Below are 141,614 nucleotides of genomic sequence, written 5' to 3'. Positions count from 1 at the left end.
TAATAGAAACACGATAAAATAAAAATATATAGTAGATGATCACCTATTTGTTACACACATTACCGTGTTTTACCAATTTTCCGGAGTGTTGCTACTGCCATGGTGTCAGGGGGCACGTCCTTTCCAACCGGTCCTCTGAAACAGAGAATAAACGCGTTTAAACCAAGCAATTACATTAAATTACAATTTCGTTACAAATAAATAACTATTGTACTCGAGGTGTGCCGTAAAAGATTGTAAATGGAATCAGAAATGCGTAAATACTACAGCGTAAATAAAGAAAATCGTGAAAACCGATCACTTTGTCCCGTAATATCGAATTAATTTACGATAATTTACTCGAAATTGAATAAATATTAAACGAAAGTAACGATAAAGAAATAACGAAGGCACTAATAGTTGGTATAAATAATTAGATGTGAAATGTAAAGATCACGTACACTTCGATGGGAGCGAATTCACTTCACGTCTTGTCACTGCAACTTGTGCGAGACGAATGACCCTTAGGACGTCTTTGACTGCTCGCGATGGGTTGATTCGGCTATCTTAGGGGCATTGTTATTGGAGGAAGCTGTCCTCCTCGCCCTACTTCAATTTCCAGTTTAACGAAATAGAATATTCAGTACCACATTATACGCCGGTACGACCTTTTTTTTTTGCGTATACCTTCGGTTAGCTCAACGAGCACTGACCCACCTCAAACAGAATAACAGACGCACAAGGACGATTTCTCAGAAATTTCATTTCGCAGCACTCTGATGGTCATAAACAATGTCAGAGCCATATGTTTCTGTGTGATGGTAAACTGTGTGACGCAACGTCACTAGCGCGTTGAACCGACAGAGAGCACCGATACTGCGGCACGTTCTTCCGTACTCTCTCGCTCGCACACCTCCCCCCATAGACCCCTGAAATTCCTCGGCACGCGTCACACCGACGGAGAGCACCGATACCGCATAAATATCATTTTTAACTAATTTGTTTAAGCGACGTGTTCCTTTTAAAGATTTAACTCTTCAGTATAAATCCCTAAGACCGTTATTTATTATTCATTTCATATCGTTAAATACGATTTTTGATTTTGATTAGTTGATTCATGTCGTACATACTTACCAAACATACGAATAGCGTCTAACTGGACCTCGACTTGCAATTGATAAAACGCATGAACATGAAAGACCGAGCATTAGCTAAACTCCATTTCAAACAAGAATAACTTCACGCTCAGACGAATTTTCGACCGTTCTGCGCAGCCACCACTACTGCCGACCGATTTGAAAGATTGTTATTCCTTCACTCTATTTTTCAGGAAAGGGTTACATATATCATACGGCAGAGAATGTCACCGTTCGTGTTAATAATACCACAGACAGGATATAAAATAGATTTAAACTGAAATTCTTTGCTCGAATTCAGACAATTGTGAGTAGGTAGCTCGACTCGACAGTTCCAAAACACGAAAACTCAAATTTCTGACAAATTTTGGTGACACCGACCGTAATAACTTTGAAACTTTTGACAACGATGTTGTAGTTTTCATTGTGGCAAGTGACTGTCAGATTGCTATAGTAGAGTGGTAAACCATTTTAAAAGGGTACAATGGAGTTGATCGCAATGTTTCCTCTAAAAATATTTTAATTGAAGTTCACAGAGTTTGGTAAAAAAAGAAACAATCGCGATAAAAAAGACGCATATAGTAAATTGATATTTTCCAGAAACAGTCTTGTAGTAATTGTACAAGTACATAAAATTCAGTGCCCGGGATGTGTGAATGCATTTAGGCTTCTGTTTAATCTTTCACGAAGACCGCCCGTTGACATGAACTTCTTGTTCCGATAGTTATTGACATCATTATGCGGACACATCGACATTTATTTTGTTTGTCCCGAATCGTTTCCATCCTCTCATAATCGAGCACTGAACCTGTTCAGAACGGACCGTGATTTATCCGCACGTTCTGACGATGATTTCGGTCCTGAAACGTTTCAGGGCAAATCGCTCCTGTACACCCTCTCCAGGCATCAGATCAGAGAACTTTGTTCCTCAGGCGCCCCAAGCTCTCTATTTCCGTTTCTAATACGTCCCCACGCTAAATAATACAAACGTAATATCAATTCGACCGTATGAATTTTCTCTGGTACCTAATAGAACAAGAAACCGTGAATTTATTGTACCTGTAGAAACTCCGGTGGTTTACGAGTGAAACCAACGCCAGCTGGCGTACCAGTTAGAATCACGTCTCCCGGTAGCAGAGTCATAAATCTAGAAGACAAGATTACGTATTCAATGAAGTTGCTATAGGCTATTTTTGTAATATTGTATTACTACAAAAGTAGCTCACTAGCTTTTGTTGTTATTACCTAATACCAACTACCTAGAGCGATTATTGCTGGAACTACCTAGTTCCAGCAATAATCGCGATATAATTCTAGAAACATCAAACCAAAATTAAATATGCTGGTCTAAAACGGTAGCTGAAACTTTCACTAAAAGTTTACTCACTGTGAAATGTAGGCAACAATCTCGTGGGGCTTGAAGATCAATTCACTGGTGTTTCCATCTTGCTTGATGTTACCATTTACCCATGTTTTTACAGACAAATTGTTGATGTCGCATACAGATTCTTTGGTGACCACAGCCGGCCCCAAGGGACAGAACGTGTCCATGGCTTTTCCCAGGAGGAACTGGCCGCCATTTCTCTTTGACTTTTGCCAGTCCCGCGCCGTAATATCCTGCGCCACTGTATAACCGAAAATACAATCCTCCCCTTCGTCATTTTTCAGTGCTTTACACTTTTTGCCGATTACTATCGCGAGTTCGGCCTCCCAGTCGACTTTCTGCCGGAATAATTACAAGAGAACCATCAATAAAAAGAGTACATCCCTCGGTATTCTCAGTTCCGAATCCTTTAACCACGTACCATGCTGGTAATTAAAGGTATGAGTATGTATATTGAAAACGAAAGTGCCAGAATACACTCAAGAGAAACACGACAAGTATGGGGTCTATGTGATTTAACTAATCGACTCACTGAACATCCTCTGTTAATAAAAATCTATTGTTGAATGTTAATATGCAACTTATCCGCAATTCAGTGATTAGTAACGGTCATACTAGTATATTCGATATTGAAAGTCTGTTAGCTGTGAGTTACATCCAGTAAGTTATATTTCAACAAACGGGCAAAAGGAAAAAATGGGGGAATACCGCTACTGTTCCTCCGCTAAAACAGAGTATTCAGTCTACAAGTGAAACGATAGACTCGAATTCGAATCCAGTAAATCCGGATTGATTCTTCCCTTCTTTCTCTCTGTACGATTAGATGCTTCTATTTATAACTTTCGAAAGTCCGTTAACGCGTTGCATAATCGACGCGACTAAATATAAACGGTCACGAGTGTTACTGTGCCGCCTTCACAGACTAAAATCACGCTGTCGCTCTTGAACTTACTTCCGAAATCGGGGGTAGCATAATGTTGTCGCGCGGGCCAATAATGTTGCTCGGGAATTTGCTAAAAACTACTGGCGATTCCGGCGGCGATAGACCTTGCTCTTTGCAGTGGCCGCTATAGTTAAGCCCGACACACGCCAATTTGTCCATCCGTGTTACTGGCGCCAGAAAGTTCACGTCTGCTTCTGGTATGATGCTTCGTCCCTCGGCCACTATTCTATAAATCAATCGTTAATCTTTCATTGTTTCGTCGACAAAGTCTAGTATTCTTCTAAATTCTCTATCTCAATATCATGATTAGCATAAGTAGCCATTAATTGGTGGGGTATAATTTTGTTAGTGAAATTATATTCGTTGTAGTCACGAGTACCGAGAACATTTGTTTGTGAATTTGTTGTGCTTTAGTGTTTTTAACGGGGAGAACACCATGCACGTGGTGTGTTTGTGTATGTACAGTATTTTTTTTTTTACGAACATCTTACAATTCGTCAAATTGTCTCTTAAGTACTCCTCGGGAGTACATGGGAAAACAGCGGCAAGTCCCGAAACATGCTTATCGTCTGTTGATACGGTCGTTATCTTAAGAGATCAGGAACATTAATGAAGAATATACAGCATAAAGTACAAAATTGTAATGTGACGTGGAGGCACGTACATGAAAAGGTAGAACCTCTTTAACATCGACGGTTCCTTTAACAAAAATGACAAATTCATTCTAACGATTCTAATTCTGTTAATGGCATCACGTAAAATAGTTGTAAAATGATGTGTAATCGTTACAAAAATCTTCATATGATATACAGAAGATCAAAACGATATGCACCATATAATCTAACGACGACTTCTGAAACTACCATTCTAAGTATCAACACTGATTCATCAGAATCGTATCCTCTAAAAACTCTAAACGTATCAAGCAATATTTTCAAATTGCATTCCATCAGAGTAGTAACGCGAGAATCGAACAGGTGCAGAGTTACCTGGGTTGTATTACGTAAATAAAAAACTAGTGGAGATATCCCTGGCTGTTGATTGAGAACGGACAAATTACGGAAACAAGACCGAGCAACACGCGACAGTTGGTTCTTCCAATTATGATGTAACAGGATATGATAGAGTAAATGATACCGAAGATTTGATTTATGTTACCAACGCGGTAAGGAGATTTATCGAGTGGTATGATCGTTGATCGGAATCATTAACCGCCGTCGAAGATTATCTGTAAAAACGTTCGGAATATAAGTCAATTATTCACGCGAAATACATATAGCTCTTTATCTTGCAAACAAAAGCTTCGATAAGATTCGCGGCAGCAAACGAACCCTCATACGGTTGTAATTAGGTACAGCTGGTTCGACAAAGTTTAGTTTATAATATATTAGTTATTAAAGATCGTTAAACAATTGTACACCGGATGGACCATAAGTCTCCGATGTGTAACAAGTTTTTAAAAGCGTGTAGTAAGTTACTTTTTGCTTACGCGGTTCGATTCTGTGTCTCATGTTATACACACAACGTGTATGGTTTTCATATTCGAACTAGGGATACACAGACATAAGAAAATTAATATTCATACGAAGAAAGGCGTGTCAGGGGTTCACAATTAACAAAAATAATTGTCACACTTCCAATGAAACGAACCTTTCTATCGTAGCCCACAGGTCGATATCGTCTTCCCTGGTGAAAAAATGATTCTACGTTGAAACAAAAGGTGGAATAATAATTTTAAGTACAGATCTATCAATGCTATTTTGCCTGTCTACAAGCATCATGATTTCACGGACCATAGTTAGTGGAAATTCTTCGTTTGTATGATTTAAAAAAAAGCCATTTTATTAAAAAATGATTGCGTTAAAAGTTATAACCTACGTACAGGGTGGCTTGAAAGTTGGAAACAGATCATATTAACATAATGGGCTGCGTATGTCTCAGTGAAATTTACATGAATCACCCTGTACATGTACATGTACACCACGCCCATATGTCAGTAATTAATTAAATTTTCGTCGATCTTATCGCCAGCCGCAATGAATCGTTTTGTTTGATTTTGCCTTAATAATGTATACATCATTTCTCTATCAATCAATGGGCTCGGCGCGACAGTTGGCGATACGGATATGCTTATCACGAGTTTGCCCATTTGTCCGGACGTTGTTTCGCCATGCCTACCTTTTGGCCTTTTTCAAAAGGTCATCGCCACCTTCGAGGAACTTTTTCAACGTGTTGGGGATCCGCGAGTCGACCGCGGACACGGCAATTATGTCACCACCCTGTTTCAATTGCACCCCTAAGTGCTGGGGTCCCCCGTTCTTGCTGACGAACTGCACGAACCTGAAGAAAAAACGACAGAACATATTTGAAATATCGTAATTTCTTATCACCAACATTTCACGGCTTTCAGAAGTTTCTAAGTGTGTAAAATATCTCCAGAAACTTAAGGTTTGGTCAATCAATATTAGAACGCCCTCCACAATGTGGAAGAATATTTCATTTTATATTTCAATTTTCTGATGTTTTCCTTATATTGTTATTCGTAGTATACGCCGCTGGTTGTGCTAAACAGGTTTCCGTGAAAGTGAAGACTTAATTCGTCTTCGGTGTTCACTTGTGTCTGTTGAAGAACAGAAAAACTACCAAGGTCGCTCATTACTATACTGGACACGTAGTGTCTACGAGGCATATATTACGAGTATCCCAAAAAAATATTTCAATGGAGATTATATTTTTCAAGTGGCAAAGCCCTGAATGTAGGAAATTTAGTTTATAAAAATATATATAATATATTAATAATTCTTATTAATACTATGGTTTCATTTGTGTGCCTCATATTTCATATTTGCCCTAACTTAATAGTACATACGCTTATATACTTCGACCAACAATTCAAGCCGGAGTATACAAACTAGAAGTACGAATTCGTGTTAATGAACGCCTCCTCAAACGGCACGTATTGCATATGCCAGTCAGTGACTTCACGAGTTTGGCTATCGATCAGGTGGAAGAACCTTAAGAACTTGTCGGGAATTAATTATACACATGGAGGACCATTACATTGTAACGTTAATAGAGTACTTTTCCGTGTAATGTGAAATATGAAGTAAAAATTAATTAGGTGATTGTCTACTGAATTTGGAACACCTATCCCCTCCAAACACACTACTGAATCGAACTATCTTACATTTTTTCAGAATTTTGTAATGTACGATTCGAACGAAAATATGAATGCAATCGTCTACTAACATGAGATATTTTCGAAACAAATAAATTCCCGGTCTTGATACCATAGGAGAGTAAACAAAAAGACATGTAGAGTGAAAGCACCATACACAATAAAAAATTCTGCGCGAAGTCCGACTATCATTGAGTTTCACATCATTCTTTAAAGCCGGTCTTTTTACGGTTATTTTTAGATATTATCGTACTGTTTATCGTCTTGAAATTCATGCATAAGTTTGGCTCACCTCATGTCGAGCGTGCTGCTTACAGAGAAATTCCTGCCGGGAATGCTAGCAGCGAAATGTGTGCTGCTCTTCTCGGCGCACGAGTTTCTGAATGCGAAGCAGGCCCTGCTAAGCAATCGCAATTTGCCACGATAAGGCATTTTTTTCGATGGTAAGGTTACTTTATAAAAAAGGGGTATCGCCGGCAACCAACAAACACGAGATATTCGTCGTGAAGGACGAACTACATACGACTGAACGCGTTACGTTACGCCACTCTAGCGTTCCTCCAACCATGGAGGGGCTAACCACGTGACCCCGACAGAAAGGAATTCGGCTTTAAATGCAGTCGATGATCGATTTGGTTGTGATTACCGTGCGCAATAACAAAGAATTGCTGGTATTACTTGATAAAAAATGAAATTTGATAACATATTGCCTTTTTTTAATATTTGAAAGCAAAATGTAAAATGATAGTGACCATGATCGATTGGACAGCTATAGGATAGACTATTGTCTGGTACCGGTATTCTTCCGGTTACCTCACAGTGAAATTTGGAGAATTGAATGTTGAAATGTTTCGGTACAGTTTGTGACTTACACCTCTCTTTAAAAGAAATAAAAATTTGATTTTATAAATTACATCGAAATACCTACTACTTTTAATAAAATTATTAAAATATAATTGGATATCGATCCTAAAGTCCTCGATCGATAATCAAACCTTTGTTCATTGGGTTCTTATAAATGAAGAATGTGCTTTACTTTGGTACATGTTTTTAAATACAGATATCCAATACATGCCTATAACAAGCATATGCAATTCAGTTACTTAAGGTAGTGGTTTCTTTCTTGTGTAAGGGAATTCTTCACGTTGATGATATGGATTGTAGGGATCATCTACATAGTATCGTGGTCTTTTCCAGTACATTGTTACCATCTTATCCAGCAAAGTAGATTGTGTTGCATTAACAAAGACATGTCGCTTTAACCTGCTTTTTCTATTTAAACTCTTTGTCCACATTTTTGAAGTACGTCCAGCATGTGGTCTGATCCATATACCCCTGTTATTAAGTAAAGTACGTTAACAGTAATCGTAGATATCAAAGTAAATATATGGTATTTAAATCTTACCAATTTAATCTATAAAATCGTTTAGTTACAGCTTTTACAGTCTTCCTTTTGCCGTTTTTGAGGGAGAACTTTATAACTGTTCTTGCAGGTGTTATAACAGGTAAGGTCATTGGAATTATGACATTTCCTTTATGGGTCTGACTGTGAATTTTCATTAAATTATCTATTACATTTCCTGTTTAATACTTTACATTTTCAACTAACAATCATACCTCAGTACTGTTTTTTGCTCAATGTTGCCAACATTGTTCCATCTGTTGAGAATAGAAGAAAGTGCACCAAAGTATCTTTGTTGCACATTTTGAATAAGAGGACTCTGCTTACGAATTAAAGCATTTGTCAAATTAGCCACATTAGGACGAGTAACAATCCCTAAAACAAATTAAACAAAACAAACATCAAAATCATTTTAATGTGAGATTTCCGAGGTTTCAATTAACGCGCTTTCGGTTCAGTTCCGGCATTTCTTGTGTCAACCGAAGTGGTTCTTCCACTTAGACGAACATAACCTATAAGATATGAACTTATGCCAATATCAGGTAGCGGTTTATCGAATTTAATCGACTAATGAATTAAAATGATGCCAACGGGCTACTGCTTAGTTAAAGAGAGGCAGTGGTGGTAAAATCACGAAAAGCGGACACTACGTACCTTGAAACGCGGTACTAACAATACGCAGCATTCTTCTTTTCGTCAGGTTCCGTCGGTGACCAGCTGTTTTGTGCCGTCGTTCCCTTTTTCCTTTGGCTGCCTGATCGGCCACCCGAAAGATGTTCCGAATTGGATTAAAATTTCCGTGCAACGGTCTAAACAGGGTACGTGAAGTAAGTACGAGTAAATCGTCGTGTTTGTGCGGGTTCAGTGTTTTAGCGGCACGCAAGTTTAAGGAAAAATACAAATGAAATGTGGATAAAGAACGTTTGGCACTCCGTGCCCACTGATTATTGCCGCGACGTTTCTCTTGATAATATTTAATTTCCTGTCATTGTTTCTGACTGTCTTTGCGAGAAACAGTCTGTGGTTCGAATAAGAAATCGTAGTTGTGTCATATTGAGAACGTTTTCGCGAGTTGTCAGTGAATATTCTCGTGGACAAGACCAAGGTTGCCCACCTCGTGTGACAAGATGGCTTAAAATTAGGAGCTTACATAATTCCAGAGGATTTCATTGACACCGTTGTCCTTGCAGGTCAAAAAACACGGTTCCACCACACTCTGCTTGTCAACCAGGTGCTACGAAACACGTACGCGAGTCAAATGCGAGCCGGAATGGAGGTAAGTAAACGAATTTTCTGTCTGTTTGGTTACACATTTTTACAGTTGTCAAAGGTGTCATTGTCTCTAAGGAAATGAATCATTTGGTTCTTTCTCTTTTTTGCGTCTTCAAGTACTTATTTAGACAAATAATTATAAGATTCTTATTTGTTCTAAGTCAACTTTGGGTTAGGTTTAGATTGGGTTAGGTCTGACACATATATGTATCTCATTTGAATCAATCATACAATTTTTTAAACCTAAAAATAAACTTACATATATTTCGTTGTGTAATATTGAGATGCATGTTTTGAATTTTAAATTGATCTGGGGAAATGAGAATACTTTATGCGAGCTCAGTTGTATGTTTTAGGTTTTTCAGGGATGTCAAACTTACGTCCAGAATATCTGGACATAGGTATTCAACCGACTCATCAAAGAGGTATTCAGAATTTGGATCTAAATGTAATGTTCCTTATGTGTTACATAAGAAAATTGCATGCATGTTTTGTTTTGGCGCAAGAAATTATTTTCCTTTGGTTGTTAATATTATTATAACAGGTTTAAGCACTGGTAATAAAATATATATATTGTTAGCACCATCCGTTATGCACTGTTTTAACTTTAAAGGCAATGTATTTACTTATAAATGTATACATAAACAACTGTAAATTTATGATTTTGAGTATTTATAAGCTTCTTATAATTTATTCATTGTAAATCAATTTCAGTCTCTATTTTCTTGTTATTTGTTATGCTGTATGAATTAATATTCTATTGAAATGTATATTAAACATATTTAATCATTTCTTCTAAAAAGTGAAAAGAGTCGTGGTGGAGGAGCTTTGTTAACTCTGACTGCTGTGGCAATAGGAGCTTCAGGAGTATTATTTTATGCAAAAAATAATCCAGAATTCCGTGCGACTCTTGAGGGATGGATACCAGGCACGGACAAAACAATTCAGATCATCTTTCAGGAGGAGTCATCCTATTTGGAGTTCATTCGTACATTCTTTGAAACACTCAAACAAACGTAAGTTCAAATAATGTAAAATAGGAACAGTAATGTAATTGAAGTTTTCTTTTCAGGATAATAACAACGATTTTCGGAGATGGTTCAGAAAAAGAAACAGGTCAGCCATTTGAAAAACGTATTGATTGCATGAATCTTCAAGATTACATACGTGAGCTCCTCAACATTCCTTTCCTCCAGTTTCTTTTCCCTTTAATTGCTAAGCATAAAGAAATAAATTTTTCTATAAAAATGTGTTATTTCTAGTCACAATTATTTTGCTTACTAACAATTGATAATAACATGTGTACTGTAGCGCCAAAACCAGCATTTGTACCACTGGTCGATAAGAAGGAACCACCTATTAATGAACCTTATACTGAAATAAGATTAAGTAAAGGGGAAGAAATCGAAGTTGGTATGTTTTCTTTTGTGTAGTACATGATTTATATAATCTGAATTTTCTAGACTGACGTAAAAATAAATAAATGTACGTGACGTATGTTTAGTCGCTGAGAAGCCTACACCACCTAGTAAAGATGTGCCTAAAGAACTGATGCCAGAAAGTCTGGTGGATCTGGAAACCTCGTGTGGTCAAACTGCATCCAAAGCGATCCAGGCTTATCTCCAAGCAACATGCGCTATTCAAGACTATAATCAAGATGTAATAAAAGTCGTGGAGAGTGTCGATAGCGCCGGTAGCGTAGTATGGCACAGGTAAATTCCTTGAAAATTACTTTATACCGTCTGTCCAGTTTGATAAACGCAATCCAATATTTTTATATTACAGATTAAAAGAGGCATCGGAAAAGAGGAAAAAATCGATTCAGGAGGCGGAGGGACGCGCGAACGAGGCAGTGGATTCTCTGAAGAAGATGATGTTTCTAATTGATGATCCTAAATTCGAGGCACCGTCGCATATGAAAACAGCCGCCAAGAGAAATATTAAGAAAATCGTGGCCGATGTCGATGATGCTAAGAAGAAATATGAGACGGAAGTGCAAAGCGCTAACTTAGCGGAGCGTTATTGGAACCAGGTTAAATCCGCCCGTGAAAATCTTAACGAGGAGCTGCAGATCCTATTCCCGGATATTAATATCCATGAAAAGAAGTTAGCCATTGATGAAGACTCGTTTGATTTATTCGTCCTCCATATGTATAATAAAGTGAATAGTCTTCAGAAGGAATTAGCGAGGATGAGGGTAAGTGTTTCTCACCTTTTCAGACATTCGATCCTTCAATTTCTTAATATTTATACGCATGTGCTTATTTTAATGTTACAGACAGTCAATGAGGGTAAATTGAAGGCAGCGTTGAATGCGACCGGCGATACAGCTACCCAAGAGAAACTGGACACGTTAGTGTGCCTGGAGCTGGAGAAAGAGAAGTTAATACTCGAGGAGGAGTTGAGTAAAAAGGTAGAAAAATTAACCGTACTGTCGTTTAAGTGCCTAATACAGGGAATGACTAACTTTTACGGTTCGAGTGAAGTATACGCGGTTTCTATGCGGCAGTATCGCGGTCGCATTAATTCGTTTATTTCGTCGTATATCTGAATGAAATAAAGCAAAACTTTTAGATAAAGCTGAAAAAGATTCGAAGCTCGCCTATGGCGCGGTGATAACTCATATGTGTTACCGCGGAAATTCAAATTTATGTTTTCACGTGCTTACCGTTAGAGAATTATTGCAGCCGCGGGAATATTTAGACCGCATCCAAAATAAAACGCGAATCACTTCGGACTGTACGTATAAAAGTTGAAATTACCGTGATATTCTATATAGGGTATCGAAACGAATTCAAGCAGCGTGTTATTTTCTCCATTACGCACCATACTCTGGCTCATAATAAGGAAGCACGTAAAAATTATGTATAACGTAGTAGGATCAATGCCATGTAAAATTACAGATATAAATATTACAAATTACGTACAAGCTTAGAGATGCAATTCCCTTTTACATCTAGAATACATACATTCATGCAAACTCACCGTTTCTACAACTTCTCTCGTAACAAGTATTTTAGTAGATTGGTATAATTAAACTTTATTTTTAATTGGACATGATAAATGTATAAACACCCATCGCCCAGTTACATTTCGGGCTCAGGATATCCGGTCTGTAGATATACTCGGGGAGATAAAAGGCATCACTTTGATTCTGTTCTGACGTGCATACAGGGTGTCATACAAATAAACGGTTTAGTGACCACATGGTTACAGATTTTATTATCGTTTTGCAATTAGACAATTTGTCACGGAACAGAGTGAAAAAGGGGCGTGCAATATTCAATATGCTTCCGGAGGTATAGGTCGTTCCTTTTTATCCAGTCGGTGTACAGAAGCGTTTTATGGTACACATGAAGGGTTTGGCATTCGAAAAAGCCGGGGTATACTGTCGCTGGCATTATGTATGCATACACATGGGGATGTGGCGTATCCCATATCCTGCAATTGTGCATGTACCTGTCTATATCAGTCGTTTTGGCACGGGGCGAGTGGGGCTCGCGCGGGGTTCTGCAACTCTTTGGCTTTTTATCTATTTCCATTTGGCCGGTGGCCAACATTTCGCCAGTGGAAGGCAATATTATCTTTTTAGACTAGCCACCGCGATATATCCGACGTGTACCGGACCAAGGTATCGCGAGGAAACCACTATGACCCGCGCTGTCGTCATAGTTGTCTTTGCCGATCTATACCAGACACGTCCCACGCTCTCGATTTCCTCGGGAGTAATGACATTCTGACTACTTCGTGGCACTCGCAAAGTAGATATACGTATACAAGGTGGGCCAAATGTCACTAGCCATTTCAATGCTCACTGAAACGTCAATACATACTGGATTGGTTCACTGGAGGGTATGGAAGACGATAGGTGATAACTTTCGGCCCATCCTGTACAGTGTAAGCGATAAAGGGAACCCGGCGATTTTTTCTTTCAAATTTCCGTACTGAAAATTGCCGAATCGGAAAATTATACTCCCGTCTGAATATTATACGTATTTAAGTACATTCGAATGGATAAATTAGTTTTGTGTAGCAATTTATGGGAATTTTGGAAAAAGGAATTGTACAGTCTGGGGTGTGCAAGACGTAAAGAAAAAACTGTTTCGTATAGGCGATGAAAAGGGACGCGAGTAGAGTTGAAATCACGCGGAACAGGAAGCACCGACCGAGTTGGTCTTCAACGATTCTTAACCGCCTCACTTTACGATCCGCCATGCTTTTTTACGACTTTCGCGTCACGAGGAAACTCGCCGAACGGCGGTATGAAAGTCTTAAACGACGACCCGGAGGACTTTCCAGATTATTCACGAACGGACCTAACCCTTCCTGTTCCGCGGTTAAAAGTGGTCCGATGAAATTTTCATCGATCGTTCACCAACTCGCGAACTTCCGTCCCCCCCCTCCCCTCACTGGGTCGCTGTTAAATATGTAACCCCGAACACGTATTTCCGGCAATTATCATTTCAAATATATTCGTTTAATCGGCGGCCATTCAGGCGGCGCGAATTCGACGTAACGTCAGAAACGCGGGGGTTATTACGGGATTAAATAAACATTGCCGTGCCTCTTATTCAAACGGGATGAATTCGGTTACTCCCGACGGGTTTTAATCATGCATCGGACGTTGTGCGGTTCGAAATCGACGTGAAATAACTCAGAGCCTGTAACGTACCTATCTTTCGGCAAACACAGAATTCCACCGATCTTTACTCTATCGTTTTCAATTCGTAATCCCGCTCCATTGTTCGCGCACGAGGTAATGATGATTAACATCACACGACCGTCAAACTTTCTTCCGTTTTCCATCGATCGTGGTCGTATCTCGAATTCCTTTTTTCAATTTTACACACTGGAAACAATATGGGAGTCGAGAGCACACTATTTTTCATGGTCATGTACCAGAAAATCACTGAACATTATAAGGCAGGCCTGACCTAGTCATCTTTGAGTACATTATACTTATCGATATTTTTTTGGAAAAGGATAATAATTTTCGCGAGAACCTGCTACTGTTATACAGCTAAAAATATTATTCAATACACTGTACCCGTATTTTGTAGTATTTCCACGAGTAGCAGAGTTGTTCGAGGCATTTTTACGCCGTCTGAGGAATTACCGAGGCTTCGATAATCGTGGTTCGGGTAACAAAGAAGGGATTTCGTAACTCGATCTCGAGAACCGTGGATTCTTGCCTGGAAATTGTCGTCCCGGGCTTTGTTTCGTTCGGATCCTATTGTCGGACGGAAGAACGGACCGTTTCCACGTCTCGAGTTTTCGTGTCGTAAACTTTCATGGAAATCGTGAGATTCGACCGGAGTCGTTAATAGCTTTAAATCCTTTTCCTTCCTTCGTTCGCCGTGCTTTCTGATACGTCGATTGGCAGTTAATCCACGATTTCTCGAAAATTGCTATTCGATACCGTTCGACGTCGATTTCTCTCTACTGGAATCAGTGCTGTATCGTAAGTCGTCTGAAGCTAGAAATATGTCTCGTAGTAGCTGAACAAATCAACTTCTCGAAATAAGCACTGCGTAAATCAGATTGATAATACTACAGACATTGTTGTCGGAACAATACATATCACGATATATAAAATACATAAAAAAAGGATACCTTTAAAATTGTAAAATAGAAAAATTTATGAAAAAGAAATGGAACTTATCGGTAGTGTTTCGTAGAAGGTCTGGGGTGTCTGATCACGGACGGTGCACTGTCACTGGGAGCTCACAGAGTTTCCACTTAATCATTGCAAGACTCATTAGACATTTTTGTAACAATATAATACATGTATTATCGAACAAATACATGCCAGAAGTCGAGGAATTTTCTATTCCCCGTGATATGTGAGACGGGTCCCCTCTGAATTTTGGGAACTAAAAAAAACGAAACTGCATGAAAATAGAGGGAAACGAAACGAAAAACAAAAAAAATATGATTTCTGACACCCCGGCGGTGTTTCCCACGCCGCGAAAATTAAATTAATCGGACGGCTGGCCGTGTACAGAAACGAAGGAAAAAAAATTGGCCGGGACAAAGCCTGTTTTCATCCCGTGAACGGAACGATCTGCCACCGTATACGTCGGCTAAGCCGGTGCATCGATCTCTAATCCGTTTTGGAAAAAATACAAAAAAAAAATCAAAAACCGTCTGCGTGTCCACCTGCCGCGAGCTGGATTGTCTAAATCCAATGGAAATAGAGCGCAGCATGGTCGGGGGCTCTCGGTTTAAATTATCCGATCGACGCGACGGTTCGCGCGTTGTCATCGTAGCGATCCCCAAATATTTTCCTCTCGCGATGACTTTGATTTCTACGCGAGCTATTCAATTTCGAGATAGTCGATCGACACGAATCGTTGGATGAAGAATAAACGATTGTATCCAAACGATGAATCGAATTTAGGAACAGCGTAGTGAACTATTTCCAAGATTTTTTTCGCTGGAAAACAAATGAATCGTCGTGGATTTCGATCGAGCGTTTCCGGGGGCGCGAATTCATCGTGCATAGGGTGGAGTTCCCGAGTTTCTCCTTAATTCAAGAAGAGTCGTCTTTCGATTTCAACACTCCCTGGTTGTTCGCAGCGGAACTTTTGGATTTCGTGAGCTTCGTCGAACTCGTGTCGAAAGACGGTGATCGACGGTTTTCAACGCCTCTGGGTCGAGTTTCCTTGGCTGGATCCTTGGCTCGGAAGGGTCGAGTTTAATAACACGAAACTGATGGCCGACGATCGATACGTCCATTTCCGATCGACGACGGTTGAAAAGACATCCGGCCGTGATAGTTTCAGTTCGAGGAGTTCGGTCTTGGGTGTCGATAGCTGCGATTCCCCAATCCTCGATACCAGTCGATATTTTAATATTCAACGCTTCACCTCTCTCTATCGAATTGTTCCCGAGTTTCTCCTTGATTCAATAAAGGGGATGTTTTGAATGAAAGCACGGAAGAGGAAGTCTTTCCGGCCGATCTCTTTGGAAATTTCCTACTTTTGTCTCCGTTACTGCTCCCCCTTGATGCTCCCATTCGGATCTATTAGGTCATCCTGTATAAATTGTGCGTCTGGTATGAGAGTTGCGTTTGAAAATTCACAAATGTATACAGAATAGTTCAGTTATTACAGACGTTTAACGTAGTTCGTGTGCTGTGTCATGTAAGTTTAAGAAATGGAATTGTAGCGTGGAACAGATTCCGAGTGTATGGTGACGTTATTAGAGCGAATCAGTGGTAAAAACAGGTTGAAGAAATTACAAGCAGTTCTTAATGACGACCCTCGTCTCGAGAAGCTTATAGAACTGTATAAAGACACTTGAAGAGTTTCTACTGAACAAGATTCTTCGGTAGCCGTTGAAGAACTGGCACAGAAGCTGAAGATGTATTATCCCTTAATGACCGACAAAAAATTGTTCTTTCTCACCAATATAAATGTGGAGAAAACTGTGTTAATTACGAGGGGACATAATACGGGGGGGGGGGGGTAAAATTACCATTAGTTTTAGATAGAATGTGTTGATTTTAATAAATATTTCTAGATGGTATACAGAAAGATTGTAACGTACTAAGAGGGTTAAATCCCCGAAAGCCATACGGAAGTATCGTTAAAAGTAAATGGACGATAAGTTTCCATTGTGTAACTTCACAGAATTTTCGTAAGAAGTCGTCCATTAAACTTTTTTCTGGATCAACGAGTACCCAAGAGCTGGTAGCTGTCGGTACAGCCAGCGTGTTAATGGAGAATCCAGGATAAATCAGCCCTCATCTCCTCGAACATCGATCTCGATGATCGTGGATCGAAGGATTTAACGCGGAGTTGTATCGCGAATGGTGGTGTTCGCGGGACTGTCGACGATCTCTCTTCCACTTGACGGTTTGGTGCACGAGATGGCGGTTGTCGAGCCAGCCGGGCGTTAATTATTGACACGGGCTGGTTTCAGTGGGTACGTGTGACCCTGGATCGTTCCTGAACCGTTACCAGGTACAAGGATCCACGGACGTAGGAGGCGTACTGTACGCCAGGCCAGCCGAGGGTTGTCCCGTACAGGGTTACAGAGTGGGATCGACGAGGAAAGAAGAGATTAGAGGGGTCACTTACCAACGAGGGCAACGAGAGCGCGAAGCTTTAAGTGCGGATAATTAATCAAAGTCTCATTACGCCGATGTTCCCACGATCTGATCCATTGGACGGTACGGAACTTTCACCCCTCGTGTGTATCGGGTCGACATTGCGCACCTATAGATCACATCGAATTTTCCTCGAGTATACGGGGTGTCCCACCTAACGTCAGCACCTTTAATATTTCACTTATTTTTGAAGATAGACAAAACTATGAGAGGAATATATTATTCCAAAATATATAAAAATATATAATATAAATTTTCTGAAAATCAAAAGCAAGTGAGACTTTCATTTTGAACGAAGAAATTGATCCATGACGAACCAAGAATTGAACGATGAAACGAGTTCCGTAAGGTCACGCAGAAAAGAGAGCCACACGGCCACGGGTTCCATTTCACGGGGAAAAGACCACTTTGAAATGTTTCTAGCTGGTAGGACAGAGAGACCAGTTCCGTGGATATTTCAATCTAAAAACGCGTTAAAATTCAACAGCAGTCGGAGAGAACCTGGAGAGAGATGTGGGACAAAGACCGTGGCAGTCAACGAAACGGCCTCCCATGTATTTCAAGACACGCTTTTCGACGACGAGGGTCGGAACAAGCACAAAATAAATGCATCGAGCTTTGCGTCCAGGCATGAAGAAGGGGTGAAAATGTATATTCTTTCGGTTGCTGCCCGCTACAGCTCTCTTTGTTTCACGCTGTTCTGCGTTGAAGATTGGGTCCAAATGCACCCTTATTTCCTCAGTTTTATAAGTCGTGGAGAGCCTATCAACGGGATCAGAATGATTAAATTCGCGGAATATGAAACACTTTTCACCCCCCTGGAATATCTTCATATCATTCGCCATCACCCCCCTCGCTCTACTTGTCGCTAGATTAAACTTGGCGGTCCGTATCCTTGCCTGGAATTGATCATTTCTTTCTCTTCACCACGCGGAATTGAACTCTTAAAAAATATGGTTCTAACGAAGTGAGGAGAGAAGTTGATTAAAAGTATACAACGTGCTTTTACTTTTTTTAGTATGTTTGGTATTTTGGAGGTCGTGAAATGAAATAGCGTTTTTACTTTCTGTTTTTCTGCGATAGTTGCTGGAGGAGCAGAAGAAGTTCGAAGACGAGATGCGACGGCAGCTGAAGCTGCAGGAACAGGTGCACACCGATCACCTTCAAGAGGCACTCATGGTGAAAGAACGAGAGGCACAGAGGAATCTGAACCGCGCACTCAGCGAACAATACGAGGCCAGTACCCTCCAGTACAAGACGCAGCTCGCCTCCATTGTTGGCAGATTACGTGGCCTCGAAGAGGCGCTGAAGGGTAAGTTTTCTTTGCTTGTTTGTTCGTTAGGCGGAGGCGGTGCAGGGAAAACGAGGGAACTTGCGAAATTGAGAAGACATTTGGCAAACAATTATTTAATTTCGTTAACCGTTTAAAGGTCAGGATGACGCTCTCAGATACTGCTGCTTTTCACTATCTACTATTCGAATAAAATTCTACCCGACTCTGACATACACAGACGGCTTAGTCGTTGTGTCCTCCGTCATTATTTCGACCTGTGCCGCTTAATTACACCGGACAAAAACGTGCGTCTCAAAGCGTCGCGCGGTAACCTCCTGGGGGATGTTCCACGGGACGTCCGGTCTCCGAACAGCCGTTTCTCTTTCGCTTTGTGCCGTCACGGGACCACCCGGAAGTTAGATCCTGATCGGATTAAGCCGCCGGGTCCTCGCCTTTCCTCCGAGGAGAACGATCCACGGGAAATTAAGATCCAGCCCCGAGAACCGATCCGTGATTAAATTTCTTGGGACGGTCGTTTGTTCGGCTGTGTGTATCGCTTCAGGATCACTTGAGAAGCGATGGGATCGAGATTAATCCAGGGAATACTAGCGTTAATTTCTTAGTCACGTTAATGTCAACCTTCTAACGGTAAACGTATCTGACCCAAGTGAACAAAAATTCGAGTTCAAGATAACTTTTTTTTACCCGTCTGGAAGTAGCAAAAAAGAGCTTGGATCGGATCCGACCTCACCTTATCAATTATGACCTTAAAACTACCCTTACCATTCGAGGGTTAAGTAATTCTGTAAATAGTAGAATTATATATTTGCATATAAGTTTGCATTAGAATGAATCTGTCTCGAGAACGTTCATTTACGAAAGTACAGTCAGCTCTGTAAATTAGTGAGATCAACCGGTCCACGAGTACAGCCAAATAGATTTCCATTTACAAGGTTGGTCTTCGTACGCGCATACTGTATTAAAATCACCAGCAATCGCAGTAGCATTCGCTATAGCCCAGCTGGACGCAGTACCACGGAAAGTAGCTGGCCACGAAAACGGGAAGAGAACCCTCTCCAAGAGGAAGAGAAAACCGCGGTTTCAAGCTTCTCAAACTCGATATTCCAGGCAACTTTTGCTCCAGTATGCTTTTTTTTTTACCGAGGAAAAGACGCGAGAACAGCTTGTTTGTCCCGGTTCCAGGCCTGGGGGTGATATAATAACGAAGAAATGGAGATATTCACCGGCCAGGGTAAAAGAAACTCGGCGAAGTACGTAAATGTTAACGAAGTTAAATTACCGTTGGCCAAGCTTTGGGAAACAGCAGTTTCTGGGAAATCTGGTTTACTTATTGCCGCCGTAACTTGCCATGCCGGGGGTGAAGGGGGGGGGGCTGGAAGAAGAAACAGAGCATGGAAATGTTGGCGTGGCTCTACGTGACCGAATTCCGTAGTCCTCGTATTAATATTCGAACATCGTGGACCCCCATGTATCGGAAATGATATAATATATTTCCGTTCCGAACGTATTGGGAACTTCGTGTTCTCCCCCTATGAAAGTTCGCTATCGGCGATTTGTTGCGCGCTACGGAATTATTTAGCGAGGTCAGGAAACGATTTTTAACCGGTCGAACGGACGACTTCAGTAGTTACTATTGTTATAATTAAACTGTGGATTTTATGCACTTATAGCCAATAGAGCCTTAAGAGAAGAAGGCGGTTCCTATATGTACTCTAGTCTTTTGTAAATTACTTTAGAAAATATAATTTTGCATAAAAATCGACAGTCTAGTTATAATCGGGTGGACGAGATATGGTGAACTAAGGTTGGAGTTATGGTAGTTATTTACAGAGATGTAAGTAGATCAGTTCCTCGTCACTCACGCATCGACTCTGGTCATCTTGAATGTAGTAAAAATCTGTTCGGTAACCGAAAGGTCCGTTTTCGTTTTCATGGAGCCTCTATCTCCCTGTACACGACTAGGACAGACTTTCGTCCGATCTTTGACGGGATTGACTAAGTTCGAAGGAGGAGGAAATAAAAAAAGAGGATACAAGTCGCACGGGGATTCGGAGTTCTGGCTCAGTGGGGGAGGAGGCAGGCAGGGGTTGTGGGGTAAGCGAAGTCTGTCAACAACGCCGTCGGTAAAATATTGATCGAATGAGAGGGTAAACTTTGCCTTGCAAACTTTTATTAAGAGGTGAGGAGTCAAGACGTTCTGCTCGGTTAGAGGGTTGCGGGGATATACCGGTGAAAATGCTCTTGGAAGCACGGTCTTCTTGGGTGTTTATACATAAAAAAACGAACACGAAGAGGGACAGAGGAATTGAATCTGATGCGTTGGAGAGTCGGACAAAGGAAGGTAACTTTCCTCGAAAGAGAAAAGGAGGAGGTTTTTGTGGAACGGTGCTTGTGCTACGATTTTTAATTAACTTTATGGATACCGTTTGTTTGAGATTGCAACTACGGAATTAATTATGGAATTATTTGTTCGGGGGTCGTGGTACAGGTATGGAGGTCGTCGATAATCCATCCATCCTCTGTAGAACCGTAATGTACAGCACACTGTATTTTTTTTGGTATCTTGCACAAAAATTTTGTTTCATAGTGATATTAAACGTTATTAAGAAAGATGAGATTGAGTCAGGCACAAACGAGTGTCCAGGCTTTCGACAAGACTAACGTTGCCACTCACGGCCTCGTTTTCTGGAAAATCTTGGTAATACAGAATCAAGAGAGAGAGAGAGAGAGAGAGAGAGAGAAAGGGAACCGCTGTAAAAGAGAATGGGTTCTTGCCGCGGAAAATTGGCACAAGAAGATATTGGTATTTTACAGGAAATTGCTGTAAACGCGAGCATGTATTTTGCGGTGAACGGTCCTAAGGAGGTATTGCACTGTTACATAAAATCCCTATAAAACTTTCTCGACTTTTTTATGGAGAGCGCTTCGAGGAGAAGAGCCCTCTGGTTTTCCCCTCAAAAGATTACTACACGAAGTTACGATCTTCTTGCGTAGAATTTCCCGTATAAACGTATGGACACCGGACTCCTTTCGAAAAATATCCATTTTCTTACAAAGCTCTCTACAAACCTAAAAGATGGCGAAAACGGTCCCGTATTAACCAGTCAGCGAAGTTTCCAAATGAGCCCTTGTATCGCGTGACCACTACGAGAAAAACATCGGCAATAATAAATTGAAGTTGATTAATTAAATTTTATCTGCAGACCTCGGAATAACGACGATGTTCCGGGCTAGTTTCGAGAGGGAGAGACAGAAGGTTCGATAGTTCACCGGGGACAGTTCGAGAATGATAAAGGGACCGGGACACATCGGTCGAAAAAGGAGGAAAATAGAATCCCGTGTTGTGGGTTTCACCCAGAGAACCAGAAACGAACTGAACGTATTCAGCGTGTGTCGCAATTATAACTTCCTCTGTTGTCCTGTCCCTCGGGGGCGCCATTAAGGGCCATCCGAGTATTTAAGGGCGCACGCAGAAAGTTATTTGAGCTTTTCGTTTACCCGGTGGTAATTTAAAACACACCGTTTCCCTGAACCAGTCTATTTATTGTGAACTATTTTTGTGACGAAGATTATATGGGCGTATGCGAAATTACGGGCTGTCGCATTCGAGTTATTCACGGCGTCATTTCATTTTATCGCCGGGGGAATTTAATTTCTATCCATTATTTTAATTAGTGATTATACAAGGGCACAAACTTTTTGCGTAAAAATGTGTCTACATTCGAACAGAATAGTTAAATTATCGAAGAGCTTGGATTTTTCATTCGATCGTTTCTTAATCGGGATAATGGTGGCTTTACTATGAATTGTAACACACGTAGACATTCAGCTTGCGCGTATTCTTCCCTTCCCCCGGCGCGAAGAAAAACGTTCGATGGTTCGCAGCCGATTCCAATCGAACTGAAGTCACGCTCCTGTTGGAAACACCGCCGTAAAATTTTATAACGGGCTATTTCTTACGGCAAGCAAGCAGTCGTAAGGAACAAACTTGCATCGTCAGTTCTCGATGAAACAGCGTTCCCCCGTGATATATGATGCTCCCACCTTCCGATTTGCATCTGCATTTCGAGTTAAATGCGGGTCATCTGACGAGTAATGCGAGTTTAGTAAAAAATTCAATGAATTACGATACCAAGTATTTGTATTATCTAGAACCTGATCGAAAATTCTTAATAATAACCGTTCCATTATTCCCCACTGAAGGGTAGGGGTCATCCGATACGTTCGATTATACAGTAGATTTTCAATTATTCCAATATTTTCGAGGGCACGATACGATTTCGGGACAATTTAACCGCTGGGCCGACAGAAGATTAATTGAGACGGGTCTCTGTTTCGAAGCCTCCTACCGCGAAACTCAATCGAGCGGCCCGACCGTGGGGGCTCTTCTTGCTCTGGGAGGAATAATCTGTCACCGCGAAACAGACGATTCATTCCACACGCGCCTGGAGATAAATCACCGGAGAGAGATAACCTTTCGGGGCGAAAATCTCCGACAGACTTCCGTGGAGGCCAATAAAAATTGTATCGTGCGACGAAGCGGAGGGGGGATGGATAAGGGTTAACCGGTGGATCAAATCGCCCGTGTTCCTCGGCCTTAAAGAGAGTAGCTTGACCTTTAATAAAACCTTGCGGCTAAAGCCGGTCACCTAACGGGTTCCTCGATATTGTGTCGGTATCGCGAAGGACGGAACGATAAAAGGTCGAGACGACACGATCGCGAATAGACCGACGAGCGAGAAAAAGTTTTTATACGTTTTTCATTGTACATTTCGCTTTGGCCATTCAAGGCTTCGGGGAACGTAGGTGTTATATGTTACAAACAGGAAGGGTTGCAGTAAACCGAGTTTAAAAGTTATTCTACCTTCGTATGCCCTTGTAACACACGTCCTTCATACACTTTGTATTGTTTTATTCTGCGATAGGACAAAGTGAAATAGGGGACCAACTCGTTCACTAGGAAAACTGAATTTTCAGAAAAATATTCCGTTACCCTTTCATTCTCGAAAGCTTTCAATTTTCAATAAACGATCATGGAGTTTATGGATTTTTTCGCGTGACGAGTATACTCATCATTCACAGCTAAGAGGTTAAAATGGAAGTCGGACAATTGAGATTCTTCTCTTCTTAGCGACGTGAATCTGACAAGCATAAGCAAACACAAGATCTTCATGCAGTTCTCGACTTTTCAAACACTTCGAACAGTTCGAGCAACCGGTCGAGCAGTTTGATTACCCATTTTATTCTGGATGTGTCCTTCTGGGAAAAAAATGATCGTTTCACCAGATTCGGGCGACTCCAGATCGTAAATCTCCGGTGACTTGGAAGTCGGGTGTGAGGGGATGGTTGATCGTTGACGAGAAGCCCAGACGGCGAAAACATTTTTGCAAGCAATAAACGTCACTCCTGCGGCCTGTCAAAAAGCCAGAACACCGACAATCTCCGCCGATACGGGGGCCAATCAATTTCGCCATCGCGGCCGTGCGCGCGTCCTGTCGTGCTTTTTGATTTCCCATCGTTCTCGGCCGCCGATCGGACGGGCCATTATCCTCGTCGGCGCGCGGATTTATCCAAGCGGCCGTAAAAAATTCCGTGACGCGATTTTGACGGGGGAACCTCCTCCCCCAATGGTGGCCGGGCAATGAAAACGGGAACGAGAAAGACAGAGAGAGAAAAAAGAGAAAGGAACGATTGGAATGGAAGAGCAGAAAAAAAATATCGTTAGGCGGCGAAACCGATGAAAAGCCCCGACGATTATTCGGGAGAATGCGGCGGCCTGGGTGGAGGAGTGGTCTCGGGATGAACCGATCGAGGCGTCGTTTCGAGGCTCCCCACGATCAATAAAATCGCGTAATCTTCTTGATGGACGAAAAGGATTTACACTGAAGCGATAAACTAATCTTCTGCAAGTCGGGGACAGGTCTTAATTAATTCAAGATTTTGGTTTGTAAATGTTTTGGGATTATCGAAATGTGGTTTATAGTGGAATGATTCTTTTAGTGGTATTTTATTGGTTCCTCTACTTTGTGTGCGGTTAGATCCTTCGTCCTGAGTACTATACGCGTATTACGTGAACGCACGAGACGTATGGAGTCTGATCAGTTATAGTTAAAAATGTTTTAAATAGTCTTTTATCTAGTAGAATAGTCGGTGCTTGGTCAGTCATTGCGATACTGGTTGACGTGTCTATTTGGTCTCTGTAAAAAGACGTGAATGAACATTAACTAAATGAGCAATGATCTTAGGGTTTCATAGTCCATAAGAACTTTTATAGACTCATTTAGAGAAACTAGATTTAAGCTCGTGGTTTCGATCCCCAGCCACGTCGAGGCGACTCTGCAACAAACAGAAACAAGTCCCGAAGGGGAGGGGGGTCGGACCAGACGGTCGAAGAAGAAGTCCAGAAGAGGGAAGGATGTTCGCCTAGGGGAAGGAAATTGTAAATCCCGCGGAAATATAACACAGCGAGCAGTTAAGCGTATATACCGTGCCTTGAGTTTTAAACTTTTTCTTTTTTTACGCCTTGCACCGTAAAGACAGCGTTGCGTGGCGAGTCGAGAATTGAAAGAGCGTGGCCGGGATGAAGAAAGAAAGAACGAAGAAAAATTCCGTGAACGCGAGATCCACAGTCTTCCATCCGTCGCGATGGGCGATCTCGCTTTTTGTTTCGCCCGATGGAGGTCCCTCTGACGTCAGAGCAGTCGGGATTCGAGGAATAGATTGCTGCTGCCCGTGAGAACCGACGAAAGGGATGATATCTGGCTCGTCTGTGTTTTCCAACCCCCTTTGGAAGTCGTGACGGTCTTCATGCATCAACGAGCCCAGACCTTTGTCCGGGAAGGAAAATGTTCGTGTGGAAGAAGACGAAGGAAATGAGTTATCCGATCAGACGTCTAGAATGAAACGAGCGTTGCTCGATGAATCGTGGTGAAATCCTATTATTATTTAAATGTAATCGAGTACCTTAGTTCGGCAATTAATGTCACGATAAGACACGTCGCAATAATTACAGATAACTCCATTTGTTATTGATCGGGCTATCTGTCGTGAAACCATTTCGAAATTTCCATCCCCGGCCTGTGGGGAATCATGCCGGATTTCCTTCCGGCTCTTTTCCCCGCGTGGCACGCACCACGACGATTAATTACGCGAGTAATTAAGCGCCCCGTGTCCCGAAATTACCGGCGTTATTCGATTTGTCAATTAACGCCGGTCGAGAGGGGAAGATCGCACTTGTGCGGCCCCGATGACATTCGGGAAAACCGCAGCGCAGTTTTTTTCGAACCGTTTACCCTCCCCCCGACACGTGGAAAAAAACCGTGATCCCGTGGCAGTTTGAAACCGCGCCACGTATCGGGGGGAAAAAATTAGCTCGATCAGAGAGGGTCAACTCGCAATACGCGTCAGGAACGGGGGGTATAGATTCATGGAAATCACGAGAGGAATTTAGCAATTTCTGTTAAACGACCAACGTTAAAAGTGAATGGAAAATTACCTTCAACGATCCAAATTGCAGGTATATTTACTATTCAATCTTATAGGGGAATATACCGAACTTGCACACGTCGATTTAAATCCAACAAACGGTAATCGTTGTGACGATGGATACACTTCACGTAACGGCGTGGACTGGATAATTAATTACGTGGGGCCCCGCAAATACGATTCATCGCGCTTTATTGTCGATGGGTTGGGGGTGTAGGGGGCCGTTAATTAATCGTAACGAGAAGGTTTTGGGGTCGGATAGGTGATAACGCGAAAACGGTACATCGTAATAAATCTTCGGCCCGGCAACCCTCCCTTCACGTCGACGTGGTTTTTGTTCGTGATACTTTCCCGATGCCGCGTAATTGTTTCACGAGAATACAAGGGGGAGGGAGGCAAGGAAAAAAAGGAAGCTGCCGCCTCCCTGGGCCGGTTAACACCCCCTCAGGCCCCGGTTCGATCGTTAATGGGTTTCTGGTTGGCCCGTGATCAGTTTAATTACCCCCTCTAATCGGACCGTGTCGCTTCGGAGTGAATCTGTTCCCTGGGTAAACCGGGGGCGTCTTGCTCGCGCGGAACTTTTTCATACGAGACGAATTTCAGACCGAAAAAACAGATTTTGGATTCAACATTCGAGAGCTTCGGAATATGATAAATTACCAGAAAGTTGGAGAAACTTCTATGAATAGAAGGCGACAAACAACGCCAGAACTTTCTGACAGACCCAATAAGTGGTACAGATCCTTGATTAATAGAAGTCTTTCCCTTTTCTCATTAGTCTCCGTCTCTTATTTTCTCCCTTTAATTTTTTAGTATCATCTTAATTTTATCCTCTGAATTTTTTATATTCATATACGTTGTTACTTTATCAATAATAACATAAATACTACCCGCAGTTGAAAATAGGGAAACATCGTTTTTCCTGTACGTAAAGTTTGACAAGCAAAAGTTAACTAGTAGTTTTTAAATATTCTTCAAACAGCTAAAGGTTCTATATTTGCAAACGCAAAAACCCTCCCGCCAGCAAGGTGTGAATTTGTTCCCGGCCCCGTAAGAGAACAGCATTATTGTACGCGATCGGGCGCCGGGGGCAATCGTCCGGGCCAACGAAGCCACGAAATCCGCTGCTCGTCGAAACAAACCAGCCGGAGGAAACGCTGTTTTCGGTCGGTTTTACGCGTTTCGCTTGGGATTTGCCATTCCGTTGACTCGAAAAACAGCGATGTATGCATGCGTGTGTGTATCGACGGGAAATCGATTTGAATTTTCCACCCTCAGTTGCGCGTCGACCGCATCGTTGGGCCAGTTGATACAACCGATCCCGAGACAAGAGTGACAGATAGGAGTGGGAAGGAGACGCAAGAAATAAACCATGAAAGATTGATTTTTCAATGGCGAGCCAAAAGTTGCGTGACCCATATGTGGGCGACGTGGTAACTATTAAAAGGGATAACAGAGATGATTGAGGATGGTGACTTTAAACAAAAAAAAAAGAAGATATCCTGACCGGGAGGATAGTTAAAGGTGAGAGGGCGTTTAATTAATGAAAAAGTATAGGAATGATAGGGGGTTCGGAGAAAGGATCGCGAGTGAAAAGGGGGTTTTCTTTTTAAGGGAAGGACGAACGTGGATAAACAATCGCGAAGGAAGAGGGGGATTAAAGTGAAAGGGTTAATTGGTGGGAAAAGACGAGCCAGTAAAGATTAATTCACGGGAGAAGGCGTGAAAGGGTGGATAGGGGGGGTAGAGGGAGAAGACGCGAACCAGGGGGATAATTATAGAGAAAGGAGGCGAAAACGGGGTTAGTTAGCGAGGGTGGCGGTGAAAGGGAAGGTTAATGGCGGAGGAAGACGTGAAACAGTGGAACAACAAAGAGAGTCGACATGAAAGGGAGAAATAATATAGAGAAAGGATTTGAAAGAACAGGACAAGGGAGTAGGGGTGAAGTAACGTTGAAAATACGGTATGAATAAACATTGTATACGTAGACGAAGAAATCGTTTAAGCGATCATAAAATATCTAACCTCCAAATGAGAAAAAAAAATCACTGCATTAACAAGGAAAATAGCACTGCACAGGTCGAGACAAAAACAGGATGTTTTTCCCTCAAATTCTTACTTCTTTTTTGCTGAATGGGTTCAAACTTCAACGGTGAATAATGGTACTGAAAAAAAGAAGAAAAATTTTGGTCACGAAGGAGTAGAAATAGGAGTGGAAGGGAAGGCGCAGTCAACAATGGAAGGGTTAAGGAATACGCAGACAGAGGATGAAAAAGAACAAAAGAGGGCCGTTCTGTTGGTAACTGTCGAAATTTGTTGAACCCTTGAAGCGTGAAACGTCAGAGTGGACACGCCGCAGCTCGTCGGGGCTTAATCCCGCACTGATTTAACCTCGGTTTTGCGCGTGCCCAGGCTCATAAAGAATGAGCACTATCCCCTGCAACGACAGCGGCTTTTATTGTTAAGCGGCCGTGTCACGCTGACGTACGCGTTCCAATCAGTATGTAAACGCAACCCCATGAATACGGGGGCAAGAACACTTCGCCGGAAGTCATCGCTCGAATCAATTTCGAGTCGTTCTATTGTCGTTAGGAACAAAAAATTCCGAAATACTTCGTAATTCTTGGGATCTTTTCGAATTCGATTAATCGAAATCAAATTTAGGCTACACGAAATCAAAATATTTAATAAGACAGTTTTTATCGACGTTAATGGATTCCTGAAGGTAAATTCTTAAGATCTTGACGTACCTTTTCGAACATAGATCAGAATTTGAAATGGGTTGTTTTAAAGAAGGGAAATGTCTGAAGACTTGGTATGTCTTTTGCAATATATAAGTTGAAATTCGATTAATCAAGATGAAATTGCATAATATTGAAACTCTACGCTATTTGATCCACATAACGATTATTGGTTGTCCTTAAGGTTGTCAGAATACTGAATAAGGAACTGATTATCGTCCTCGTGAGTTTGTATCGCATGGAGAGAATTGAATCGTTCGAGTTAATGTCACCACCGAGCTACAGTGGCCAAAATCCTTTCTCTACGAACGCGTTCCCAAGGCCTTTATCAGTCCCCCGGATTATTTCGCGCCATTTCGAAACCCCACAACCATCCTACGATCGTTTAAAACGCGCAATGATTAGTGCAGCTGCTTCAATTGTTCATTCGCCCTTATCTCGAGCCACTTTCCCGCTTAAATTCGCAATCCAAATTTAACTGGCTGTTTCGAGGCACGCTGAAACTCCATCGTAAAGTCCTTTCCCGAGCACGATCGTCGAGGTTTTTGTATCCTTTCAGTGTCGGCCATCTTTTTCGTTGGCCCTTATCGGAACCGGTTACGAGAGACAATAAAAAAAATAAAAATGTATTTACATTGTCACTAAAAAGTTTAGGATCACTTACTGCGCGAGTACTCGAACTGATCGTTTCAACGAAATGTGTATAAATAAATGCAGCATTTTGCCACCAGAGATATGACATTCTAGTATCTTCTGCAGCGTCGATTCCAACAGAATCCTGAAAACTTCCTTCTGTTTGATCTCACAACGATCATTAGTATTTCATTAAATAGAATTCTTTTTACTTTTTTCATAATGTTAACAACAATCGAAATTGAATGAAATTCAAGGGATATATATGAGGTGTCCGACATTTAAATCGTCTCGATCACTGTGGCAACGTCGAACGAGGGCACTCCGCCATTTTTCCGAAGTGTCTTCATTTTCCCAGCTGGCCTCGCCAGCCCTTACGATCATTCCGGAATCGCGCTGGGAGACGTAAATAAGAACAAACGCGACGTTCACGAGTGCTTTTCAGTATTCCCGGATCCCGCCCTTGGTTCTCATAAGCCGCTGTTTGCTTATCCGATGAAAGCGTCACAGCGATGGGGGAGGACGTCCGCCATTCGTCGTCTGTGTTCGCAAGGATTACTGTCTCGCGAAAATCTGTGGGAAACCCGTTTGGCTGGCTTTCCTGCTGCTGCTTTCTAGCTGCTGGTGCACCTGTAAATGTATCGATTCCACACGTGATTCATTTCGTTGCCAAACGAAACAAGTGGAGAAGGATCTTGTCCTGTTTTTGTGTCAAAGATAGTTTAGAATTAGGGGTCTTAGTGGAAGGGGAGAAAAATCAAGTAAAACAATTCGCAGTCGGGACTCTCGGGGAGAAAGGCAGCAACGCGTAGCGATCTGTGAAATTCGCCCGTCTAATTTCATTTACTCTGGCACAGTTTTTCGATCATCCGTGAAACTCACTCCCTCCCCATGGGGATTCGTCGTCGCGTCGGAAACAATGCCGCGGAGCGTTTCGTGCGTTTTAACACTTTGCCACCACGTCACACAAACATGGCCGACACGTACACATTGCAGAGAGGTAGGTTTATCCGAATACGATACCAAATTTTTATTAAATATTACAGTATAATGTAAAACAAGACCAACAGTCTCTATTTACCCTCTTAGTACTCACAAGCCGAAATATAAATTATAAATTCTGATACAGAAAGTGACGAAAAGTATAATATTTCCAATATTTTTCATATAATACAAAATACACTTCACTATAAAATAGAAAAAGACGTGTAAAATTATCTTTATCGTTAGAAAACATGTGTCAATTTTAATAAATATCTTCAAGAATGCATATTTTCCAAGGTACTTCTAGATGGTACTCGGAAACATTGTAAAGTACTAAGAGGGTTAACTAAACGCATATAGTATTTTCGACGATTTATGACTTAAAAAAACGATATAAAGTGTGTCTACATTCGATCGTTCGCTTCGGAAGACCGTGAATCTACCTCAATATAGCGTTTCAGGGACGAGGCACGGAGCGGGGCTGGCACTTTGCGAACGAGGTTACTTCGCAGTAAGTTATCCGGATTGACGTGTATAATAAATCACCGGGGCGGGAGCACTTGATCCAGATGGATTTCGGTTTTTTTTATATTCTCACGGGCGACATTAACGACAGACTTGACCAGGGAAAACACCTTGCCGGGTTAAGTCGAGTTGCCGTTCGTGAATTAGAAATCACGTGGATCCCGCTATTCATTGAAGATTCAAATATTAACATTCCTAAGAAATTATTAGTCAACAATCACTGATTTTCCAGTCTTACGAGAAAGAATCTGCGAAATCTCACACTCAATAATTCGGTACACATTCGACCATACCTAATTACAAATTACAGTGCTTCTTGAATTTTATTAAAAATTCCATCAGAATTTCATAGAAATGCTGAATGTAGCTGTCACACGAACACAGTCCACGTACCGAAAAAAATCACCGTCAGTGAGAGCAGTCCACGAAACGAGTGGTCCATTAAAGTCGATGTCGCGGGAAGGAACGATAACGAAACGTCGCCTTCGACACGTTCACTACGATTCAGTTTAAACGAGAAAACGATGAAATTCGTAAAGTGCGTGGACGAATGTCTAAAAAGAGAAGAGGGACAGAAGAGTGGGGGGCATTTGTCATACCATCGTCCGGAAAACGAAACGGGGGACCGTGGACATCGAACTTCGATTCGCGAGGTAACTCCGTTACCGTCTTTTATTTATTTCGCTTCGATTCTTGCCTACCGTTCCCCGTTGATTTATGGATCGCTGGTCGACGGCCACTTCTCTCGAGCCGCGGTTTTCTTATTTTCCTGCTGGCGTGTCGGAACCACACGCGAGTCCTTCAACGGAATGGTGTGTGTCGTTTCCCTTGGAATTTTATGACCGATCGTTATTATCATTACCCTTCTACTTCGTTTCGCGAAGTTATAGCGACTCCCATAAAGTCCCCTTACGCCATATTTGATACTTCTTCTTGGGTATGGTCCTTGCATGATGCCTCTTGATGTTTTTATGGAGAACAGAAAAAGTATACGATCTATTTATCCTTATAAAATTTCATTTTCTGAGATCCTTCGATTAATATGGGCTGGTGTTTTCACATCACGCATCACTTCGTAGGAATGATGTTCGTAGCTATAGTTTCCTGATGTTCTTGTCAAAATAGGAACAACGTGTATTTTCGTTGGTTCTCTTCATGATTTTAAAGCGCGGATTGAAATCCAATAAAATTGTCCTCGGTCGGACGTTTCTCTTTCCACGTCTGCCCATCGTCGTTCGATTCCACATGTCCATCTTTCGGCCACGAGTCTACAGAGTCCATTCGATCTTGCCCCGTTCCCGGCAACATTATCGCCTCTTCCAACTCGGCGGAACGTGTACCGAACGAACGTGACCTTTCTGAACCACCATTATTTTACGGCAGGTCCCCTCGAACACCCCTTTAAAGAGGAACGACAAGATAAGAAGCGGATAATGCGATATAAGCGACGACGGGGCTCTCGAGTGCTTTTAAGTTAAATTCTATTTTGCGAACTGCTTCCTAGGCGGGGGGTAACCTTGATGCTTCAAGCGTTCTCGAACTCGAGACTAACCGGAATTTCCGCGAAATTTCATCGAGTCACCGTCGGTCGTGGTACCTAGACGCGTTAAATTGAGCGTCGAGTTTCTGGAATTCCGTTTTTACGACACAACTAACAAGGAAGAATGAGTTTTTTTTGCTAATCGATTCTTTTTGTTCTTCTCTGTTACAGCACGTATGGACGCAGAAAAGGGAGCGTCGAACGCGCAGATCCTGTGGTCAGCCTGTCAGGCTCTGGCCAGGGCCGTGAAAACTACGCCGCTTGGCGTATGCGCGAACGAAGCAATCAGGCCTCTCGAACCGGAGATCAAAGCAGTCACCAAGGCCGCACGTAAGTTATTTATTATCTTCTAGATCCGTTAGAAGCAACCACTCAAATTAAAATGAATAACACCGATTACACGAATCAGAATAACCATGACTAGACTGTAGAAGTTTATGCAAAATCGATGTTTTAGATACTGATATCTAAAGATTGAAGTGGAACAGAGGTTTAAATTGTGTAGTGGAGGCTTTACTTCATTTTACAAGGTAAGAGATGCTATAAATGCATAAACATCCGCAGTCTAATTATGACAGTGTTGGTGGAATGATTACATAAAAATTAAAGATCCAAATCTGTGAATGCTATTTAAAGTCCTCTCACTGTTCTGACAGTAATATACAAATAATCTATTTACCGTGTAGTCTGCTCTTTTTTACGTGTCTACATGTATATACATGGAGGGAAAGGGATTATATTTACGGGCAATAAATGAAATTACATCCCGTGTTTTATGTCTCGGGCATTCGGCCGGATAATATCTCTCTGAAATCGACAGCAGTCTCGCGAGCTGTCTATTAACACGATCGTGGATTAATATTAACTGATATTAATATCGTTATGTTTTACGGTGGTTGGTGGAATGGGGCGGGTTCTGGGGCCGAGGCCACACAGTTTGCGGTAACCACATGATAATCTCTCTATTCTACCCCCTCTCCCTCACCCCCCGCGGTACAATGCCAATCTTCGGGGGGGATTAAAGCTACAATCGCGGAAGTATCGGCGTATCGGAATTCCGCGCGGTCAGAATGCTAAAACGCTCGACGGTCCGTTGGACGCGAAAGCTTTGAATGTTTCCGCCTGCCAATAGATATGCGCCGGTTCGTATAAATATTTCAACGAATGCAGGTGAATAACTTGGTGGTTCCCATGGTTACCATCGTTTCGCATACTATTTTTTCTTTTCTTTTACTATTTACTCGGCGTTCTTTATTCAGACACCCTTCACCGTACGAAGAGGTTCTCGTGAAATAGAACTCAATTTATAGCTGCATAATTCCGAGAGCTAGATTAATTTAAATAATAATTTTCACCTGGAAGAATTCGAGGTATTTCAATGTGTCAATATTCGTCTAAGAATCGTGAAAAAGTAGCACCTTTCTAAGTAGTACATCTCTGTACAAGGTGGGGCATCCAAGTAGTATGAGACCTGTCTGTCCAGACACGCGTAAGTAGTAGCACCGTATGTATGGTCAGGCGTAATCAACTACCATGGTCCCGTCCACAGCCAAGTTTTTTATTCGATAAAACAAGGATATAGAGAACTTCTGGGTCAGTGATTCACCGTGTCAGTATTTCATCAAACTCTCTCGAATTGCAACAATTTCAAAATTCACGTGGACGCCTCGCTATTTACGGGAATTTATTAACCCGTTCAGTGCATCTTTTTAGTATCTTGTACAAAAATTTTTGTGGATTAAAATAGCTATTTAAAAGATTTTTTTTTATATAAACAATGTATTTGCTCGTGATAAACAGCGAACTAGAAGTCACAGTAACACCATTTTTCTAATGTTTGAATGCCATTCAAAGAAGTTTCGCGCTAGCGATTGTCTAGAAATCGTCCAAATATTGTCACAAAAGTGATAAATTGGGCGTTCACTGGAATGGACAAATGCGCAGTTAACGGGATAAGCATTCCGGCAGATAACAATATATCCCGTTAAACTCACCGTGTGTATATTCACGGTTGAATTTCTGACTCGACCGCAATCGTCATTATCGCTCGGAAATCATTACGCTAATATCACGCTGGTAACACAGAACCGCCTTATCGTTTGCCCACCCTCGAGAATTTACGGGGTGGGAGATGGCTTTTTATCTTCCTGGAGTCCGAAATCGGTACGGAACGCGTAAATTCCGTCCTTGGGCGTGTGTGTTCCGCGACACGCAATGAATATTCGGGCCCGTAATGCCACACGGGCGTCGCGCCGTGAAAACTCATTAACTGCCCGCCGGGCTCTGCGATGAATTAAATAGTCCGCGTCGTTTCATTCGACCCGGAGAAACGCTTATTGCGTCTCGTCGTGGACATTGGAGACGATTCGACGGAGGGAGATTCACTGATTGTTTTGCGATTAACGAACAAAAGTTGTACCCTATAATTGCTATCATAGTTGCTAGTACTTTTAAATTATAGGAAGGACTTAGTGATTTGAAGAATTTGTGCAGACTGTAGGCTCTATTGTTTAGTAATAATTTCTCTTCAACACGAACACGTGAAATAAAATATCCTGCAAAAAGCACAGGCTTCTGGGATTACAGGATATTTCGAGAATGTTCTCTGCATCGAGTGGTTTAAAAGTTCTCGATAAAATATTTCTACTGTGCGAAAATATCGCTTCGTATTTCGAGATGCTTGAAAGTGGACGATGAAAATATATTTCGAAAAAATCCAGCGATAAATCAAAACGATGGGGCACGAAATAGTTTGTCGGGTGATGGAATCGTTCCACTGTGAACTCTGGGAAAGCAAGTGCATAATTAATACACTTGACAGGGGGAATGCAACCTCCCCTCGAAACGACTGGCGAGGCGTTTATGCACGCTCACCGCCGATTAAGTCGTAAATCTTGGACGATTCCCTCGCCCCGAGACACCCCATCGCGTCCGCTTTCTTTGTCCGTGGCCCTCCCACCGAAGGGAATTAGAACGATTCCATTCGTTGTTGGTAATTTTTCATGCGGAACCACCGTGGAACTTCCTCGACAACGCGATAAATACAGGTCCGACCATAATGAGTGTTACCATCGGGAGAATGATTCTACATGGGGAGAGAAATCGAGGAACCGTAGAGTAAAATCCCTTTTCACCGCGAGAAATAGCCTTCATAAATTCCATAATACAATCTTGGACGTTCGTTTTCATTTAACAATGTAGCATGAAGAGTTCCAAGAAGGGTAATCGATCTCTTTCAATAAAAAGAAAGTTGTCAGATTTTTAATTGTAAGAGTAAAAATATTCCCGTGTGACCATGAATGCGCTCATACTACTTACGACTGATCTTTTATAGTGTTCTACCACTAGAACGATCCAGCTACAAGTAAGTTTTTTGGGCAGGTCTTGGTTCACTTTCGGGTTAGATGTACAAACACCGTTCTATTTTTTACACTAACAGAATAAATGTAATTTGTTCCACACATTCATGACGAAAGAACGAGCAGAATTACAGATGCTTGAACGCCTTTTTTCTCCTCTGCGGAATTCATTGTGGAATAGCGGATACGAAAAAGCGCAATCGGGCTTGGCCACGGCATTGTCGGTCAGAGAATATTAATTTAAACGACCCAGCTCGGTTCTCTGGGTTTTTTCGAAGCTTATTTTTCGCGGTAGCAGCAAGGGTTCGACGTGGCGTGGCTCTTTGTTAACGGGGGGCGGGGAGTTACTCGAAAGAATATGCAGTTTGTATCGCTATTAAGTTTCCGTTGTCGAGCGGAAATGGAGTACGCGAACAGGGTTTTGAAACGGGACAACGATACACCCCTTCCACGGAATAAACGTATAATAATACCCCCTGTCAGAAGTATGAAACTCGGTCTTAATAAAAGCTCAAGAGGTCCTTCTATTAATTCCGGATTCTTTCCTTTTTTCTCGCCACTTTAACGGGCGCACTCGCGTCCCGAAACAATAGAACTTCTTGTTTTAACGAACAGACCGTCATGAAGGTTTATGGTGACTAGGAAAAAGTATCTCATTTATGGGTTTCGGGGACAATGCCTGAAGTCAGTTAATGTTTCAGTTTTCAACCTCTGAACGAGCTTGTCTTGAATATCGATTAAAATTCCATAATATATTTAACGTGAACTAGGTCATATTGCACTATTTTTTATTTCTTTGCAACATCCTATGAATTTTTATTTTTATTATTTAATTAAATTGTTCATATCGTTTGTGAAAGGAAGCTTAATTGTTATTTAAACTCAGTTAGGTTAACGTGCCGCGGTATCAAGCGGTTTCATTCCTTTAATAGCAACGGGACATAAATCAGTAGTGTGCCCCAACCATGGTCAGACATGATTAAGTATAATGGCCTTAGGCGTTATCTCCTTACAGGTGTACATAGGCAGTATACTTCTGTGACTGGCCAGAGACAATTACGTCGGCTTAATTAAGTGATATACACTTCATAGGTACTTAATAATCACAGATGTTTACATTTAATAACAAATATTTTACATTATTTCTAAAGAACTATTCAAGGCATGGAATATCTAGGTAATGGAGATGAAAATCTTTCAGATAAAAGGAAGGAATTTGTACTACCTACTGTAAGGAGAATAACCACGTGTGTGTAGCACTCTAATGGCATACACGAATTTCACAGAGTCCGACTAATAACAGTGATACACCACTATGAAATTCTTAGTGCACTGCAGAATTTCTACGTAATATTTGACGTTCAATTACGAAGAATTCCTGCAATGCTCTGTACATACATATACGATTCCACATTGTGTGCACAAATGAATAAGTTCCACTCGGACAGTTCCAGAAAACTGTTTAAAATTCCTGCGCCGATTTATCACGTGGCCAGGCCGGTTCACAAAATTACGAACTAATATATTCCAGCTACGTAACAGCATCTGGTGTAATGCAATTCGTTAGGTGGGGCGTCACTGTTCCCCGATGTTAATCAATTCCCTCTCCGGGTATTTCCAGTCGTAAAATTCCACGACGATTCCCTAGTCCTCAGTTTCCTATCTCGCGGTAATCGTGAGAAAGACAGCAATTTGTAAACATTACTTGGACCCTCTACAAAATCGTCGTAAAACGGTCTGAACAAAATTTACAGAGATAAGCAAAATTGAACGTTCAGTTCCAGCGTCCGGAAAACTTTCTCGAAACAGTCAGACTCTGTAATTTGCAGAAAACAAACCGTTCTGTAACAAATTAGACATTTCTCATTATTCCAGTGATCGGAATAAATAGAACAGTTTCTTTACTTCTTATTACATATAAGTGTCCTAATACTTACGAACGTATCGTATGTTCCGTATACTAGTTTCCAAAATAATTATCTTATTTCTTATCTATCTTTATACGATACTTTCTGGTTTTTCCAGCCAAGGAAGATCCTCTTGTGCAGGCAGCAATCCAAGGCATTCCGGAAGAGGCTGCAAAGAGGGGCGTTTACCCGGAGGACGTGCTTCGCGCGAGGTTCCTTAAGGTAATTTCACGATCCTTACACAATCACAATTCTAACCAACCCTTTCCCGAAATCTTCTCCCCTTTAAATCTCCCAGCCTTAATTCCCACCCCTTAAATTAGCAGTCTAAAAAAAATCCAATTTCCCTGATCCAATGAAAAACATTTCGAAGCTTAGAATCTTAACTTTATTTGTAACTCCGCGAATCGCTTCTGGTATTCCCATCACGTTCACGTCGATTCGACGTGGGAAGATTGAAGCGAGAAGGAGCTCCGCGAGACGAGTTCCTTTTTATTTAGAGAGTGTGCACACCTCCGTACACCGATTGGCCGACGGATGATAAAGTTACACGGGTTTAGCCGGGACGGACGAGCGGAATTTACGAGGCGTGGAAAATGTTTTCAGGTGGAGCAGGTGGCCAGTCGATTGGCGTTGGTGCCCGAGGAGGGCGCGTCCCTGCCCATCTATTTCCTTAGCTACCTTCAAAATTTCCTGATGATCAAGAACGTACGCGCCATCAGTCAACGGGAGATCGAGGACAAGCCCATCGACGTCGAAGCCTTCTCCACGTTCGACATTCTTCGTCGGGCCAGGTAAGAATTCGGAATTTTGTCTAGATGTGACACTCTTAAGAAAAACAAGCTATAACCGAAGATCATCGTCGAATACTTTCCAAATGCCCACATTGTTTAGGTTGTAGCACGTGAATTTCTCTCTATTCACTTTTGTTGAACAGTTTATTTTCGATAAATTTCTATGTTCGATTTCCAAACGCTGGCGAAATGAAAACACGAAAGGGGAATCTAAAACAAGAAAACCAAACGATTTAAAGAGTGATTTGCTCACTGGCTCGCTGTTTGTCGTTTAATATTTGCTATCGCCGGAACCTCGAAATTTACGCTCAACGCCGGAGAAAATGTTATCTTACCCCTCGTAACTTTCACCTTCCTCTTTTTTCTTCCTTTCCTCTACGCGGGCCCGAGCGAACGCGCGGTATCAGCATTAAGGCTCGTTTACACGAGAGTTCCTGCAACGTCATACCGCGTCGCGGGCGTTAACTGCGTGTACACGGAGTAAATTAGAACGGGGCAGTGTTCAACACTCGAAAGTTTCGCCTCTTCTTCTTTCTTTCTCTCTCGGTGTGTGTTTTTTCCACCGGGACGATAAGCGAACGGTGTTCGAGATAATTTCTAAATTGTTGCCGCGGAAAGTTTGAAAACGTTCCAGCGGGAAATGTAATTTGTGAATATTGTCGCGTGTTTCGAGCCAAGGCAGTCGCTATTCGAGCAGCTTTGCGATTTTCAATGTTCAGATAGAGCACAGAAATAATCGTAGATCAAGATGATAATTATTCGACATTAACTTGAACAAATTGGAGATAAGATAAGGTAGAAATGTACACTCGTCGAATTCATTACAAGATTTTTATGATCTTTGCTTCCATCGTCTCCATTGTCTACAAGTCTGTCAGAATATTTATCACATATTTATTAGTCACCTTGTATATTACATATCCGATTCGATAAAGACGGGAATGAATCAATTGAAGGAACGAACAAAAAACGTATGAATCTATCGGCGAACAAAGAAGAAAGTACGACACCTCTCATCGAGTCCCACACCTGTTTCTAAAGAAGGACAATCGAACGCGAGTATACGAGCCACGAGACGCCGTTCCATCATCCGGAAAATTAATCTCCCTCACCAGTACCCCCTTCATCGAGCTTTTTCTTCCCTTTCACCCTCTAATTAGCAGACGCGTGAGTTTCAATCAGTTTCCCTGCCCTCCTCCCGGACGCGACGACCCGGTTTTCACAGGCCTGCGGTCTACAATCGCGTTTACCACGCGAACAATAGCTTTCCGGGCTCGGGATCTCGCTAAACCGGCGAAATCGACCGAAAAACTTCAAGCTAATTTTCTAATAATGTTTCATCAATGAACAACAGGTACTGGAGATCGTTTTTTTTTAGTTACGAACAGTTATTGGACTGTACATTACATACGATTCGAAGTGAAAGGGTCCGGAAGTGCAACATATTCTGAACCGTCAACCTTTCCATTATTTCGTGCAGGATAATAACAATCACGATTGTCCATTATTTCTGTAAACTTGCGATTGTTCGTGGACAGATCTTACGGGGTCAATCGGATCAGAGTCTCACGCAACCAGGTGAAAATGTCATCGAAACAACCCGACTCCCATTCCATTCGCCCTTTATCCGCCGTCAGTATCGTTCGAAAACGAGAAAAAATGAAAATTGAAGCAAAAAAAATAGTAGAAGGGGTGAGGGTTGCGGGATTCATAAAGAAGTAGACGGATGAAACGCGGCTGCAAATATGCATATCATGGATAGAGGGGTGGAGGCAACGTTGCAGCGAAAGGGGAAATGGAAAAAATTGCGTGAATATGCGTCGGACTTACTGGCTTAACAAGCGCGCGTGTGCCAGGAAATAGAGCGAAAAAAAAGTAAATAAATAAAAAGAGCGCGGGGAAGTTGCATGCGGCACGGTGCTTTAAAAAAACGGCAGGGCTGAATGGGGGAAATTATACGAAGAAAATTGTGGAAATAACTTGCGTGACGGGACGAATTGCTGCGAGACAGAATGAACGGACGGAACTTGAAACAATTATGAAACATGTGTGTGTAGAGGGGGAAAACGAGCGAGATGGGAATTTTGATATACATCTGTATTGCCGTACCGGATTTCTTTACGAATCTGTTCTTTAGATTGTTTTAGTGATATTTCCCATTTAAGAAAAAATAGTTTCAAGGTCGAGAAATTCTAACACTGCTGGAAATAAGAGAAATATACGTACTGCAGTTTTCAAGTAGTACGAGTCAATGGTTTGTCATGCGTGTCTTGTCTGACTACGTCCCTGGCTATGCTACTTAGTGGCTATACATCGTTATTGTATTGCTAATCACATTGACTAGATCGTCAAATATTATTATTCACGTGATTGTAAATGTTATCCTTCAGAAATTGAATGTAAGTAGAATCGAATATAATGTTACCGAACTCGTCGTCTCACCCAGTATACCGGTCGGGGAATCTTCCCGCGAATATCGCAATTACTGGGCACAAAACCGTCAAAACTCAATGACGTCGAACACGATCAACGGACGCGAAAATTCCACCGCGAAACCAAACACTCCACGGGGCCGCCTCGAATCCATCGACGTGCCGACCTACGAATCTAATCAGCGTCGTGCATAATGAACGAACCCAATTTTACGGTAATCCGCGGGAGGCCGCCCCCGACAAACAAAACCGTCGATCGCCGTCGGAATATCTGTGTCTACTTTCTTCTACACTGTGCACAAATGCCATCGATAAATTCAAATGGAAAGGTTACACCTGTTTAAACGCAGTCTCCGTTTCGTTTCCAGGCGAATCATCCCCGGGAAGTCGATAAGGAGACCACGACGGGAGGGGGGGATCGACAGCGTCATTTTTTGTCCCGCAAACGAGGAGATAAGCCGTGGAAAATCGTGAGGCTTGGGTAAATAGCTCCCGCGAATACGGCCAGCGAAATGACTCTGTTCTTTGTCAGACTGCGCGTGACGGATATTACGGCAGGTGTTTTCGTTTCCGCCGGTCGTTCGGAGATATTGACGCCCTACCCAGCCCCCTAACGTCCTTAGGGTCCCGTAAGAGTAAATTTATGAGGTCGGCCGAGGGGTCACGTGACGTGAAAACTACCGCTCGAGTTACGAGGATACGTCGATCTAATTCAACGAACGACAAATTCGAATGATAAACAACGGTCGTATATGTTCGGCGAATCTAATATTAATAATACTTGTCGTAGTGATTATCGAAATTACCTCTAGGGCTCATTCGAAGGTCAAATCTATTAAAAAGGTAGAAGTTCCCATTTAAACGAATCGAATTGACCTGAGAATGAAGTCTAAAACTTTTCTATCAAACATTTTTTCTAAAACTTTCATCTTTCCGAGTTAATCTGGGGTACTCATCTTTTTGGTACACCCTGTATATCAGTGTACAATGTTCCGTAGAGTATGTTCCAATGATAAAAATTCTCCATGATTTGATAAATCGAAATTACGTAATACACAATATTTTTCCGGGATGCCTCGAGTTGGTTCCTAATCGTTGGCCAGAGGGCTGTCCGAACAATTTGGGAAACGGTTTCGTGTACGTGGAACGCTTGTTAAAGCAAGTAGTTGCCGTTGGCCACACGCGCGTTAAGAAACTTGAACAGCTCTCTCGCCTAGCTGAACCCCGGAGACCCGGCCGAGAAAAACACGAGTCAACACCTTCACACACCCTTATATTCCCCCTGAGAGGCTGGCCCCTGTATTCAGCCCGCGGGATTATTAATTGCGGGAACGAGCCGGTCGACCGTGATTTTGGACGCGGAGAGAGGTTTGCCTCGACGGCAAATACTCGGTCCTTGGAGAGCTTCGAGACATCGAAGTTGATGGATCACTGCTATTCTCGACGACCGTCGCGGTGTAATTAATTTTTGAGAGGTAGAAATAGATCGATTTCCGTTTCGACGATTTAAAGTCCGTCAAAGATTCTTCGTTTATTTTTTTCATGACATTCGATTTTTTGTGTCCTGCAGATGTTACAGAAGTACAGTTCCATCTGTTAGGAATTACTATTAAGAAGTATTAAAGAAACCCGTTATGGTCGCCGAGTGGAGATGAAAATAGCGAACGAAAAGGGAGTATTAGGTATACACAGGTGCTCTCGCGGATGTATGTGCACAGGGATTTGCGGGTTCTTGCGGCCACGTGCGCGCACATGCGGTGCAAACACACGTATGTAAGAGGTGGTGTGGCGAACACAGGCTCGCGTGGACAAACACTCGAGTGGGCGCGCTCGCAGAGGCGAGAGGTGCACAAGCCGCGGAGAGAATCGTAAATTTTTTAACCGTGGGGCGCACTGCGGTTTGCACACCGTCCACGGTTGAGGATCCTGGGCGCGAGAAACCGAGAGCCGTCTACGTGACGACCAGAAACCCCTTCCTCGATATTAAGGTTTAATATTTAACGTCGACTCGCGCCGCTTCGGGAACGGCCGCCTCTTTTTCTCTTTTCTTTTCTTATTGACTCCAGGCGTTTTCGATGCGGTATGTGCTACGGTTTCAGGGGGTGGGGACTACATAGTTTCTACATCGTGTACCAGACCAATTTTGAACACTCTTAAGGGTAAGGTCCGAGTCGTATCCGACGCAAGTTATGGTTCCTCTTGTGCTGCTTTCAATCTGTTTTCATTATTTTTTTATTATTCTCGTTTTACAGTTAATAAATCTCGTTATACAAGTTTAATAAAAATGAAAGAAAATCTATTTTAAAACGAGAATAATGAAAAGATAATAAAAAATGGAACGGGGACAGCACAAGAGGAACTATAATTTGGGTCGAATACGACCTGCACCATTAGAGGGTTAAAGCAACTCAGAACAACATTAATTTTCCAGTGTAATTGAATTCTTACTCGCAATTTTATAAAGCAACTTCAATTACTATAGAGATCGACGGAGCCCACAACACGGTATTCCACCCACTTCCTAAGAAAAATACCTTCCATTTCGAGTCGAAGGAATTCACGGAACGGGGCGAGAAAAAAAAACTTTCTTAGAATCGCGCGATTTACGGCTCGTCAGGAATATTAACGCACACGTCCCATTTTTAATTAATCCATTCGCACCGTCCCCCTACGCCAACTGTCCCTACCGCTACCCCGCGTGTCTCTCTATACACTGGGCACCCGACGATTCCCATCGCATTGAAATTCTCCGTTCCTCGTTAATTAATTCCCTCGAAGAGCGAATAAAAAAAGAGTCCGCGAGATCAACCGGCCCACCACACGTCCGCGAGAGATCCGTTCCCTATATTTAACGATACTCGAGAAGAGAAAAACGAGGCCCTAGATTTCACATGGAAATTCTTTTTCGCGCGTTCGATGGGGGCCAATTAATCGATAACCATCCCTTTGCAAGGGGAGAGAACATCTCTCCACCCCTTGGAGGATCGACGACACAGCCGTTACATTATCCCCCTGTCCCAGGATCGAAGGTGGATGAAAAAGTTTCTACCCCTCCACCCCTGGACCGAGTGTCCTCAGAGTGTCTTCCGTCGGTAGGGATGCGTTCGAGGGGTTGGTGCCCTGATAGCACGCCGGATGTTGGTAACCGCTCCGCTCCAAACTATTGTTCGGCGAACTATCGCGCGGAGACACCGGCCGGCAGACCGGTGAGTTTTCTCCCCTGTGAAAGGGAGAGGGGTTCGCGTACGTGGGGCCCCTACATGCCTGCCAGCTTCGTAACTCGCCGACCAAGTAGCTGAATACCCCCGAGAACCGCGTTTTCGTGTATTCTGTTCCTGGATCAGGCTCGATAAACGGTTCGCCAGTGTAACCCTTTCAACCTTCTTTCTTTTTTTTTCGACGGGTTTAAGGATGGATCTGGGTTAGGAAGGTTTCTGGAGGGGACATTGATCGAGCACGCGATTCTTTCTTGGTTCGAAAAATCTATGTGGATCACGCGATGTTGATTGAAGGGGGCTTAGGCGGGTTGGGTACATTGAAGATATGCTTTTTTTTTTATTCGTGGAAAGTTTCGGTGGCTGAAGTTGACGGGATATTCTTTTGGGTGGTGGATATTGATCAATCGTTTGCGTCTTTTCGCGTGGGATGTTGGTGGTACATTTCTTCCTTATAGTAGCTACATTTAATTGAATTCAAAAGAGTTATATCCTAAACGAAGGTTATGAAGTGTCGGACAAGTAGTATAAGTCAGTATCTAGCCAGACTTACACGAACCTAAACATTTATTTATCTAGGCCACTGGTATATTAAATGTCACAAGGTAGAAACAATGTTCGATGGTCAACCCAAACCCCTAAAGTTTTGTGTAGCTTAAAATCATAGTCGAGTAATTGGGATAAATTTCAGAACAGATTCGCAGGATTTCCGTTGATTCAGTGGGATGCCCGATAAAATACGGTCGGTGGACGGGGTTGGGGAGCGAGGGTGGGTGGACCCATGCAATTTTATCGAACCAAAAAGTCCATTCCGCGCGGCGGTTTCTCGGTTTGATCGTCCTGTTCCATTTCAATATCTGAGTCATCAAGGAATAAAGACGCGGGAAGCAGTTCGAAATCGGAATCCAATATTCGATAATCTTGAGCGGAATCACTTTTGAAAGAGAGGGATGATGATCATCCCGAATTACCTGTCCGCTGTCCGAGGAACGAGGTATAAACAGAAAAGTATGGTAACGCGAGCTTATAGGAGAATGAGGCTTCGATCGTTTCGAAAAATTTGTATCAGCTATCCCCCGGTGAAATTGAGATGGCGAACATTGAGGGTGGGTCACCCCTCGAACACTTGCCGACCTTTTGCATCGATAAATAAAAGTCAGGGACGCAAATATTGGCGGGACTTTAGAACACAATTTTTTATGTGTGTTTTCAGGTACTGGCTCGATCGTGGCGATTTCAAAATGGCACTTCGGTACATGAATCTTCTACAAGGCGCGCCCAGGTCCGTCGCCAAGGATTGGATGAACGAGACAAGGATTCTTCTGGAGACCCAGCAAGCTATAGACACATTATTAGCATACGCTGGCGCGATCGGTCTCGTGTTCCTTGGTGCCGGAGACTCGAAGGTCAGTCAGAAATAGAAAATAGAACTGTTACTTTTTTAATAGGATTCAAATTTTCCAATTAGACACTGCCTTGATCAACAATTAAAAAGACATTGTCTAGAGAAGCTTCTCCGTCAACGTTTCACTTCTGTTAAACATCGTCCGATTAATAGTATATTTTTTAAAGGAGAATTATTTATTTTGCAAAATGGAAATTATAATTTTATTCAATTACGATCAGTTCGATATTGTATTTTTGGATTATTTATAATGACTCGTATAGAAATGAGGAAATACACAGAAATATTTATACTGACTCTGTTTGTATTTATTTATGAATATGTTTTGTGGATGTCTTAAATGCTCCTGTTTCCCCTTGTTTTCAGGCAAATTAATCATTTGTCATCTAAATTCCGTCAATATTTTGAAAGAATCACTTTATCGAATGTATTCACAAGTGTCTTCTCATTGATCTACACGACCTGCGCAGTTGACGATAAAATTTACATTGACGTCACTGACAATTTATGTACTTATTCATTTTTCTCTCGTTCGTCGCAATCGTCGGCATTTCCACCGCGTCGTGACAGGAAACACAACTGGGACGGAATGAAAATTACAAAAAGATTCGAAAAAAAAAAAAAAAACGTACAGTGTCGGACACATGTTCGAAGAGATAGTTTTAATAACACAAGACGATTAACTTTTAGTTGCAACGTGCTAATGGAAATTCAATTGAAGAATCGAATCGATTCATTCGAGTCAGATCGAACTGATTCTTCAATCGGGCGACTTTTGCTCCCGGTTGCCGTGAACTCTCGACAGGAAACTTTGTCCGGAACTTGAACTCCGCGTCGAGTATTACGAAACGCGAACCATAGAAACTGTTTGTCCGAATACACATACTCGTCGGGTGCCCGTCACGTTCCTTTCGTTGTGCTTCGAACTGTTACAGTAGTCGGCGCAGAAGTAAAGGGAAAAAGCTCGCCTCGAGACAGCTGTCCATCGGGATCAAGGAAGGCAACGGCGCTCAAAGTGCACCAGGGGGAAACGTGGAATAGACAAACATACACGTACACGTACGTGACAACGTAAACATATATACACGATTATACGAAAGCAGAGCCACGACGAGACCAGCGGGATGAGGACCGTGGCGAGACCGTGAGAGAAATATGGAAACATCCCTTGCACACAATGGACAATATTTTCTCCCGTCAGGCAGAGATAAACGGGGAGAAGGAGGCAGCACTCGGAAGAAGAACGACCGAAGTTCAACCTTTCTTTGCCCGTCGATTTCGATCCTCGACGCCCTCGCGGAACACGTCCCGTAAGTGAATTCGCCAGGGTACGGATGATGAATAGACCCAGCGGTAGGAAAATCGAAATCGCCCGTTAATAAACCGGAAGTGACGTAATTCGTCGGAACAGCGAGTACAGCTATAATCTTCGGAGCAAAATTTGTCGAAAATATCAAATACATTTTTTCATACGAGGCCCTATTATCGAGGAAAATTGTATCAAAGTTGGGGGGACAATGGGTTCAGTGATTCTCAAACCCTTTTCTTGTGTTGTTATGTTGGTCGCAGAAGTAATTCGGTGTATCGCTGTTTATCGATATATCGATTACGGATTTATTTTCCATTTTCGAACTATTAACAATTTAAACGATACTAACGCAAAATTTAATACCTCTAGAAGCTACAAACTTTCAGATCCAGCTTTCTCGAGAACGGAGCCTCGTGCAGAGAAACTTCTTTTCACGTAATCGCTTTGTTTTTAGACGTAGATCGTTCTTCAGACGAGTTACGTTCCATTCCATATACCGGGTGTCACGATTCGATCAGTTTGAGGAACTAGTGTTACGATTTTTTAATAATATACAAGGGAATTCAATAAAAAGGCTGTAACTTGTTAAGTTGGCGTCTGTGAGATGTCGTTTTTGTCCGCTGCTAGATAAAAAAAGGTACGAAATTTAAACAACTCAACGAGAGGGCCGAACACGTTTCATAGATCACGTCGATTATCGGAAACGTGATGACGCGGATCACTTTCCTGACTATTGTGTGCCGAAGAGAAGTTCGACTCGCCCCGACCGGCTAATTTGTGTTCCGTTTCGCGTGTTTCTTTTTTCCCCTCAAAGTTAATCCGGGATTCGCGCTTGGTCAGCTGGGGTCCACGCGCGTTTCAAGCGGAGGACACTTTCTGGAAAAAGTTGGCGGGCTTAAGCGGATCCGTGGCTGGATGGTTCACGTCTTGCGTGAAATTCACGGAACAACTTGAATCGCAGCCGTAATACCAGTATGATTATGTAAAACAAAGAAAAACACCTTAAAAACCTTAACCCTTATGGTACCTTATAAATTTTCCGGGTACTGCCTAAAGATATGCGATTAGGTATCTATTAAAATTAACATATTTGTCTTAAAAATGAAGATACATTTCACGTGTTTTATTTTAAATTTTATTATTCCTATCTAATAAACGTATGTTCTACTACACAAACTTATTTTATAAAAATAAGTGTCTTAAGGTACTAAAAGGGTTAAGAATTTTCTTTGAAATTTGAAGTTACCCCTTGGACGCAATTTGTAATGCTCTATGCAAATAGGTTTGGCAAGAAGATGCGATCACTGTGAAGTTTTCAACAGAGATAGTAAAAAAGTGAACATCGAGCGAAACGTATATATGAATTTTGTACCTCCGATCGCGATCCAGATTCCAGGTTCTACCTGTTTGACACGCGAGTTGTCGTTGCTCATGGATCTTCTGGATCCTTAAACGAACGTGGTGGTGTCGGAAGACAGGCGACACGATCGGCCCGTTTAAAGGGCCGAGTTCCTGTCGTGTGCTAGCATATAATAGAGAATTGAGAAAATAAATTTCATCGATGCCGTTTAAACGGGTCTCAGTTTGGTTTTTTTTTTTCATTGGATTATGTCTGAATAATCCTTGTACCTTCAGTTGACGCTGTGCCATTATTATGAAATCAGTAGTACGATGGGTCATTGTGACCTGACTATTAAAGAACAATTTACTTCACATTTAATTCAATTTAATTAACCTGTTGTATGTCGTCCATGGATGTATTTATTACCAATCATAAAACAGGGAAAATGAGGGAATAATTTGTTATTGTTACTATGTCGTCACATCAGTCAAGGATCGACAGTGTGTGTGGATTGATTTTCGACTGATTTGATCGCTGCCTGTGACGAGAAACGCCTATAGGTGTTGCTCAAGTATGCTTCATAAATAGAATTAACACAGAAGAGATTGAGACATTGATACCTCTTTCAAGAATCCATCAACTTCAATGTCTATTCGATTTATCATCTAAACTATAGTATTTTTTCTTGTTTATACAAATAACTCTCTCGAAAGCTAGTCGACAGAGTGTCGAGAAAAACGTGTCGAGGAGTTTTCAATATTTCTATGCGTTCTATCCACTTAACAGCGAAGAGTTCGAGTACCTTGAATTGTATCTCGAAGCTAAAAATAAAAACCGAGGAACATCGTTACTTTTCTTTTCAGTGAAACAGTGCTCGATGCACGAAGGCATGTGAAAAATAACGTTTGTCGAGAACATAATGGTTTGGAAACGGATGAAAAGCATGAAGTTGCACGAAGATTCTGTTTGTAATCTCAACTAACTTTTGAGTGTGACAAATGGCGGATTACTGTGTGCTGTACACACAGTACGTTCACCTTTGTAGCGTTGCTTCAAAGTGAAATGGAGTTTGTTGGTGTAATCAATAAAAGTTTCCTGACTGCTACCACATTTCCTAATGTACTTCTCGAAATATTATAGGCGACCCTTCATCTCGTGTATTTTCCATCCTTCTATAAATTTAATTCAACAATCAATAAAAATGCGATGATCCTACTGAAAATATTCTGATTTTTAGGATTATATCTATGATTTCTACCATTCCTACGATTCCTATGATTCCTATGATTTCTGTAATTTCTATAGTGTCTATAAAGACAGAAATTTTTTTCTCCATGAAGATTCAGTTTCCCGAAAGCAAAGACGAGGGGAAGAAGAACGTTTCCCTTTAACGACGTGTTCGGACGTCACGACAGAGGCGGATGATTTTTGCGAATAAATCGGAAATCTTGGCTCGCGAGGAGAACGAGATAAAGCAAGTTAATCAAGCGTGATGGGAGCAACAAAGAAAACGGGGTCGCGGCGATTCCCAAGCAGAGATAAGCTTGCACCGAAAATCCTCCCGGGGACAGCGCAATTTTTCATGGCCGCTAAAGAACAAGTCTCTGCCTGCCACGGGTTTTATGCATCAATAAAACACCACGCTGATGGTAATCCACAACTTCTGCTTTAGATAACAGAAAACAGAAAATTGTAATTTGTTTTTCGGGTTTGTGTGTGTGTGGTTTCAATTCTATTCACATTTTCTAGAGTAACTTTTACTTTTTCAGGACCTCTTATTTCGGTCAGATGAGAAACCACGATACATTTATTATTTAAATATGTTTCATTATACGCAAAGGAAACGTTCAAGGCTTAGAATTCATTGAAACATTTAATATTCGACAATTATCACAATATATTTCTCGATTCGAGCAAACTAATCGAGCGATCAATTGGGACACACTCAATAAACTTACAGCCCAAAAATTCGAATCGTACCCATTAACGTGTCGTTGAAAAATCTGCGGTCGAACGACCTGATCCAACGTCATATTCAACAACGCAGACGGCTGGTGGGAGGGGGTTGAATCGAACGAGGTAGGAATGGGGGGTGACCGCGGTAATTTAAAATCAATTTGGTAGCCACGTGTTTACGGTAATGGCCGCGCTTGTAACGGGCCGAGTTCAATGCGGATTTAACCGGCCCACCGTTACCAATCGCTTCAATCTCGCACGAAAAGCCACTTCTCTATTGGAACAATTCCATTGACGTTTATAACCACCCCCACAGCCCCGCCGCCGATAACGGTCACGGGATTAAGGACGCGATCTGGTTCCGATACGTATTAACAAGCTATCGGTGTTAATTAACGGCGGGTACGAGTGTCGTAATACGCAGATTCGTGGTATACCATGCTTTTCAAATTCTCAACGTCGAGACACTTGCAAATTTCTGCTAATAAATTCGAACGAGATAAATTTGGTATACCATGCTTTTCAAATTCTCAACGTCGAGACACTTGCAAATTTCTGCTAATAAATTCGATCGAGATAAATCGCACGAAATGGAACTTATTTAGGGTAAAAATTAATGGCGAGGGTTTCTTGAATCGTTGCACGATAAGTTCCACATTTCTCCTTCACTTTAATCATTTCTCATAATGTTTTTTATTAGTTTGCAGGCTTTCTTACGTCTAAATCGATTATTACCCATAAGCATAAAAATAAATAAATAATTATTGAAAAAAGTATGATTGAAGTTGAATTGATAAAAGTAAAAATGACGAGCATATGTATATATGTATATAGAAAATGCATAGAAATTTTTACACTTAATTGCAATTTGGAAACTATATGAAAAAACACGTGAGTCACTGTATGTATAGATTACCAAACTCAGTGGAAAATCCTATCGTAAATTATTCGGTTCTCCTCGAAAGATCTCAAACTCGCAACGCAACACCGTCCCCTTCGAAAGATCTCGGACTCGCAACGCAACACCGTCCGTGAAATCGTATCGTTTCTAAACCGGAAGAGGGGATTTCTGATGGGAGGAAGGGGATGGGTGAATTCCTCCTCAACTGGGATCCTCTCGAGCGCCACGGAAATCCACGCAATTCCACCTCCGCGATTACCATATTTATTGCGCGTCAGATCACAGCCCGATCCTACCCGGAATCGCAGCTGACCCGTGACGAAAGGAGACAATGATGTAATTATTATCCCCCATTCCCCGTCTAAAGTCGGCCCAGCGGAGAACAATCGAGAAGGACGAGGGAAGGACACGCTTTTCCGCTCTAATTTCGTAGCTAATGAAATTATTCTTGGTGGCGTGACTCCTCGGCCCGTTTTCAGCCGATGGAAGAACCGGAAAACTGAGAGATCGATGGTTAGATCGAGAGGAAAACGCGAGAATTCGATTATTATTCAGATATTCTGGATGCATCGTGAACGTGTTTAGTTGAGGTACCGATGTAAGAAGAATATTTTGTGATATTTGGGGTTTTGGAGGAGTAGAAGAGTAACGTAAGAGTGCGTATTTCGGCTCTTACAACTTCACAGTTCACAAAATCCACGCAGTCTACATTAACACTTGCACCACTTGATCATATTGTTCACTCAATTTTGGATGCGATTCCAAAAGTTGTAGAATTGAGATGAGTTTTGGTAATTAATATTAATTTCCAGTGTTAAAATGAAATAAAAGTAACTATATTTAACTATTTTTCACAATACCTGTTATATTGCGAATCCACACTGAATAATGTTCTGCCTCGTTCGACGTTTGCTTCTATACTGACCATCGCTAGTCAACTAAACGTTCTTCCCCACTCGTACCGCATTCCTTTCATACTCTTGAAACTAATGATAATCTTATACCTGAACGAAGCAGAGGTCATGTTTACGCACGGCATCGAAGGTGACCTGCGGACCATCGGTACCCAAGTGGCACGGTCATAAATTATCGGTCCCTTGATCTGAACAAACTTCAGTGACGATTGAAGTAAAAACTAACAACAAAACACAATTATGAACTTAACAATTGACTGGATAGACCTACCCTCTTCGCAACTTATCGATGAATGATTAAAAGGTCTATTATTTATATCAGGTTCTATTTATAATTTTTAATTTTTGCTTCTTCATTTATAGTTTTATAATTTTGTGATCTGATTTACCGCCCTGTGCATGTATACCAAAAGGCTTATTGCCCGTTAAATAAACACGTGAAAGTAAGGTGTCTATTATAATTACTTCCGTTGTACCTGTTCCCAACAAAACTGTTGCAATCGTTCATTTATTCAACCACCGAATAACAAACAACGTTCTATTTGTTCCCTGGCGTAAGTCTCGCGTAGCCATTGGTGGGAGGAAGTCGTATATCCTCATTAGCGGAAACAGGCCTCTTTAGCGGCGTCTTAAGGAAGATTAATTAGCGCCGCGATCAAACACGCTCGGTACCACGGCGAAGAATTTCCGGCCGGAACAAGGAGGGATTACAGACCCTCTTATACCTGAGAAGCGACCCAGAATAGATCCTTCCGGGACGACTCCCCGCGGAGACCTTCGACCAAGTCCAACGTGGAATTTTAATCACTTAACAACGAACATCCTTCCTTCACCCTCTGTTTTCGTATTCCGAGAGGCGGTAACTTTGATCGTTTGGTCACCCATAATGACTGGAGGGCCCGTGGCCGATCGTAGGTTCGACAACCGTGAAGTAGTTCTTTTCCTACGTGAACAGAATTTTCTTTTCTTTTTTTTTTTAATGGGGACGGTGGTCGATTATGGTAATTGTTCGATTATCAAATTATCGGAGCGTGAAGATTGTTTAACGCTTCGACGGGCTGCGTTACTCGCATATCGATGGAACTGTGTAACGAGGAAGTAGATTTCTCTCCATGGTTGGTCCCGCCCACAGAGTTATTCGAAAACTTCAAAAATCTTGAAAGTATGCATTCTTTTATCTACCTGAATTGAGGAACATCTATCGATATTATTCGGCCTAAATAAATTATCAATACCTCACGGTTATTAATTTCTGTTTGTTCATTCTGTCACTCATCGAATTTATAATAATTTGCAATTACATCTACTGGGTGAAAAAGAGATTCGAGGCTGTTCTTTTGTATTTACCTTTTTATTGAATACTGTGCCGGTGGCAGTAATTTATTTATAATTCTCCTTACAATCGTGGCCCGTAAAGGGGTTGTTAATTGTTGTCGACACTTATTAAAGAATCGGTACGCTCTGTGAGATCGTTTGTGACAACAGAGCGTACAAATTCTAAAATAAATAACGCAACACAGCTGGCTCCCATAAGGCAATCCCTGGCCCTGTTCCAAAACACGTCGATTCTTGTGTAACATGTGGACGACGAATCCGGCTACAAAATACACCATTCAAATCACGGGGATACACGCAGGCCGGGGCTATTTAATTTTATCACCGTGCCATATTTCCTCTAAATGGAGCTCGTATCTGTATACATTACTTTCGCCTAAACCGTTAAACAATATATACAGTGTGTCCTATACACATCAGTCGCTTCCAATATTGTCTATATCTTAAACAAACAGTGACTCACGTGTTTGTTCATATATTTTCCAAACTGCCATTAAGTGTATATCCTTAATTTTGAAATAAGATTCCTAGCTTAGTACGTAATCTGGTGAAAAAAGTGTGACAACCTTGAACAAATCTGTGAATCACTGAATATAAACTTAGTATATATTCATACAACTTAATCCACTTTGTATATTATCTCTATATTCGATATTTCACTGAATACGTTATCAGAGCAAAGACCCCTGAATAATTTTCATATGAGTGTAATCACAATATGACCATCCGCAATCGTTTCAAAGGGATCGTGTTATCGTCGCGTAAGAATATATTTACGCGGATATTTAACTAATTTCTCGTCGGTACTTTGTCATTCTGTTCGGCAGTGTATTAATCTCGACAAAATTAATGACGTAGAAGCGTGCCCGCGCGCGCGCGCGTCCCATTTCGAACTGATCCGACCGCAGAGTACTTTGTCATTCGAGCGTCAGCGCCCGCTGAAATTGCAAATTCCACGGATGTCACTCGACTGGGGCGGAACGCGTTGGTCGGACCTTCCAAACAGCTGGTTCGACGAAAAAAAAAAACGACACAAGTGGGGGAGGCGAAGTGATCGTTGCGTTTCGAGATTTCACGATATCGAAACACACCGAAATTCTTCGTGTACGACCCAGATTTTCGCGTGATTGAACACACACAGGCCCGTCGTGGGTCTCTTAACGATGACTCCTTTATGGGCTGCGGTTCATCGACACCCTTTAGGGGGCGTGGTTTACGACGTCAGACCGCGTGCCGCGTCAGACGTTTCTCGACTGTTCAGCTTCGCGGTTTAACGTCGTTGCAAATTTAATCGGCTGATATAGGTACACTCGCCGACAGAATGACGGAGGATGCTTCATCGTCCGCGGAATTTCGAATTTACATAGACGATATTACACCACAGGGAGATTCTTGAAAGCGGAATCGTCGAGATAAACGAACGTAAACGATCCGACGAATGATTAACCCGCTCACTGCATCGTTTTGGTATCCTGTACACAAACGTTTTTTTAATAACTTCAAGAACCTACATTCATTTTAAGACTATTTAAAACATTTTTTTAAACACTTTATTTTATATGCAATGTGTTTGCTTACGATGAATAAGAAATTAGTAGTCAGAGTAGCATTGTTTTTCTAATGCTTGGATTAGAAATACTAAAGATATGACTTCGTTAAATATTGTAATAAATAGTTATTCAATAGATGACATTATAGTCTGCTTGATTGTTTCACTACTTTCCTGCTTCTACAATATTGAACTTTATGAACTTTAAGCTCAGTTTTCTCAGTTTAGAATCTAGTGGAGACAGAACACTTAAGAACTAGAGCGACGAAATGCAGTTAGCGGGTTAAACAGATGGATAATCGTGGATCACAATTTCCAAGAATACGGAATCTGTAAACATCTCTGAAAATTATTATTATTATTCCGTGAAAAGTTTCGATTCCGAATCGATAATCGTTTGATTTACCACGAATTTAAATTCCGAAAGCCGTCGTGTCGACAAGGAGGGGAAGAGCAACCGAGGACGCGGGAGCGCATGCGAAACGAATCGTGGTCTTCGTATTCGTTTCGTGTCGGTACGATAAATCTCAGCGTCGCGACGGTTGTTCCTGCTGCTGGAAAAATGCAATTTAACCGCGATCGTAAATAATCGTCGAGGCGCGTGACGAGAACGCGTAACAACACGCTCGCCGGCGCGGTGCGGATTGCTAATTGATGAATCCGCTAATTTGCCTCGGCTATCATCGTCGCTTGAATACAGTGCAACGTCTGCATAATTAGCCGGGCGTTTGATGATCATTTGTCCGCCCGTGATCCAGACACGGTGCGCGTCAGTGGTGCCGAATCATGGCTGGAATAATTGATATTTAACCGGTGCAGTCGGAAGTCAGACGCCGCGGAACACGACTGAATCATTTTTTAATTATTCTTGTCGTGGATTTGAAAGTTAATTGAACCGACAGTTGTATTGGTATAATAGTCGAGAAAGATTTTTGTTAGTTTATACGAGATTCGATGTATACTTTCCAAGTCTCCGAAATATTCAGCCATACATTGCTTTCATCTCCGCCATTTTGCAACTCTGTGTCGAGAGTTCGTATTACGGTCTTTATTATTGCATCTGTGTGTGTCTAATATAAATGTACAACTCGTTATACATATATGATTCTGCTTACGTGACTAAACAATATAATGTAGTATAATATAATATAATTTAATATAATATGGTATAATATATAATTGTAATATATATGTATATTTTGTTCGCTCGGTCCTCTCAGTTTAAGTAATCGTCAATTAATCGTTAACCCTAAAATTAATGCGTGTCAGCGCTTCTTTCACCTCGTTTTGCTCCATTCTCCGTGCTATCTCGGGCGTAAGACGACAGAATTTGTTTGTAACATTATTTATATTTATATATAATATAATATATCTCTCTCTGTTTTGTTCAACTGTATCGACACATTCATTCTAATACAGACAGAAAACCACATATTCTCTGCCATTTGATTTCACATTTTAACACTCGCACGACTGGTAACTTCAGAGTACCCAACAATTTAGAATTATTCTCATCCTGGACACGTACCATAAGAGCTATACTCGACGATAACGCTCACGTGCATGTATATATGTAGCATAAGGGATATACTTCGAATAGTAACTGTCAAGTGAACACGTAGCGCAAGACTTATAATCAAGAATTATTCTCGTCTCACCATCCTACAATATTACTCTTATCCGTCAATTTTACTCCCGAGACGCTCTTATGCTAAGTATCCACTGGACACCCAAGAACACAAGCTTTCAAGTGGAGACGCTGCGTTAAAATCGTGAAATACCGAAAAAAACACGATAGAGGATCGAAACGTGTTCCACTCGTCGTCGCCTCGACGGTGCCGAAAATTTCCTAGTTCCAATCCACGATTTTCTCCCTCGTTTGCCCTTTTTTTTTCTTCATCCCTCAGTCTCGCTCAGCATCATTCACTCCTTCCATTCGCGCTCTCTGTTTCATTTACTCAAACTGTATGTCTCTCTCTCTCTCTCTCTCTACCTAGTGATCATTCGCTTTATTCGTCTCTGTCACTCTTTGACGGAACTTGAAGGATAACGATGCAGCGAAGAATAGGAGAGCGACGTGATCAAGTACAGTAAATCCCTTTTTCCCCCTGCGGTTTATCAACGAATTTTCGATGATTAATGATACCTCCCTTTATCAGAACCTTCGTAGTGTCCTTCAATTCAAAGAAAGAGAGAGAGAGAGAGAGAGAGAGAGAGAGAGAGAGAGAGAGAGAGAGCGTCACTTCACGATCGATCATAGACGATTTTTTTTACATCGAATACCCTTGGTTTTCTCTGAAACTAGAAAATTTGTATACCACCTGCACCTGAACCCTTCTTCTGCAAAATAAGAATGTTTCTAATGCTTGATAAATGAAAATCCAGTTTGGGGAGAATAAAAATCCCCGAAAGAAGAATCGATTTCGATCATATTTGATATTCGATTGCTCGAAATGGCAGGCTTTTAGCGAATATTCCATTGAACGAAAGTTCAGGTCTCTTTCCTGGGAAGCTAGATCATTTTTTCTCATTTTTCTCTCTCTCTCTCTTGCTCTCTTTCAATATCTTTTGCTTTTTCTCTGTGCAATCGACAGGCTCACGGTGATCGGTATGCGGGAATAAAAGAAAGGCAACATTCGTTTTAGACTTTGAACCTTTTTAATACCTATCGAAATAGTGCACGAAGCGAATGTAAAATGTTACGCTGGCTAGTTGTCTCCCTATAAACCCGCGGGAGCACCGGTCCATGTGTGTGTAGGTGTGTGTGTATATGTGTGTCGGGCCACTGGCGAACAAATGGTGTCGGGCACACGACGAAAATCGCTCTTGAGGTCTTTTTCGTTCAGTTCGCGCGGCGTAAGCTTAATTAGGAGATATCGGAACGACGTCGTATTTTGTTCATTGTTTCGAGTTTGTCCCTCGTTAATAGTAAGTAAAATCTTACGCGCTAAGGAAAAATCGCTTGGAACTCGATATCTTCTCTCGATACACCCACGATCTGATCACGGTACCCAAAAAGAAAAGTGTTTCACGTGTGTGCGCGTCAATATCAATGATCCCTGGTTAGATCGTTTCTTCCTTTCGTCTTCTTCTATTCTCTTTTTTTTCCTTTTTCTTTTTCTTACATAGTATCGATGCGGAACGATTCGAGGTGAGATCGTATGTTCTCTTGCGTTCGAAGTGTAATAATAACAACGACCTCGTTATTATTATTATTATTCGTGGATAATAGAGGATTGTTAGGGGAGGGGGCTCGAGCTAGGATCGCCGAAGGTCTTCGTGGATAGGATTGTGCAGAAACTTGAATCGAATCCCCTATTTTGTCGCTTTGCAATATAAAAATACATGGATAAAGTGTAAGCGGAGCTTGCCGGGGTTTTATGTGATCCATGACAATCGTGGCTCTGATCGTGAATTCTTCTAGTTGTGACGTGACAGTCGATCGATCTCTTTAAATATTCGTCTGCCTCGAATCGTTCCGCCCAACAATAACAACACGACATGTACGATCGGCCGACGTCCGTGACAGGAAACAGATTTTCGGTTCCTTAGTGTTTTGTTTCTTTTTTACCTGCTAGACTCGAGCTAACTTTAGATTAAATCATCTTTTGCCTAATCTCAATAGAACAGGTATGTATAATTGCTAGAGAGTATCTCTGATCCGCTACCGTTCGTTCGGTGAAATAGGTAGAATTGCATCACCTACGTGTGTGTGTGTGTGATTGCTGCTCGCTTACCAGCTAGGATGAATTGTTTTGGTTTATTCATTTTGCTACTGCTTAGGAATTCTTTGCGGGCGATCGATCGATCGATCGACCGACCGACCGATCGGAGGATGGTTAGCCTGAGAAGAGAATGGCGCGCTAGTTACGTTCCGAGGAAAGTTTCGATCCATCGAAATAAATCGCAGGATGATATACCGATCTCTTCTCTCTTTGATAAAATAAGTATTTCGGGTTTCGTAAAATATTTGTGGCAATTAAAATATAAAAGAAACAGAATGATCCGATGGTCACACGCATAAACCATCAATACAACTTACATCGGAAGGGAAACGAATTCTCACCGATTGATGGATCGAGAATTGAATGTAGTGCTTTCTTGAAGAAAGATTTTTAAAGAACTCCATGGGAACGGGGCAGTGCGCAATCCTCTCACGCCAACCAATAAAAAGACATATCTCTCCCGCGGTATGTGTCTGTGTGTGTGTTTGTGTACTCAGTTTACAAGTTATAAGGCTACTTTTCAAGCGGTTACAATAATAATGTAATAATCGACAAACTCTCCACTCGTTTACACGCTACTTACTGTGTGTATGTATAATCGGGTGATTCATTTCTCTTTTCGCCGGTTAGTCAATAATGTTAATGGTAATAGTAATTGGTAATAGTAGTAATAGTAGCAATATAGTAATAATAATAACGTTATCATTATTATTATCCTTACTGTTCCTCGGTAATTCATCTTTTTTTCGTCCTTTTCCACCGTCCTTCTTTGCGTCGTTTTCATTTCTTTTCTCTTTTTTTTTTGTGTTGAAACTGTCATCTGTATGTAGGTTATATATATAATCCACATCAGTTCCACTGCTCTTTCTCTCCGTGCGCCCTTTATCAAGCTCTCTTCTTTTAACGCTTTTGTCCCGCCTGTACCAACTCCCTCACCCCCAACCCTTTCTTCATCGAGTCTCTGAACGAACTCTTACGGATCTAAAAAGATGTCGGCACGACCGCGAACGACCGAGGCATCGGGAACCCGTCCGACGCGTTCGCCTCGCCTGTTATCGCGGTTCGTTGATAACGAGAATTGTTGTGGTCCGATTGTTTTCCACTTGCGCGCGCGACTGTTCACTTGCTTCACGGACACCCCACCACCCCCTGGATTCGACTGTTGTCGACTGTTGTCGCGTTTTTTTCTTTATTTCGGGTTGTCGTGTACCCCTTGTTCGTTCGATCGTGATCGACGAATTGTTTCGAACTGTTTATAATTTTGCTTCTTTTCTTTTTTCGTTTGTTTTCATTTGGTATCGATATCGTATTCATACTGCGACACGGTCGTCTTGGACGAAGGATATAAAACGAGGGTTGACATATTCGCCATTGAGGCTATTTATTTTCGTTTCCATTCTTTGTAGATTGAATGAAGTGATCCTCGTTGTTTTTAGGATATTGTATACGGAATGAAGTTGTAAAATTGAAGGTTAATGTAAATTTGCAGTTTGGTGTAAAATTTTGTCAACTAAATGTGTGACCAGCTTTACGTAAGACAGAAGTTTTAGAGTCACCGTGACGCTTTGAATTCGAAAGAATTGAATACACACTACTTCTCTAAAAAAATAGTTTCATATTTCGTGTTTTCAAAGGGGAATTCGAGTATGATTCTCTTTACTGAATTTTCGAAAGAAGATAATGATATGATGTAATATTACGTCAACGGTAGCGAATGTGTCAAGTGGTCCAAACGATAAAATGAATCCAGGATTTTATTGGGAAGATAAAGTGGGAGGAATTAGATATCCGGTTAAAGGTGAGAATTCGAGGTTCTTCTGGGTCTACTTGACCCAGATATCTGGACACAAAGAAGTCCAAGAAAATATGAATTCAGATTTCCCTTCTCGTATTATGAAACGAAATTTAGAAAAAGAAAAATTGGGTTGAAAGGACAATCGAAAGTTTTCTAGTAAATTGAACTCGAGGACTGAGTGTTATCGTCGGACAGAAAAAGCTGACCGGCAGAAATTCGACTGGAATGGCACTATCATGAAAAATTATTCCCCCGATATGCGGAGATATTAAAAATCGTGGCGGTTGGAATATTCTCGTGACGGTACAGATATATTTCACGTGATGGGAACTTGATATCGCCTCCATGGGAGATATCCAGAGGATAAAGAGAACCGAGACAAACAGCCAATCTCTCGGCTATCGTGAACTTAATTATTTCACCACGATATTGTATATATTTTCCAATACGAGAATATGCAAACTATGACACAATAAAGGTCTCGAGTTTACAGCTGATGTTCTCCATTAAATTTGTATATAGACTGCGGATTTTCTGGTTTAAATTAAATCCATCGTTCGAACGTACATGAATTCTCCAAGAAACCTCTCCAGGAATAATAATACGAAACAAGAAAGGAGAAATCTACGAAAGATACGAATATAGATTTCCTAGATCAAGTTAAGTCTTCAGATCCAGCGAGCCCCAAATCCCCACCGAAAAGTCTTTTAAGGACGACTAATATCGCGAGAAGAAAAGGAAACGAGGATAGAAATTCAGATCTTTCGGATGAAATTAGGTCTTCCAGGATAATCCAGATCCTCTGAAAAAAAATTCTGAGCCAAACTGAAGGTCCTCGAGATAGAATTTGAATCTTCCTCGAAAAGTCCATCTCGAGTTCCCTAAAAAAAAATGAATCACTGGGGAGTCGACCGTGTCTTTCTTGATTGTGATTTTCATTTCTTTTTCGTTCAGTGTTCGACGGGCGACAACCGTCGACTCGTCAGCGTCCAGTCAGCAAGATGGCCAGCCCCTGATCAGGCGTGAACGTTGTCGGTGCACGGCGCAACGTTCGCCTGACCTTGTTCTCGCGTTCGATGGATCCCGGTGCTTCCGTTCGCGGGTATTTCGTCGCTTCTAGCGACGTATTAGCCACGAATGGTCCGCCCGACCAGAAGAACGGTCATCGCGACCACGACGACGACCAAGACGCTGCTCGACGTCAACGAGGGCCCGGAATTGCATCCGTCTTGCTGGCAACAGTACGTTCTCGTGCTCCAGGCCTCTGAAACAAAATGCCCCATTGATGATTAACGATCAGAGGATCATCGAACACGGTTGAAAATTTACAGATCAGGACAAACAGTACAGTACTAGTACAGCCTTTCGCAAACAAACGTGTGAGTCACTGCATGCCTGATCACATATTGATTTATACTACTGAAATTGTAGTTAATTCAACCTGTACCTAACCAATTCTGCGTAATTGTTATTCAAATGACATCTGGCCTTAAATGTAAATCTACAATCAGTCAATAATACAGTATAATAATTCGACGACTGATCATTCAGTGTTTATACTACTCAGTTTTGTGAAACAATGGTATTGTACCATTTTCCGTATTGAGGAAGCAGTTATCGTTACAGCTGCACTTACGTCTTTTGTTTCTAGTCACGAGAGAAATTTCAAAGAGAAGGGAAATTGCTCGGAATTGCATTCATCCCCATAGAACCTTCATCCGCAGCACATTTGATATACCGAAACCCTTCCCAGAAGAAATTTCCGTCGGCTCCTTCCGACCTTTCCTCTATTTACACACATGAAATATTCACGATGGCTGCGGGGATGCCCTCAAAGACACGACTCCCTTAACTATTGAAAAAGTTAATTTTCGTGGTGAATTGTCGGAGTAAGCAAAGTCACGTGGACGGGCGAGAGTTATAAATCTCAGATGTTCATGCATAAAAAATTCTTTCTCTCTCTCCATGGAATACTTTCTCAGCTTCTTTTCGGCTTTACTTCTCGGCTGTGAGGAACAATTCGAGGGATCGATCTTACCCTCGTTACGAATGAGAAAGTCGACCTGGCGCGGATCCCCTAAACGAGCGTAAGAAAATAGAGGGGAACGTAGCAGCAGCCAAAAGGTAGAAAATAAATCTGCAGGAACCAGCTGAAGAATGGAGAAACGAGGAACAGCAGCTACGTGGAGAAACAACTTCAGGCTTTCTATTGGTCCTAGATCGACTTCCAGACAGTTTCTTCGTCGGTTGGATAATTCTCGAAATTGGAACATTCGGCAAATTCACGGAGATACGGAGTGGAAGGCGTGGAGAATGGAAATTCGGATGGTAATTGAATTAGAAACAGGGGGAATCCGGTAAAAGGAAGAGTTACGAGGACTAATCCGTGAAAACAGGATCGACGAGGAAAAAATTTAACACATTGACTGGCAACACGTACACTCCATTGTATGAGAGGGGGCGGGGGGTATGTGGGATTACAAAAGTTTCCTGGGATTTTCGGTTCGAAAGCGGAACTAGCGTCGTGACGCCCCGTGCTCGTCGCTCGTTTTTCCAGGACATTTTGCATGAGTCGTTCCCGTTCGATAAGAAGTGTTCGGAGTTCACGGGCTCTTTAACTTTCTTCCGGGTCCCCGATGGTCGTCAGTTATCCCGGACGCCGGACGGAAACGGGCTTTAACGACACTCGACTTTAATGGAAGAAATCGCTGGGAAGGGGAGGAGGTGGGGTTGCTCGCTAACGAATTTTCTGAGCGTTCTATCCACCGCCACTAGGAGCAATTCCTTTAATTGCCGTCATTTCGACCAAAGGAGGATGCTCCCTCGTTGCCTCGAAGATCTTCAGAAGTAGGGGCGAACATGTACGGATGTAAGCAGTACAAGACAGCTACTAATGTAGTATGGATCCACGGTTAATCGAGTAATTGGCGGAGGTCAGAATTCGGGGTAAGCCAGTAGTGTAAGCTTGGGTAAGGTCAGACCGGTAGTTCAAGTCTGTGGTAGAGATCCACCTCTGATCGCACAAATGATGTACAGATCTAACTAGAATCCTATTTTAATCGATCCACTCGAATATGTCGAAGATCAACATTGTTTTTTAAAATGCAATCGTATATTTTTTAATAGACTACTTGATGCTGCTCGTTATTCCCTAGATAAAGTACTAAGTCATTTATGGCGAATTTAAAAGTAAACATTACACCTGGAGACTTTTCCTTGTAAGTCGAAACCTAACAGTAGTATAGGTCCGACTATCGTCAGACTACCTGGATAAATCATACCCTATCCATTGAATCGTTATTAATACAGTCACATTCAGGAACCAACATACCAGCTACCTGCTTTCTCAATAGCAGAACATTGCTACAAGATCGGTTCAGAAAAGCATGTACGTTCCACTTTGCCTGGCATAAGAGAGATACTTCGAGGGATGTCCAGAAGGAAGATCCACGAGGAATTTCGGTGAGTTCATTGAGACGATACGGTTTCGCCTGTCGGGTCAAAGGTCCGGGGCGAAAAATCACAAGTCGTTTCATTCCAAACCAGACAGAGGAAGAGCGATAGAGAGAGGAAGTGGAGACTGCTCCAATTTCTACACGATGTAGGTACCATTCGAAGAGGAGCAATTCCAGCGCGGTTCGTGCGGTAAACCGCGTGTACGCGATTCGACGTAGCCGCGCGTGCAACTCGGATTTCAAAGCTTCGGCTGCTGCCGGATCGACGTCTTTGAGGCGAGGGGAAGGGGATGGGCGGCTCTTCGATTCGCCAGGAATCTTGCCTTTCACCGAAATCGCGTTCGGCCTTACGCGATACTCGAAAGAAGTTCCGAGGTGGATTCAATTCCTCCCCTTTTTATCGCACTGATACGCGGATCCCACTGTCGGAGAATCGTCGGAGTTTCGCGTGTGTTGTACATTTTCGAAGGAAGATACGCGAACAATCGAAATGGTTACTTCGACCTCCTTTCGTTCCCATTTAAATTCATCCGCTGTAATATCATTTTTCCTCCTCAATTGCACAGGCATAACGTTTCTTCCAGCTAGTCCGTGATACTACTTGTTTAGTTATCTATTGACTTGTACTACTTGTTTGAGAAAATATTAGCCCCTGGTGTTTGCTCGATAAATAAGGCTACTACTAAATAATTTTTTCTTTGCGTCCAGTTTCGCGACATTAACCCATCAAATTCAATATTTGTATAAACATCCGCAGTTTAATAATTAGAGTAATCTCGTTCATATCGTTCGATCTCTACTGTAATGGTTAACATTGACAAAGTCAGTGAAAGTAAAAAGATGCTCACCCTTTTCCACACACGTCGGCACGCAGTCCCGCACTGTCGACCCCTCGCTCACGTATTTCTGAAACAGACAGAACCACATATCTTGTAAAACACTGAGATATTAATCCATATTTAATGTTAAGTAGAATACAAATAGTTCAAACTTGTACAGTGCAGAAGACACTTGAAATCGATTCTTCAATCGAATTACCATGTAATATTCCGTGTAAGAGAGCTGATTGCAAATAGAAAACGGAAAAGGAGATGGTTTGAAGTTCCAAAGAAGATATCGGAATAGATATCAGAGGGGAAAACGGGACAGAAACGAGTACAAGGGCTATCCAGATTTAATAGAAAAATCAATTTTCCGCCGGTTCCGTCGGATTGAAACAGCGGAAGTCTTGAAATCGACCGCCTCCGCGAAAAGGAGAACAATGATAGCGGTGAAATTTGAATTTATATTGGACCCGACGGTCGTCCGTGATTCTCCGCTGTGCGGTACTTAATTCCGCGGATATTCTCGCCTACGGTGTTTACGTATACATTACATGCATATTCATGCACAGTGACATTTGTCGAAAAAATATGATATCCGGAGGGGTGGCTGGGAAGTATTAAGGGCGAGCTTTGGATGGTAACGAACAACCGTGGAGATTTACATCGTGCGAGGATATTTTCACCTCAACTCGAATCGAGACATGGAAATAGATAGAGGATCCTAAATAAATGGAGGAACAAGATAAATCTGAATCATCTCACAACTAAAAAAATATCGAAGATACAATTGATATTCATGATTTAGACCCGAGTCGAATAAACCGTTGACCTATTCCACTTATTCTTTTATTGACACCCTTTCGGCGGCTGACCATGCACGGATCGTCTCTACTTGTCAATTACTTATGCAGTCATTAATAGCTCACCGTTAAAGGGTTAATAGTGAGGATTGTATTGTTCAAACTTGACCCACAAATATGGTAAATTCGCTAGCACAAAAAGATCCTACCTAAATTCCGGATTCTTTGCTCCCCCTATATTCCAAAATTCCTCTTTTCCATGAACAACGATGAAATTCCGATAAAAGTCTCAAGGCGAACGACGTCGTTTCGATTCGCCGCCGGACCAGCCCTCGGGTAACGCAGGTCAATATCAATTTCAATGTTTCCAGAGAAAACATCGAGAACGACTATTCTTTCCCCCGTTGCACATTTTCACGGCGTAGAAATCAGATCGTACAATCGATTCCAGCCGAGTGATTCTCGATTGGGCGACGTTGAACTTCTTAATCGACGCCCTGGTGGCCGGCCGCAGACCGGGTTTCCAACGGGGGATGGAAACAATGGACTAGGACCGGTCGAATTTACATCGAAATCGACTCGCGGCGCCACTTAATTCCTTGGCCCTTTCGTGGCCCAGATTCCAACGTTCATTTATCTTCATTATTCTCTCGTTATGGTCGTCGGTGATCTGGGGATTGACCTGTACTACTTTGTCCGACCGAATATTGACTTGCATCCCTTGACGGACCGCACGTAGAATAACTTAAACCACTTGTTTGGTTGAAACGCTGACCTATATCACTGTCTGATAGAGGAGTGAGCTATATTATTTGTGGACGAAATTTCTAAGTTGTACTACTTGTTGAACTAGACACTACTTCCTTAACTGGTGGATCTACGGACATATATGTCGTATGTAATTTCACTGACTATATATTGACCTACACTTCTTGTCTGATTAACTATTGACCTTCGCTACGTGCCCAAGATTACGCTTAATTCCCGACACTTTCGAACAGCCCCTATTACGCGGCCTTCATTTGTCTTCATTATTCTCTCATTACGTTGTTCTATTCGGCCAGCGTCTACTTTCGCACACGCGACTACTTTACTGTTACCCACCCCTCGGAATCGATCAGTACCTTCGCTCTCGGTTCGTCTGGACAAAGCATGCTAATCGCCACGGAACAATGAATCTCCGGGTCGCGGAGATTTGTTGGTCAGTTCCGTGATCTATGGTATTTGTTCGTCCAAGGAGATGTCCATTTATCGCATTTTGAAACAGTGAATTCTTTTTGTAACGATCTTGATTTTTTTATTGGCTCTATTTAAACTGTCAAAAAACCATAGCTTATAGAGTCTTTAATTACCATTTCGTTTTTTTTCCAGTTACATGTTTCATTTTTTTTATTATTCGTCCGATTTATGTAAACATGTATATATTCGTAATAAATAGTATCTCGTAAATAAAATAAAAAATAGTACTAAAATAAAAGTTGTACAACAGTGGCCTTGGTGAGATAGTATCTGGGTAAAGTAGTATAGCTTTTATTCTCTATGTTCTCGAACAGAGCAACTTATGTAAAAAGTTTCAACCGAAGAAACTTACCTGCCTCGCGATCGTACTGGATACCCTACATACGCGTTACCCGTAGAAATAATTACACTTCTGAAGGTGCCCTTCATGCTCGACAACGACGATCTAAATTACTGATCCGCACGAAAAACATTCATTAATAATGGAACACGTGGCAAAAATATCCTGCCGTGTATTTAACGATCATGATAAGTCACTTATCTGCGCCCATTCGAAAACCCTGAATAAGCATGCGAACAATTCACCGCGAAAGTTTCCTCCAATTCCTTTTTGTCCTGCCAGAGTGACTCACGCGTACTTGCATGCACCAAGTCAGATCCATCATTAATTTGTAGACTCTTGTTTTTTTTTCTTTCTCAGGATAACTAAAATATTTGCTAACAATTCTGATTTCTATGCATATGCATATACACTGTTGTTTGTTGTAATTAAATATGTGGCTTTCTTTATGAACACCAGAACACCGACTATTTGATCGATCTCGATAAATAAAATAATTTCCGTGCCGGTTGAAAATTTGTGAATTTAACGCAAACCAGGAATACGGCTTAATTCTTCGATGGTAGTTTATATGACTGCCCCAGCGGCGATTTATCGAAATGTTGAACGCGTGTATGCTCGCCCGTATCAAGACACGAGTTCATTTATTTTTTTCCACGCCGCGAGGAAATTCCGTCGTTGTTTCGTGTTTATTCGTAAAAATAATCACCTCGAATTTCACTGTATTCTTCTCGTTTCGTCGCATACTTATTGACAAGTGATCGATTTGTTCGTAAACAATCTGTTACAGGTAGTCTATCGGATTAAATATGGACCGATATTACTTGTCGGACTATAAATTGGCTTATACTAGTTGTTTTGCAGAATAACGGATTCTTACTGACAAAATTTAGGTATTAATCGGCGACTGCATTTGACGCACTTTTAAATGGGCGTTAAATGGTTAAAGCTTGCTCGATCAGGAGTCTGTGGACTTGCTTGATCAACATCAGCCGGATTTTGCACGACGGCGTGAAAGTCTTTCTCTGGCTAGTTACCGTTGAATCCGCAGTTGGCCGAAACCAACGATTATGTTTCACAAAACAAATAGTGATCCGATGAAGTTTTCCCGTGAAGTCTCCCGTATCCGGCTTCGTGGAATTTAAGCCGCTTACTGTTCCAGTTTGGCCAACGGAGGATGAAGGAATTCGGTCTGAATGGAATAATAACGAGGGAAAATAATAGGACGGGATGGGAACCGGACCGAAACTAATGCTTTTGGACTGTTAAAAGGCACTTGATTTACTAATAAGCTTGAGCGATTTTTTCGTATATTTCACGCTTAATAGGGGTGAGATTTTTATATACTTATAGGGATGAGACAAGTAGTATGAGTCAATGATTGATGCAGTAAGTAGTGTATGTCAATAATAATTAGGTAAGTAAAAATGAATTATGCTTGAACGTGTATTTCACTAACACAACTGAAGCTTCAGCAACCGAGTTCACTGAAATTCATAACACGTGCATCAATAAACAAAGTGACCAGGATTTATTTAACACGAACGTGACGATTAAACGGTGCACGCGTTCAGTACACATTTCGCAACGAGAGTGCCTCTGTCATCCGGACTGTTGCGAAAGATTAACAAGACGAATGGCCAGTAGTTTCATGGGAAACCGTGATGAATATCAACGACGAATTTTCTCCGTCGAAAACGGTATTTATTCGTCGACGCGGACGGAATTTTCCTTGCCTGTCTCGCAACGAGGTCTTTTCGTTTCCCATCGTCAACCACGGAGAAGAACCGAAACTCAAGAAAGAGGTGGAAGGAGGAGGCTGATTCCTCGAGCTTCCCTGCACTTAAAGACCCAAGCGGAATTCGAGATGGGAGTATCGATACCTGAGAGAAAGAGAGGACCTGGCACCAATCGTAGCTCCTTATCGTCGCCGCTGGGCGTTGTTCGCAGTGTCTTAAGTGCTTTTCAGCCGACTCGAAAGGCGAGCCGGCTGCTCCGGAAATTGGGGACCGCCTATCAGAAGGGTCACGATTTTATAGGGCCTGGCTTCTTCAGCGACAACTGGCCGTGAAACCCTCGACAATCGGTGCCAGTTACCGCCGCGATTTCGTTACTCCTATAGTATATCGATCGAGATACAAAAGATGATCTATTGTATCAAGTAAAAAAGGAAGGTTGTGCCATTTTAATCAATCAATGATAAATGGTATGTGGATCAAACAATACTCCAGAAAAATAGTTACCTTTGTCTTCTATTACTTTTACCCGACGATTTAACAACCTTTCCATTCCTTTCGTATCAAAGTTTTTCTCTCCTGTATCTAAAAGGTGATTTAACTCTTTCATTTTCAAGTTATTTAAAATGTTATCAAAGAGTATGCATTTTGTTAGCTGATATTTATACAACCGGAAAGTTTTCGTTATTTCGTCAATTCCATCTAATAATGATTTACGTCAACCGTCTAACGAATGGCTTATACCACTTCATCGATATATCGTTCATCTATACTACTTGCGCACACCTGTCACGTTCCTGTATTACTTGTCGCCCCAAATATTGATCCACGCTACTTTCTTTATTATCATTGGTGTATTTTCTCTACCTGACAAGAGTACACTTTATAACAATGTACGTCCCGTAATGATCGTAGACGTATCGCAGAGCCCATAGAGCGTCCTTGGAACACGTTGCAACGATCTTGTTTACGACGTACATACCAGCGTCTATCTAAAGCCTCCTCCTTCTTCATAGAGGAAGACATCGACCAGGCCAGTTTATCATCGTCATTATCGCTATCGTCGTCGCGATTACGACGCCGTAACCGGGCAAATTCATCGTGTGATGGAGAGACACTCATGGCTGGCGACACAAGATGCAGACTTGAGGCCACCATCGGTGCCAACGAGACGGAAGAGGGCCGATTTTTTCTCTTGCGAAGTGACGAGCGCATTAGAGGGGCGTCGTGTGCGCGCACAGGGTGCATCGAAACTGTTATCGCGATGGTGGTGGTAACCTTCGTGAAAGGACGACCTTAATGGAAATTCTGTGTTTAGAGGGGGGTGTGCAGTTATTTGAACAGTGACAATTTCGACAGACCGAGAAATATGGTCGCAGTTTCAGTGACTTCAACGATTATATTCCAATTCTGGGACGCGGGCGCGGCGTTGATAGTTTCGTCGACGGGGAAATACGTATAATTAATGGGGAAATGCGAGAGAAATACTGTTGCATAAACAATGGCAACTGTATGTTTGTAATACTCATAGAATATATCTTCCAAATTTGGGTTGAATACAAAGTTCGTACATTTTATTCTAAATAAAATCCACTGTTTTGTTTTCACAGAAAGTGACTTATTTAAATAATGATATAATTTCCATTACGTTTTATTACTCTTTCCTGCCGTCCCACGAGTTTTCAAATACCATTTGCGTAAAATTTGTATGGCACAGAGACATCTCACCAAAGACGCAGAAACGTTCCGTTCAACCCAATACTTATTAAACGATCCTGTAACATAGTGCACGTCCAAGAAACTACGGAGTTTCATGTATAGCGCTTGTTGCTCAGGGGTGCAGCTGTGTCTGACCATATACAGTTCTGAACCACTTAAAGCTCGTGGTGCTCCTCGTAATTTATGTACTAAAGAATTCTTTAATATAACACACGTCTTGGAAGTTATAGAAGTACATATACGAAGCCCTGTTGTAAAGGGTCCAGCTGTGTCTAATCACATACGGACCAAATCCACTGGCCACAGCTCCTTTCATCTTAACCAGCTAATACCACGGGGAACTGTAACGCCTTATTAAAGAATACATATAGACAGGGTGGTCGGTGACTGGTGGTATAACCGAAAACGCGTGTATCCAGACCTATGTTTTTTTATCTAGAATCACCCTGTTTGTAATTGTACCACCAGTTACCGACCACCTTGTATATATATTTTTAAACAAATATTCATTTTGTACCACGGCGAGAACTTAATTAAATTCTAACTTCCAGCATCGTTTTACGAATACATTTGTAACGACCCCGTAAGTTTCCGAGCGGTTACACTGTATTATCGCGTTAAGTGATTTGAGAGCCCCATAAAGGATTATAGCGAGGGCCGTGTTTTATGTCGTGGACGCCGGTAATTCGTTAGCATCGAGAACGCCATCCAATGAGGGGCCCAGACCTCGCGACAATTATGGGGAATGGCAACACCTGCCGAGGAATTTATTTTCCGTGCCGGGAGCAATTGCGCGGTTCTTGGAGTGTTCAGCGTTGAATTGCGACCGAATAAATTCTCGAGGGGTGGCGCGGTTGTTCGTGTACCGTGTGCAGGTCTCGTTGAATCGTTTCCGTTGTTGTTTAAGTGCATTGCAGTCCTCGTTTCCCATAAAAATTCTAAAGGAAATCCGACGACAGTAGTAAATACTGTTCCTGTATTTCTATTACTCCCATTACAAGCCAATCCATTTTGATTTCCTTAAATTCGACAACTAGAAAGTTGTCCTTGCAATTCAGGTACTTAAGGAAACAGATTGTAATCCTCGAAAGTACTAGTAGTTCAAGCAATAAGAACGCGACCGATTAATGAAATACATACAGTACATCATCGATGATTGTCTGAAGCTTCCTCGGCACCGAACATTAAATATTTCATGAACTAACTCTATCACTGTGTTAAACTTCATTAAAAAGACAGCGTTACTCCTGGGGACCTCTCTTTATCAGATGATTTACTGTACAAGTTGTCCAGTCGTTTACAATTTCTAGCAGGGATCTCAAGCATTCTACACGAGCGCATTCTAGAAATATTTCTGTAATTCTTTCGTACGTGTTCGCGGTGAACTTCTCGCGCCTTTATCACTTCGTGATAAGGTTGAAAGCAGCGAAGCGTTTCCTCGTTGTTTTCCTGAACCGACAACGCAAAGCGTAGAACGCGTTGGGTATGAAGCGGAAAAAGGATCGCAAAAGACGTCGATCACCGACCAGGATACGCAAACGACTGTTTGGATCGTGCGGTGAAAGGGGTGAACAGGGGGGTGGAGCGATGGGTACAGTTTTATCTGACATGCAAAGGAGAAGAGTGGATTCTATCGATAGGCGCAGTACGAGGATGGAATGGGTGTGGATACCGCTGGGGATGACTTTCTCTAATACGGACTTTGAAATTGAAATGCCTACGACATCGACGGAGAATCGAATTCATGCGATCCTGTCGAGAAGAGTGGTGTGGGGAAGGGTAAGAGGATTCGTCGAATTTTAAGGACGTCAATTTGAGGAGAGCTCTCCCTCCGCTGCATTTCCATTTTATTACATTTTCCAGGTAACAGGAGTCGCGAATAACGAAGATCAGACCTGGCAGACAGAGAGACCGTTCTTTTATGCCTCTGATCGAAATGAATACTGACCTATACTACTGGGCTGACTACATAACGACCTATAAGTATCTAATAGATATAATTAGAGAGATGCGTAGATCGGTATACGATCAGGCAAGGAGACTAGGAGAGAATACATGAGAGAGAGTTGTCTGGCTTTGGAGGCTTAGTTCAATTAACGCCTGCCGCCAGCGGAATCACTTTGGCGTTGAACATTTAACCTTGCCTTTCGTTGTGATACAACCGTGAGACTTATTCTTGTTAATTGTAAGCCACGTAAATCCGCGACCCATGAACCACGGGACAACGATGCGGACGGAAAACGATTTATTATTGCAGCAAGTCGCTGGAATACAAGTACAAAGCAAGAACTGGAATAATTCAGAGAGAAGAACTGATCGAATTGATTGCGCTTGGATTGAATGGAATATAATTTCTCTGCGGCTTGTAACTCAAGCAAGGATATTTTAAGGTAATTAACGTTCTCGGCTGTATTGACATGGCACTGACTCATCCACGCAGTGAAATGTTTACTGGAGAGAACAAAATCGTCTGCATGAAAGCTTTTAAGTACCGTAACTCAGAGATGACGAGGTAAAAGTTGATTCATAGTAGTTATGGTATACGTATGGTCAGAAAAACCTTTTATTTTTGTTTGTCCTGAGATTGTTTCGTTAAGATATGGTATTATTCACTCAAAATGGGGTCACCAGCCACCTACAAGGGTCCATCGAAATCCAAAAGGCCTCGATTGACCTAGAATTGACTGATTGGCAGTAGTTAAGGTGCACCGATTATCAGACAGTCGCGCAGTAGGTAATGACTGACACTGGCAGACAGCGGCAACAGCTTGTCGATAGTTGTAACACGGATACATCGATCGATTGTCGCCCGCTGTTGTACCGTGTCCGGTCGTTCAGTGAAAATGGACAAATTTGGAGAGTACGATAATGTTTCATACTGTACCAATTACTCGGGAACTTTTTATTTTAAAATTTCACGCGGTCTTTTCAACATTTTAAATATGTATTTGAATATTAAACTCAACTGTCGTTATATTTTGTACCCTAAAATAATCTTATCTGCTTAAAACAAACCTAAAAGTTAATTTTATACTCGAAATTCAAAATCAATTTTAAAGGCCCGTAACGTCACAGATTCGCGACAACAGAATTCCAGGAATTCAAGATACGGTGGTTCAATTAATACTTCCTAGCCGTGAAATGTCATCCGAGTTCTGTCGACGTCTCTTCGGTCTCTCCCGTTGTGAGCCATCGAGTGCCGTCGAAACGACGAGTATGCATCGACGTGCGCGAAGTGGCTGCATTGTGAAGCACGGCGAGGGATTCCTATTTGCTAGTTAAAGCGTGTGGCAGCCTCGAGAGGAAATCCTTCAGTACGCTGGGACACGCATCCGAACAACATCTTGCTGAAGGGGGAAACGCCTGGGAATAGACATAGCAGGATCGGAAATGTAAATAAGCCAGGCGAGGATCGAATGACGAAATGCACGTGATTTCGTGGAAACACGACTATTACGTTGCGACGCAGGATTCCAAGAGACACCATTTCTTGATAACACTAGGAGTTGGTTCAGAATTCTCTAAGCTTTACTTCGAAGAGACAGTTCTCCTTTCTCCTTAAAGCCAACCTTTGAGACACGATAGAATCACAAAATGATCCCAAGTTTCGAGCATTAACCGAGAATTTACTGTACTCGCACTTTGTCACCCATAAATTTCGACTCATTAAAAATTTGTTTACCGTTCAATTACTAATGGAAATAATGCATTAACGGGCGCGCAATTTTCGTCGCTCGCACAAAGGAACCGTACAGGGCTAGATCGGAAAGATCAAGAAATGGAAAGATCAGAAGTGAAAAATGAGAACTCGACGATGCCGTTTTTAAACCTACTCCGCAGGAACACGGTGATTAAAATACATCGCGACAGTCTAGTATATTATCCGATGTCTACCATTTATTTCAATTTAACGAAGATAAGGTACTTCGTGATCATCGATCAACCAGGTGATAATCCACTGCTAGTGAGTTCTAATTATCTTGGTCTACCCCCTACGCTGTAAATAGGAAAGAATACGAATCCACGAGAGAGAGCTCTGTCAAAAACAGTCGGACGAATATTCTCTGTTTTTCCATTTTCTTCAGTGCCCTGCTTCTCCCTAATTGGTTCGTTACAGTAGTGGGCAGGTTATACGCGACAGTTTTTTTCTCAGTCATTGCCCCTCGGTTTTGCTTTGAACCCGCATCACTCACAACGAACCGACTTTACTGTTTTATTGTTTCGTTGCAGTTTTTTTCCGTCCGTGGAACGGCCGTTGCGTTTCCTTCAAAACAAAGGAGAGAAAGGAACGAAAGAAATTTGTATGCAGATCCATCTGTTCAAGAAAACTGTCGTGATCTACCACACACTGACCTTTACTGCTTGTCTGACTCAACACAGTCTTCACCACTTATACAATACATTATAGTGAAATGGTTGTATTATTGGATCTTCCTGAATAAATAACGATACATTCCGTGGACGAATTCCCATGGTCCCAACACGTTCGACACTACCGTTGTTTGTTTCGAAAACAGTTTCGAAAGGGCCAGAATAAATTGATGCAGTTCGAAAATCGGTTTCCAAGTTAAATAACAGTTATCGTCCGCCCGGACTGCGCAACTCGTGGACACGAAATTCGTGAAAAATTGAAATTTCCCGGACGCCGTAAAGCCACCGAGGCGCGCTGGGTGGTCGTTCGAGCACTTTGGGAGCGTAACATGCGAAACTCCCCGAGGAAATCGACTACGAAATGTCGATCGTCAGACCGCGACCAGTGTTCGAAGTTTGATCTCGGGCCGGACAGGGGCCAGACACACGGCGGAGGAGGAAGACATTATTGCCTTGGACGGAAGCGTCATGGAAGTGGTTTTTATCAGAAACGTTTGACGGGGATGAAAGCGGTCGTCATCGACCGATAACGCCGAACGCGATGGGCCTTAAAGTGGCTGAAACGTCGCATTCCGTATATTGATGTTGACTCGTGTCGATAAGAATATTTACTCTCCAGTCTCTGGATCGTGTAATGTATCGATAAATAATGTGACAGGGCTTTCCCGCTGGGAGGAAAGATACCGCTTTCAACCTGGCTGAAACACGTTGCGAGAGGTTCACTGAAAGAGGACGATGATTGATCGGACAGTGATGCAGCTCCGTGAAGATTATTGGTCTTTTTTTTTTATTTGAATTTAAGAAAGAAATCTTTCTGTTGGGATTATGGAATCTGTGGGGATACAAATTTTTGTTGGAAAAATGATGTACCTACCATTTGGACTACGTGATACATACACCTATACTACATTTCTGATTCTATAAAATGGACTTTCATTAAACTAAATCCCAAATTTCCAATCTTTTCGACTCTAAAGAATCTAGAGATTTCCTAAATCGTTCTCTGAACCATGAACGAATTTCTGCTTCCAAGAATTATATAGAAGTCTCTCAGAAGTTCAGTAATTCCAACCGAGGAGTAATCAGTATTTGTTGTCCATCCGTAGCCCAGTGTCAAGAAAATCTATTCGAAAGTTCCATCATGTAGACCGAAAGGTAATGATCTAGCCTAGAATTTCAAGCCCGAAAAACTACACCTCCCAACGCGCCTAGCGAATAATTGACATGAACGTTGCCGAATCGCAGGCAGTCGAGCGGCCTGGAAGAATAGAAAGGCAGCTCTTGTCAGGGAAAGCTGTCGGTCGAGTGTTAAATATAGTCAGAACAGCCATTAACCCGTTCCCCTGGTCGGACTGATTCCCAGGCGTATCCATTTCCCCGGCGCGTTCCAGATATCCCCGTTGGCCGTGTCCGTTCCGCGTGGTAACAACGAAACACGACACCGAGAAGATACCCAGCGGTTACTTGAAGACGTCGTCTGACGCCAGATCGTCGGGAAACGTGATACGAAGGAATTCTCTTTTGTCGAGACTGCGACGTCTTAGATACTACACATCCTCACGAGCTAAGTCGGCTTCCCGCAGGGAAAAGACGTCCTACCACTTGGTCTTAAGAGCTACTGAAATTTATGCCAAATGAATATTCGGTTTAACATCTATTTCAGTACTAGAAATAAATTTACCAACTGGTAGTAGACCCTTCTCCTACGCCATTTGTTCTTCTAGTGGAACGCTAGTTTGCACGTCAGTGTACACGTTTCCGTAAGTAGTACAGGTCAGTGTATGGCAACTTCATAAGTGGTACATATCAGCGAGGGATCAGACAAGTAGTTTGCTCATAGGTGTACTTCGGGTCCGCACACTTTAAACACCGTTTTGTCGGCATCTCTGTCTCGCCGAGAAATGATATACAATGTCGATGGTAAAAAGCCTCGGCCCAATATCCCATTCGAACCAATATCCAGGTAATGGATTTTGATAAACGACAAATAACAGTGTTGACGATGCGGTATAGGATCCCTCATAACGTTTCGATCGATGGAACGGCCATTAATCATGGTCGTCGCTGGAAAACGGGCGTAAAAACGGGTGCCAAACGAAGGTACGTCAATGGCGGTCGCGAAAAAGGTGGTCGAACGGTACAGAGAGGAAAATAGACGGAGAGCAGGAATAAGGGGTGAGGGGTATGGACTCAAAGCGGCGCGATTTTCCGGCCGCGAGGCCTTTCCACGCTCCATTTCCCCTGTTTCAATGCATAAAACATTTCGAGCGGGGCGCGATACACCGTCGCCCATCCCGACCACGACGATCCGTTTGAGAGCCGGAAGACGGGGAGAGATATCATTCGCGCGGAAACGTTCCTGTCTCCCTTTACCTTGAGCCCCCTTCGTGGATTTTTCGACGGCGTAGATTTTCCGCATTCGTATTCCGTTTTCAATGCAGTTTCCCGCGTGACAAAGAATCACCTGGTCCAGGTGAGGGCAGAGCGTTTTCGCATTAAAGGATTTCGTAAAATGTCCGGAAGGTGGTACCGTGCAGAGCTTGAAGATATACCCGTGGTCACTTTATATGAAAATATGTTTATCTCACCTGAAACGGATCGCATTTCGGTTTACGTGCATTGCCGCTGACCTGTACTACTTATCCGTCTGAACGTTTCCTCCATCTACTTGTCCCGTGCAGAGAAGGAACAACTTCTGTGTCTATCTCCACTACATAAACAGTGTCTGTACACCGAGATGTTGACATAAACAACTTTCACAGCTCAACGAAAATATTTTTCTCAGGGTATTACTACTACGGTACTCAATATTTCACTCATCATTCCATCTGTCTGACCAAAGACAGACCTAATATACTTGTTTCAACGTTTTACTCGGACGACCGGTTCCCATTCTCCGGCGAGCGGATTCGTTCAGATAGAAACTCAAACACTTTTTACAAACGCATCCGCTAGGCGGATTCCGTACGAAGAGGGGCCACCGGTTGGAAAACACCAGGTGGAAAAGGGTTCTCTGTAAAAGACATGGCTTTCGGGTCCAGCGGTTCAAGCGGTGAGGTTTTTGACTCACACTCCGCTCCACGGAGCCGCAAGAAGCTTACCATTCTCTCTCGCCATTCCTTTCCTCGTGAACTGGCCGCGCGTCGGAGCTTCTAAACTTCCCTTTTTACGGTCCACCATCGGAATCCTTCCACATTCGAGGGCGCGGTTCGTTGTGGCAGACGTTTTCGAGGATCATCTGTCTTACGGCTAGGTATACCAAACAAAAAGTCGACCATAATTTTAACGGCAATCCCTTTCCCTGGACTCTATCAAAAGCTGGGAATGATCCGTTGGAATTCTTTCTGGAGAAGTCCTTCTAAATTAGAATTTGATTTCGATCACAGGGAGTGTCCTTTATCCACTGAATCACTTAGACTGCGGATTACATATATACATTTATCATCAGGTCGAATACAATTTCTGTCTTATTCTTGTCACAATGAAATCGTTACGAAATGGAAAAAATTCCAATCTTCACAAATCACTTCGAAAACTGTCATTTCGCATAAAGTTTCGCAGTCTACTAATAACAGAGAACGTTCGAGGACCAAAGATGCTTTTCTCAGAACCGTGAGATTCTTCGTCGAGCATCACACCCTCGGGAAAAATTGCAAATGCAAACACCCGAATTAACGGGTGGGCTTCGAAGTTACAGGGTTCACACGGTTCGTTTGTTCCATACTCCGAGGAGCACGCCACGCGAGAAATCGACCACGCCACTGTGAGCGTGTGCACGCTCCAGCGGAATTTCCGCTCCCGAAGCAGCCGGAGAGACACGAGGGGGGCGGTCACGAACGGAGGTGGTGGAAAAGCAGTTGCTTTATCGACGCGTTGGCAGTGTTTTTATTAAAGTCGGTTGTTCGAGACTGGAATGCAAATTAAAAGGAGCGACGTCCATGACAAAGCAATCGTGGTATTTGTAATAAGAATGCGGGACCTGTTCCGTTGACGCGAATCGGCTGTTTTGGTCCTTCGCCTAAACGCCGTTGAAAATGGAGGATTTGAGAGGTAGTGGGGGAGATCGATATCTCGTTCTACGTGGAGTATAGGGGTGATTAAAAAATTTCGAAGTCGTACGTCAAAAATGGTTTGTATAGGTTTGTGAAGGACCAATTGATTCATGGAGGTAACGATTGTATCTTTCACCTTTCAAGTGAAGTAAGTAGTACAGGTCGATAAATTGGATGTTACGTAGTACTGGTCAATATATCAGACAACGATTACATTATCAGACAAGTACGATAGCTCTATACAAGAAGGAGCTGGTACGGTATCTCAGTATATGTTCCGACAGGGAGTCAGGATAATAGTTACACGGGTTAACGCGTGTTCGATTATTCATCATGCAAGTAGTAGAGGTCAATGACTCGTTTGGGAGGTAGTATCGACCGATGCGTGATCAGGCAACATTATAAGTGACTGTATGACCGTGTAAAGAGTGTAGATCAGTGTGTAGAGTCTACATTCTAGACCAACAGTATTACCTTTTAATTTAATCACAAAATTCATATTCATTTGCGAATGAATACGATTTATGAGAATCTCTGGAATGTCATACAGTGTATCCTTTTCGATGAAAACATCCTGAGACGGTAATTCAGAATCTTTTCCGACAGGCGTTCTGAATGAAACACGAGGATGAATTACGTACGACGTAACAAAGTCGCGGAACGTATCGAACGACGGAAACGATAAAGGAGTATTGTGCGCGGGCACCGTTTCAGAACACGTCCATGCGACTCGAGTTCACGGGCCGTATTTTATTCCGCGTAGCCCAGTATGATATATCGCGAACACGAACGGCCGCGTTCTCCCTTTACTAATGTTCGCTCGCGCGTGCTTTATTATCGACTCTTTCCATATTTACCGTAATCTCTGTTTTTCTAGAATTTTTAAAAATAAATTTGTTTTTTTTTGTTTAAATAAAATTGCTGAAAATACATTTCGACTGAAATAGTTCAACGTGTGTATACAATAACAATGAAACTTTTAGGTACGGATTAAGCGTGAACTTCCTATCTACATAAAGGATTTGTTCAACGTGTGTATACAATAGCAATGAAACTTTTAGGTACGGATTAAGCGTGAACTTCCTATCTACATAAAGGAGTTGACAGACTTATCGCGTACTTTACTACTGACAGTTATGATAATCATTAAATGTACCGTGTTCTTTTTCTTCAGAAAGATATGCTTGGGTATAATCTGTTAAGGGAAACTTACAGACGCTAGGCAAACCGGTTAACAGGGGGAGAACGTGAGCAAATTTTACGGATACAAAACGGAAGAAAGTTCCGTGAGGGACCGTAACAGATGTTGAGTTCCTTATACCCGTGCCTGGATCAGCGAAATCCTCAGGGGGCTGGGGAACGGGAAAAGAAAATGCAGTCGGAGCAGAGGAGAACGGGATGATTCCGGGCGGGGACGTTGAATATTTTACCGGTTTGTCGGAATGGTTTACAGTCGGCGATAGTAAATATTGAGGACAGTTTCATCGCGTGATTGCAGGGAACAGAAACGGCGAAGTTTCGGATCGCGACAAGATCGGATAAGACCGTACATTTCCAATTTCAGTACACTAAAATTTCATAGATAATGGAACAGAAGGATAATAAAACGAATTCAGAAGAATAATAAAACGGATTACATACTAAAATCCCCATGAAATTCCCGCGGTCTCGATCAAAGGATTCAATTAATCGTGAAGAATAAAGCATCATTCAATACTCCCGCGGACATGAAATATAACATCTCTTTCTGAGAAGCACCGTGGCGTTCATGAATATTGAATGTGAAAGCTCGGTAACTCCAAAACGGAACATTACCCAAACGCTCCAGCGACCAGAAGAAAAACTGGCCGACGTCGAGGGAAAAAAAGACGAACTACAGGTTCCACGACTTACACGGGACCGTGGCTCGTACGTCAAGGCTACCTCTCTTGTGATTCTTTTTTTTTTACCCTGTATTTATCCTATTCGCTCAGGGACACTCCAAGGAAGCTCGAGAGATCGTCGTGTCGTCTGAAACTTTTGCGTTCTTTTTTTCGACTCAGTGGCGTGAACTGGCGATAAGTCATCCGAAATTCTGTCGACGGCCGGCATGGACACGGCTTGCAAATAACAGACGACGGGGGACCGGTTTTTGATTTAGGCGACCGGAATAGGTAGGGATTGCGGCCACCGTGTGGACAGAACGAAGAAAGCAATTCCACTCAGTCCACGTGTTCTCGTATCGTGTAAATAGTAACTGTTCCCACCGCACCACCTCTTTTTTATTCTGTCCGTGGCGATCGTAGGAATTCGACCTTTAATTTTCGTCGAGCTTTAAACCCGACGACACTCTCCGATACGATTAATCGATTTTATTCACGTCCCGTGCCGGATTACGCCTATAATTTTTCCTCGATTTTCCTGGACCTGTGCCATTGATTCTCGGTGGTTCGTTGGGGAGTTTTTTTTAGTTTCCTTTTTCGTTTTTCTTGGAAAAGTCCACGGTATTGTCGATTATCCACCATATTTCAGACCAACTTTGCCTTTTATTTTCCATCCGTTGCTGGTGTGTTCTCGTGATTCAGCGAGGTCTGCGTTCCAGTTTAATTTTTTCCGTTTAGAAACTCGGCTCTCTTTCCATGAGATTCACAGGAATCTTTTACCCTCCACTTTCCGTCTATTTTGGAGCTTTCTCTGGGTCGACCTTCCTCCTTTCTCCAGCATCTAATGCGCCCATGCTAGGATTTCCCACATTTTCCGGCGCTTCTTACGTCGTTTCTTGTTGAAATTGCGCGTGATTGTTGTTTTTTCGACCCTTCGTTATTGCGACTCCTATTCCGTTCCTTTTTTCATCGCCTATTCGGGACGAAATGGACGAAGCGAGTGACTGACGACCGACGCTTATCGATTTTCCCCCGTGTGATGCATCGCGAGCTTTCGCGTTATTCGACAGGGTGAAATGCAAGAGCATTCCTGATAGGTACCTCGACACGAGAAACAAAAGTTTCACGGGACCATAGAACGCGGAAAAATGACCCAGACCATCACATTTTTCATACGAATATCGTGCAGAAAATGTTGGAATTAGTAAGGTATCTGGATATATATCTTCCGGCTAGTGGTATAAGAATATAAGTACACACGTAGTATTAGCCTTGTTATAGTCAGACAAGTAGTACAGGTCCCCGCCTGGTCTGTTAAGGGATATAGGTCAATGCATGGTTAGACGACATCACAAGCCTGTTATTTACAATGTAAGGGGTTAATATCTACCTGTTCCCTAACCTTTTATACTCTACTGTTCCCGTTTGTACCACATACAGAATATAATATTTTTTATAATTGCTTTTAGTATTTTGCTCAGCTTAAACGATATCTTTTTAGTGGCAATTATGAGAATTGAAACCCCTTTCGAGTGGTGAGATAATACTTTAGGATGTCCAAGTTTCATTGTTAATAAAAAGTAAAGACGTACATAAATTCGAGGAGACCAGGAGAGCTGAGTTACGTTTTACGCGGAGTAGGGAAAACTCGCGGTGGAATAAACATTTATTATTCCGTTCCGGCAAACGATGGCGTCGTACACGTCGCCCCATCCACCGCAGCATTTGTACTCGCTCGTCCCCCGCCTCCATAAATATAAAGCGACCGCACACCCTTAGAAACAGATGGCTCGAGTTATGAGCCGCTATGCGTCACCGTCCTGGAGGCAACGACGCGTTCTTCGCGGCTTGGAGAAACGGAGGTGTACAAGTGTATGGACTCAATTATTTATCCTAGTGTGTCTTACGGTTGAGTCGTCAGTGACTCTTGAAAATTTTCATCGTACCGACGAAACGAATAAAATAATAGAAATTGAAAAGAATTTTTTCTATTGACTTTCAATTTTCCAACGACTCGAGGCACATCTAATTTTCCTTGTGAAATTGATCCTTGTAAGTCGATCAGGACTAAATCGGATTAGTAATCGAACCGATAACACTGGAATGGTAATCGAATCAAAAGGTGTGGCCGTTAGAACTCCCAACGACCTCCTTGACCATTGATTAAAACCACCACCCCTTCGCAAACGGTTTATTGGCTGGGAGGAACGACTGCTTTTGTTCTTTCACTTGGTGAAAAGTGGGTGCTGGTACGTAAAATGTTGTTAACACACCAGTGTAATTAATTTCGTCCAGTAATGCGGGACGAAAAGTGTTCAGATTAGACAGGGAACGGTGGAAGACATTAGAATTCGTGTATAGGTACTCTTTTCTAGTAAGGCAAGTAGATCAGGTTGGCGTTTGTGACTGTCAGTGACTGATCGGGCAAGTAGTGTTACATAGATATGGAACATACTACACTAATATTATACTAACTAGTCTCGTTAAGAGTACAAGTCAATGGTTCGATAGACAAGAAGCACATTTCCCCATGTGGAGCAGAAAGTAGCCCTAGTCTGAACGTGGATCGTAAACATTTGCAAGCACAGTTGGGTCAGAATTCACTAGACTTTTCATATCCCGTAATAATACCACAATGGTAAATCTATCGTACCAAACTCGGTACGGGATTTCGAACATTAATTCGAGGATCGATCGACCGGGACGAGTAGCTATTCCTAGAACGATCGTATACCCAGCCGACAATGGTCTTCAAATCGATCTCAGTTTTCGCATTGAAACAGTCTCTCCCACGACCAGCGTGCCCCCATAAATATTCCAGATGGCCAGACTCGATTGAATCAGAGAATAGACGATGCCTCAGATCCGGGCACGATCGAAATATTTCAAGATGCCTCCGGAGAGCTTCTGTTTGCTCCAGCTGTGGGATCGGAACCAACTGACGCGAAGTAATTCTTGCAACGATTTGAAGTTCCATGGAACTGTGAAATTTTCTTTTTCGCTTATCAGGTCTGGTGTCTAGTGACTGGTGACTCTATTTCCTGTGCAGATCTGTCAGTTGATCCTGGTACTCGGTTCGCATCTGCATAGAGATTGGACCCGTTCAGATATGTCGGTTAGGCCACCGAGGGGGCTCGATATTCTTTCGAGACCCGGAATTCCGCGAACGGAATTCAAGGGACCGTCGATAACGAACCTGACTACCCAACGATCGAATGAGGTCTTCATTGGTCGTCGATCAGCTAGCTGGAAGTCTGGCCGCCGCTGTTATCTCGGAATTCGAACGGTTGCAGTACCTTTGGAATCCGTGGAATGAATTATGCCTGTCCCCTCTTGAACCCCGGAATTCCATTGTTCGATTCCTCTTTGGTGTTTCGTTTGCCGGGGCAACCGTCTCTGTTCTGCCTCCGCAAATAGATTATTAAAGGCTCGCTGGGAACGACAAAAGGGATCCTAGGCTTCTCAGAGATTTCGACGAATGTGTGTACAAAGATGGCAGTCGATGGAAGTTTTGGACTCACGAATATTTTGAGAACAGACGATGAAATATGAACGTTGTTGACCTGGAATGTAGTTGCCAATAGTGATAACCTCTGTGTGCCAAATAATTTCTTTTTCGTATCATCAGGGACTGATAGCGGCGTAAACGTGGAAAAAAGGATTATTCGAACGAAAGTGGTTACGTGCTGGCGTTACAAGTGTGACCATGAGAACTCCTTAAAAGAAGCTCTCCTCGAGATTGCGTCTCGTCCACGGAGCCGATGGTAACAAGGGTCAGAATAATAAATCGTCCGACGATCAGAGGACGTGGTGTGCATGTCTGACGTGGGATGGAAGCTTGATGGTGGGGAGATTCTTTCTTCTGGCGAAATGGACTACCGTTTACTCGACGATCCTGGAATTCCTGGATGTCGTCCGAGTCTATATCCTTGGGTGTCATCGTTCCTCACCGTTCCTTCAGAGAACTGAAGGGATTTAAAGGACCGAGGTTGGATATCTTGACCGAGTTCTCAATCTTCTTGCCACCGAATGACGTTTCTTACGTCCAGTTTCACATGGACGAATCGTCGAGGATCGCTTCAGATTTTTTCACGATTCCCAACGGATGTTCCAGGACAAAACCATCAGAATCACTCGAAGCATTCAATCTCGATTCTATACCGTCGAAAATGAAGTTCGTTCGGTCATTATCAAAATATAATAATAGAGGGGGCCGCAGCGAACGAAATGCCTCGATTTTGCGTCAAATGTCCGCCCGTGAAGAAACAGATCTGAATCGAGCTTTAATCGACGGTTTTCCGTGAACACGGGCCACTCGTGAAAAATCCCCATTTTCTCTGTGCTTTGGAGGGGCGCGACTTGAATGACTTCGTTCGCCGTTCAATGTATTTTAATACGCTTGTTCAAGCCGACCGTGGGGATCCGTTCGAGTGTTTCATCGTTCAAATAATTACCCGTTTTACCGTGGGGAGAAGAGGCGATTTCTTTCGCGGTTCGTTAAACGCGATTCATCCGTCGGGAACGAACAGCCTTTTTATGGAAACGATTGCTGGTCGACGTCGCGATAATGGCGGTAATGCGATAGAAATGATGGGCTTCCGGTCGAGTTCCTCTTGAACTCGCGAATTCCTCGGGTGTCGCCGTGAGAAACCTTGAAACTCTTGGACAAATCTTCGACGAGATTTTCAGAAGTTCACGTTCTTCGAGTCACTCGACTTCGTATCACGACAATAACGTACTCTTCGTCGTTCTGTTTGAGTTCTCGTTGACTTGTACTACTTTCTTCAATCAGTCGTTGGCAAACACCGCAGGTCCGTCCAAACATTTATCTACACTACTTGTCTAAGTACAACTGAATGTCAGTCACTAACCTATAGCACGAGAATCAGAATTCAGTGCTCGATTAGCCAACACTATAATAAATTATGCTTCGTAAAAGATTGGAAATTATTTCGTTTTTATGTAGAGTTTAGTTTCTGGGACCCCATCTTCTTCAGAGCTAACTTAAAGGGTTCATGTGTGAATCACAGGATCGAAGAACTGTAGCTAACTTCAACGAAGCTGAAAGAGTCAAGCAATTCAGAGCCCACGTCGGAGCTCGTGCTCAATCTGAATGCACAATTTCTCGAATCAATACCCCTCTAAATCCGATTACATGATGATAATTACTCCAGATCGTGCTGCTGATAATCTATCCACCCATCTGTCTCATCGTCCACCAAGCCTACCCTATGATCCCTATGACGCGTTCAGTCACGGGATTTCCAGCGTATCGATTGCCTAGGACTTAGCAAAGAACACACAATGAGAATCGCGCGCTGGGTAATTCCTGACGGTTCCCTCAGAGGCTAGTCTCTCTCCGTTGGTCGGTAGGTAATCGAGTCACGTAATCTGTTTATCATTTTCATCCTGGCAGGGGGTGGAGGCGAGGTCTTGGGATCGTGGTTCTGCCTCAAAGGAGCGAACGATCGTCATCAATTAAAGGGTCCTCCGGCTTGTATCCCCTAGTGACGCGCGAGTACCTCTTCGATTCGACCGGCAATTCCCGGCTCGCTGCCTACGGCAAGTCGTATTCATTGCATGCTACTGCATTATTACATCCCGCCGTATGCCATCCGCCTACTAATGCACCAACCGTGCAGGTATTCCACCGTGCCCTTCAAATTAGTGCCAAGTGCGACGCGTTAGGCAGGTATTAATTAACATTTTGCTCCGGTAATATCGGCTTGTCGCGACGACCACGCTGTTCCCTGCATATACCCTATGGGATACAGAGTAGGGAGGGACGGTGTCGTTCGGCGAATTGGATCGAGGAGATTGGTCGTTGATCTACGGGATCGCGATTGTGCTCGAGGGCTCGATATTTCTATCGTGGACGAGGGGGATGGTGAAAGCAATTCGCTTCGGCTGCAATGAATGTATTCATGCTTTTACTAGATAACGTCGGTTATCACAAGTTAAAACGGTGCCCTTGTCTGATTCTACTTGCTTGTTCAGGAAAAACTTTCTATACTGGATTATAGTATGAAGAGTGTGTCTTTCACTTTTCTACTTATGTACCTGAGACTGATGTTACTGACGTCGCTGGTTAGGAATCGTGAATTTTATCTGACTAAGTCCCAGAACTGTCGGAAGAAAATTGTATCAGTTTTTGTGTAACAGCGATCATATTCTGGATCTTGTTGCCTGATCTAAGACTGTTCTATACCACTTGTAGTTCGAGGAACGAAATTGTATTCTGAATCAGACTAGGAAAGCATTACAATACTCCTTCAGGTAGAACCACTTCACTCCTTCTTGGCCTAACTACGATAATGATTCTAAGGTACTTGTCTGACAGAGCACAGACCAGTTCCATTGATGCCGATCCGGTACAACGATCCTCGAGTATAATACCCAACGGAGCTGAAATAATCCTGTTTCACTCATCTGATAACTATAACACTCTAATTGGCCGATCATTGATTGCCCTTTTCCCCTTTGACTAGGAATATCCGTATTCTCACTTGGCTGACCATTCACGCTCCTACTCCCCTTGTCCGACTAATAACCGCCATATTCTACTCGATCGATCATAGACAAGCGTAGTATACAAAGCAACGTGTGTCTCGGTTCAACACGAACTTTCTTTCGCTCCCAAGCATCGACTCGTATCGATTCGATCGTTCGTAAAAATCTAATCAACTGTCCTTAAATTCACTCTGTGTGCATACACGGGTAATAATTCCAACGGAAACCAATCTCCAGAACAACCGAGTGCACCCTGAAATCTCGTCCGTATTGGATCGAGAGATCATTGAAATGAAATTGAGCCTTGTGTGGCGCGGCACTGCGCATCAAGTATGCTCTGTCTCTCTCTCCGCGGTCCAAAAGCGGTTGGATTTTTGCTGCCGTGCAACCAACGGGAGCGTGGAACGCAATTATTTAACGTCGAATGAATAGCGTAGAAGAATTCTTGTTTCCACACCGAGCCCCGTTATTGCATAGAGAATTCTGTAGTAGGTAGGGGTGAACAGGCTTTCCTCTGAACTTTCCCGCTTTTTCTACCCCGAGAAGATTTCTCTTAACTCCCCTTCCCACTCTCCTGAGGGAAGTTCGCGCCGTGAAATAGAAATTTTTCCGCGAGCGCTAAAGTGGAAACGTAATTATTTAAGCTCCGCAGAAATGTGGTGGTTTCCAGTTTCCGCTGATAGTCGCGAGTAGAATTCACCCTCAAAGAAAATGGGAACTCTCGAGTGAGTTTTCCACGGGAACTTCGTGCCCAGTTCGGTACACACGGGAATAGAAATCGCTATTTGTTCGCGGCAGTCGCCACGTCATACGGTGTTCCCCGAGAGTTTCTCCGGTGTGTCTTTATCGGCCGATTCACTTCTCCGGAGGTAATTTTTGTTCGAACGACACTTTCCTTCCATTAACGGTCCGGACCTTCCGGGAGTTCTTGAGAGCGGCGCTGTCGTTTAATTGTACTTAGGGGGACAGTATGCTTTCCCATTTTAATTCCACGTAAGTGAAAAATAATGTACGATGCAATGACAATATTTGACACGAGATACTAGCAGGCACTAATAGAAGCAAATTAAGTTTACACTACTTGAACCACTAAAACCAAAATTAATTTTATATTACTTAAACTTGTTACACATCCCTGTTCCTAATTTCATCCTACCATAAATCTTGAGCGTCTACTGTATTTATGAATTGAGCACCCAAGGGATTCTTTCGATCCAGCACCGTCGACGATCAATTACCATCACGGAATCATGGGATCAACGGGTGTTATCAATAACAAGCTTCCGAAATCCACGGGTGGTGCCGTCTCTAACTTCCCGAAGGAGAATCGAAAGAATAAAAATTTAATAACGTGGATAGCTTCACGCGAGAAAGACGGTCGGTCCTGAATCGTTCAATACGAAAACTCGTCTACCTCTGCGATTTCTATTCTCATCGGCGTACTGGAATTCGTGTCAATTTAATTAAATCGCTGCCCGTCTCTCTGGTTCTTTATCCCCCCCCCCCCCCCCCGGTTGGATATCGAAGCATAAATGTCCGAGGACTTTCTGCTCGACGGATCAAAAGCGACGGTCCCGCTCGCCCCTTTGACCCGGCCTCGCGAGTATGGTCCATCCACGTCGACCTGGGGGACGACAAACAGGAAGTTCTTGACAGAGGCACAAGTTCGTGGCCGGCGACTGAACATACACCTCTGTTTTCAATTACGACTCGGTCTTGCTTTAATTAAGTATCACTTTGCTGCCCAAACTTTCCCTCACTGGCTGCTGGACACAAGAAAATAATCCCTGCCCCGACAAAACTAATAAGTCTTCGAGAATCCTTTTTCATTAGTCTGAAGGATATTCCGGGAATTCTATTTTGGAACCCAGGATCACTGCTAGCGAAAAACTATGCTGATTTTTATGGTGCTCCTCTATTGTCTCTTTTTGGTCGTGGATGTTCGGATCGGAGACGTAATAATCTCTTCTTTCATAATTTCAATCGAGATGCAACGGAATTGTCCTTATTAGCACATCGTGGAGAGGGAAAATAAAATCGTGTATCTTGGATTTCATCAGCGTAAAAGGCGCTGCTCCCCTCGACGAAGGATATCTTTGTGATTTGTGGAAGATGAGGTCCGAGTGTCCAATACACCGTTCCGTGGATACGTCCCTGTATGCTGTCTTCGGTGTAATATTGTCGTTGGTCGGCCTTGATTTTCAGCCAACTGGTTACATACCAGAGTTCGTTTCTTTTTGAACGGGGCCGAGTAGAAGTGGATTGTTTTTATGCAGACGAATGAAACGGAGAGGAATTTCCGCATGACACAGTAGTGGATGCAAATGCATAGCCAGACAAGTGGAATGACAATTTATTCCTTGTTATGTAAATAGTGTAGATCGATATCTGGACGGGCAAGCGAAACAGAATCGTTGTTTAAACATTGACATGTCCGATTCAGTGATTATGAATGGTATATACCACTTGTCCGACCAAACTGCGATATGCATCACTTAAAAACTGACAATGATCGAAACCGGTACGTTCAACACGTATTTGCACACGGTACTTGTCCAATTAATGGCCCATTACTGTCATATTCTACTTGTCTAGTCAACCGCTGACTCGTACTACTGTCTGACTAGTGAAACAAGACTCTTGTTTGTCGGTAAAACACGATGAAAGGGTTGGTCTATCTAGGGCGAGTTTCGTTATTGATTCTTAGCTAACCGTTAATTGATAACTTAGTGTAAAATGTGAGAAACAGAATTTTTGAGTTATTTTAGGCTGAGGAGATACCGAGGAATCGGTAGGAACGTTCGAGCGATTTTTTACGATCGCCAAAAAAATTTTAGGCCAATACGTGCAAGCTTGCGCAAGGCGTCGAAGCCAATCCGTTTGTTGGATATAGCACGGGCCGACGGGGTAAATAACGTCATTCGTTACAGACCCTACCACTCCTCGTTTGGAAGGGTGTCAAACGATTGTCGGCGCCGAGACGGCGATGCTTTTTTCTCGAGGCTCGAAGTCACGATCTCCCACGTTTACAGTTCACCGAGCATCAAGCTCGTCCCGTATTTGGTCATTGGTTACACTCGCGCAAGTTCTAATTACGTGAATACGGGTGGACACTTACGATGCACCATTCGGCCGAGGGTGGACAGTCCTTCAGATGCATTTGAGCGGTATAATTGATGCAGGGCGTGATACTGCCGACTCCCTCGTTGTACTGACCGCATTTGTAACATCTTATCCCGTGTGCGACTCCTGAAAAAATTTCAATAGAAATGTGAATAGGTAAAATGGTTATTAACGCGGTTGGATTACCTAGTCATCATTCAAAAACAACCTACATCCAACTTATTCAGACACCCAGAACTTTACTAAAACTTTAAATACTTGTCGAAAGGATTCATCCTCCTTTGACAGAAGGGTTTAATTTCATCATTTTATGCAGTTTTGCTTTCATTTATTGAACGTTGTAACATAGATGCAACAAAAACTCAGGATGGACGTGAATGTTTCCTAACATTGACCTAATCTTACACAGAATTTAGTCAAAAGAAGATTAACCCTATACGTGAACTTGTGCTTGATTCTATACTCGACTGTGTACCCAATCCTCTACTGACCCCGCGCCTAACTTTACACCCAATTCTATATTGTCGGACTCTACATCTAATTCGCAGCTTCTACTTAAGAAAAAAGAAGGCAGCACGTTTTCTTACAATCGTAAAAACTGTACGCCGATAAAAAAACGGTTTGCAACACCAATAAGGTTTAAATTCGAACCAATACGAGGCGAGAAAGTTCCGAACGGGTCCTCGGCCTGGTAAATGAAGCACGTTACACCGTTCCAGGGCTGAACTTTGAACATGGAATAGGCGTCACGGAAAATTGCTTACGAAAGTAGAAATTAGAGACGTGCGCCACTTTGAAGTTGAAAGGGGCCTGGCGAACTTTTACGAGCAGGCTTTACGGACATGCTTCAAGCCCCTGGTGTATCGTGGCAAAGACACTCGGGCAGGTGATCGACCCCCTCCTCCCCTCGGAGCGCGGCTGCCCCGGTGATCAGCCGCCTCAAAAGACGTTAAATATCCGTGGAATGCTGGATTCCAGGTGGTAAAAGAGCTGCGAAATTTTTAACGAAACCTTGCCGTCATGACTTTCCCTTCACGAACTTTGATGTACGCTCTAGGTAGTTGATGGAATTCAAACGCTTCAGACTGCATTTTTCTCTCTTTAGAGTAGACTCGATTTAGATTTAGAGGATGGCGAGCCTTTAGTCGAAATACTTCAGTGGTGGACTTCCCATAAAACAGAATGAAGTTCTATTAAGAAAAAAAGGACTTATAATTATCAAAACAGAAAAGTGTACAGAATCAAATATTAAAGTCTGAAAGTCAAGAGTCGAGTGTTCGAATTGTTGGAACAGGTTTGTGTGACCTATATCTCGAAAAACAGAGAACCTGAAATAATCGATAATTCTCAAAAAGAATCTCGAGCATACAGATATCGATCGTACACCGTCCACCAAAAGTTCCCAGTTACAAAAACCCCGTTTTATCCCCGACTACGAACACGATGTAAGAGGACGCACAAAAACAATTGTCGATGCGGATTTCGTGGTAACAGTCGCGGTAACTTTCTGTCGGGGTTCGTCCCCGATACTTGAGGACCGTATATGCACGGGCTTGTACACGTAGTCCCGAAAAGAGTTTTCCAGCCAGAAGAGATATTTTCCGTGAGCAGAAAGTGTCGCTGTCTTTCTGGTTAACGGCTTTAATAGCTCGTTTCAATTTTCACGTTCCACCAACTCCTGAGTTATTCGATCCCACGAGTGGCACATCAGGGCACACACAGTCAGCAGATTTGGCTCCGGGGCTGGGATTCGAGATCGTTTCGCAAAAGTTTCGTAATTATTTCGCGGTCTCTGCTCTTTCGAATAATCTCTTGTCTCGTTGGCTCTTTCTGATTCTATCATTGATATTCCATGGAATCTCAAATAATCTTGGTTCTAATATAATAGTATATCAATCTGACGGAGGTTAGTGATTCAATGGGCTGTAGTTACATTTACGCAAATCTTAAGCAATTTGCTTGATCTTTTTGTGATGCAATCACGGAAAAGGATTCAGAGGAAAGTTTAGTGTTCTGTAAATTCGTTAATCTGATACGATTGTATAATCCAGTGGTACAGGTCAGTGGTCTGTCAGACGCAAGACTTCGCGCAAGTGTTAATCTGATTTCACGGTTTATTCTCTCGCGTCAAGTAGTACGGATCAGCAAGTGGTCAGACGCAGAAGCCCCCGATGTTCACGGTTGCGTCTGGAATCAATATTAAACATGAGATCGCGTCCAATCATCGGCGTATAACTCCTTCAAAGTCGTCAACTATTCAGGCCCACGTAACTACGGGCACAGTAATCAATACTCCATTCGAACTCCGTAGCCAAGCGGCGCGAAACAATCATTAGTAGACTTCCCTCGAAGCTTCGGGGATTTACAAGCGCGGAATTCCAGGGTGAAAGGGGGCGGGGAAATATCATCCGTTAACGATTTACTATTCTGAGCTGTTGACTCGTAACTGTGGTAAAGACTGGAACCACTTAGCTGTTTGTCAGAATAGTGAATAGCTCTGGTGTTTGGCGCAATCGAAAGTTCACAATTCCTGTGTAGACTTCCTTGAATTGTAAATAGATACCCAAAGGAACTGTATATTCTGTTTTGGAAAAAAGAATTTCGACGATATCATGGTCCCGTGTTTTATATTGTAATTTCGAACGAAATTGCAAATGACACGTTTTCGACTCTTGATTTTAAAATATTCATTATAACTTTACGCGTTTTACGGCGGCTTCGTGCAAACTTCCTTACATTTGCATGAAATTAAGTTACGTCCCTTTTTTTTATGACCGTAAATTACTTCATTTTTACGAGCAAGTTCCGAAAGTCGGATAACTTTTTTATTTTCACCGCCACTGTGGAATATTCAAAGAAATGTTTATTTTTAACTGCTACGAAGGTTTAAACGTTAGCGAAGAATATTTCTATAAAGTAATGTGTATAAAATAGACCGTAAACTAGATGCTTGGAGATTGTTTGTCCGTTCTACTTACTACTGTAGAAGCTGTTTCATTATTCTTCTTGTCTGACTAAGCACAGAGTTCTTCTACCTCTCCATATAAGCTATCGTTACCAGCTTTATATCTACGCTGAGTAAGAACTGTATCCTGCTTTATTCATTAGAAAAGAAGGGACAAAAGTTATGTTAGGAAGAATATATACAGTGAAAATCAAAAGTGAGTATACATTCCACTTGTCTGACCAAACTTCACCTCATTCTACTTGCCCACGACAATATATATTGACGAGAACAAACTAACGACAGGAACATGTCGTTATAAGTAATTAAAAAAAAATGTATTTTAACAGTTTCGTTAATGTATGCGTTATGGAACGCCACTTGGACATTGTCAAAAATCACTTTCAGTGAGTGCAGAGAAGAAACCCCGATCTCGCTCACAGGGATGTCCAATGAGGGAGGGGGGCGAGCTCCCGAAATTCTGGGTAAGAGATTTTTAAGAGGGGAATCACGGGAATACGGAGCGTCTACATCAATTTATCGTTTACGTTCGCCGGACGGTTTAGCCGGGGCTGAGCTAACATCCCGGCCAAGGATTTCGAGGCCCCGGCCTGTATATATATATATATACATCGAATCTCGGAGTAGTCGGCCGACGATTCCGCGGGAAATTGGAAAAGTTACCTTTTATCGAGTCCGTTTCGCCGCGAGAGAGGATATACGCGCAACCCTCCTAACATCGAGGGAGAAATATTTTATTGGAAATTGGGAAACATTGCGGGATATAAAAACGACGAATTCTGAATTTCATTCAGTGAGAGAAAATTTTTTCGAAACAAATTCAACAGTGTGTTCAGTCAATCAAATTTCGATGGCGACGAAACGGCCACAGATATCGTTCATCTATGACATTCGTTGGCCGAAGGTCGCTATAATAATTGGCCATCTAACGGCACAGGGGGCCAGATTTGAAAAATATTTCACGCACGGGGGACAGGTGTGTCGCGGACGAAAAAACGTAACAGGTTCTCCGCGACGACGCGGTAGAAGGCACGGCAAAAATGCTTCACGTTCTCTGGGCTGAAAAATATTGCTTGTAAATCTCCAACGGACAGACCGGTATATCTTGTCGCGCCTCTTCGGCCAGGTTGATTTACTTCGTGTTCATTTTTTTTTTTTTTGGCCGTGCGTTTTAACGATAACTTCGACCAGAGTACGGGGGATTTTCGTTCGTTCGGAGTCCGACCTCGTAAATCCTTCCTACACGTGACACCAGCCGCAGTTTTCGATTATATATCTGTAAATTCCTGATTATTTATTCACCGTCAACGACCGTGTACACAGGTCGTTGAACCTGACACAGTGGGTGTGTCGTAATATTTTCCCGAGTTTGGTATTTGCTCGGTCGTGAGGTGTAATTTTGGGTGAAATTATCCGTGACGCTACTCCTTTGATTTATGAATTTGGAGCTGTAGATAAAAACGTAAAAATATGGTGGCTGAACGAATTAATATTATCTTCGTACGTGAATCGAGTTTAAATTATGAGTTATTGTCTGCGACGTCGGTAGGACGAAGGCGACTGTCTGCAACAAACTAGTGAAACACGTTGGTATATAGTCGGAAAAGTAGGCGGGGTAAGTCCTAAGTCAGACCAGTAGAAGAGACTGGAAGTGGACCAGGCAAGTGGAATGGTGTTGCCACGAGTCTGGAAAGTAGTAGGGGTAGTCTAGAGTCAGACAAGTAGAATAGGGTAGCCACGAGTTAGGCAAGTAGAAGAGACAGGACATGAAAAATAGATACAGTGACTCAGTGTGCACTCATATACTTTCAACATTGAAATTAAGTGTACAAATTTTTACGCAGTTTTTATTTCTATATCCTCGTGATTTTTGCTTCTGTCATGATAAATCTTTTTTAACTTTGAAATAAGATTCCTAGTTTGTTCGATAATCTGGTGAAATAAGCGTGAGAGCCTTCCTTGACCAAATTGTGAGTCAGTGTATATAACAAATCTATAGGTGAGACAATACAAAATTTATCCTCTTTCACTTCAGGGATTAAAGAATAGTTTCCCGCTAGTTAGTTACAATCGTGGTGTTCTACAGTGAAATTGTAATGTACTTTAACGAGAACAGTAGAATCGGAATAAGTAACAGACCACACAAGTGAAGGAGATCCACATTTCATCAACCTAATGGGATTTGAAGTTAAAACAAAATGAATGTTTAATCAGGCAAACAAAAGTACCGTTTCCCTGAGATGTATAGGAAGCAATTCAGATGTAACGGCCATTTAAATTTCCATTATCTTCTAATTTGAACTTCTAATTGTCTCTTCCATCCCGAAGAAGTATGAATTTCACGAGGACTGTCGTCATTAATACGAAATTATCAACGAGGCGCTGACGACAGCAAAACCGTCTTGGAGGATAAAAGCAAAACTGACCGAATGATTCCCCGTTCCGTACCGTATCAAAACACAATTACCCTCGTTTTCATCACAGTCCTGTAATTTTCATGGCGCGCGCGATAACCGTTTCGCCGACTCGTGCCCCATTATTCCATGATTACGCGGCACAGATGAAAACTCTAGCCGAGCGAGGAGTCAGTGGGTTTTTAGAACTGTGATGCTTCATGCATGAAACCCTCTCGGAGCCGATGGGCTGATAGTTCCAATGGAGTAATCACTAGACTGCGAATCATCATGCAAATTCGGATTTTTGTAAGTTAATTTACTGATCTGAAATTATATCAGAGACTTTATTTCCTTTATTAGAGGTTTTGTCAGCTACAAAATGAAGTAAAGTTAATATTACTTTTAATACAAATTTTTACTGTATTGTTCTCGATACGCAATTCACAGTCTAGTAATTACATTCAGTTGTAATTACTGGTGAACCAACACTGAACTTATAATTTATAACTGTAAAGTGTAATAGAAAATGCAATTTCTGCTGTCACATGAATGTATGTTACAAATTGACGAACTTTTATTCCGAACACTCTCCCAAAGTCGATAGAACCGTACACAATTTCCCCCAGTGATACCAACCACATCGATTAAACAGAATTGCACTGTCAGTTCCTCGATAATTTAAGGAATTTCCGTACATTCGCCGGTGTTTTCGGAACAATCTAAACTTGCACGATCTACGGGGAAGACAGCAGCGTTGCTGCAAGCGAGTGTATCGAACCGGGGTCCGGATGGTCCGGAGCGACTGAATTTCCCTGGAAATTCTTCGCGATCCCGCGTGAAACTTCAACGAGCCTCCATCCCCCGGAAGCCATGTTTCCTGTTGACGTAGTTGTGCCATTATACGGACCTAGCCTCAGGCAAAAGTAGCAAACAGGCTAACTGCGACGACATGTGTGATGATCAACCCACCCCGCCCCTCTGGTAAATTTGATTTCACTAAAGACTCAGCCATTCACTGAAGACTATCTCCAAAACGACAAAAGAGGTCGACGATCGAAACGCAGGATTCCGATTTATCCAGTTCCCACGTATTTCCCTGAACCTAAAGAAAAAATTCCACGGCCAGGATACTCGAAGACGCCTCGAGTATCCCTAGTCGTCGGTTTTCCATCATCTAGGCGAGATTCCAATCGGTCCGCGCTCGGATTCTGCGGCCGGAATTCGCGGGCCCCGGAGATTCTTCAGAGTTCTCGTGCCGGTCGGCCGACTCGACGAGCTTCCAGTTTAATGAAGAAACATCGTCCCGACTCGGCTTCATTAGAAACAGTCGAAAGGCAAACGCAGCGGGCGGGACGTCGCGAACGGCGTTCCCCATTTTGTCTGCGTACCCATAATTCGAAAGATCAATGGAAATGATGAAAGAGTGGCAATAATGACGATAGAATAAACACTTCTTTCAGGGGAAAAAACTATTCCTCGCGATTAGCTAACTGAAAAATAGTCCCAATGTGTGCACCTCATCTATATCTTCATAACAATACTTCTGGAAATATGATTTTTTAGACACACTAGGTGTTAAAGGGTTTAAAACACACGGGTGTTAATGATTTTGGGAGATTATTAAGCAATTACAGATGATGCTCTAACGAGTCGCAGCCACAGTTTAGACAGAACACCGATTCCATAATGCGAGTTGGGGGGCCGGCGTGCGTAGAACGTGTTTACCACGTCGTTTGACGTGCGTACCCCATGTTGCTCAGTGTGTCAATCAATAATTATATTGGTCGACCTGCCTATTCATCAAACAGCCCCGCTCGAAACCCGATCCTATTACCCGATTCTATTGACTATTCCATCCGATTTCATAGAATCTCGAACGAGCTTGATTTGTTCTCTACGAACACGTACTCCTCTTATTTTGGTCACTTGTTAACTGCCAAAAGATAAACTGAAACTCGTTATTCTACGCGATAAAGCAAAGAAGAGTCGTGACGAAAAATTTGAATTCTCGAAGTACGTAGGGGAAGAATTCAACTGTCGTCCTCCAAATTTTCTTTCTTCGAGAAGAAGTCAGATTTATTCAAGCCGATGACGCCCGTGACGTTGACTGGTACACGCGGTGGTGGCCGTAAACAAGCAATTTAATTATTCCTAGAGAGGTGGACCAATGCGCAATCGGATTCCAGAGGCGGCCGCATCGATAATCGGCGCGACAGATAATGCGTCAGGCGCCGGTGTTCTTAATGGCCCTGCCCCCGTCACTCGCCGAGAATTAACGCGATATACACAGGGGCTTGGTCGCCGCCGTCGGTGGGTCGCGTGATTTCCGGCGTGGGCAACGTCTGGGAATGGCAGACATATCTTCGCGGTGGACACGCGTCTCTCTACCTGCGATGCGTTCCCGTGGCTGGTCTCCGCCACCGATTCCGCCTAACTGCCCGTGAAATCGTCCCCGCAAACCCTTCCCTTCGTTCGCATCTGCCCCCACATCCCTCCCTTCCGCGGTTTATCCACCCCCAAAACGAGCACGAGTCCACGAATGACAGATGGGACCTCGTGGAATCGCCTTTTGGTCGAAATTAGTCAGAGATACAGCGAAGAAAATGTTCATTTCTTTTTGTTATTAAAACTAGGATTTCGATCGATAGTTTGAAATATTAGTGGTGATGCAGCTATTTTGCAGAGGGGATGAAATGGACGACAATTGAGAATGAATCTGATGCGGTAAGTAGAACAAGGCAGTCTTTGGTCAGACGTGAATTTGGTCAATCATTAGGCAGACCGTTCGAAGGAAGCTTTATGTTTGAGGGTTAAGTGAAACGGGTCTTGTGCGTCGTAATTTAACGGATAGTTTATCGAAAATTATAAAATAATTTGTATGCGTTCTAAATAATAGCATTTCCGAAACGAGCATGGTGTCTATATGTGGTGAAGTTATTTGAATGATATTTAGGACCGAAGAATTTACATAGTTTACGGTTAGAAAAGGGAGAGTAACTGTTTCTGAACTTTCAGTGTATATCCAAGAGTTAATAAACAAGAACTTCGGATGAACTCCTAAATAAACGAATCTTCCAGGCGACTCGGAAGCTTTTAAGCGACAGAACTCCGGTTAAACTAATATTCCCGGTTAAGTCGCTGAGCGTATCACAAATTATTAGTCAACTCTAACCCCTTTGATGTCGAGGCTATAACTTCGGTATAGCCTCTGACATTCTCGTCTTTGATTCTTTTAATCGCTCTAACGAATCACGTGAAATGCGTGTTGACTGAGGCGGGTGGCGGATCATTAAAATCTCGGCATTTCTTGGTAATGTAGGCTAAAAAAGGTCAAGAGGGGGACACTTAACAATGTTTTTAGTAACTGTGACGTATACAGCGATTCCAACTTACTTCTACGTGAAAAGATCATTCCTTGAACTGATGCCTCACACACCTAAGCCTTCACCTTGGAAATTAGAAAACCAGTCCTGGATGTCGAGTCATAGGAACAAAAGACCTAATCGAGACATTATCTTGCGTGGAAGTATGTGGAGTCAAACCTGAACCAGGCGTGATATCAAATTTGAAGCAAACCTTCTTTGAACCACCTAGAATTTGATCTAATCCAGAACCAAACCATGTTTGTCTACACTCTGCAGACTTAAAGAATTATTCCTTCGTATGAAGTTACTTAAAACACAGAGCTAACAGAAATGCAACCGTGTTATAACTTACACAGAAGCTCCACCTAACACAGAAACGCATTAAATCTACGGCCATACAACCCACACCCAATGTAAATTCCACCCACACGCAGCGAAATCGAAATCAAACTCACACCAGAACAAACCTGTTCCCAGCACAAACTAAAGCTGGATCTAACCAGACCACCCTTAACGCTTCACCTCACTCGTCAAAATCACTTCATCCCCGAGCCGCCCCGAAAACCAAGTCTCATCGCGATCAAACCCGACCTTGACTGTCCCAGGAACTTCGGAAAGGGGAACGAGTCAACCAAAGGCCAGCCGCGATCGAGTGTCCGTGACGCAGGGAACGGAAAGTCAAGCTTTTCACCCTCGGGGCGATCAACGTCAGGCGCGTGAAAACGGTGTCAAGAGTCGTCCACGTTTCACCCTCACCCCTAACTCCTTCGTTTCTACATCTTACATTTTTTCTTCTCCGCCTCGGGCGGACTGAGTAGGTTCCATTGGATATGTCAATGGGGATACGTCCGCAGCTACGATTTCTCGATCCGAGGGGATGGTGGTGGTGCACGGGTATGCTTTCACTAGCTTCTCCGCGGCAGCGTAATAAACCCAGATAGGTAATTAGCTGGCTAAGCACTAGAGCACTCCGGCCTAAAGGATCCTCGAAGCAGAATGCGGCTCGTAGATGAAGAAGGGGGTGAGGGGTGGCCGAGCAGCTGGAAGGGGTGGGTTAGTTAGGGGGTTGGGGAACGTTGAGGAAGAACAAGAAGTCTGCCCACGGCAGGTCCGTGACTAATCTGGATCTCTGGGTACGTGAATGCGGCCGGTTGCCACTTCAATATCTTCCTTCGGGGTTGCTGCCACCCCAACGCGGCCACTAAGTGGCCTCCCATCCCCACCCTCTCCTCCCGTTTCTGGGCACGTTTCAATAGTCGTCGTTATTAATAACTGCGACTTTTTCTCTGTTTCCAACTGGAGAGAAAGGGTAACGCGCGTACCTGTATTTCAGACGGGGGGTGGAACGGGTGTGACTCGAAGCCTTTCGTTCTCTCGAGTGGCTCTCCTTCAACGATGGCTGTGGAGAGGGGTGTCTTTTGTCTATTCTTTTCCCCGTCGTTCGTGTTGCTCCGCCACCGGTGATTCACTTGGCGAAGGAGACTCGTGTCGCGTGTTAGGTTTTCGGGGGTGAATCGCGCGGAATGAATGAAGAAACGGGGAGAATCGAGTAGATTGAAGGAGGGATTTGCTTCTTATTAATTTAGTCGATAGTAACTGTTGCTTATAAAGTTTCTTTGTAGTATACTTGGTGTAGAATCTACATAGGAACTTTTATTGTTTTTTTTTTTTTAATAATTGACAGGCTTTTTATTGGGTCTTCCTTGAGTGTTATCATTCTCCAGATTATCCGCAATAATAGTTATTAGTAATTCATCAAAAGTAATATTGGGAAGAATCAGTGGAATAGAGCGTATATGATCAGACAAGAAATTCTAGATTATCAAAGGAGAAGTACATATGCTTACAAACTGAAGGAAGAAACTTTCCGGGTTCAGAAGTGACCATTAAAATAATTATCCAATTAAATACAAGCTCAATGTGTCCCCTAAGTTTTGATCGATATTCTGTGCATAAGCATATTCCACCATCTACCTAATTTCGGTGCTTATCTAAGATCCCCGGAACAGAGTCACTAACATGAAATCTGCGGATGCATCTAACATAGTACGTCTGGCCGTGCACGTAACGTATCCATGGCAAACTTGGATAGTATCCCATCTGCCAGGAACGTGTTCTTCCCGGTTCACAGTCTGACCATATGCGATCTCGCACTTCTGCGACGGGAAGCCACCGTCTCTCGGGCGAAGACATTCGAACACGCAATTTTCACGTGTTATCGTGGTATTTATTACCATCGATATCCACACACGAGAAAAAAAAAAGAGTGGAAACTCGTAAACCAGCGAGCACCGTCAATTACAACCAGTCGGAACACGGCCCACGGTCGCAATAAAACCCGAGAATATCGCTACAAGGCGTTATTGCCCGCTGGCTGACACGTTCCTCGCAGCTGGAGAAGATGTAATACACGACAGGGTGTTATACAGTGGGTTGGGGGGCCTCGAAAAATTCTCTGCTAACGTCTGGCCGCTTTAATACATGGCCCAGCAGCGTAGAAACGGGGTTTTATTGCGCACTTCAACGCCAGACGACTATATTGTTTAATATTGGCGAATTATCGTTCACCAGGGACTGGGAAAGATGAAGTAATATCTTACTTGCCTTTTTGCGAAAAGGTTTCAGTAACACGATCAGGAAAATTCGATAAGATTCATGAATATAAAACGCAAGGTATACAGGGTGGTAAAAAAGTGTTATTCACAAATTCAAGATTTAATTTAAAAATCTGTATTTCTGAATATCTTAGAACTAGGGTAGCTTAACGACGTCACGGCAAAGAAGAACGTAAAATGGACACCATATCTACAATTATGTTCCTTATTTTGCGAGCATTCGGTACATTACAAATGGAGTCTTTTAAGTACCACAAGCCTAATTCACTCAAAGATACCTGTGATCGTTCCCCGAACTGTTCTTTTAAATGATTAGACTACAGCGGGTGTTGGATAATTTTTGGACCACCCGGTACACGTTCACGGAGTCGAATGATAAAACAATTAGCGCGTGCCCGGCCAAGGGTGATAAGCGGACGGAAGCAGTGTGTGTCGCAGCGAATTCCGCCTGAACGGACGACAAGATGCCTGGTGCAACGGAGCATTGCACGCGCACGCGAGTGCATCCTGCCGGCCGGCATTGTGGGGTCGCATAGCGCCCCTGCATAGTGGTCATTGCGGTACCACGATGCTATGCGGCTGCATACAAGCGAATACAGCCGCACATGCACACTCTGCCGACGATCCCTCGTCTCTTCCATCTCCCTCTCCTGAGATGATCGCCGCGGGGGAGAACGATGGAATCTAAGAATGGAATTCTACGGTGATTCTGTTGAAACTTGAGATTCCAGGGAACTCGAGATTGTCTGACGAGAAATTTGCGGATCGACCATCCTGTGGACCAAACGAATCTGTGTTGGTTGTATTTTGTAGTGCTCTCTCGTGTTCACATGCAGACACCGTGGACGAATGCACCTGGGATGGTTTAGAATCCATTATATATTCTTTCACTATCCTCGATTCTGCTCTAAGAAAAGTTCAACTATTTATGGAACACCATGTACATACTTAAGAAGTACTGAGAGAATTGTATTTGTATTTTTTACTGATTTCCCCCTCTCTTATCACACTTTCCGGTAAAAGAAGAATTTAACTATTCGTGGATAAAACCATAAAACAAACTTTGTACACCAGCAGAAATGAATATATGCATACTCTCGTTTGACGAAATTAAACGGACCCTGGATATCGATCCCGTCGAATTAACGCGGTCTCGATGGGACAATTAAGGTGTGCTCGGGATTTCCATGAGAAATTCATTTCCCCCGTTATTGTCTACCAGCGACAGCTGATTCGTTTTACGTCTCGATCGTAAAGCTTCCTGGCTCCTCTTCCGAGGAGGAACAGGGACGTCGTAAAGTCACCGAGAAAATCCGATCGGGTGAAACACGACCACCGTGGACTTTTACGTTCTTGTCAGTTGGCCCTACTTCCGCCCTCACTAAGCCTCCTGGAATTTGCTTCCTTGTCCTCGGAGACGACGAGAGGATCCAGAGCATCATGGCGAATGGCCGAACCTTCGAGTCGAATATCTTCAAAATCGAACACCAAGCCCTTGAGGATCCTTCTTTCTTAAAGGAATCTTTCGGTAGAAACGCGATGGAAAGTTCATTTCCTTGGCTCGAATTCCCTTATCCGAAGCTGTGATTCTCTCTCTATGATTTACTGGTGAGGTCCACGTAGAAATTGATCCGCGAATTCTTCGAATGGATATGGACTCTTCCTATGAGGTCCTTCTTCCACTGGACATAGACTGTTTCTATGAGGGACTGGGGAATCTCGACATAAAAATTGGAAACTTTTTCTTCGATAGAAATAAATGAGTGACGGAAACGAATTATTGACAGTGGTTCTCAACTTTTATCTATTACTATAACGCATGTTCTCGTCTCCGTGAAAGGTTAATAAATTAATTCGAGTACAAAAGTGGTGTTCCCATCGAAATACGAACAAATAAACCTAAATTGGGGCCCCCTTACCACAATATACAGACCCACATCCCTCACGCTGTCATGATTTTTTCCCCTTAACAATCACCGTCAATTAAACGCATGGATAATGCCAGCTCCCGAATTAACATGTAACAATTTCCAGAAGAATGGACAAATCCCTTTTGCATCCCTTTCCACCCTACAGAATCCATGTGGAAGCGTGCTCTCACATCCAGAACTTTTCGTGTCGACTTCGGGGACCCGAGCCGTCGAACAGAAATATCGTTAAGGGTGACGCGCGAGTAGCCGTCACCCCCCTACCGTAAGAGCTGGGGGGTTGAAACGGGTAGGTCGGACGGAGGGTGGAGGCTTTGGCCGCGTCGGAAGTGCAGGATTTCGAAGCGGAGGGTCGAGGCCTCGGCTGGGTTGGGCAAACTGACCCAGATAGGTGAATAGTGAATGCACCCGCTCTGCGCGCACACCAAGGGAGGAGGGAAGGGGTGGGTTGCTTGCAGCCCGCGGAAAATAACCGCCCCCGTCGCGCCCTTTCCCTCGACTACTGACCTCCCTCTATACCCCCAGTCGGACAATACGAACCTCCCGAAATATGAATCACCAGTGGATATGCACACGCGTAAGCACGCCGGCCGTGTTTACAACCCCTAGATCGGGGTGAAGGGGGAAGCGTAGGGGGTGGATTTTTCTGAAGGTTCAGCTTGATGGGTAGAGGACGTAGGAGGGGGGGTGGTTCGAGTAAGTTGGCAGCGGTGGAGAGAAAAAAATAGGAGTTTGCGACAATATACTTTTTACTCGTTAACTTCCCTCGGTGGATTTTTTTTGTAAACTCTTTCCGACGTTGTCGTTATTTTTTTATTCGGGGGTGGAGGCTGCGAAGTGGTCGACTGGTCGTCCGCGGTGTAAGAACCGGCTTGGTGAGGTGAATTTTCGGAGAATGTAATGGTTTTTTTTTTGGATTGGAAGTGTAGTTTATACCGGTTACGTCGGATCTGTAGATGTGATAATTACACTGTGGATGTTTATGCGAACTTACAATTTTTTATACTAATATAGGGAATACAAAATTGCACTGAAATTAGAGAACGCTATAAATGCATAAACATCCGCAGTCTAGTGATAATAGACTCCCTCAGAATTCGGCTTACCCCTAAACGTACGCGTGCCCCAGATTGAGAACCGCTGACTTATGAAGATTACCCAACTAATTGTCGTATAATCAGTCGTGCTTTATTCTACTGTACACCACCCACTACAAGAAACCGTAACACACAAACTACTGCGAACAGAAAAAAAATGTTCGAAGACAACAAAGTTCTTCTATGCAACACCGTCTGTCCGTAATGGCAAATTTAAATGACCCCTGGAACCGCAACTTCAGGGCGAGAAAGATCCATCAATCAGCCATTCTTTGAACCACACCCCATTCAACGCCCCTTCTCTAAACAACCCATTACAAGGGAGGAAAAACAAGGTACTCCACCTCCTCACAACAAAACTCTCGAACAGCCATAAACACAGTCAGCCTATTTGCATTCCGAAAAATAATGGCTCGGCGTGACCGCAGTGTATGTGTGTGTGTTACGTAACTTCGGCAAATAACACCGGATCTGGGAGGATTCATCGCGACGAGAAATATCGTCGAATCATTGAATTCGGAACATAGCCAGCTTCCACCCCCCACCCAACTCTGGATCCTCTTAAGACGCATGGTTCCGCTTCGCGGGACGGGAAGCGCGCCGGCCCATTTTGAATTTCATTGTGCACGCCCCCTCGTCATTCGTCCCCCTTTGACATTTCCACCACCCATCCCTTTTCTCAGAATGGGAGAATTCAGTCTCCCGGCGTTTCGGTAGTTCGCAAGGCAACTACGAGATTTGATTAGGCGAATCTCTGAGTCTCTCCACTCACGTTTCAACCCCCCCTTCCTCTGTCAAGCGACGTTGATGCTCGATCTACCGTCAATCGTAGAGGGGTGGTCGATCAAACGGATAGTCGGAGACTTTGAGCGATGGGCCGTTCCCGCCGATGAATTCCCCGTTGAACGCTGCCATTCGAATGCAAAGATCGGGAAAACTCTTTCTCTCTGGCTCCTGGATTTTTGATACAGTATCTATATTCCGTTAACCCGGTTCCTCGACTCGGAAGGCTTTCGAGGATAAGGTTGATCTGTATCAAGGGGGATGTTTATCGATCGGTTGGATCATGAAGTGGTATGGTCGTTTGCCGGAAGTGTTATCATGTGTACACACGGTGGTATGAAGCAATATATCATTTTAGATCGTTGAGAAAGTGGTGATACCTTTACTGTAAAATGTAATATACAGGGTGTCCCATTTAAATCGACCCACTCGAATATCTCCGAAACTATTTACTCCGAAATTGAATGGTACCAGGGGGCACACTTTCTGACGTGAGAAGACACTTTTTTTATGTGAACGCGTAGAAAAGGTCGTGGGAAGGGGCCCTTCACTTTCGTCCGTCTTCCCTCGTCATTCTAGAACCGTTCCAGCAGCTTTCTCATAAACATTCAATAGAAGCTCGGTTTAATTTAATTAAACGCAACAACTCAGCCCACCTCCCAACCCGTTTTGGTACCGGAAAGTTACCCCGACATTTCGAAATTTTCTGCTGTCGGGGATAACAGTAACCATTCCGCCGAAGTATCTCCGACGTGGCAACCAGCCACGCCTGTACCGATGAAATTTCACGGAGTAAGCAGTCCAAAGACGTTCAACAACGTCTACGGAACGACTCTTTCAACTTTCCCCCCGCCGTTAATTAATTAACTTCCATTGGAGCTAAGACCCAACCGCGAACCGTTTCTACCATTTCCAACTTTCCTGGCCGGGTCACTCGTGTCTCTATTATATTTATCTTTCTTAATTTAATCCCCCCAAGGATACAACCATTGATCCCCCTCACTGTTATCAACATCCTCGTCAATCTTTTATAATTCTCGAAAGGAAACTGTATACCAAGATCAATATCTTCGGTCCCCTTGTTTCTATACGATCTCTGAACTAACACGACTGGGGATCATTTTTCACCTATCTGCGATAATTCTTGCTATTTCAAATATTTTCCATCATACTGTACTTGGTCGAATTATAACGCATATCTAATATAAAGGGGTGGAAAAAATTTACGGGGTTGTTGATAACGGAGAGGAGGATCGGAGGTAGGAAAGTGACATCCCTTAGGTCCTATTCAATCGGAGATAGCGCGACGACAACGAAAAATAAAAAAAAAAGGAAGGAACATCGAACCAATACCGTCAACAGACTCTCTGGATCCCGTCTCGTCCAAAGGGAGAAGCAGGTTCAATCAAAACCGTCCCGGCTTCGTCCGGAAAAACCGAAATAATATGTCCCGGATTGATCCCAAGTTTCTTCGCGATATCGATCACCGGGGACTGACACACTTCCGACCGGAAGATTAATCGCGTCTCGGGGGGGTGAGTTTCGAGAGCGGGGGCTTAACGAGAGTCAAACTCTGAGCCGGAGATTTTGCACGTAGTCGCCGAAAAGTGGGAGTTAGGGGGGGTGGGTGGAAAGAAAACGGTGGGAGAAGGTTGGCCAAAGGGGTTGCAGCAGAGGATGGTTTTGAGAGGCCTGCGGCGAGCAGAGATTAAATCGTACCGCGGTAAAGAGCTAATCTGTCCGTCTCCCTGGCCCCTACACGTCACCCTTTTCTCCTCCACCCTCTTTCCTCTCCTCGTCGGGGATCCAACCCGTTGTTCTCTGCCCTGTTCCATCCTTTACGTGTTCACGAGCCTTCTTTCTCCCCATCCCATTCCATTCTCTAGTCTTTCATCCTCGAAACCCGTTCGCCGATGGAAATGGAAACGAAGGGGCCATCTCCCCCTGTCCTTTCTGTTGCACGCAGGAGACACACACGCCACTGGGCGTTGTAACGTAGCCGAGAATGGGAGATATCGTCGGGGGGAATGAAAAACGGCACCGTGACAGGAATTGCTAGCAATCTGATTCCGTGAATCAGAGCACTCAATTTCATGGCCACCTCCAGCTTCGTAGGCTTTGATTCTCGTTTGCATTCGTTCTGAACGGATACTGGTTGTTGGATAGGGTGCATTTCGTCTGGAACGGATCTAACAGGGCTCATTGTTTCACGACAGACAAGGACCATTTTGGATTTTTGTTAAGTTATTGAGTTGAATGATTTTGTTGTGTTGGAAGTACGTTTTTTCGTTATGTACGTTCCTTATGAAATGAAGTATTGCCTGTAAAGGTAGATAGCAGAATATGGTTTTATTCTGACCTTTGAAGCAGCTAATGTAATTTCTCGGTAATCTGGGCTCCAGTGTTAATTTGCTACATTATGAATCACTTGGAACGTCAAGTAAAAAAGAGCCTGCTACTACTCTGTCTAAAACAGGTTCCATTTATACACCAGCGTGATAGGGACGTTTCGATTTTTATGTCACTGCGACGGTGCCATTTTTCCAGTTTATCCTAAATGAACCAACCGTTTCATCTCCCCCCGTGCTGCTCTTATGCACGACTTTAAGCAAAGATTACCATATCTTGTCCAACTAAGCGTACTTTATCGTTTCAAGCCCCGAACCACGAAATTCCCCCACCCAATAAACGTATCCATACGTTTCGATAAACCCCGAAAAATGGTCCGACGGGAGGCTAGGATGATCCGCATAATTCTTGAGATAACCCCGTCCCCAGAGGGGTTGGAGGCAAGTATTATGAAAAATTTCCAAAGTAATCACTCCGTAAGAAAAGGCGTTCGAGGGAAAAACCGCTCTGTACAGAACTGTCCGCGACAAGGCGCGTGATTTAAGCGTGTTTCGAAGTTCACGCTGGTGGTAACGTCGAGATCTACGGCGCGTAAATTCGCGAGCACGTCGATGCCGACGTTCTGGTTAATGAAAAATGACTGAAGAAGTTGACAGACCCCCGACTCCTCCTCTTTCCACGTCCGATCCTCCGTGGATTGGGCCGTGGAAAGAGAGCCAGCTGGCAATCCGTAAAGTGCTAGGATAAACGCCGAGCAGGGTAAGATCGATGGATCCGTAGGAGAACTCTGGACCTCGGTGTTATTACAACGTTCGTAATTGATTTCGGGGAATGAAGAATCGTAATGGTGACGAGCTCATGGGACGTCACTTTGCTTTTAATCTATTGAAGAACGGTGGCACCTTGGATCGCCAGGAAGTCGATTTTAAATGACATTTTGGTATGACTGATTCTTGGGTGAGACTCAAGAGTGGTCCATTTCTGAATAAGATTTTGATAGATTTAGAAACCATCTGTTTACCACGATCTAGGTAGGTATCATCGTTCCGTAACAACCTTATCGGTTGTTCGACGAGCTCACGGAAGCTGGCCACGCGCTAGAATAATGTCCGCAGTCTTGATAGATCGTCCAAGGAGAGCACGAATTGCCTCACTGGATGTTCTTCTGCAATTAACTTGGCACGCGTTCGACCAACCGTCATTGGTCAAAAGATCCTCTCTGCTTGGAGACCCTAAGATACCCCAATATCGGCCGGGTAATGGGACCAGGAAGCAGAATTCGGTTCCTCGAGGTGTTCTTATGGAAGATTAATTGGGACATGGGATACCTTTTCCTAGCTATTACTGCAGTTTTCCAATGGCAAACAGACCTGGTTCTCTTCGGAATTATTATTGGATTTGTACAGTTCGAAGATGTCCGTGGAAATGTACTGGTTGGACTACTCGGTATTGCAAATGTTCCAATAACGGTAGCCATTTTTGTGTGTTGTGCACTAATTACAAGAAAAATGGTTAATGGTTTGGGTACAATATCTGGACGATACATACTGTATAGGGTGAGTAAGGAAAAACGTAACATCCGGACATCTTTGTTGGAATTGGAGATAAGTATTTCAATTTCCGAGCCGAAGGTCATTCCAGGCGAATCAAAATATCCCCCCACCTAACGTTCTACTGTCTCACATTATCTCGTTCCAATTCGAACACTTCAATGATTCCATCGTCGTCCGTTTGTCAACGCGTGCGTTCGTTCGTTCACGAAAACAGCCGAGCATTTCAGCGTCGTCGTTAGCCGCGAACGCGTACGACTGCAGGCGCCACGACTGACAGCCCATTCACCATTGTCCGCCACCGTAACCATAAACGACAATGCTCGCCCGCGAGACAGTAGAATGTCCCTCACACGCGCGGCGAATATTCCGTCTGCTGACTTGCTGCGGAGAACACACACGCACGCACGGCCACTTGTTCGCCGCGGCACAATAAGGCCAAGGAATGTCAATGGCTTCGTCCATTGTGCCTGAGAAGCAACGGATACCTGGGTGTCACACTCGTCGTCATTTTGACGGGACTCAACGAGAGTCTAGCGTTCCGTCGAAACAGGGACCGTTTGTTTATTTTTCTCCATTTTTTTATGAGTACACAGTAGTCCTATTCGAATTTTTCCTTTTCAGCCGTTTCATCGAGACTGTTCCGTTGAAAGCGTGTCACACGTGCACAACGGGAGGAGAATGTTTCCGGTAGGATGCACAGAACGTTTTTCGTGCCAGTTCCTGATAGACGTTTTTAATCTCTTTTTTTGTCCTCGATATGGTGATGTTGCGAGCATGGGAAGATTGTGTTTCTGTGCGATGAAGTTTAACACTGTGACCGCTGAAGGGTTAACAAAAGACATCCAATAATGAGACCTGTTTTTTAAAGACACCCACCCAGGGTATGCGAGGAAGCTTCGAAAACTTCAAGTGAAACAGCGATTTCGATGTCCAGGAAAGAAGTTGTGCCCATATCCGTGGACAATGTGTACACGTTAATAAAGCTTCAGTACAATGGGTTAAGCGAATCGTGCCAAGAATTTCGTCGTTCGTCCCTAATTCGAAGATTAAAAAGGAATTGAATGTCGAAGCGGCAGCGTACCGTCGAACAATAAGCGTCCTCCCCTGAGCGACCATTCGTGTCGGCGACGCTCCAGAAACATTAAGACACGGCCTGGCCGGACGTAGATTAGGATAATCCAGCTCGGTTTCCCTTGTTCCCCGAGTTTAAACGGGACGGTTTCCACCAGGGAATGACGCGTAAAGCTCCACGACACGGAACCCGTTCGTACATACGTTTCGTCCACTTCCGGTTCCCATGGCCCATGCAGGAGAATATCGGACGGTCTAAATCTGGGACCCCCGTTTACACATCGTTCTTGACTTATTCGTTCGAGAATGGATCCCAGAGGGAAGCCTGGGATTTTTTTTGTACGAGCAGCATTGTTTGGAAACAAAAGTTCGTGGCGTTGAGGTTCTTTTCTGTTACCATATATATAAATGGGGTACTGAATAATAATATAAGTTTATGCAAATTTACAATTTCAGATACTAATATCTCAAAACGAAAATAGGATACAATTTTGAATTCAATACATCAATAATAACCACGATCGGAAATGTTGAATGATCACAAAAGGGACTGATCCAACGATGCACAGTGACCAAATGAGGTTAACAGTACAGGGATCCCTTAATTAAACCTGTTCCCTTCGAATATTAACGAATCCCCATGTCCACGGAATAAATCTAACGAAAGGATACGTAATCCCGCCAGGACTCTAAGTTACAAGATTAAAATCGTGTTTTCAACATTTTGAACCAAAAATTTACCCAACCCTGGGGGGTCCAATGATCACGGAAGAAGGGACCAACCAGCAACGGTGGGGCGAGAAGATGAAGAAAGTATCTGTCCCCCGGGGGGAGAGGCTCTCGGTTCACAGCTTTAAATTCACAGAACGCAGAGAGAACGTCAGGCGGGGGCCGTCCGCTAATCTGAATCGGACGTGCTCGCACTCTAATATTTCAGGGAGTGTCAAGAGCAAAAGCGGTTTTCAGCGCTCAGAGAGGAGACTCTCTTCAAAAGGTGGAATTCGGTCGGCTTCTCTGCCCCCCACCCCCTCCTGCCGCGGTTCGTCTCTCCCTTTCTCGGCCAGCTAATCCACGGTTTCTCCATGTGCCAACCCCCCCAGGGGCTCCTCTGCCCCCTTCCCTGCATTTCCAACGCTACATCCGGGGGCACAACAAAAAAACAACCGAGCATCTCTGAAGAATATTTACATACTGTCGGAGTGAGAAGATAGAAAAAGTGGCGTGGAGTCGCGACACGACCCTGAGTGATTCACCCAACCCCTTTGATAATTACCTAACACCCCAGGATACTGGGTGATAACTAGACTACAAAAGATATAGGCGATCCTTCGGATTCTTTGAATGTCTTTTTTCTGACGTTTTCCTATCGATCTTTGTAGTGTGAGCTTGTAACTTGCCAGAAATGGGAACCTAATGCCATGTCTATGCTTGCAATGCTTGATTTGGGTACAGTTAGAACCCTATTCATCCATTTTCTGATAATTTTTTCTAACGCAGACCTAACCCAGACGCTGGTATTCGAGGGTTAGTGTAGCTTACAAGAAGAAAATTCCACGGGACTGGAGTGCTCTTGGGGGTTCGTTAAATATTGATCAAAAGTCAGCGCATAATTACCGTGGCTCCTTCGGACACGCGGCGACAGCAATTTCGAACTTCAATTAATAATAACGCGACGCCAGAGGGGGGAATTCCGACCGCGTGGACCGCTCGCGCGTGATCCAGCGAATATAGAAATTCGTCTAGCGTGGAGCTCGAAAGCTGTCCCATGAATGCGCGTTAATTCGGGAAATTTCAGTCTTCCTCTCATGTTTGAATCTTGCAACAGCTGGCGCGCGCGTTCCAAGGCTAGGAATTCGCACGCTGGAACATTCATCTAGCTCGTTGGAACGAACGTCTGTGTTTTATTCAAATTCTGCGCTTATTTTTCTATCAATATCACCTGCATCTATTCGTTAATTCGTGGGTCAAATTATCGCAGAGAAAGGATACACTTCTGTTCTAAATAAATTGCACGATATTAGGTTTCTGTAATTATTGACAGATGCAGCATATTTCATCTAAATTACGACTTTGTGTCGCGTTAACAGAATTCTCGAGATACATCGCTTATGCGATCATCCGATCCAAAACAATTTTCCACGAAAACAAAATTCGACTTTAGGAGCCCCAGGTAGTGTCCCCGACAGGTCGAAAGTTTCCCTGGGAACCGTTTCCAACAGGAAGCATGTGCAAAATTCAGGGGAATCGCGCGTGAAAGACTTGCGTCCCGAGTTCTTACGGGTCGTTTCGGCGGAATTTTATTCCCCATAAAGCCGGTGGAGTGCCACCGATCCAAGAATTCGTGAAATTTTGATGGGGTGCAAAGTACAGCTGGGCAAGCATACGCTGCCGGACAAACTTTATCCATCGTTCAGGGGAGGGAGAGAAGGGAATAAGGGGGGTTTCAGAGGGCGTAACTTCGCTAATTTTCTGCGGACAAAAGGGAAACTTCGGATGGATGGGATTACCTCGAGGTGAGCCGGATTATTGGTATGCCTGCCTAGGAAATTCGTCTGTCCTTCCCCGGTAACTGGGTACTTGATAGTTTTCGTGCTCGCGTAATCGTATCAATTTTATCGTCCTCCCGGCGGATATTAGGTGAAAGACACGTGAAACAGAGCGAAACACTCGTTCCGCGGTATTAACACAAGGACAGATAATCTGAATTAAAATGCAAACAATTTGAAGTTTAATAAAATGTAATAATTCGGTATTCAATTATAACTATTTTACTGTGAATCTGATAGAATTTCAAAGTTGAATAATGAATGTAAGATACAGAAGAAGTGTCCCAATACTTACGAGCGGGAGTATATATGATCGTATCGAATGGTTTGATTTTGTTAATTGGAGCGAGAAAAGCGAGGAAATGGAAGGAAAGAAGCACGAGGAAATTAATTACCGCGATAACACTGTACACAATTGTGGAACAGAAGGAGTTCTGAGTCGCGAGAAATCCTCTTTCCCATCTCCATTAAAAGAGTCTATGTACCGTGACCCTTAATCGTTACACATGTCTAGAAGAAGACTTCTTCAACCGAGAAGACTTCTCCGGAATGAGAACCGTGCACGCAGACTTTGTAAAAATATTTGCATCGCAAGAATATGGAAGTATTCGCCCTTCCACGTCAGAAGTATTCGAAAAATTCTACTTATTAAATATCGACAAAAATATCCTGTCTACCGAGACCCTTGGGTGACCATGCCTGATCAATGACATACCTTCTCTACTGAAAACCAATTCATCAAAGATTCCTTCAATCCTGACGTTCCTAGAGGCTCACCGTCGATCCAGAAACGAACACAATCACGAAAACGTTGATGTATCGTCGACGAAATCTTACTGGGTCACGATCGACCCAGTCGTCGGTTCACACGGTCTATACTTCAAGGATCAACCCACATTCTCGTTCTTCACATTACTGGACGTTCATGGGATATAATAGAAAAAGAAAAAGAAAACTACGCTAGAAGAAAAACTACATTTCAAAGTAGGAATTTCTGAAATCCAAAAACGATTGAGCAGAAACATTCGGATAAATGGGGGGAGGGAAAATCGTGACCAACCCAAATTTTCCGTGGTATACCCGAGGTCGAAGAGTTTCGAAAACGTTCTTTCTCTCTTTATCGCGGATTGGTGTGGTCGGGTTTTCGAAACGGTTGGAATTCCTCGGGGGCTTTTCCACCGTTCCGTGGCCGAGGCGGGGGGGGGGGGTCGCATTGTTAAGCAAACTACCGGCACTCGAGCACCGTGTATTACGTGCTCAAACGCTCGAGAAAAAAGTGTGTAAACCCTTTTGAAAAATGGAGCAACGAGCTGAGACAGAGGTTAGAGGGCGTTAAGATCCGTGTCGCCGCCTCTCACCCCCCTTACCCACCCCTACATAGCGCGAAGGGCTCGTTCTACTTAACCTTCCGGATAACGTTGCCCCTATCGTGGAACGCTTTCAGCGTCCCGTCCGAGTGTGTACCCACTGAACGTAACCCTTGGATTCTGTATAAATCATACGCCATACTTGGACGAGAGAAGCGATGACAGGAAATGAATCAACCTGACGGGGGTTGAAAGACACCGATGACGGAGGTTTGAGGGTGAAAAATTGATTGGCCATTTGAATCCCTACCTGGATTCCATTCGAAGAACCTCGTGACATATTTGATATGAAAAAAAATTGTTAGAAATCTCAAGGTTGACGAAACATTAGCTGCTTCTGCGCAAAGTAGAAATTGATTCCAGTAGTACAGTGGTTCCATAGTACAATACAGTGTTAAGATGGGAAGCAGATCACCGATGCATTTGTAATAAAATATTTGCAGGAGTGAAAGAGATTGAGGAATTAGGAATAAATTTTGAATAGAACTACAAGGCTGTCTCTTCAAGTGTACCGACCTAGTGGATCTTTAAAGCCTCTTTCCATCCTTCCTTCACCCTGTTTTCTCTCCAGGTTTCTCTCGAAACGTTTCCCCGCCTGTCTCTCAAATATATTTTTCCTTCGACGGTTTCGCGCAACCTTTCCAGGGAAGACCGGATTGTGACGCGAGTTGATGTCGACAGCTTGGAGGATGTTCGCATGATGAAGTAGGCTGTTTCAACGAAATCCACGAGATTCGAGGAAAGTTTCTGTTATTACTCCTCCGAGAATACGATGATGCGAATGTCGGCGTCGAGATGGAGAATAAAGTAGTGGGAAAGTTACACGAAAATCCCTAAATATGAAAGCAAAATCTTAAAGCTCCTACAAAGTTTGCAAAATACTCCCCGTGACAAAAGGCGGAATGATTAGTCATCGATCCTTTGAACAACAAAGTAGTCAGTACGAAGATTAAATTTACATAACATTCTGTACAGACTGTACAAATGAAACTACGCAATATACTGTGGTCTGTCTGACCAATGGCTAATTTATTCTACTGATTCTAGGACGATGAAATGTCTGAGCACTTATAGTCTCCATCTACTGAGAAAAAATTTACCTATGGATAGTTCTCTATTACTATAGACACGTCGGTTAGTATTGACATCAAATTTCCTATTGTCAAAGCTACAACCACAGATTCCACTGATTGTTCGAACAATCTCGACTTATATCCACTGTCATTAAGTTCATCCGAAAATACTCACAATCTACAATACATTTTCTGGTCCAGAGAATATTCCACTTCGACCTCGATCAAATCGTGCACTGAACGGTCACAACGCGCCATAAGTTGTCTGATTAAAGACGGACTCGATCCACTGTTCCAACAAGGGACAATCACGCTCTACGATCATTCGGGTCAGTTCAAGACCGAACTCAATCTACTCCACCGAAGCCTGACGACGAACGATCACATTCTCCTATCAATTCCCGTATCGAAAGGAAGACTCAATCTACCGGATTCAGGTCCTCTACGACGTTACATTCTCCAACCTGCCCGATCAAGTGTGAAGACGTTCTACTGTAACCCTGGTCTGACGACGAACGATCTCATTCTACTTCGGAGGTACGGTCAAGCTTCCAAATCTCCCCTAACACGATGTTCTTTCGATTCTACTGCAGCAAGATTTCCTGATTTCCTAGTGGAATACCTGGTCTGGCTTTCAATGCTGCCAACATACGCGACAACGACATGACACTGATAGCCTTGTTACTTCTCTTACGGGGAGGCATCTCGTGAAACGTGGTAGATGCAACGTTGCAAAAATACTCAGGATCAAGGGGCGGGTTAATTAACGGCCCAGCTAAGTCTAAAGGAGAAGAGACAGACAAGATGGTCGAGAGAAACAAAAAAAGGGTTCCTGCGACAAAAGGGAAGGTAGAACCCTCCCCTTCCCGTTGCAAGTTTCAGCCCCGACGAAAGGAACCGGAATGAGAAAAATAGACGTCACTGGAGCCACGAGAAGGAGACACGCGAGAGAGAACGAGGCCTCCGGGCATTTTGGCTGCTGTCACGTTCTAAGGAATGGAATACGTGATAGCCGACGACCCCCTTTACCTACCACCCCGCTATGTAAAATGTGAAGACTTTACGCACTGCGGCTCTTAATGTCTTCCGGCTGGCAGGACCGTCCCGCTCTTCTTCTCCTGACGATCAACCCCATTCTAATCAACGGGTCGCGGTTAAATACTGCATATTAACGAAGTCATAACCGCGTATGTTGATATTTGTAAATAAAAAAAATGGAACGTATCACTTATTTAGTGTTACATCGATTTATGTTGCAATCATAGGAAAACATTTTTGGGGGGGTTAACTATATTTGACATTGCTAAACGAATAAGACGATCTACAATTTTGTGAACTTTCGAGAACTGGAAGCAAAACCACCATCGCCCCCCACCAATGGTGGCGCCTTTTTGTCGAACGTGTCGCGGAGAACGTGTAATTTTTTTCCACCCCCTTTTGACTTCGCGAGTTCCACGACTAAGTAATCGTCAGAAGGCGAAAGATTCCGCGAGGACTCGGCGAGGAACTTTCTCGACCGTAGTCCATTAAGTTACGCTCGTTTCACAGCTCGGGAACTTCGAATCTGCCGGGCGCGCGGTAAGCGAGCGCGCGTACGCCCCCGTTTTTCGCCCAGCGAAAGGGCGGAATCTTATCCCCGGGAGAAGTGAGTTATATTAGTTATTAAAGTTTCTATTGTTTTCGATTCAGGAAACTGCCGAACCGGGATCGATTAATCAGTTCCACCCCCGTACGGTCTGAAATTCACCCCTTCCTCTAGAGTGGAGGAAATCTAGCCGTGACGCCTGATCCGGGTGGAAAAATGAGAAATAACTTCGAAACTCGGTGAAATTCTGTGGAGAAAATCTGCTGAGATTTTGTGCCCGCTCGAGATCGATCGCAAGTTAGATGTTAATGGTACAATTAATAAATGTAGTATAATAAAATTAGTGAACCTTGAAATTTAATGTTCAGTCTTCTTCGAAATTCAAGTGAATTTGACTTTCAAGCTTCTAACTCTATCTTCGACGATATATTCTAGAATAATGCTCGAACGAAAATCGAATGAACGAAATCGGTTGTTGGATGCAAATACAGGGTGAGCTGCTTTTGCTGGTGGAGCAATGATCGGTCTCCAGGAAACTTTTCTCGCATGGAAGACGGGATTCCCTGGGTCGTCGAGACTCCGATATGGTACCCACGGAAGGAAATCCAAATTGTCGGCGATGGCTCGAGGGGAAGGGAGGGTAGGAATTAAAGGCCAGCTCCGGCAGTTTAATTTCCGCCCTGACAAAACACAGCCGGCTCGGGATCTGAAGAGAACGTCGCGGAATCGTTAATGAAGCCCTCTGCTCCGTTCGTCGGTGTAACCGTGGTCCGACTTTCTGAATTGCAGATTCCCTTCGCCCGAGGAAATCGGTAGTTTCTGACGGGAACGAAAAAATGTGTGTTTGAGCAACAGGATCCATGGAACAATTTCAGACGGTCGTACGCAATACGGTGGACAACGAGCCGTCGAAACGGAGACCCCTTGAAACCTTTCTTATCGGTACACGTAGCTGAAATCGCGTTTAGATTCGACTTCGTAAATGGATTCATCACAGAATATCGATTTTTTGGGGAGGTATAGATTTTCCTTGGAAAATGTGTAGATTTCCCTTGGAAAATGTATTAGGTTTTCCCGTGAAAGTGTATACATCATCTTTAATCTTTCCTTATAATCCAATAATATTTCACGAGGAGAAATTAGTCAAGGTGAAGATTTTGCGGTAACTTTGCTGTCGATTCAAGCACATCCGGTAACTCGATGAACTTAAATAGAGGTGACACGACGATTAACAATACACGTCCTAAAACGGAACTCGTGCATCGTCAGTTCATTAGCAGTGGAATACGTATGCAGTGGGTCAGACCGTCAGAAGTGGAGCGGTACAACACTTGCTCCGACATATCGCAGTAGCAGTACACTATATTTGGTCGGCTGATGCTCGATGAAATAAGATTATAAATGGTCCGTCGATCCTACTATATACTAGAGAAACATTTCCGGCAATGATGAGGAACATTGTAAAATTATAACAAATATTATATTTTGGGAACCTCGTGACTAAAATATGACTGTAGTTAATATCGTTTTTGTAACAGATATTATATTTTGGGACCATCGTGACTAAAATATGGCTGTAATTAATATCGTTTCTATAACAGATATTATATTTTGTAATTAATATCGTTTTACCTTAAATAAAGGCAGAATACATTCAGATATAAACGATGATCTTCTTGGGAATTTTAAGCTCAAGATTGTATTGTGGTCCGCTTCGACGGTAATTTATTATTTTCGAATAACAACGAGGCGTTCTGAATGGTCCGAGCAGCGTTATAAAGCCACTGGCCCGCTTTGTACGTGTTCCATGCAGACGTCACCGAGAAATGCATCGGGACGAGGCATAATGCGACGGCATCGCATTTAATTCGCGGCGGTCCACGCGATAAAGAAGCGCCTCGAATTATTCAGGCAGGGGCCACGTCACACGGCAAATAGTCTCAACGGTGCATTATTCCACAGAGAGAGCCCCGCCGTTGTCGTCGTCCGGCAGAGAGTAGGCACATTCAAAACTACGACCAAACGGCAAGCAACGGCTCGTTACCGAACAAACATCAGGGAAAGTTTCGACGGTAACGCGGCGCACAGGCACCAATGGAGACGTTCCGAAAGGGCAGAAATTATCCAGCTTCCTCGTGGGACGGAAATACTGGCTTAAGACATTGCTACAATACTCACCGACTGGGTGAAAAAATGTCTAATCAACGTAGGTCCTTTCGGTGAAAAATACAGTTCATTTTTATTCTTACAGAAATTTGCGTACTCTTTCCTTCCATTCTACGTACTGCCTGTCCATATATATTATATAATTATTTATACCACTAAACAAATAAATAACCATTTATATTGCCTGAATAGTAACGATTTATTTCACTGCATACCCAACAAATTCAGGATTTTATTATCCGCGTCCGAATACCACGGTTTCACGATGAAATAGCTAAAAATACGAGTGTCCAATTACGGTCTCCAAACGATCTAATTCCACCATCTGTCAAGCGATTTGCAGACAAGAAATTCTACCGTTGCAATATCGGGGGAAAAGATTAATCCATTCTACTTGTTATTTGTCCACCCCGTTGCAGTCCTTTTTTACCGCAAAGCGTGTCTGACAACGCACGACCATATTCTACTGGCGATCAGTGGCGAAATCTGACCCCAATTTCCATTACATTTGTGACAGATAACTGCATGAAAATATCGATATTCTGTTCTATGTGCACGGTCAGCTGAACCCAAACACATCGATTCAAAAACGACACATTTTCATGAAGTGTCTAAATTATCATCGACTGTACTAGTGAATTCCAGTTGTCCATCTAAATTAAATAATTCCTCGAATCACATACTGTTGAGTAAATTGTGTCACCTACAAGTGACAAAAGTATACTGTTCTTTTCGCAGGAGTACGGTGTATCAGTAATGAGATGACTGAGAAAATAAAATCAAAAAATAAAAAACGAAAATTGTACCGTTCCGAGATGGTCGGTTCCGAGGGGCGCTGCGTAACGAACTGAAAGCGTCCCCTTGCACAAAGACTCTAATGACGTGGACCTCGTAAGCTCGCCCACGCAAACCAGCTGGAAATCACCCTCCTTTCTGGTTCACGTGACACGCAGCAAGGGGGTGGGATCGTTAGAATCCGTGTTGACCGCGTTCCATTCCGAAAAATGCAAGAGGGGTGCAGACAAGGTGACCACTCCCGTTGTAAGAGAAACAGACTCGGAAATCAGCGTCACGCGTGTCACACCTGGTAGGAAACACGTAACCTAGGAAACATCTTAAAATTTATACGATCGCATTTAACTTCTGTCATGAGACACACACGAAATTCAAACGAATTCTGGCCAAGTGACCATCTCCCCTAGCTACGTCGCGAGTTCGAGCTCATTAATTTGTTACCAGACTACAGATTTTTATGCAACATAAAATTTTATAAATTAATTCATAAATACCAGGCAAAAATAGAAATTTCTATCCCCCCTTACGTGTCTAATTGAGTTCAAAATAAAATAGAAAACTAAAAAAAATAATACATTTTGTCCTTTAGGGTATTTGACAGAGCTCTATGGTAAATGCATAAAATCCGCAGTCTATTTATTACTGTCACGGTATCGCATTAGCCAGTGTGAAAGAACCATTCGCGATTCGTTTCCCGGCCTCTCTCCGCCGTGTTCCGTTCGTCACGCGAGCTCCCGATAAAAACGAAACACTGATATAAAACGTGCATCGATAACAGACAGTAATGACGTCAAACGACAAGCCGACCTAGATTTCGAGTTTCGTAAGAATATTTCGGGAAATATACTCTCGAGCAAAAGTTCCCTAGGATGGAGGGGAGGGTGTCTTAATCATGGCCAGAACACGGTGTTGAAGTTTTGCATGCACTCGACAGAGTTGTGTGATAGATTAATTTTCTTTGAGACTTCCTTTTCACTGATTACCATCGCGGTGGTGGAGGTTCAGAGGTGCTTACTGAGGAAGATCTTCTGAACTTTGAATATAAATACGAATTCGAAAGACTAGGAATAGTATATTCTCCTGTCTGAGCAGTTACTATTGATGTCTACCTGCACCTAGCTCTGGTTTTACTTGTGTAAGATCAAATTGTATTAAGTTCGATTTAATTGTGTCTGGCCACATACGAGTGTATTCTACTTATTGCCACGATTGTACTTTTAATATAGAGCACAGATAAAGGTAGAAAATTCTTTGAATACTGAAAAATCTCGTAAATCATAATGGCGAGGGTATGGTCACCGGCGATAAATCCCCCGTGGACTTTTTAATTCGTGGAAAGTGGAGGGTCAGACGCCTGGAAAGAATCTCGAGGACAAAGGAGACACAAAGAGCGAGAGATAAAATTGAATTTCCCGGAGGGGGAATAGCTTCCGGGGAAGATCGGTCTCTCCAGAACCGCGGAGTGAAGTCGATTATTGGCCTACTACCTGGCGTGGTTTCGTTTGCTTCGAGTGGTCATTATTTTAGCCCCGAATGATGAAAGTGTACCGCCATCGAGCGGACACTCCATTGGAAAATATGATTCACGGAATCCACGGTGGAACAGACCTTTCTACTTGTGTGTTCACTGTCCTTTTAATATTTACGTCAACATCCTCGAAATACTCCATTAATTGGACATCTGAAGTTAGTCTGGTCATGCACAGACTCAGTTCACTTGTATCGTGTGAATAGGTTCGTGGTGATTCAGAACACATTGTGGTGTTTCAGGATACCGGTGATTATCCACTGATCTATTCTACCTGTGTGGTGGACCTGAATACAGATGATCCTATTCTACGGTTAAGTGGCTGACTATGCATACTGTTCTTCCACTGAGTATAGCTCTACCAATGACTACCTAACCGGGACTGTATTCAACTGTACTCAACCATGTGCGCCTGTTCGAGAGAGATTCTAACGTGAAATGTCTACAGAAGGACTGAGAATAATATCACTGTCTGTCTGGCCATATACAGACTTACTCTACTGTGGCCATGACTGACCTCGTATATTACGGTACTACTACGTCTGACGACACACAGGCATACTCTACCAAAAGTTTCATTGCAAACCATTGTTTCCGGAACGTATTTCTGGCACACATTTTCCTTTCAGATTTATGTCAACCCAATTATGCCCTTCCCAATCCAGAAATGGTATCCTTAACCACGCCATCATTGAGACAGGCTACTGAAGTTCGGCCGAAAATTCGTGCCTGTACTGAATAAAGCCCGCAACATTATCCGATAGGGCAGAGTAATTGCACAAGCATATTAACAATAAAATCGAGGCAGGAATAAAAGTGTCATGATTGAAATGAGAGCTCAAAATGGCTTTCCCCAAGGTTCATGAAAATCGCTGTGTAACAAACGCTCCCGACTGAGCTTTAAACGGAAATTTTCATGTTAACGAGGGCGGACAGGCTGGATTAGCTTCGAATAACTTATACAGAGTGACATTAAAGATCCACCGGGATCACAGCCGGGCTTCGTCCTCCATTTCATCGAAATCACTCTAATGATCCTATTGTCTGAAAGACCACGAACATCTTCGATTTAATTCTCCGTTGTTTCTGCACTATTCGGATCGTAGATTGCAACAAAGTTCGAAAATATAATATATCAAGAATACCAGACAGAAATTCACAACATATCGTGTCCTGAATAGGTACTCTCTGACCAAGGGAAACATATCCAGCAAAACAACATCGCGAACCGAAGTTCCACGCGTGTTTGCTGAAACTCCAAGATAGTCGTGTGTTTCAAGAAACCTTGTAGAACTTCGATCGGGTATGTTGGTGCCCTGTGTACCCAGAAACTGATCAACACATTGTCCCTGGGAACACGACGAAACGGTAGAAAAATATTTGCCACGAAGCCAGTGAAATACATAGGAACATATAGGGACACACAGGTGGTCGAACAAATGGCCACGGGGGCATTTCTCCTTGGAATTCCAAGACCTTGAGGAATTCAGCCTATGTAAAGTAGCGCCCAACCATTATTTCGTCTTTCATCTCCCTCCCCCTCATCTGAATTCACAAAGCGGCATGCTTTGACACTGTCGACGACAGGGGGGGTGGAAGTCGCAGGGCGGAAAACGTGGACCTGGCTTGACAAGAAAACGATTATTTTCCGAGGTTCCGCGGCGACGGTCGGCTGTCTGGAAATTTCGCCGGAAGTTTTATAAAGTTCCCGACGTGAGCAGCCCAGGAAAGGAGGGAGAGATTTTTTGCACAGCCCCTCTTTGGACGCTCGTTTTCCATCGGTTACGTCTTGGTTACGTGCTCCTCAGGCGCGATCAATTATCGTCGAGAGCGGGGGAGGGCCTCGTTTTGCCACCCCGGAAACTTTTATCGGCGCGACCCCTCACGTGAACGAGGATATTTTCGGAATAACATTCAACCCCCCTTCCCCGTCTGTCTTTTCTGGGTTAATAACGTTATTCCGACGTGTGGATCGCTCGTGATTCCGGTAACGATGTTTCGGGACGTGCGATCGATCCGGGAATGACGACGTGGAATCATGTTTTTTTGGTTTATTGGTTCGTCGAGATGGACGATGGATTTTCTGATGATTTGAAAATAGTGATTCCTGTGTGTGATACTGTGATTTCACTGGAAATATTGAATATATAAAGTAGGAATATGTGATGATATATCCAATTATATTCTTTTTTCTATCCGGTCGATTCTAGATGGCCAAACACGCTGCTGTCTCCATAATAATTCCCAACAATTCGAAAACGTGCGCCAAAGGCACGGTTAATTACCCGAGAAACCATAAACCTCGTTCACGCGGGCAAAACGCGATGTCGTTTAAACCAATCTGTGCCCCGCGGCGAACCGAAATTTTCCACGTACCCCGTTGGTCCTTTCATTGAATTACCCACACACACGGCGACGATTTCCCGTGAACAAATGATTCTCGAAATTATTGAAACGCCACGACGTGCCCTCGATCATCTCCGTTGTCGATTCACCACTCCACTGTTGTTTAATCGCGCGCGTTATGGTGAGGCTGGCGGGCGCAATATATGCCTCATTACCCGGGATATTATTAGCTTCGACTACTCGAAAGACGCCGAAGAGGATGAGCTTTCCCGTGTCGGGGCGTTCGCACGGTCATGGGCCTGTGAGCGGCAAAATTAAACGGAAATTACTTTAAGCTAATAGGTCAGCATCGACCCTGTCCGCGGAGCGGCGTAGAGCTCGAAACTGCGTCCCGGTGATTTTCCATTTTCAAGGGACACCAGAACGTCCAGTTAAATGTTTGTGAATGGTTGATTCCGAGGCGTATTAAAGCGTATACTAAACTTGGAAATTTCTGACTATATACTGATACCTTCTACTTATTCACATCTGAGAATATAGACTATGATCTATGGAAATCTAAGCAATTATCGAATACCCTACGTTCATCTAACAACTTATCACTGCCGAACTAACTTATGACCGTTCGATATATCGTCGATCCACAACTTCCCCTGGATCCACAAACATCAAGTGCACGCAAACTCCGAGGAAACGGAGTAACGTGGACCACCGTGTTCGACACCAATTATATTTCACTTTTCTGGGCAAGTAGCACCGTTGGGAGACTGCGTAAAGCCTGACGAATCACAGTCACAGAAGAACGTATCGGCGACATCTGCGACGAGATATCGGCCGTGCACAGGGGGAATACCACGGGGAGGACCAAAATCTCGTCCGAACTGGGTCGCGGCTCTGTTCCCAACGAGATCGAACTTTTCCTCCGTTCCAAACCGGGGGACGGCAACCATTACAACTTTTTAAGCCCAGCACGGACTATCGATACGTTTTCCAACAACGTTGGGCCGTTGGCTGCCGCATCGTCGGTCCCACCAAGGGAACCTTCAACCATAACGAACGGGTGAACATCCTCGCGGGCTTTAACCAATTCAATTTTTATGTCGATTATACTCGTCATAACTTAAAAATAATTAAGCACACAGGTGCACGTTTTCAAGATCAAATAAAACACTTAAAGGGTTAACGACGGTCCCTGAGACGAGGGATGATATGGAAACGGTCTCTGTGACGGCGCATAGCAAAGAGGAACGTCGTTGAATGGCCAAACAGGTACGAAACACGGCGTTCACCTCGTTCGGTGGGAACAAATGGGACGAAAATAGGTTTCGACCCTGGAAAGTACGAAGAAACGTCTCGTGAAAAACGTGTGTGGTCTCTAGGGACGATATTGTATAGACGTTGTGTGTCTGGAAGACAGGCCGTAGTGTATACTGTCGTTAATTATGAACACCTGAATTATTCCTGGCGCTATTAAAGACACGACGAAGTACCGAGGCAAAGGATGGTTCAAGGATCTATGGACGCTGGTGATAAGAGTTGACTACTTCAACATGTGTCATTATAAAAGGATCGATTCATCGACTTTACGTGAGAAAAACAGGGCATAGATTTCCACATATTGTCTATTCCTGCCACGAGGGTGTGAATTCCTGAGTAGCAATTGACATTTACGCGGACAGAAGTTTGACATTTGAAAAGGCTTTGACATTTACGTGGACCTAAGTCATTTGTGCTAATACAGCCTATGTTATCCCGTGTTCAGTTGACAAAACTGTGGCTCTGGAACCAAAATAGCGCTCCCTAAGCTAGAAAATTGACACGGGACGTGAAGAAAATTCTATACTCAGACGCAACACAATCACTTGTCACACTGGAGGAAGAAGTTTAATTCTCAAAAAATTTTCGTGAATACTAGTCCGACAGCCAATTTACGTTTACGTTTTTCGTTTATTTCGATTAAAGATGTCAGAGGGTCGATCATCGGTTGCGGCTCATGGACGCTTGTTAATTCCAATTACGAACATAACCGCGCAGTTTCCCAGCGTTCGTCCCTTCATTCAAATGGGCACCCCTCATTCATCCACGATATTCAAAGTTCACAGACCGTCGCTTTTCCGCAGACTACACAGACGAGAAATCCCTGCCAGTTCGTAATCACCCCCCTAAGACTCCAGGTGGTTTTTCTTATTTTTTTTGTGTAGGTGAAGAGGTCTGAAAAGTTCAAGACGTGCATGGATATGTTCAGTGGATCCATTGATGCACGGTCGCCCGTCCAATTACGGAAAATTCACCCCCCACTCACTCCCGTTTCATCTCGAGGAGGATGAATAAGATCAGAGAGGATCTTCTTCGGCTTCGAACGTTCTCCAACCGGTTTCCATTCGTTCCTGTACTTCCATGGATCCGTTTGGTAGCGACAGACACTTTCTCAACGTTCGAAGCAATGTCTCTGGAGCCACCTCTGTGCACAGGCTATATTTTGGGATCGACCGACAGGTTGGTATTTGTAACCGGCTCAATTTCGTGCGACTCTTGCCGCCACAGGGGGACGAAAGGGGAGAAAGGATCCACACGGCGCACCGATTTTGCATACGAATGCTCCCTTAGGGGAGGAACGACGCGGTAAAGCAAACGTTCGAGCAACAACGAGGGAAAAAAATTACCTGTAATTTAGGATCGGCACACTATTTCTCTGGTAGGTTTTTCGAGGAAGTATCGTGGGGATTTTTCGACTCCTTTTAGGATGAATAAAAGATTCTAGTAGGATTTCTACATGTTGAGAATAAAATTATATTCTCTCGAAGATATCCGATCACAGACTAGCCTCCCACATTCACTTTCCTTTCGTTTAAATATTCGATGTTTCGATATTTCTAAGTTTTCATATCAAAAACGATCAAACCCCCTTTAATAAGGAACCATCTTATCTTCGCTACCCCATAGTAGCTCACAACTGCCGATCCACGTTCAATCGGGCCGTACCATAAAACATACACGATTTCCCGCGGCTGTAATCTCCAGACCAAGGCAACGGCGAGAGGTGAGGGCAATTCAAACTTAGAAGGGGCCCAAGTGCGTCGTAAAAGGCAAATCGTCCAGGATTACGGGACCCGCTGGCACTGAAATCGAACTTTTGCACTAACCGATCGTCTACCGTGGCACCTCGCGATGAAAAATGAGGGTTTTTCATACTATGTTATTTACGAGAACGAGACTTGCGAAGAAATAAAAATCTCTGAATTTGTTTGATTCTGCGTGAATCATGGTCAACAATGACACAAACGCGTAAAACTTTCGGACAATCAGCTGCGTGAATGTACCTGGACAATCGCGAAATAATCTCTGGCATCACTATCAAAACAAACGGGTTATGTAGTCATACGATTCGAGTAGAATATATGATCAGCTATCACAAGTAGAATATTACCGTCCACGGTTAGTAGTAACGAGTACAATACTCATCCACGGGTCAGTTATCAAGAAAACGAATCCTCATGAAAATCAAACCCAGAATCTCGTAGGAAACTAAATTCTTTGTGACGACAGTAGGAGATAACTGAATATCTCCAGTCCGCGGGAAAATAAGCCATCAAAATTCTGTCCCGTGCTTCCTATTTCGACAGGACACTAGCCCCCTTTTATCCTCGTGGTGGCGGCGATAACGCTCGGAATTCGAACGAAATATTGGTACCGTTCGAAAGATTATCGTGGCAGGGGGGACGGGCCGCGCCGTCAGCCCCTGCTGCTATCGTCACGTGCAACTAGAAGCGAACAATGCGACGATGAGGCACTAGTGGTGGGGGGGGGGAACCACGAAACGCGCACGAAACACGAGGTGTCCCCTGAATTGTGCGCAGACAGTGTCCCCCGAATTGCGTGCACACACTCTCACACACACACACACACACACAACATACATAGGCTGAGTCCACTCCGAAGCGTCCGGTTAGATTATGCAGCTGCTTGACCGTCCTATCGACGGGGATGATACACACGGTCCGATAGATACGGACCGCCATGAATTATAATTTCATGACCACGATTATTACCGGGGCGCCGGTGTGACCCCTGTACGGATATCCGCCAGAATGATTTCGTCGAAAGGCCCGAGTTCACGTAGGGAAGACAAACATCATCTCTGAAAAGGGGGAAGGGAAGGGGTGAATAGAACATTTTTATCGCGTCTGACCATACACGGTTCTGTTCTACAGGCTATTTCGACGATTCGTGTTTACACAAATCGATATTCTTTCTTTGGAAAGAGGATTCTATGGAAAGAGTTTACGAACACTGACTGACCATGAACGTGTGTGTGTGTGTGTGTGTGTGTGTACTCTACTGGTAACATTTACTGAAATTAAAAGATGAGATGAAGGGGAAACAAGAGACATTTATTAAATATAGTTATTTTTTAAGATTATTACTAAAGGATCTAAATCAAGTTATGGGAAATCCTAACCGTCTGAATTCTTTTTCTCACCACGTGAATATTTTCCTCTGGACGTTCCTCGCACCCCAGGCTAGCCTTTCGTCGGAATTAACGGCGTCGAAAGTGCGCCAGGGGAGGGATATCGAACGAGCCACGTCGACCGTGTGCATATTTTTTTTTAGATCCGTCCTGGGCCATACCGACGTCGCGAGCCGAAAAATATTATATTCCGGCGCGGGGACGTGGAAACGTGTGCGTGATTTCAGGCCTGTGAATCGAAAGGATTTTGTTACCGCGCCAAAGAAACGGTGGACTTGGTGATTGGTATACTGCTTTCAGTATAAATATAATATAATGAATAAACAGACGCTACCGAACAGTTTCTGAAGAGCCCTGACTCTTTTTCGGCTTTGACCCTTTCAGGTTTCTACTTCTAATACACTACTGCCTCTATAAGCATTAGAATACTCATCGAACACAGAAATAAACTTAACGAAGCATTATGACATTTTTCTCTATTTTTGTTTTCAATTATAAATACCTATTGTAACGCACCAATTGGAAAATATAATTTTTACCACAATCCTCCCGATCCGTCAACTCCGCCAGCCACAGAAAATCATGGAAAACTCAGGGGATACGTTTGCCCCCACAAACACGCATGTCCACATTCCAAGAACTATAAACACAGATGTCTACATTCTAAGAACTACAAACGCACACTAAGAAGTACACGGTGGTAGCTGCAAACCGAGCTTTGGCGATGGTCGTCGACGGTGACAGTCGAGCACATCCGACAGCCGTTTTCCCAGAGGAAGGCTTTACAGGAGCGCGAACGATTCTCAAGGAGGGAAGATCATACGGGCGAAAGTGGTCTCTCTTTCCTTCCTCCTTCCACTTTCGGTTCGAGGATCTTTGTGGACTGACCCCCCGGGTGTACAATGCGACGTTTTAACGCTGGCGTTTTTCCCTTTCCGCGCGCGGAGCCCGGGCAATCAGGTAATGGAGGCTCGATGAAAGGCGTCCCATCTTTTTTTTTCCCTCCATCCCTCATCCCCTACACCGCCCCCCTTTTCTCTTTCCGCGTCGGCATACACACATCTAATAAGAGCATGAATATGGACCAGTCACCACAAGCTCCGCCCCCTCTAATCTCCCGAACACACGCCCGACACTTCGGATATTCACCCCCTCCAGCCGCCAAGATTCGAAGGTGTAATAAAGAGATACGACGTCGTAAATATACAAGCTGCAACCCTTCTGGACATTTATCACTTTATTACCTTCATCGTTTCTCGCGACCCCGTGTGCCACCTCGGGCAAGAGCCATGGAAATCTGCTGCTGGGCACCGACAACGAGCCGACATAATGCGAGTTTTTATCGTCGATTGTTCTCCCTGCCACTTTGGCCTCTCCCACCCCCCTTACTATCGTCGATGAGGTGCCTTTTGTCGGTGGATCGTCTCGTTGAACAGCTCTCCCTCCCTGAATATACACTGGTGACCGATAAAGTGTTGCCGAAATTCTTCTTGTAAATAACCTTCGTGACAATGGCTGTGATGCTTAATTGTAAGGGGAATATAATGTTTATAATGAATAATTAATTTCGAAGGATTTACTCTAGTAATTAGTACTTTGTTTACTATTTTTGTGATTTCTATTGTCAGATTGAAGAACACGCCCCTCGTAATTTCGATAACTAGTCACGCCTGACCGAGTATGGATCTGTACTACTAGAATTGTCCCAACGGAGGCTGGTTGTGTCTTCTACTTGAAATGTCCTGACCGGTATATGGACCCAGTTCTACTATCAGCGAAATGACTCAGGCGCTGATGTATTCAATTACCGTTGTCTGCCTCGACATCGACATGTTCTACTGGATATATGTGTGCCCGAGTAGATGAAGTCCTCTTGGGAACGCATGGCGGGGAATTGGTATTGTCACGCTGGAGATATCACAGTCGGGACGATTGCATTTTGCTGATAATGTCTGAATACGCGATAGTTATTTATGGGCAGCAAAGGTTTCACCGAAGATAATTTAGTTCGGAAATATCTTCTGATGAACCAAGTGACTTTTGGATACACCGTAGGAACTACGAATCGAGAAGAGAATATACAGCTAAAAGGGCAAGAAACGATTCGTATAGCCGCCTCCACCTGACAGGTCGACAACGGATGCAGGTGCGTGTAACAGCCGGATATGTTTTAACACGAACGACCTCGGGAAACGTTCCCGCGCCGGAGGAGTTTCCCTCCACCCGTGACCTATCGCCGAGACTCAACGGAAACCTGCAAGAGAGAGGCTTCGAGCCGGGGCTGTCTGAGCCAAGCTCTCCTCGAAGTTACGAGATAGGAACCATACGCTGCGGAGGAATGGGGCGCGCGTGCTGTCTTGTGGCATTTAAAAAAATTGGGAAAGAGAAACACAGCCTGACGAAAAATCGGACCGATAAATTTCCGGCTTCGCTACATGGAATAACTGTACGTTCTGAGTTTTCAAGCTGCTAGTCGGAATTATCCGTTCTGCTGGTTGTTCTGGCATTCCTCCGGAGGATACTGGACTGCTGAAAAATTGTGTTGGAAACATTTTTTCTTCTTGTTATTCGCACAAAGCTTGTATCTCGTATCTCACAAGAAAATTAAAAAAAAATTGAAATACTTTTGTTTTTATAAAACTGTTGAATTTTGAAACTGATCCGACCAGTAGAGATTTTCTATTCTAATATTCAGGGGTTATTACTATAAGATTCAGGGTCTTCAAAATTTATCAGGTATCGCACTTCGCAACTGTTACAGATTTTATTGAAAGTGTGTATGACTGATGGTCGATCTATTCTACTGACAACCGTCTGGTCCAGTGCTGATATAGATCACTAGCAGTGTCTCGAGAAGCACCGTCTTAGTCTACTGGGAATTAATTACAACAATCCTATTCTACAACTACTGTGTACGTCTGATTATGAATTGGCACATTCTACTGCAGATATTCGTAGCTCTATAAACCTCTCTATGGCCCTGGAATGTGAATTTCACTTAATAATCAGAAATAAAAATTCTTAATAATCCGTCGTCCAACTATTAACAAACGAAAAATGTTATAAAATTTTAAAATAAAATATTAAAATGTCAAAGCTTTAATTGGCCTCATAATTTAAACCCTAATTAAAATTGCGTTAATATTCCACGAGGAGAACCTTCTGCCTCGAATATAAGTCGTCTAAAGCGCAATTTCCACTGGAAGCGTTAAACGATCGGTCCCCCGATAATCCTGCCATGCAAATTAGGACACTTAGCCGGTTCCCCGAAAATTTCACCCTTAAACTATATCAGCTCGCCCCGACGAAGGCAGAGGAACACAACCCCACGGAACGTAATCCCGACCACCGAAAGCGTTTACCTGTGATCCATCCCTGTTTGGATCAGGACCGTGGCGACGCACGATAGACTGTTTAAGATACAACGAGGCAGACACCGATGAATTGGCCCCATTATTCTCTCCCGCGAAGAGAATTTCAGTCGATCCTACTGGTTCCCACCGAGAAAGTCTAAAAGAAGAACAGAGTCGAGTCCTCTTTCTCCCTGCTGTCCGATAGATCCTGCAATTAATGTCTTTCCCTTCCGGCTGACAGATCCTACTTTGAACTAGTTCGTCCTTTTCAAACAGAAAGAACAGAAGTCGTCGTCGTCAACCTTTGTTCTAAGTGAATACTCCGATGGTTATCGTGGGATCGTTATTATTTAAGAACTTCTGTTTCAACCGACTCGTTTGTTATATCAAGGTAATAGAATCGGGACCTTACATTGTTGGTTATAATTCTCCGTGTTCAAATCGTTCGAACACTCATCGATGGTTTACAGTATCGCGGTTTTTTTTAAGGATTTTCGATGATCATTTTTCCACGTAAAATAACCTCCTTTGTCCGAGGCTGTCACCTACCCTCTGAATCGTGCAAAAAAAATAATAAGCAGATTGAATCTCTGAAGAAACTGTAAACTATCTAAGCAATAACGACAGGATTAATGTTATCCGCTAACTCGATTATTTTCTTCGCTGTTTTACGACGATGTCTGCAATTTCTGCATACAATATGGCGGACCCTGACCGACATTTCCCGATTTCCTGTGCAGATCCCAGCATCCTCCCGGCAATATCTTCTCTAATCGGTCGGTTTAGGGCCGGGAAAGAGGGACCCAATAGCGATAAAAAGATCCCTCATTTCCGTATCTGGGACAGGGGTGCGTGTTGGCGATGGTCGTTTAATACGATTCTTTTCCCACACACCGCACTAAAGTCAAAATGAAAAACCGTAAATACTTTACCGCGTGCGCGCGTCCAGCACGGGGCGGGAAGAACGGGACGATCGTTAAATTTCATTTTACGAGATCACATTACGCGCCTGGTAAAACGATTTCTCGAGCCTTCAAAGCTTTTTCTATCTTTTCCCACTCTTACGATCCGAGAGAAACGTCTCACGACGACAGAAGCTTGGACGAGCGTGTAATTCCATCCGGTTTCGCGCGATCAAACACACACACAGACACCGGCAGAGCCGAAAATTCGGTTAGAACCATCATCCCCCAAAACTCGCGGCTAATTCGATTATATCGTGAACTTCAGTTTGGAAATAATTCGATTCATTATGGGAAAGTCGTTGTTTCGACGACGTGACGCGTTCACTACGTGGAAATCGACAATTTCCGCTGGGATTTTAACGATCGATCCTCTTTTAATATGGATTACTAAGAAGAATATTTTGTTCAACACATTTAACGTCACTGAGATTTGCATAGCGTTGCTGCAATAATTTTTCGTTAATCAAAGATGTTTTTAAATAGAAAGGAAGTTGTGGAAATTTTAAGTGAACTCAGTACAACAGACAAAGTGACTCTAGGATGGCATACCTACAGTTTCGATACTAGGAATATTTTTCATTGTTTGGCAAAGACTGTCTGCCACAAAAATTATGACCGTTTTGTAACAACACGTAACAAATTCAAATAAAAGCGCTTCTATGATTTCAATGGTCGTAAATAAGAAATCTTAAGAGAAGTTTGTATATACAAAGTATACCAGAAATAGGTGCAGAAACTTCCAAAGCATATTCTACTCGTCACGAAAGGTGAAGAAAGGTCCTACAAACATGGCTCCGAAAATACTTCACTTCCGTGCTATAAACACTGTGTTTACGATGGAATTTGGCAAGTTCACAAACGTCTACGGTGCGAATTTTCCAGGACCATATATTTCCGTTTCGCGAAACAAACATATTCGTAATACTCCAGGAATGTTTCGAACATATTCCGATCCACGAATCGCCGACGCTCGTATTCCTGGCTACGGAAGGGAGTCGCTTTCAGCCATTTCTTTTTTACGAATTAAGAAACAACGATGAAGTGTCTATATCTCGAAAAGTGAACACTTCTGACCATATAGATCGGGCATACATGGCTTATATTAGACGTACCAATAATTAATCCACCATTTCTTTAAATTACAAATTTATTTCGGTGTATTCCACCTTAACCAATAACTGGTCAGCTGAAAATCTTATTACCGATAAGCCATAAGTTACGACACAACTAGTTATTTTGCATTTTCATATAAGAAGACGTCGAAATACGATAAATTAATAAGTAAAATTAAATTTCTCTTTAAAGGACTAATGAATAAAAAGAAAATATTCATGGAGTTCCGTAGACCCCGCCTTACCAGTTAAGGGTTAAAAAACATTTTTCAGGCCATTTGGTGAGTAAACATGGCGTAGGATGTTGAAACACCATTATGAATGCAAACGAAGCATTCTAGATCCTCGAGTTTCACAAAGACTGCTATTAATTTCGTGAAGTAATAGTGTATTACATATTGGTACACCTAATAGATCTTTCTTGATCCTTACGAATTCCCCACTAAAGTTTTCCGCACCTGTTTTTCTTTTACACCTCTATTTAAATTATCACAAACTATAATTTCGTAGAAAGACACTATCTTTACGATCTCGCACGACAGACCGTAGATCCATAAAAACAAAACAGAATTTTCAAGATGTTCAGACCTCACAGATCCAAGAACCTCCTTCAGACAAGATCCACGAAGAATATTCCCGTTCATGGTCCCACGGACTTTCCCCCATCCCGCGATACACGATTATCATTCGAGAACCAAAAGACTCACCGATGCAGGCGAAGAGCGCCGCGAAGAGGAGCGGCGGGAAAGCTCTCGAGGACGAAAACATCCTGGTGTACCGTTGGTCACGGTGCTCTGGACGCGAAGAAAATGCTCGTGCGGATGATTCTCGCGGGCAGGAGCCGCCCCAATGGGCGGGTACCGTACGTTCGTCCCGCGAAACGTAAAACAAAACTCGAGGGGAGGGAACAAGGCACTCGGTTCTTCGACTCTCTTTCAATCACGGTCCCCTCGATCCTTTCAAATTCCTCGATCTCACGAAAAATCTCCCGGTCGAATCAACCGAAATCACGAACAAATGATATCGATGATCCAAAATCTTGGTGACTTCTTCTTGAAACGATCGAAACGATGTCCTCGAGAATCTATCTTTCTAATTTTTATTTCCCTTGGTCTCTGGTTCTTCGTTTTCTTGTGATCAGCTCGATTTTTACGGTTTCGTTGGTTGTTTCGAGTGTGTTTTGTTTCGGAATCTATTTTTTTTTTCTAAAGATGACACGAATCGAGAGGATCAAACGAAATCGCAACGGTGTCGATCGGTGGAGCACGTAAAAGGCGCGTCCCCCAACACGTACGTCTGGTGCGGCGCCGCCGTCGAACTGAGTTCTCAACGTTACGCTGCAGCGCGCAGTGGCGACGCGACGCGCCATCCGCGTCGCCGCACGCGCTTATCATCCGCACCTGTGTGTGGCCCCCTAGCCCCCCTCTACCCCCTTGGGACGAACTGTTTTCGAACGTGTGTGTAAGTGGTGTACTCGCCTGCATCCCCCCCGTAACTCCAAATCCTCCACACCCTGTACTTTCAATGGGAATTTCGCGAAGAAATACCGCGAATCTTCTGATCCCTAGAAAATGTGAATATCGAGATGGTGGTCGGGGAGAGATGGTAGCTGGATTTTTTTCGGTCGGAAAAGTCGACGCGATCGGACCGAGTCGAATGTAAGGAAGTGACGGGGGGAACGTCAGAAATCTCTGATAAAGTTTTCGCGTGTACGAAATCTCATGATGGATGCCAGGCAGCGCAACGTTGCCCCCCGTATAATGCATACGCGGACAAAGTGTACACGAAGGCCGATAACTGCCGCGTGAATGCACACTGTAATAATGTTAATGCAACTCGATATGTAAACGGTGGATATCTACAGGCACGCAGGGAAATTAAACGCATGCCTGCCTGTATTCCCCACTCCTCGTCGAAGAAACATGGACCGAACGTGGTGATTTACCCTGTCGATCGGTGGGAGTGAATACCACGAGGCTACTTTCCCCACCTGCTTTTTCCTCTTTGTCGTTGACGTTATTAACCCCTTTCGCGTTTGAATTATGGCTCTTGGTACTGCGTTGAATGTTTTAAATATTAAATTCAATATTTCTTTATATAAAATGTTATATGTATATCGCACCCACCACACGAGAATAGTGACGCAAGTGAAAAATGTTTAATACTATTTATGTGTTATTGCTAACGCAGTAAAGCCTCTAATACAAAATTTGCAATTCTGTTTCCCTTTAACTTTTAAATATTCGTATTTAAAATTGTGTATTTATATGAATTTTCGCAGTTTAATGACTGAGAATAAATGTACGACCGGTCATCTTTGATCGTGAAGGAGAATCGATCGAATTGAAAAATTCACGTGTATCTTGTAAAAATTGCATCCACTTTTATTGTAATTTTTGGAATCTAATTTATGACTGCCGGATTGAACGATGGTGAACTAATAAACACAGACAGTGAATAATTATCCACGGGAAAGTGGCGTATTTAACAGAAATATAGGGCACCAACGGTCAATTTATTTTAATAAACTGCTCTCCGCGCGCTTTTTATTAATCGTTGCTTACGCTGTTTAATGAAACTTTACGTATCGGTGCGTGAACATTGCGGGCGGCTTTCGCAGCTGCATGGAAAAATACGATAACCAGGGAAACTCTGACAGCGACCGACAACGTGATAATTAAACGAGTTTGTTGGATAAAATGTTACGAAACCGTTAGCCCGCGTTACACCGTGACCTGTAACTAAAGTCGCTTTAAAATTTACCTACATAATAACAATAAACGTCCTATTACGATATATGATAATTAGGATACATAATAAAATTTCAATAGAACAAAAGGAATAGATACTGTACGAGCATAAAATAGTGAAGATGAGCTTGTTATGTTTAAACTTGACTAAATAATTTTGCTTAATTTTCACACCAAAATATACTACTAACAATTTTCGAATAAATTCTCCCGAACTATGAAAAAATAAACATGAAACTAACGAGTATATAATTTGCACTCAATGTTGATCAGGGGTCAAAAATCCGTTCATTAAAGATCAAAGTGTTGTTAATTAGATTGCCAATGTTTATAGAAATATAGACTTTACGGGATAAATTTACAGAAACTTGAATAAAATAAAAAATTCTCTGTTCTATTAAGGATTCCTTTAGGTTTTGAACTAAAATAAAAATCTCATTGAATTTCATTAAACTTTTCACTATGCTGAATTTATTGTAGACATCTGACTATGCTATAAATGCATAACATCCGCAGTATATAACCTATCTAATATGCTACAAAAAGATTGCTGTTCGAGTTCGTTCAATTTCTTAAGAAGGGACCACCGGGAAATGCGTCTTCTAGAGTTTAAATAAATCCAAAGGAACGACCAACAGTAAAAGAAAATCGGACCGTTTTTATGAACTATAAGGAGGAAAATTGCGAAACTGGCCCGCCCGCCCTATAGAAACCACCGGCGTGGTATGCCTCGCAGCGTTCCGACGAACAGAAAAACAGCCCCCGTGTCCCTTTTTCCGTCGGTGAACTTATCGCGCGACTGGTCTATTCTCCCCCTTTTATTTTCCCCGTTCTGACCCGCATGGCTACCACTGGAGAACTCACAATATCCACCCTCCAATTAAAAGGGTGGAATTGGATCGCGTGGGAAAAAAACGCCCGAAAGAAAACTGACCCTTCGTTTCACCGTGAACCTAAACGGGTGAATCGAGGGGGTGTGTGCAGACACCTTCACTCTGGTCGAAGCAATTTTCACAGTTACCGATCAACCGCCCGTAACAATATATTTTCCCTGCTTTTTCTTCTCGTTAGACTCCTTGACAAAACAAAGTGAAATGTATCTTATTTCATCCCTGAGACGTAAACCAGTCGAAATTCTTTTCATACTTCCACGATGCTACTATTCTTGTTCACGTGGAATTTATTATTATTATTTGCCTCAATATTATTCTATTTGAGGCTGATGAGGCTGATTCTATTGAGTTGATGTAAAGAACAGTATTATTATTATTATTATTATTATTTTACCATAACGTCGTTCGATTGCAAGAAAACGGTACTTCAGCGCCGATTCGGTCGAGATTTTGGATTATTTATTGGACCAGAGACCCATCTCCGGTAACACGCGAGGGCAGCGCTCTGATACCGTAATCTAGAATGTCTGGATAAGGGGATGAATGAAATTTTAAGGGTGGTTTATTTATCGTCGTGTCTGCTCGCGATAATCGCCAGCTCGAAACCCGACAGATAGATTGATGATTCATACGCGAGCGAAGTGCCCGGAGGCTGAAGTTCCGGGCACGATATAAAATATGAAGTAGTCGGGATTGATTGATTGTTCTACGAGCAATAATAGTTCGAAGACTTTGAGACTCATGTGGAAGACGCGACCTAACGTAGAGTTACTAGGCTAGCTAATTAGTAGTTATACATTTATATGCTGAAAAAATGTAACACATCAGTTAATTATATTGTTCTCGGTTCTTTACTCTTTCGTATATTGTAGCCTTATTTGAAAAATGAAAATGAGCATATATTTTAGGTATGTTAATCAAGTATCTGTATAGAAACACTGTGAATCGAAATTCTTATAGATACGCAGTTCTGTTCAGCATGTAATTTCAATAAAACATGAATAAGGAATGGAGGAAATGAGTAAATCAACAGTTTTTCGAAAAATTGGAGTTTACATACCATTGAACACCCCCAATGAAAATAGCCCTTTTAATAGTAATTAATCATGCATATATCCTCCCTTCCTCGAAAAAGTGTCATCGTTATTGAATCACATTGATCAAATTTTAAACTCTGTCGAGAATATTTCTCAAACAAAAACGAATTTACTCGCAAAAAAAAACACAGCACTCACCGCAACTGATACGCAATTTTAAACATTCTCATCATCCTCCAAAGAATACCCACATTATTCGATTCCGTTGATTAAATCAGAGATACATGAAAAAAAAGTAACAAAAATATCTGATTTCGTAAATACCTGAAGAAAATATGAAGTAAACAGCAGGCGTATTTCACAGCCACGAAAGAATTCGCTTCTCAGGTCGCACACACCATTAACTACCATCCCCGAACGAAATCAACTCTGTCACTGGGACCCATCCATTCGCGGCCCCGTTAACAATTACCTTGTCGAGCGGAAAAAAAAGAAGAAGGAAGCTCTTTCGCCGAAGGAAACGAAACGATAACACGGCGTGTCCCTGTGTTCTTTCTCCCTGGCAACGATAAATCCCGTAGAAAAAAAAAAAAGAAAGGGGGTCGAACAATCGCCCCTGTAACGGATACACACGCTTAATAACGAGAATGGGGTGGGTGGTAGGCGGCACGGATATTAAAGTCGAGTCCACTTTATCCAGGCGGCCGGTTTACAAACTGTACGGCCCCGTAAATCATCGTCGCGCTGAGAGAATCCGCCCCGGCTCGTAACGATCACTCGACGGTAATAAACTGGCTACGATCTTAGTTTAATAATTGTTATTAGCCGCCCCGTTTATCCGACGCCCGTTGGAACTCGCGTGATATCGGTGGAACACTGCGCGGATTATTAACACTGATAATGGTGTACAGTGACTCACAAGTTTGTTCACGAAAGGCTGTCACCTCTATTTGAACAAATTATTTACCAAAATACAGATTCAAAATAAAAAAAAATTGATTAGAAAAAGGATGATGTAAGTTATGACAAGCAGAATATAGAAATAGAAATTGTAGAAACGTTTTTACGCCTAATTTGGTATTTCTGAAGACAGTGAACGAATGTGTGAGTCACTGTATATGTATGTATACGTTCCACAAAAGGCGAAGAAAAGGACCGATTGATAGTGCGTAACGGACGAAACGTACTCTACGGTCTCCACGACGACACTGTCGTATCAATACAGTCGATGGGCGATTATATGTATAGCGAAGTTGTAAAGAATTTTTTGTGGCTGTCCGCTTGAACCATTAACGGTTCCTAGTACTAATGGAAATTCTTAGCATTATTTTTCAGAGTCGATTCACGTTTTCAATTCTTTCACGCTGTTACAAATTCACACACTTTCTGTGACTTATTTGTAATCGTCGTCGCTTCAGAAATAGTCTTTTAGCGTCGTGAAATGTGTATAAAAATTATTAATTCATACGTATGTATTATTTCGAATGTATAACTGGACTGAGAACCGTGACAGGGTTAAATTAGAGTTCGGTACTACACTATTTGCCAGGCATTATTTATTCTACCGGTAAAACTGTATGAAAATGTGTAAAGTAAAGTGAAATAATTAGCTCCCTTTGTACAAGGGAGAATATTTGGACGGAAAGGACTTTAATCAGGAACGTCACTGTTCTGAGGGTTAACCCTTCTCACCCCATTGGAGATACATCAAAATATTAACGGTTATAATTTCAATTCAAACCACTTATAAATATCCATTACGAAAACACAACATATTCAATTTCTCACTCAATCTACCAGTCACTAGTGATCCAGAATAAAAAGGTCTGAAAGCGCAAAGGGTTGAAACGCACCCACACATACATACACATAGTTGTAAGAACTGCACACTTTCGTATTACCGTGGTCTTTATAATGTCTGCTTAGACCCGGTTAAGTTCTTAACGCAGCCTCCGTATGTACCAACGGAAGATTAATGGCAGAAACATCCGCATGCGGCGCCGCATCTACAAACTGGAATTTTACGCGCGAACACCAGCAGAAGAAACCTGAAACAGAGGGTGAGGGGATGGTGGAAGCATGAAACGGTGGGAAAAATTTAATTACGACGCAGCAATTGCGCGAGGGCCACACACGTTCATTTATGGCGCGGGAGTTTCACGTCCTATTTGTGCGTTTTCGGCCCTACTTACACGCAGTCAGAAACGGGGATGAGTGGTATATCGTTGCACGTCATTTTTACGCTATTGCCATAAAAACGCGCGAATCACCGGCCGTTTTTCATTTAACCTGGTGCACCTTGGTCTCATAATTCGGAACACAATTGCTTTATGGTTCCGATGGTGCCATAATAGTTTTAGGCATCCGATAGATCGCACGACTAAGCCAGACGCGACCAATCTGTATCGCAATACTAATTAAAAAAATAATAACTTCAATCGCGCTCAGTCATTATCGCAACACTATTTTGAAATATAAAAACAATCTTAAAGGAAACACGGTCTGATTTTTCGCAACACTATTCTCTAAGCAACTACGATGATCTGTATTGAAAATTTACAATTCCATGCAAACCGTGATCTCGTCTCATCCGCAACACTAATTCAAACCACGATTTACCTAATATTGCTGGTGGTTGGGCCGATCTGTCGACCACAATACAAAGTACTACGACTACAACTACAGGCGAGTACAGTGACAAAGTAGTAACAGAATGACTCCCCATCCGAAGATGCAGAGCCATTAGTAGTTGCCCTTTTCAATGACAATTTCTGTCGGGCCTCTTCGGCATATAGCCTCTTCTGTTCTTCGGCAGTCCACCGACCTGAAACCCTCAAGCTGCTCGGTTGTGGACGACCAATAACTCCAAGAGTCAGCATGATCGTACCACGAATGCAATCGAGCAGGTCGTTCGTTTCGACAATCCTATC

At 43.0% G+C, this 141,614-nt stretch overlaps 4 protein-coding genes across 6 annotated transcripts; 1 reads left to right on the top strand and 3 right to left on the bottom strand.

Annotated features, from left to right (window-relative positions):
- Positions 1-1,617: 1,617 nt before the first annotated feature.
- LOC107192404 (fumarylacetoacetate hydrolase domain-containing protein 2A) lies at positions 1,618-7,130 on the bottom strand. The gene is made up of 6 exons (XM_015581648.1): positions 6,913-7,130; positions 5,621-5,782; positions 3,452-3,668; positions 2,503-2,837; positions 2,175-2,262; positions 1,618-2,089 (listed from the first exon to the last, which is right to left on the bottom strand). Exons 1-6 carry the CDS (start codon positions 7,050-7,052, stop codon positions 2,027-2,029), a joined length of 1,005 nt encoding a protein of 334 aa, XP_015437134.1. The 5' UTR covers positions 7,053-7,130; the 3' UTR covers positions 1,618-2,026.
- Positions 7,131-7,629: 499 nt separating this feature from the next.
- LOC107192403 (39S ribosomal protein L35, mitochondrial) lies at positions 7,630-8,785 on the bottom strand. The gene is made up of 4 exons (XM_015581647.1): positions 8,677-8,785; positions 8,238-8,397; positions 8,026-8,166; positions 7,630-7,955 (listed from the first exon to the last, which is right to left on the bottom strand). Exons 1-4 carry the CDS (start codon positions 8,705-8,707, stop codon positions 7,724-7,726), a joined length of 564 nt encoding a protein of 187 aa, XP_015437133.1. The 5' UTR covers positions 8,708-8,785; the 3' UTR covers positions 7,630-7,723.
- Positions 8,724-47,985, top strand: LOC107192402 (MICOS complex subunit Mic60). Of its 3 annotated transcripts, none has more exons than XM_015581644.1 (15): positions 8,724-8,849; positions 9,213-9,298; positions 9,651-9,719; positions 10,098-10,310; positions 10,367-10,410; positions 10,606-10,707; positions 10,799-11,006; positions 11,080-11,491; positions 11,573-11,707; positions 18,491-18,719; positions 32,781-32,939; positions 37,994-38,097; positions 38,482-38,669; positions 45,530-45,722; positions 46,660-47,985. In XM_015581644.1, exons 1-15 carry the CDS (start codon positions 8,796-8,798, stop codon positions 46,672-46,674), a joined length of 2,211 nt encoding a protein of 736 aa, XP_015437130.1. In that variant the 5' UTR covers positions 8,724-8,795; the 3' UTR covers positions 46,675-47,985. The 3 variants fall into 3 exon arrangements, with proteins under 3 accessions (XP_015437130.1, XP_015437131.1, XP_015437132.1); XM_015581645.1 differs by having other exon boundaries at positions 46,657-47,985; XM_015581646.1 differs by lacking the exon at positions 10,606-10,707.
- Positions 47,986-61,609: 13,624 nt separating this feature from the next.
- LOC107192405 lies at positions 61,610-135,193 on the bottom strand. The gene is made up of 4 exons (XM_015581649.1): positions 134,712-135,193; positions 90,574-90,704; positions 64,851-64,908; positions 61,610-61,811 (listed from the first exon to the last, which is right to left on the bottom strand). Exons 1-4 carry the CDS (start codon positions 134,770-134,772, stop codon positions 61,675-61,677), a joined length of 387 nt encoding a protein of 128 aa, XP_015437135.1. The 5' UTR covers positions 134,773-135,193; the 3' UTR covers positions 61,610-61,674.
- Positions 135,194-141,614: the final 6,421 nt, after the last annotated feature.

The sequence above is a fragment of the Dufourea novaeangliae genome, unplaced genomic scaffold (genome assembly GCF_001272555.1).
Source record: "Dufourea novaeangliae isolate 0120121106 unplaced genomic scaffold, ASM127255v1 scaffold362, whole genome shotgun sequence".
Taxonomy (NCBI): domain Eukaryota; kingdom Metazoa; phylum Arthropoda; class Insecta; order Hymenoptera; family Halictidae; genus Dufourea; species Dufourea novaeangliae.
This window is presented reverse-complemented; position numbering and strand designations above follow the sequence as displayed.

What these genes read in the sequence shown, in the direction of transcription:
- LOC107192404 (XM_015581648.1), bottom strand. Translation starts at nt 7,052, where the DNA reads ATGCCTTATCGTGGCAAATTGCGATTGCTTAGCAGGGCCTGCTTCGCA. An exon ending in AGCAGCACGCTCGACATGAG is followed by an intron (nt 5,783 to 6,912) that starts GTGAGCCAAACT and finishes TTTTTTCTTCAG; the next exon opens with GTTCGTGCAGTTCGTCAGCA. An exon ending in AACCACCGGAGTTTCTACAG is followed by an intron (nt 2,090 to 2,174) that starts GTACAATAAATT and finishes TGTATTATTTAG; the next exon opens with CGTGGGGACGTATTAGAAAC.
- LOC107192403 (XM_015581647.1), bottom strand. Translation starts at nt 8,707, where the DNA reads ATGCTGCGTATTGTTAGTACCGCGTTTCAAG. An exon ending in GAGCAAAAAACAGTACTGAG is followed by an intron (nt 8,167 to 8,237) that starts GTATGATTGTTA and finishes GAAAATTCACAG; the next exon opens with TCAGACCCATAAAGGAAATG. An exon ending in CGATTTTATAGATTAAATTG is followed by an intron (nt 7,956 to 8,025) that starts GTAAGATTTAAA and finishes ACTTAATAACAG; the next exon opens with GGGTATATGGATCAGACCAC.
- LOC107192402 (XM_015581644.1), top strand. Translation starts at nt 8,796, where the DNA reads ATGTTCCGAATTGGATTAAAATTTCCGTGCAACGGTCTAAACAGGGTA. An exon ending in AGGAATTAGCGAGGATGAGG is followed by an intron (nt 11,492 to 11,572) that starts GTAAGTGTTTCT and finishes TTAATGTTACAG; the next exon opens with ACAGTCAATGAGGGTAAATT. An exon ending in TTCGCGCGAGGTTCCTTAAG is followed by an intron (nt 38,098 to 38,481) that starts GTAATTTCACGA and finishes AAATGTTTTCAG; the next exon opens with GTGGAGCAGGTGGCCAGTCG.
- LOC107192405 (XM_015581649.1), bottom strand. Translation starts at nt 134,772, where the DNA reads ATGTTTTCGTCCTCGAGAGCTTTCCCGCCGCTCCTCTTCGCGGCGCTC. An exon ending in CCTCGGCCGAATGGTGCATC is followed by an intron (nt 64,909 to 90,573) that starts GTAAGTGTCCAC and finishes TGTCTGTTTCAG; the next exon opens with AAATACGTGAGCGAGGGGTC. An exon ending in GCCGACGTGTGTGGAAAAGG is followed by an intron (nt 61,812 to 64,850) that starts GTGAGCATCTTT and finishes ATTTTGTTTCAG; the next exon opens with AGGCCTGGAGCACGAGAACG.